The sequence below is a fragment of the Spermophilus citellus genome (genome assembly GCF_964194105.1).
Source record: "Spermophilus citellus genome assembly, chromosome: 13".
In the NCBI taxonomy this organism is placed as follows: Eukaryota; Metazoa; Chordata; class Mammalia; order Rodentia; family Sciuridae; genus Spermophilus; species Spermophilus citellus.
In genome coordinates this window covers 110,108,733-110,243,946 of record NC_138193.1, presented here as the reverse complement: position 1 = coordinate 110,243,946, position 135,214 = coordinate 110,108,733, and the positions used below count along the sequence as shown (strand labels likewise).

Sequence of the window (135,214 nt, the reverse complement as noted above, 5' to 3'; positions counted from 1 at the left end):
GGCTTCCTCGGCTGTTTAATAAGCTGGGTGGGTTTTCTGCTGGGTCAGTAAAATCTAGGTTTTAAGATCTCAGCCCAATACTGATCCATTAAACAAATGAACAAAGCAAGCCCTAGTCAAAAGGCAAAATTCTCTGCATAAATAATATATACAGAAATCAACCAGGACAGTGCAAAAATCCTGTTTTTAGGGCAAATTTGCTTTGGGTTGTAAATACGCAGTCCTTGGTGGGAGGGAGCCAGCCCCCACGCTGGACCTAGGAGGCCTCTGCTGCTTTGCCCTCACACAGCCACCCCTACTTTTGGCAGTGAAGGATGTGATGTGCCTGAGGGAGCAACACTCCTGTTGACAGCTGTTGTCAAGGTAACATCAGGCCGGCTGCAGACAGGTAAAAACAGCTGGCTCTTCTTACTCACCTTGGAAGTCACCAGGAAGCTGATTAAATGTTCTTGGAATACAAGTGGGACCTGAGGAGCCTTAATCTTCTCCTTCCTGACAGCTCAAAGCACTAGGCATAGAAAGCCGGGCTCTCCTGGCTGTACTGCCATTATTTTGCTGTCTTCCTCAGGAGGTCACTTTGTCCCTGTTTCCACAGCCCCAACAGGAGGAGTTAGGCCAGACCCATGGAAAAAACCCCAGGGTTTCCCGCACCCTTCAGGAGTCCTCATGGACTCAGCCAACTTTGATCCATTTTTTTCCCAAGGGAAAGTTTTTATTTTGATTGCCTAAAATTCAGACACATTTAAGCAGCCAAGAATATCCTAGGCAGAATGACGAAGATTAAAAAGAAATTAGAAACAAGAAAAGAATAAGGGTAACACTGAACTCCTCTGAATTAATCTATGAATTTTCTGCTTGGTTTCTAATAGGTTGGGGGTGATAGTTTAGATTTGGGGGGTGGTGTTTCTAGGTGAACATTCGTGTTTTCTGTCATTCTTATAACAGCACGTGGAAGTGACCGCCTCCTTCCTTCACCTCTTCTACAGTTTGGTGGCGTGTCATTTGCTGGGTTCAGAGCTGCGCTGAGGTGTCCCAGCCTCCCTTCAGGCTGTGGCTCCGGACAGGCTGCCCGCTCGGCCCTGAGGCTTTCCTTCTGAACTTGGGCGCCTGGTCCATTTCATTTTCTTTGTCTAACTTTTCTTCTCTTTCTCCTTCAAGGTTCCTAAGAAGCATTAGAGTCAAGAGTATGGAGCAAGCTGGGCACTGGGCCCACGCCTATAACCCCAGCTGCTGGGGAGGCCGGAGCAGGAAGATTGCAAAGTCAAGGCCAGCCTTGGCAATTTTGTGGGACCTTAGAACAATAAGAGGGCTGACGTAGCTCAGTGGCAGAGTAACGTGTACGAGGCCCTGGGTTCGGTCCCCAGGACTGAAAAGAGGAACAAATGAAGGCGTTCTGATGAGCTTCTTCAAGCCAGTGCACTGACGCGTCGTCTTGGCCTCACTTTCTGATCCCCTCTTTTGGTGGATTCTAAGTTGCCGTTGTCCATCTGTGAGGTGTTCTCTCGGGACAGCAAGAAAACTCACCTTCAGTCAGAGGCCTCTGGTGATCTCCCCGACCTGTCACCGACAACCTGTCCCTGGGCGTGTTGGTGCTGCCGGGTGCTCCTCCTGGTTGCTTGGTTCCCGCACTCCCTCCTTCTCTTGGAGGCACAGGGACTCTCCTTGGGGTGACCAGGCTCCTCCACATCTTGAGGACTACTCTGATTGCCTGGGACTTGCCGTCCACAGGGCAGCCTTCGGAAGTGCCTCTGCAGAGGGCTCTCCAGGGCCCTGGCAGCTCAGCCTGTCTCCTCTCGGTTCTTTGAACATCCCTCTCACCAGGTTCCTCTCTGGCAGATGCAGGCACAGGTCAGAGCCCCTTGCCATCACTGGGGACCCACAATGAGTGACTACAGCGCCTCTCCCTGGGGCCTGGGGTTCCCAGTGTGCACTCGGGAGCAGGGCCTTGCGGGAGGGGGAACAGAGGGCAAGACCAGGCCTGGGGGATAGGACAGGGGGCCACATGCCTGATGGGGAGCCCAAGAGGCCACAGAAGCCGGGACCCAGCTGCAGGGAAGACGGGGCCATGCAGCCCCAGCCCTTCTGCCCCAGCACCCGTCTCTACCATGCGGCCTGCGCAGTGGTTTCATTAATGAGGTTCTAGGCATTAAGTTAGTTAGAAGAGATCGAAATAAAACACACAAACCAGTACCTTATTTTACATTGCTAGGTCCGAGACGGCTCGCCTCCCTGGTTCCGGCCTCCAGCCGCCCAGCAGGGCAGCGAGGATTACTCTGGGCTAGCAGGAGAGAGAGAGAGCGAACACGCTGGGGAGTAGCCTTTTATTTGGGGGACAAGAGATTCAGGGGAGAATTCCATCCAATGAAGGTTGAGGGGGGGCTGCACTCCAAGGTCAGGGTCAGTGATTGGGTCTCCAGGGTCAGTGGTCACGCACACCCCCACACGGATGGGCTCTCTCATCAGGAAAGGGTCGGGATAGCTCCGACACAGCCAGAGCGCCTCAGGCCCTTAACGGGAGTCACCCAATCACGTGTCAGAATGGCTCCCCACACCCGTCCTCTGTCCCCGCCTGCCCCAGGGGAGGACCTGGGAGTCCTCACCAGGACACATCCACCCTCCCCAGGCTGACAACATGGTGACCAGTTTTGCATCAGGATTCTGCTTAAGATTTCGTTTGAACCAATATTTCCTCAGCTACCAAAATTAATCACCACTAAATGGTACCCTTTGAAGTGGTTAAAGTGGGTAAAGGGGTAGATCCTCAGTACCAAAAAGGAAGGAAGGAAGGAGGAAAAAAAAGAAAGAAGAACTGGTAAATTCTATCCATACATATTTCACCACAATTAAAAAAAAATCAGTCAGTGGCTGGACCAGATCATCTCTAAGACCCTTTTTGGATTCTACACCCTAAAATCTGAGCTGTTGCCTCTGTCCCAGAGCCCAGGCTGCCACACTGGGCCTTCTCCTGTGTCACTCACTGGCCCCATGAGGCCTCCCTGCCCCTCCAGGTTGAGCATTGACAGAGTTCTCCCTGGAGACTTGGGGACCTTCTAAGGAAGCTGGGACCTCTGCTTTGGGGAAGGAGGACCCTGCAGAAGTCACGAATTCCTGACAGCAGGACCTCCAACCTGCAGGGTAGACGTGTGGGGAAAGAGGGAGAGAGGGACGTTCTTCCAACAGCGGCCAAAACCCAGAGAACAGCCCTGTCCTATTTGTTGTTGTCGTCTCCAAAGAGTCTCCCAAGTAGGACCAGAAGTCAAAAGGATAAATATACAAAGGTTAAACCGAAAACTTATGTAAGGAGGTGAAAAGGATGTTTTAAAACTCAGCTCGTGGTATCAGGATTCCTCAGGGTGAAGGGGGGTGTCTTTGTTCTAGAAAATTCATTAAGCATCCCCTGGCATGGGTGACAGGCTCAGGCTCCAAGGCCTCCAAGAGGTGGGGAGTGCTCTGCAGGTGACACAGGGTCACTCAGGTACTCGTGATCCTGCATGGCAGGAAGAGAGGAGCCCCTGAGATGAGAGAAGGGCCAGGGTGGAAGGAGGGAGAGAAGGAACCTGGGAAACAGGGAAGGCTGGGCGGGGAGGGAGGCAGGCGCCCCGCGGGGAGGAGCGTCTATGCGGCCCAGGGCTGTCTTCTCCCCAGGAGAGAAGCACAGGGTGGGCTGAGTTCCTGTGGGAGCAGGAGCCCAGAGTCTGGGCCTGGACAGGACTTTGAGCCTCCTCAGGCTGCAGAGCCAGGAGGGCTGAGGACACAACCCAGACTTCCAGGCACTGGGCGGCCCGTGTGGTATTTGAGTCACACCTAAAAAAATGGTGGCGGCCCAGCCCTTGGCCTAGGGAGGACAGAACTTCCACAGCCTCACCAGGCCCCAGCTGGACATCTGAACCAGGTTTCCGGACATGCAGGCCCGTGGGAAAAGTGAAGGCTCCCCGCCAGGAGGGGAAGTCCTGTCCCACCTGGGCAACCCCAGGATGGCTTCCGGGTTTCCAGAGCGGAGAAGAGGGGACCAGCTGCTAATAGGGGCTTTCCCAGGCCCTTCCACCCTGGGGAGCTGCTTCTTCCTCAGCAAGAATCCACCCGACCAGCACAGCTGCGCCAGGACCCAAAATAACTCCCAACCAGGGCTGGCAGAGCCACCCAGCTAAAAATAACCTGGGCCAGCTGCACCAGGACAGAGCAGGGAGCCCCAGAGGCCTTGCCTGGCCCATAGGGGGATAATGACGCATAGGGCCTACTAGGTGCCAGGAACTACTCTCAATTTAGCCTGCATCAGCCTTGGAGCTGGTGGCCATTATCATCATTGTACAGAAGAGGGGGCATATGTACAGAGAGGCTAATTAACTGCCTCAAGGCCATACAGCAAGGGGGTGGCACAGCCAGGACTCCACCCAGGCAGTCTGGCCAAGTTTGTTGTCCCAAATGATGCCTATTCCTCCTTCCAAGCCAGAAACACCATGAGAGGCTGAGCCCAGCTCCCTCTTTGGTTCAGGCAAGTCCCTGGCCCTGTTACCTTGCCCTTCTCACTGGAGAGGGGAAGGGCGGCTCCACCTTAGCTGGGCTGTGAGAGTCGGATTGACGGGTGGGGAAACTTGGACCACTGGAGGGGCTTGCTGAGTGGAACGCTCTGCATTTACAGACTAGGCCCAGAGGGGGGAGTGGGCATGTCAGAGCAGAGAAGCTGCTCCTGGGACAGTGGCCTGGGCCCTTCATGGACTCTGTGTCTCATAATACCCCACCTTATATTTGTGTTCTATTTTGTACTTTCCAGAACAACTTCAGATCTGTCTTCTGATTTGACCTTGGCAATCCCAGAGTGATCACAGCACAACCTGATGTGGCCAATGCACCCCTCCCCACCCTCCCCACCTTAAGGCTCCTCAGTGGCTTCCAAGGGTCCTTAAGATCAGTTCCCCCAGCTCCACCCTCTCCCCATCTCTGATCTCTGCCCAGAGCTTGCTGGACTGGTCACGTGTTCCTCTATCCCTGCATCACCTCTGGGCTCCCTGTTCCCTCTGCCTGGAACATACCCTGCCCTCCACCCTGTACCTGCTGTTCCTCCTTCCTAGCTCAGGCCCCAACCCAGGTCCAAGGCAGCTGTCAGGGGCCCCCAATGTTCACAGAACTCCCCCTTTACTGCACTCACCAGAGCTGGCAACTGCATATTTTTGCATTTTATATGATTGGGTTGGTCCCTCTCACAAGGTCTAGAGGGAGTTGCATTTGTTTGCCCTGAAGCTCCCGGCACCCAGGACCAGCACGCCTGCCGTACAGCCAGCTCCGTTCTGCAGGATGAATGAACACCTGCACGAGGTGGACAGGCTTCTCCCCCTGAGCAGCTGGGCCTGAGCCCAGAACAATGTGGAGCAGCCCTCCCCAGGTGGAGCTGGGTCCAGCCGTGGCTGGGGCAGCCAGGATTGGAGCCAAGCAAATGGCCCGGCCTGTCTTCTTAGGCAGGAGGTGGGCTCTAGGCTGGCCATCGAGGGCCAAGGTCACAACCCTTCTCTCCTGCTTCTGATGAACAGAAGCTTCTGTGTGAAATTGACTTGAACTGTCAGAACTGTCACAGTCACACATGGCTGGTAAAAATTGACCCCATCTTATAAAATCTCATGATTTCCTGGGTTAGGAATTCAGGGAGGGCTTGACTGAGCAATTTGCTTTTGTTCCATGTGACATTGACTGGGGTCACTTATTGGCACTCAGCGGCTGAAAGGCCAGTCTGGCGGGTCCGAGACAGCTCCACTCACACTGGACACTTGGCAGAGAGAGGCCATTGCCAGACCCTTCTCCTCTCCATGGACTCTCGGGACCTCTCCACACCTGGTGGTTGAACAGGCTTCGAGACTGAGGTGGAAGCTGCCCGTCCTCACCAAATCTAAGCCCAGGTTGGTGTAGTCACTTCTGCTGTCCCTACTGGTCAGCACAGTCCAGGCTCAATGGGAGAACAACTAGACCCCTCCTCCCAGGGCAGGTGTAATTGTCTCCATTTGACAGGTAAAAAGGCAAAGGCTCAGAGGTGTGAAGCCTTCAGGCCGACAGAGTACAGGAAACAGAACCAAGACTGAGACTGCAGCTGGGAGCCTGAGTCTAAAGTCTGGGCTGTCCCCGGAACCCCTGCAGCCTCGAAGCAGGCTGCAGCATAGTGGACAGGTCCAGCCAAACCAGCAGACATCAATGTCTCACCAGTGGACTGCAGCCTGCCACACACCATCCTGGCAGCTGAAGTCATTGCTGGCTTTGTGACCCTCTTGCAGAGGGTCTGAGGTAGGGGCCTGGATGCTGATACTGCTTTTCACCAGGGCTGGAACCCAGGGGCACTTAGCCACTGAGCCACATCCCCAGGCCTTTTTATATTTCATTTTGAGATGGGGCCTCACTGAGTTGTTGAGGCTGGCTTTGAACATGGGATTGTAGGTGTGTGCCACCATGCCTGGTTGGAAGCTGGTGTTTTCTCAGGAATGCTCAGGTGGTTTTCACTGCAGCCACAGACTGAGGAGGTCTGGATTCAATCAAAGAGGCTTCCATGCCTGCTCCTGCCTGAAGGACCCCCTTCCCTTCCTAGGCCCTGAGTATCTCACTCTGGCCCTGCCCGAATCCCTCTCCCCGTGTCTCTGGGAGAGGGGAGACAACCTGGATAGCTGGTCTACCCTAACGGCAGAGAAACATCCCAGGCTCTGCGCAAGCAAGGGCCAGAACAAGGGCCCTGCCCAGCCCAGCAAGTCCAGGCCCAGTTCTGCTGGGGGCTGGAGTAAGGGTTCAGTTCCCAACTCTGCCACGTGTGAGTTGCGGTTTCTTCACCTCTCTGAACTCAGGTTTTTTGATCTACAAGGTGCAGTTAATAATGACCATCACACCAACTTCACAGGGGCCTTCAAGGCTCAAAAGAGAGAATGAATATAAAAAAAAAAAACCACTCAGTAAAAATGCCCAAGGCTTTTACATGGAAAATTACAGACCATCATTAAAAAAATTTAAAACCCTAAATACATGAAAAGACATTTCTTGTCTGTGAATTAGAAGATTTAATATCATGAAGATTTTTTTTTTGAGATAGAAACTATCATACTTTATTAAGAAAGAACATCTAAGGAGTCACAGTTTTTACTGTGTGCTTCCTCACTTTCCCTTTTCTCCATCTAATATATCTTAGCCTCTAGACCTATATTTTCATTAATAATTACATTCATTTCTTAGCATATGCTGGGAACAACCCAAGACCTTGCAAATACTAAGCACCATACATTCATTTTACTACTCATTAGGCACCCACTATGTGCCAGGCATTATGTCAGGTGTGATGGGTACAAAGATCAATCAAAACTGAATCCCTTTTAGCCTACTGTTGCCTAGCACAATTCGAGGCACATGGTTAATACTCAATAATAAGTTGGCTTCTTTGTGGTAGAGAATTAAAAAAAATGAAAAAATCACAGACTAGTTATCTGTGAAATTCTCAGTAAAGTAAAATGGTTATTATCCAGTGAGAATGGAAAGGGTAAGTAGTGAATTAGATGTGTGACTTGAAGTACCTGCTGAGGGAAGTGTGCTGGGGAATAGATGGGAGATCAATACCAAGACTGTCGAACAGCAATGAGAATGAGTTAGAGTAGGATAGATTGATTTTGTAGTAGGCCAGTGATACACATGTTGGTACGAATTTCTCATGGAATACTATTTTAACAGAATTCACTATAGCACAGAAGAATCAGGGGAAACACACTGGGGCAAGGTGGAGACTGAAGGTGAGAACTGGCTTGGATAAAAGATAGGACTTTAATAAAAGCAAAGTGGAGTTTCACATTTTGCTAAGGGCAAGTCATTTCTCCTCCAGATAACTTGGTGTTACATGATATTTACTTCATATTCTTTTTTTTTCTTTTTTTTTTATTGGTTGTTCACAACATTACAAAGCTCTTGACATATCATACTTCATACATTAGATTGAAGTGGGTTATGAACTCCCAATTTTACCCCAAATGCAGATTGCAGAATCACGTCAGTTACACATCCACAATTTTACATAATGCCCTATTAGTAATTGTTGTATTCTGCTACCTTTCCTATCCCCTACTATCCCCCCTCCCCTCCCCTCCCTTCTTCTCTCCCTACCCCATCTACTGTAATTCATTTCTCTCCTTGTTTATTTTCCCATTCCCCTCACAACCTCTTATATGTAATTTTGTATAGCAATGAGGGTCTCCCTTCATTTCCATGCAATTTTCATCATGAAGATTTTAAATTGTTAATGTTATTAATACCATCCAAACTGATGTAGGAATTCCATGCAATATGAGGTTTAAACAAATCCTCATGGTCAAAGAATCAGAGGTCTCTGGGCACTGAACACGGACGCACTCTCTTCAGTGTCACTGAAGTCAGAATGGGTCTTGTAATGAGAGTGTGTCATACTTAATTGTTATAAAGCCTCTCCAGCTGGGGCCCTCCCCTGGGGTCAGGGGATGCACCCTCCGGGAGCTGTGATCCCCTCCATTTCCAGGTGCTCTGCAGGCTCCTTGCCAGGGTCTGTCTTGCAGAGCCAGACTCAGTTTGCTTGTTCCAAGGGGCAGCGTGCGTGGGGCAGGCTGTGTGGGTGAGGGGCCGGCTAAGACATGGCTTATCTGTATCCAGGCATGTGAGTAGGGTAGTATCTGAATGCGTGTGTGTACTCTGTATATGCACACATGTCAGAGTCCTGGTGGTGTGTCACAGTGTGGGGGCAGAAGCAGTGGGATCTGGCAGGACTGGCTCCCCCTACTCTGTTGCATTACAACACAGAACTCCCTGGAGTCCAAATTCTAAATTTGAACCTGGCCTTTCAAGTCCAGGTGGAGGTATATTTATCAAGGAAAGAAGCTGGAATATATTTTATTTAATAGCTTGTGAACTTGATGTAGGACTTTCAAATATTTAGACATGAAGTTTGTGGGTCTTCAATCGTGCTTTTGCCCTGGCCCTCAAAGTGTTTCGGGAAGGTTGGCCAAGTTCCAGCAGGCTGTCTCCTTCCCAGAACACCCTCCTCGGGTCTGCCTGGCGCATCCAGCGACCCCTCAGTCCCAGTGCAGCTCCCGACTCCCCTGGGCAGACTTGGGCTCCGATGCGCCTCTGTCCTTCATCTCTTGGCACTCTCGGCCTGCTCCTCTGTGGCCACAGGAGGCCTGCAGATGGCCTGCTGATGGCAGGGGCAGGGTCTCCTTGAGGCCTGAGCTTGCCCCACTCCCCCCAGCAATCCCAAAGTTCATGCTGCCCAGGGCAGCCTCAGTGGACACAGGCACCTCCTGTGTCTTGTTCGCCCACTTCCGTGCAGTGGTTGAAAACCTGCTGGCTCCCTGACTGGGATGGGCCCCAGGGCTCACCGGGGGCTTCTGCTGAACTGCAGCTTCGGTTCTGTAGGTCGGGGGCCTGAGAGGCTGAATTCCTGACCAGCTCCCAGGAGGGCCAATACTTCTGTCTTGAGGAGGGAGGCTTTAGAGCTCATTTTCTTCCAGAAAGACGAGTTCAGTTGCAGTGCTGCCTACAGCTAACTCTATAGCAGACCTGGATGCTGCAAGTAGCAAGCCATCTCCTCACCCAGGAGGGCTACCCAGGGACTCCGGAATCAGTTTTTTCAAGAAGGTAACAAGGGTCCTGGAAACCCAGGCCACAGTTGCTCTTTCTGATCACAGGCCCAGGCTCCAGGCTTGGCGTAGCCACCACTGGTCCACTGTCCTTGAGTGAGACACCTTCTCTTTGGGGCCTCTGTATAACATGGGTGCTATCTGCCATGAGAGGGAGATAGGAAACACTTTCAAACAAAGAAGCAAAGAAGGGCCAGAAGAGGTGGCCCAGAGACAAGAGGAGCCTAATCAGCACTCAGTGCATGCCCAACACCCCCCTGTCTGAACTCCCTGCGTCAGTCCTCCACCCTCCTGGTGACCCTCGGAGGCGGGCACAGTTCTGTAATTACTGTTTGACAGCTGGGAACACTGCAGCCTGGAGAGAGTCATTGCCCGGGCCTGCGGGCTCTCACACAGCGCCATTAAGACCCTAGCAGTCTGGCTCCAAAGCCCACAGACTTGGGCAATTTGTCATCTCCCTGTCCAGGGCACAGCTGGGGCCATGCTGGGTTAAGAAAGTAAAAAGGACAGGATGCTCGCCCACCCCCGAGCCCCCAGAAGCAGCCCCCAGACCCCACTACAGACCACACCCTTCAGACCTTCTCTGAGGTCTCTTCTGGTTCTGGAGCCCTAGCTACAGACAGGCCAGGGTTAGGACACCCCTGAGTCTGTTACGCCCCCACTGGGTAGCCCGGGGCCTCCAGAGCAGGTGCTGGTCACCTCTCCTGAGCCTGGTGAGGCCTTCTGTTGGGCCTTACAGATTTGGGGCTGCCTGTTCCTTTTCCCTAGGTCTCCAGGCCAGTGCCTGGTGCACAGCCTGAGCTGGACTGACAGCTAACTTGCACCCACGTGCACCCATCAGAAGTGCTGGGGAGGGCACTGCGCTTCCAGATCCTGCCACCAGAGGGCAGGCGCACACAGCTGCCAGAGTGCACGCCCTGAGGCAGAAGATGAGGCTGGGTGGGTCCCTAAGCAGGAGTCCAAGGGCAGGGAAGGATCAGGCAAAGGGCAGGGAAAGGTCAGGCAAAGGGCAGGAAGGTCAGGCAAAGGGCAGGCAGAGAGGATAAACCGGCAGGAACATGGGCTTGGGGCAATCTCTGCTGTTCCAGCCTGACCTCCAGAGCCCTCCTTTTGTCTTCCTTCCCCTCCATCTCTCTTCCCTTCCTCTGTCCCCTTCCAGGTTGGGACTGGGTTCAATCTTGACTTTGTGTGACTTTGGGCCAGATATCTCTTTTCTCTAGGCTTTGTTTCCTCGTCTCTAAAATGGGAAGGTAATAATAAAACCCAACTTGAGGCACTTCCCCAAGCTCTTTCCTCCTCGTAGGGCTATAGTTTCCTGCTCTCAAGGAGGAGCCCTGGGCTGTGGCCTAGGAAAAGTCCTCATCAGGCTTCTTGATCCATCCCTGGTCAAGGAGGACCAAGGCCCATCTCAGTGGTGCTTTGCGGGCCTGAGTGGTGCTGGACAGAGTGGCTAGACACAGATGACAGCTCCTCCTCCAGCCTGGGAGCAGCAGCCACTGCCCAGTTCCCTGCAGGACATCCCCTGCATCTGTTCCATCCCACAGGAGGTGAGAAGCAGGAGTGAGTGGACAAGCAGGATTCAAGCTTCGCAGCAGGGTTTCCATGCCCACCTCCAGCAGAACCTTCTTAGCCCTTAGAACCTGGGGCCAAGTAGAGTCAACTGAAGGCTTGTCCCCCTTTCAAATCTCCTTGTCCCTTTCAAACTCAGCACTGGCAGTGGCCCTAGAGACTCTCCATCTAAACTTTCTGAGGGTGAGGGGTAAGGATTCTGCCAACTCCAGGATGTGCTCTTCCTTTATTCATTTGATCCTCATCCAGCACACGACCCAGCCCTGCCCTCTGCCTGACCTGTGCAAACATCCACACCCTGGGCACCATGTGGGGCTCCTACTGCACAGGGGATCCCCAGGCGCTCTGCGGAAATCAGGGACGGTCTCTCCGAGTGGGTATCTTTGAACAAGAAGCAGGCACTTGGGTTCTCCCAGGGCCCCAAGTCAGTTGCAGCACTCGCCAGAGAAGTCACTGCTAGAATCAGAGCCAGAGAACCCAGGGGGCTACGACCCACAGTAGGACAGAGAAGATGGGTCCAGACCCAGGGGACTCCTAAGCGCCTGCCCTTCCCCATCGCACGCCCTCAGGGAGAGGGTTTCTGGGCGGGCCCAGGAAATGGGGATGCGTCATCAGACTGGGTTCTCCTTCCCCAGCTGAGCTTGCCATCTCTCCTGGCACCGGATCCCACCTGCAGGGCCTCGCCCACTGCTGACCTAGATTTCCTGGCCACTCTGTCATCACCTCCAGGGTGGAGCAAAGCATGGCTTCTCAGCACCCAAACAGAATCTGTGACCAGCATCACAGAGACACAGCTTCCACCTGGAGGTGTGGGATGGAGCCCAGGGCCAGGCTCAAAGGCCAAGGGGGCTTCCCAGCAGCTGCCTGTCCCTGACCATGGCCTTGGCCCCTCCCTACAAGGCTGACCTCATGGCAGTGAACGGGGAGCCTGTGTTATGAGCCTCTTAGTGGGTGGGGGTGGGCCACACTCAGCAGAGGCATTTAGAGGCACAGAGGGACAATTGAGCACCTGGACAAGGGTGCTGTGTGTGTTTGAGGCCAGCTGCTTCTGTGACCCTTGCATTTTGCTGCCCAGGGACGGAGAGTCAGCTCAGGCCTAGAGAAATGGCCAGCTTCTGTAGAGGGCAGCCCGGGACCTATACCCGCTAGGGCCTCAGTCCCTTCTCCGTCCTGGGGCCCTGGCTGCCCTGCTGCTATAAGGGTGACCCAACCTCCCCATCTCAGCTACACTCACTGTCCCCAACTCCAGCCCTCAGTGGCTCTCAGGGTGGCTGATCTTGTTGCCTCACAGCCTAGAAGACGCTACACCCACTTTGGGGCTCCATTGCTGAGCCAAAAGGAGGCCTGAATCACAAGTGTGTCAACGAAGCTGGAGGCTTGCGAGCTGCCCAAGGCTGCCGGGAGCCTCAGACCTCGGAGCCTCCGCGGGGCAGTACCTCACCCAGCCCCTCCCAAGGCCTGCGTTGTCATCTGGCTCTTCTCAGCCTCTCTGTCATTAGCCTGCAAGAGCTAACCCCCCACACCCACACACACACACACACACACACACACAACAGAGCTCCTCAGAGCAGGTGGGGCTCTCACAGCCCCCAGCAGTTCTCAGTCTTGGGGGTCAGGATGATCAGCATGATGGGACTGTTTTCAGACATTTCTTGAATTACAAACTCCCAATTAAAAGTCTTTCTTAAGATTCCAGGACTTGGGGGCTGGGGATATAGTCAGTTGGTAGAGGGCTTCCTCACATACACAAGGCCCTGGGTTTAATCCCCAGCAACACACACACACACACACACACACACACACACACACACACACAGATTCCAGGACTGGGCTGGGGCTACAGCTCCGTGGCAGAGCACTTGCCTAGCACATGTGAGGCCCTGGGTTCCATCTTCAGCATCACATAAAATGAAGGTATTGTGTCCATCTACAACTAAAATAATATTTAAAAAAAAACAAAAAAGATTCCCGGACTCCCAGACACACCGTTCGTGATCAGGGAGCCCAGTTTTCATGAGCTGAGAGCGGGAGTGAGTTGGGCCCCACCGGCCCTTGGCGTGAGGCCCTGAGCAAGTGCCCGCTTTCTCTAGGCCTCATTTCCTAATCTGAGGCTCCTTACAGCTCCGACATCTTCACCTCTGATTCCCCAAAGATGAGCCAGGCCTGTGGCTAGGCAGACACCATGCTTCAGGCAAGGCTTGTGGCTTATCCCAGGGGGGGCTAGTGGAAGGCCAGCCGTTCAGAACAGTTTGGCATTTCCCCTCTAAAGGACAGGGGTCTGGGCTATGCAGTGAGCTGGCCTCACAGGCAGGCCTGACCCCGACCAGCAGGTGGAGGACCTGCTGTCCCCACAAGGACGCCTGCTGGGTCCCCTGGCCCTAGTGGAAAAACCCTGAAGTCTGGCACAGTCCTCTCCTAGGCTCACCTGAAACCTGGCCTCAGTTCTCTCCCTGAAGCAGGAAAGGTATGGCATTGGCATCTCATGGTGGGGGCGGGGGTGAAGAGGCAAGAGGAACTTGTTATTATTATTATTATTTACAGTTTGGAAAGGGAACTTATGACCTGAAAATTAACTCTTTAAGCCCAGCCCGGAACTCTCTGCACACTGCCAGTGTAGACACCTGGACTGGAAGATCTGAGAATACACCTGGTCTAAATGCTCCAGGTGAAACAGGGCTGGCACAGGCCCAGAACTTGACTGGCATACATGTCAGGGACACCTGGGCTCCCTGGCTTCCCGCCAGACCTAAGGCAGCAGATCCAATACCTGTGCACCTCCGTGTCCCCACAGCTGTGAAAACTCTCTTAGAATTAGGGCACAAAACCAATACCTCAGCATCCAGCAGAGGTATGACGTCTACTTGAGAGGCAGTACATTTCCTCCCGGCCTCCACTTCCTCCTGCTTCCCGCTCCCCAGTGTACAGTACTGGAGTGACCTTGTCCACACAGGACATGGACTGAGTGGATTATAATTAAGCTCCGCCCCACACCTCCCTGCACTATTCTCTTCTAGGCTAAAGGATAGGTTCATGGTCCAACCAGGCCAGACGACTGCTCCCTCCAGAGTTTGGATAATGAAGAGAAGGCCAAGAAACTGGCCGTGGAGCTCCTGTCCTCTCAAAAGATGAAGAGGCAGCTTCTATGGCAATTGCTGGGGCCCCGGGTACATAACCCTCTAGAACTGCCTGGCTTGCTGGCCCTGCCCAAGTCTGTTCCCACCCTCGGAGTCCAGCCTCTGTTCCGGTTTCATTGTGGATCTTGTGTCCTCCCAAAGCTCCTATGTTGAAACCCTAATCCTCAATCTGATGGAGTGAGGAATGGGCCCTTGGGGGCTGATAAGCTCATGAGGACTGAGCCCTAGTGAATGGGATTAGTGCTCTGATAAAAGAGCCTCAGAGAAGCTGGACCACCCACCTCAACCACGGCACAGCAGGAAGGCACCATTCCTGGGTCCGAAAGTGGGCCTCCCCGGACACCACCTCTTCTGGCGCCTTGACCTTGGGCTATCTTGGTAAGGACGTGGTATCTGGGTAAAGCAGCCTAACCAGGCGAGATAGCGGCCCAGGGGCAGATCAGCCTGATGTGGAAAGGGGGTCCATGGTTACTCAGGGCAGAGTGGGCTTCTGGTCCAGCAAGTCTGTTCTTACAGCGGGGAGCTCGGGCAGGCACCCCCCAGGTGAACCCACAAGGTGAGCATGCCACACGAGCAGCACGTGCCACCAGCCAAGGAGACGCCTGGACAGATCCTTCCCTCACAGCCCTCAGGAGCCACCCTGCCATACCTCCATCCCAGACTCTAGACTCCTGAGCTTAAAATTGCAGAGGACAGAGAGCAATCAAAGAAGGAATTCTCCTCGAGACCGCCACACAGGAATCCTGCCTGAGCTCCCAGCCTGCCCTCCTGCAGAATCCAGTCTCCAGCTGAAAGTCCACCCGTGCCTGGACTTCCAGGCTGCCTTGCAGGTTACAGACTTGCCAACTCCACGGTCACAGGAAAACCAGCCCCCTTGCCTCAGATTCCGTTCTCCTGAGAACCTTCATATAGTATCCGCATATCCTTCTAATGAATTAACTTTTGCTTACATTAACCTAAATTTCATTTGCTTGAAATGAAAACATTTTTTAAAGCCCTGATGTGACAGAATCAAGGCTTTTTTCTACTTGACTGAACTTATTAACACAGCTTCTAGAAGTACTAATTCAGAAGAGCTGAGTGCTTGTTTAAGCATGGAAGTGGGAGAACCTCAGAGGCCAGAGCTGGCAAGACTCCCCCGACACAGTCCAAGGGAACAGGTCAGTGACACTTGGGGACATCTGTCTGGTTGGCAAAGCTGCCTCCGTCCAGATGAATACATCAGCTGGAACTGTCTAGTCGATAAATATCTGAGTGGCCTAGTTCCCAGGGGTTGTAGTTACCAAGCAAATGTCTCCTTCTCAGAGAGGGTACTGAGCTAGTCACCTGCCCAGAGGGGTCCATACAGCATCCCTTTTTCATTAGAGTTGATATGTTGACATTTTATACATCAGTCACACAAGCCTGGTCAGTGGAGGTTCTCTTCTGAGAGATGGCTCCATCCTGTCAAGTTGGCCACTCTGGTTCTAAGCCTACAAGATGACCATCCAGAGGCTCTGTTGAATAAATCCTGTAGGGTTTGGATTGCTGGGCCCTGCAGCAACCTTTCTGGAAGGAGTGTCCATTCCTTGCTGGGCATTGTCTCTCCCTGATCTGCTCGTGGTGGCCATTAGCTGGGAGATCCTTCCCACCATAGGATACATTGAAGAACGGGCTGCTGTCTTAGTCTGCTTGCTATAACAGTCCCCTGCTGTAACAGTATACCTGAGACTGGGTAATGTATAATGAACAGAAGTTTATTTGGCTCACAATTCTGGAGCCTGGAAAGGCCAAGGTCAAGGGACCGCAGCTGGAGAGGGCCTTCTTGCTGTGCCATCCCATGGCGGAAGGCAGAAGGACAAGAGAGCACACACGTGCACATTCTAGAGGAAGAGAAGGGAAAGCAGCTGAATTCACTCTTTTCTCAGGAACTTTCCTGACAATTACCCGGCTCCCCAGATAACCCCACATAAGGGGAGAGTCCTCATGATCTCATCTCTTCTTACAGTTCCCGCTCCTCAATACTGTTGCACTAGGGATCAAGTTTCTAGTGCAAAAGTTTTAAGAACTTTGGGGCACACACTCTGTGATGTGGATGTGCCCCCTCCAAAGTTCAGGTGTTACCAGTGTGATGGTATAAGAGGCTCTCCCTTGGTGATGAAATTCAGGCCTGCATAGAAAAGGCATCATGAGGCGTTCGGCTAGCCTGCCCTTTCACCTTCTGCCCATTGAGCACACAGCTTTCCTCTTTGGAGGATGCAGCCCTTATCATCAGACAATCAAAATTGCTAGTGTCTTTATCTAGGACTTTCCAACCTTCACTGTAAGGAATGCATTGCTGTTCACTGTAAGTTACCTGGTCTCAGGTATTCTGTTAGAGCAACACAAAACAGACCAAGACAGGCTAAGACATCGCCCTTGAGTTCTTTGCAAAGAGTAAAGCATCCTCCAGGAATGAGCTGTGCCTCTCATCCCTGTGAGGCAGCCGGATTATTCTGAATAAATTCATTCTCCTCCAGGAGCCTCCCCCAGCTTGCAGCAACTCCCTTGTCCCTACGCTCCCCCAGAGGCAAGTCCCCAGTTGCTGGTCCACTTGCTGTCAGACCACGTCCTCCAGAGTGACACTCTCCCAAGTCTGTGCTTGCTTTCTTCTCATTATCGGATCCTGGGTCAGACCTCAGTGATGCTGACACACCTTGACCAGGCACATCCCGAAGGCCAAGGACAGAAGAGCTTGTGTTCCGAAGCAGAGTTCACCCTCATCCGCGCACAGAAGGTGCTGCTTCCACAGCCTCTGGGCACGTGGACACTGGTCCTCCACCCGCACCCTGCCTGTCTCCTCCAACTCCCTGCCAGGCTCCTGAGCTGCCGGACCCTTGCTCTCCGGTTGCCCTCCCTCCTTCTCCGGCCCACTTGTAACAGTGGCCACTTTAGAATTTGAGTACAGCCCTTGCTGCTCTGCCCCTGCAACTTGTTTTTAAAATGGACGTGTTTCCTGCTGGGGATGTGGCTCAAGCGGTAGCGCGCTCGCCCGGCATGCACGGGGCGCTGGGTTTGATCCTCAGCACCACATAAAATAAAAATGTTGTGTCCACTGAAAAAATAAATATTAAAAAATTCTGTCTCTCTCTCTTTAAAAAAAAATGGACGAGTTTCTTTCTCTCTCCCTGCTCCTCCCTAATCTCTCCGCTCCCTAATCTCAGGGGCAACAGGATCACCTTTCTTCCCCACCCTAGGCAGTTCCCTGAGCACACACCCACCATAGGAACGAAGTAATCCAGACTTTGGGGATGGCCCCAGAAGATTGCAGAAATGATTCTCTCTCAAATTAACAAGTGAATGTCAACTCCAGACAGAGAACACACGGAATGTAGCCTTGGAGTCACCTCTTTAAAAGCCCCCTGTTCCTGTTGATGAGCAGAGTCACAGCTTTGGGACAGGTGTCCCCTGTGTTCTCCTTTGCTAGCAAATTAATAAACCTTCTTTTTCCTTTTTCTCAAAACCATGTCCTCATTATTTGATTGGCATCGGGGACAAGGACTGAGCTTTCTGCAATACATTTTCCCGGCATCCTCCTGCCACCGAGTCCCCCCCTCTGAGGCTGACCCCGACTGGTCAGCCCACCTTTGTCAGAGCCCTGGTGTGCGCTCGGGCCAGCCTGAGACACCTACTTCCCCAGCAGCCCTGCAGTCACCTGGGGCCTCTGCCCTGCACTTAGACCTCTTCTCACACAAGCCCTGTCTCTGCCTGAGTCAAAACCCTGGCTTCAAACCCCACCAGTCCTGCGGCTGGCCCTGGCCTGGCCCCAGCTGTAGGCAGAGGGGAGAGAGGACAGAAAGCGTGCTGGCTCCTGTGGAGATGGCAGCTCAGCCATGTAGATCCCTGAGCCCCCGTAGGATGGCAGGGACACAGAGACCAGGGACAGTGGCAGGGGAGAGAGCCCTCCCACCACGGGGAAGGTGGGGAGCAGGGAGAGGCAAGAGGACCCCTTGCAGGCCCTGCAGTCACCCAGGGTCAACCTTCCCTGACCTTGAAGACTCCTGAAGCACCCTCAGGAGCCTGGGCTGAAAAGAGGGGAGCCGCCTCCGTTCAGGACATACAGGAGACCCTGGTTCAACCCCCAGAACTATGGAGGGGAAAGAAAACAACAGCAGTGGTTGTTGGTGTCCCTCGCCCTGAGAGAGCACAACGAGGAGCCAAAGCCTCCCAGACATGCCTGGGACTTGCCCGATCCACCCAGCATGGGTGTGCTTGGACTTCCTCCTTCCTCCAGTAAGTCCTCCCTCTGGGACCTGGGGACCTGGGGTGACGCAGGGCTGCTCACAGAGCCCACACTCAGTGCCCAGCCTCTAGGAGCACCTGAGAGAAGGTGCACCTGGCACAGCCCAGCAATGCTGGGGGAGCCGAGGACTCGCCCTGACCCCAGGGACCGGGAGGGGCCTTGCATGTCTCCGCACCACATTTTGGGCTGTGGCCTGGGTTTCCCTCTGAGCTGGCTGGGGACAGGCGCAGGATGCCTGGCAGCCACCCGGCAGGTGCACACAGTCCACAACAGGTGTCATGGATTCTCCCACCCCAGGAGGCAGACTCCAGGGAGTGACCAGGAAGGCGGAGGAAACCGAGCAGGGGCAAAGGGGCATGCTCACGCCCACTCCACTCTACGACACTCTGCTCACCAACTCACACGCACACACACCCCCAGCCTCGCAGCCTCAGCTCCCTGGTCTCCATTTGCCCTTCAGGGCTCTGGGATGCCCCATGTTCTGGCCACTTGCTCTTCTGTGTGTGAGCTTCTTGGCAACCAAGGTGGTACCACTCAGTGACAAACGTCCTGGCATTTTAGGGGCCAGTGAGTGTTTGCTGCACGTATGGTGGGTGAAGCACCACCAGCAGTTTCCCTTAGAGATGCTCCTGGCAGTGGCTGGGAATCCCTCCCACTGTCAAAAAGCTCATTTAAATGACATATAAAGTAACCTTCAAAGAAGACTCAGAGCTAACCGCTGCAGGCACCCCACAAGGACTCGGTGGTCAGCAGCAGACTGCACATGCAGTGGTGGTCCTCTAGAAGGGCATGGCCTGGTGGCAGCACAGCTTTGGTGTGTGTAGGTGGCTCTGCGATGTCTGCACAACAGATGAAGTCACCTAGCCAGGCAGGTCTCTGTGTTGTCCTGTCACTAAGGGATGCATGACTGTGACAGCCCTTCCCTTCCTTTCACAAGGAAACACTAAGCGGGTTGTTTCCAGTGTGGGGATTTGGAACGTGGCCTGCGAATGTGGCCTGAGAGGGCTTTCTTCTCTATCTGATCCTCTGTGTTTATGTTTCTGAATTCATGGATTTTCACAACAGAGACGAAAATCCTTCCCCCACCACTGCGGGGTAGGGGGCTGATGCCCTTCCCCTCTCCCCTCTCCTCACCTCCCCTAGTCACGGGCTGTGGCTGTAAAGCCTGCCTGACAAGCTAGAAGCACCACCCGACAGGTGTGGCTTCAGCAGACCGTGAGCCTCTTGAAACCTCAGTTTCCTCTTCTGTTAAATATTCCTACCTCACTGGGTTTTTAAGGGAACTGAACAAATTGGCTTTATACTCTCCAAATATAAATTTATTTGATAAAATTCAAGAGTTTTTGGTGGTGGTGTTTTCGGCCCTAGGGATTGAAGTGGGGGTAGGGGTACCCCACCACTGAGCTTTATACCCCCAGGCTTTAAAATATGTTTTTGTTTTGTTTTGTTTAATTTTGAGACAGGATCTCACTAAGCTGCTGAGGTTGGCCTCAAATGTGTGATCCTCCTACTACAGCCTCCAGAGTAGCTGGGATTCCAAGCATGCGCCAGCCATCACGCCTGGCTGAAATTAAAGAGTTTTTAAGATAAAACTTAAGAATTCAAAGAAAGTTCAAACCTAGAGCTCATAGCTTCAGGCTCTGCTCCTAACCTCACCAAAGCTCAGCCTCTCCCCCTGCTATGGGTTGAGTTGTGTCCCCTAAAAGAGATGTTCTTAGCCCCAGTTCTATGAATATGAGTTTATTTGGAAATAGGTATTTGCAGATATAGTCAAGTTAAGATGAGGCCCTTGGGGTGAGCCCCAACCCCACGTAACTGTGTCCTCAGAGGGAGAAGGAAATGTCATGTGGACCGAGCCCCACAGAAAGAGCACCCTGTGAGGACAGGCAGAGACCGAGGCTGGAGCCACAGCCAGGGAGCACCAGGGCTGCTGGCTGCACCACGGGAGACTCTATTCAGTCTCAGAGGGACATGGCCCTGACCACACCTTGACTTTGAACTTCCAGATCCTGTTTTCACACAGTTTGTCTGGCTTATTTCAGCAGCTCTGGGAGGCCAACACATTCCCTGCCCTCAGAAAGCCCTCTGGACTTGGCCTGTGTCAGACCTATGATCAGAGCCCAGACCTCACTTGAGTCTGGCCCCTATTAGATGCTCAAGCCACTGTTTATGTTTGCTACTGTCCTCCTGCTGCTAGGTATCCGTCCCAAGTCCTGGCCATCAGCTTAGGGGGCCTGGCCTCAGGTTGAAGCTTGCAGATCCTCCCCCTCTGAGCTCTGGAGAAGCGGTGCAGCTCTGGTGCTCACCCTCAAGTGCCTAGCAGGGAGGTCACAGGGATCGGTTAGCCCAAGACCTCAGGGAAGGGGCTACCAGAGCTTCTGCTGGCCTCGGCCACCTTGGCCTGAAGCTAGTGGCAGAGGCTGCACCTAGGGTCCCAGGCCAGACCCCAGAATTTCCTGTGCTCCTGGCTAGGGCCAGCCCCTCTTAGCAGGGCTGTGGAGCACTGCTGGGGGTGAAGACCTCCCTGCTTATAAACAAATCCGGTGATGGGGGTTGGGGTGTTGGTGGAGGAAGTGGGGTTTAGGCCATGCAGGGAGAGGCAGTTTTGCTGATAGGATCTGTTTACCTGTGTTCTCTGCATCACCATAAACTCCAGGGCTGGCACCCAGCAACAGGGCCTAGTGCAGAAAAGGGGATGGGGAGTGCGAGTCACAGCTAGGGGGAGGGGAAGGGGGAGGGGATTCCAGGAGGCTGGAGCCAGGAGGAACTGTCTGAGAATGGGCATGCTCTAGGTGGCAGAGCCCAGGTAAAGGGCCATCCTGATAAAGTGGGAAGGGGGGACTGTCAAGGACTCTCCCGCCCCATCCTGAAGGAGGCGACCCCAGGATGCTTTGAGACAAACAGCTGGCTGGATGAAAGTTCCTGGAACGATCCGGCCCAGCTGCCCACAGGAAAGGACCACTGGGCAGTCTGTGCAGCTGTGTCTGCATCTTCTCCCTGGACCAGCCAGCAAGCCAGAGGGGCACCCACAGCAGGTGACTGAGGCCCACTAGGGCAGCCCTCGTCCTGGCCACCAACCTAGCCAGGGCAGCACATGAGGCTTCAAACTGTTCTCCTGGTAGTAAAGACTGCAACCCTCAGGACTGGCTCTGCCCTCCCAAGATGAGGATGGGCCGCCTGCTCCCGGAGCCCGCCCAGCAGGGAGGGTGGGGTGTGGCCTCGCTCCCCGGGGTGCACCCTTCCTCCAGGGGCCTGGAGAGGCCAGGCCAGACCAGCGTGCCCCTGTGAAACTGCTTGGGGGACTGGGGGCAGCCAGCGGGTTCCCCATCCCTGCCTGTGCCTCCCCTCTCTCCTCCCAGTTAGAAGTCCAAGTGGGGGGCGGGAGGGAAGGGGCTGAGGGGGAGCACTTCCCAGCAGTTCTGGAAATGGACGCAGTGTGGGGAGCCATTCTGACACGTGATTGGGTGACTCCCGTTAAGGGCCTGAGGCACTCTGGCTGTGTCGGAGTTATCCCGACCCTTTCCTGATGAGAGAGCCCATCCGTGTGGGGGTGTGCGTGACCACTGACCCTGGAGACCCAATCACTGACCCTGACCTTGGAGTACAGCCCCCCTCAACCTTCATTGGATGGAATTCTCCCCTGAATCTCTTGTCCCCCCAAATAAAAGGCTACTCCCCGGCGTGTTCGCTCTCTCTCTCTCCTGCTAGCCCAGAGTAATCCTCGCTGCCCTGCTGGGCGGCTGGAGGCGGGGAAACAGGGAGGCGAGCCGTCTCGGACCTAGCAATGTAAAATAAGGTACTGTCTGTGTGTTTTATTTCGATCTCTTCTAACTAACTTAATGCCAGAACCTCATTAATGAAACCACTGCGCAGGCCGCGTGGTAGAACGCAGCTCACTGGTCTCTTCCCTTCCCACCCCCAGCGGCTGATGGCAGGGGGCCACAGTGCCTCTGGAGGATGGGGCAACCCTTGGACTCTTGGCATTCAACACTTCGGTCCTTCTGAGAGAAAATGGGGAGGCTTCCCCTCTCCTGCTTTGCTGACCTAGAGGTGACTTCTCACCCATCTTGTGCTGGGCCAGGATCAGGAGTTCTCATCTGACATACTCCCCCGTCCACCCACAGACCCAGCATCTACAAAGTCCTTTCAAAGGGTGAAAAACTTCCCCTGGCAGGATGCCCTGATGCCCCGGTGGCTTCTCCTGGTGGGCTCAGGCGTGAAGGCGGAAGGTTAGGCAATCCCGATCTTCCCACTGGAGATCTTGGACCCGGGAACTTTCCGATGGGCTGTGATGGGCGCAATGAAGGCACAGTGCCACTAGGTGGCGCCCTCACCCCTCACAAGGGCGAAGCACTCTGGGACCACTGGATCAATTCAGCAGCGACAGTGGAGACCAGAGAAGGCTTTGACATAGGAACATCTACCTGGACCTGAGGATGAGGGGGCCTAAGTGGACGGTGATGAGGAAAGGTCCACAAAACCAAGGGAGCCCCATGTTTGAGAGTCTTGGTACCTGGCTCTGCTAGGCCTGAACCTAGATCAGCCAGAAGGTCCTGGTTTTAAATCACTGTCCCCCAGTCATCAGGGACACCTTTTTTTTTTTTTCCACATCCCAATATTTTTGCTCAACAGATATAGTCACAGGGTCTGTGGGCAAATCTGGAGACAGGGCCTTGAACACCGGGGTAAGGAGTTTGCCTGGGACTCCTCTAAAACGCAGTGGATCACTCTGCACATGGTCAGGGAGGACCTGAGCACAAGGGCAGAGGCAGGGACACCAGCAAAGAGCTCCTGCAAGTCTCCAGGTGAGAGCGTGTCCTGCCCTGGGGCTGTGGGCAAGGAAGTGGGCAGACAGGATGTGCCCGTCGCCCATCCCCTGAAAGTGTGTTCACCCACTGCCTGACGCTTCTGCCAGTGTCTTCGCTGTTTGCCCCATGTCCTCTAGATAGCCACACAAAGATGTGTCCTCCCTGATCAACAGCCTACACTCCCCACTAGCCCCGTTCTCCTGTCAAAATTCAGCCTTCCTACATCTCATTCTCTCGAAGCTCCGAGAGACCTCAGGAGGCTTGTGGGGCCGCTGTACACAAAGGTATACACATGTGCACCCCACATGCACAGTGACATCAAGCCTGCAATGTCAGTCCACAGGAGTGACCTACCATGAAATTGCGGACACCTGACAGGCCTGTATTTTGGGACAGCTGAATGTGGATAGTAGAAGTCTTCTGAAGTTCCTCAAGTCAGAGAAATGGGCCCACTGTCACAACCAGCTTCCTCTGACACTAAGCTCTTTTCAGGTCCCAGCTGGCCCAGTGTTGGCATTCAGCCCTGCCCTGCCCCAGATCCCTTACTGCAGCTAGAAGGTGGTGCTAGTTTGATTCTAAAGCCAGGGACCATTTCGTGGCTCAGGAAGATGACGTACTTACCCGAAGGCCTGTGGCAAATCTACACCTGAGTCATCCCAGAATTGTGTAAGAGCCCCAAGACTGAGGAGGTATATGTGTTTGTTTGGCTTCATGAGAGGAAGTCTCATAGTTGATATCTCCATCATGGTTTCGGGAAGAGGAGCAGCCAGGTGTGTTGGCCCTGGCAAAAGGCAGAGAGGTCAGGGTTCTGCTCGGGCCGCTGTGGACACTCAGTCATTTAACACTTCAAACAAAGCAGAATGATGCACCATGTCCCTCCCTTCCACTTGACACGCCACCTGTCTCAATATGGAAGCTGATTCCCAGAGGGACAAATCCCTGGAGAGTAGAAGCAGAGGACAAAGTGAAAATGATTGAAAACCCTGGGTGAACGTTTACTAATCCCAGGAAACAGCCCAATCTACTAAAAAACGAGTTCAGCTGAAAGGCACGGACGGGTTTCTGTGAGAAGGGTCTGATGATAACTGACAGTGACAGCCACTAAGGACAAGTAAGCCGGAGGTCAGCGAGCCCGGCTTGAGTTGGTCTCCAAACCGAAGGTGCTCCCTCCACTGTAGGCCATACCCCAGGACCCACGGCCCTCCTTCCGTCCCAGGGAGCCGTCCCTTTGCCAGGCTGGGCTGCGGGGCTGCTCCCATCAACAGGAAGATCACCTCTGGGAAGTCCGAGGGGCCTGATAACTGGGCCACGTAAGGTCGGATGGACCGGGACCTCCGTTTCTCAGTGCTAAACACCTGGGAGTCTCTTCTATCACCACAACTGTTTGGAAGGTTTTGTTTGGATATCCAGGAGTTACGCACATCTATGTGCCAGTAAGTGGTCCTCCTGGACCCCTGCTTACAGAGAGGGACCAAGCTGGCCTAGGAGCTGTGAAGCTCAGAGCACACCCCTACATCCAGGACTAGAGACTCTACTACCTACAGAGGAAGCTCAATGGGAAAAGACCATGGTTTCTACCTCTCTGTGTCCCCCACAGGGAGTAAGTGTGATCAGGGGTCAACAAAACAAAGGAAACCCAGCAACGCTCTGCTGAGTTAAGACTCTCTTTGCCCTGAGGGAGTGGTGTATTCTCCCATTCTCATTGATGAAAATCAGCAGCAGGAAAAGGCTACGGGTTTCTTTAATCGCCTCTGGCTGTTTCTTAAGGACTGTCCAGCCCCCCAGGGCCCATACTCCCTCTGCACTAGTCTGGACTAATCCTGATATCCGCCAGTCACTTTCTGGCCTCCAGGTCTGGCCTGGACTCCCTCTCCCTGGCTTCTCTTTTCCTTTTGCAGATCATGACTTATTTTCCTTTCAAAGTCCTCTTCTCAAAAGACTTCAATCTAATGTATGAAATATGATATGTCAAGAGCTTTTTAATGTTGTGAACAACCAATAAAAAAATAAAAAAAGAAAAAAAAGAAAAAAAAAAGAAAATGTACAATATAACTGGAAGTTAATATTAGCCATTATTATAGAGTTAAATAAACAAGAGATCATTTATGGAAAAACAAAAAAAACAAAAACAAAAACAAAAACAAAAACAAAAAAAGCCTTCTATAATTCCTCTGGCCAAACTTAAAAAAAAAAAAAAAAACCATAATCTTAGCGATATCTACTGAACTGAGCATACGCATACCCTATGACCTAGTGATTTGACTCCTAGGTTTATACCCAATTTCCAAGAGCAAGACCAATGTTCAAGGTAGCCGTTGCTTTCCAGATGTCCATCAACTACAGAAAGGATAAATATTTATAAAATGGAGTGCTGTATGACAATGAGAGTAAGTGTGATATTTCTACACCCCATGATGTGACTTTCCCCAAAAAACTGGACACAAATGTATACTGAATTTATAAAAGGTTCAAAACCAAACAGAACTAGTCCATGGTGATAGAAGTCAGGAGAGGGTCCACTTTGGAGGGTAACGACTGGAAGGGAACCCAAGGAGGCTCTAGTGGTGATAATCTTATAATCATCTATTTCTTAACGTGAGTCATGATTTTCATGAATATGTCCACTTTGGAAAAATTTAACAGGTTATATGTTTATGATTTGTGAGTAGGGAAGAATTCAAGGATACGGAAATTAACAGAATATCAGAAAAGGCTTCCTGGCTGCTGGGAGTGAAGATGTTATGCCAGAGCCCAGGGACCCCTTTGGTTCCTGCCTTCAAAGTGTCTTCCACTCAGTCTGCTTCATGTGAACCATTGCACATGACGACGTGCCATTTTCCTGAAACACCATGGCGGCTGAAACTCAGACCCCAGGACTTGAGGGGCATAACTACCTCTCAGTGTGGCAGTGGGGTCCCCCCTGGCTCCTCTTTAGCAACGTTTGTCCACTAAACTTCCAAGGGAGTCCCTTAAATGTTTTCTGTTGCGGTGTTTGGCATTTGTTGTTAGTAACATTTATATATTCTGCTGGTATTTGTGAATTGAGGCTTTTAGAAGTTTCTGGAACATAGGCCTGTTACTTCTCAAGGGCCTACTTGACATAGGGTCCATCTGGATCCTGCTCTTCACAGAGTTGGGGCTCAGGGTACCCACCAGCACACATGAGCACAGAACTCCTGCCTGTGGGCCATCCGTGGTCATTCTGTGCATCTTCCCCCTCTTCCTTCACAGACCAGGAAGCCAAGTGCAGAGAGGTTAAAGGATTTTCCCAAGGTCACACAGAGGGGAATCAGTTCATACCTCATGGTCAGAAAGAAACAAAGGTGAGATCATGAGACCAGATCTAAGAGAGCCTCCAATGAAGTCGCAGAATCAGATGCTGGCTCCTCAGGAGAAGGAGCTGCTCCTTCCTGCAACCTAGGGCACAAAGTGAGGGGTTCAGAACTCAGACTCCAGACTTAGGCGGATTCCAAACCCTAGTGTCTGCGGGATCTTGGGTAAGTTACTCAACTTCTGTCTCTTGGCTTTCTCCTTAGTAAAACCACCTAAACCCCCACAGGGCACTGCAATGAGACAAGCAGACAGAGGTCAGCATGATGCCAGGCACAGTGTAGGTGTAGTAAACCTGGTTCATAATATTGTGGGGAGAGGAGGGTGCAGGCCCCTACGTGCACTGCTGCTCCACTGGATGACTGAGGGCGGGGAGGGGGGTCTGAAAGCTTCTCTGAACCTCTGCCTCCTCCACCATTGCCCCTTCCCTTACCAGATGATGTGAGAGCAAGCCCTTTGGGAAGTGCCAGGCCCAGTGGGATCTGGTCCAGCCCCTCACTGCACAGGGGAGGTGGGCAAAGCCTCAGGAGACCTGTAGCTGCAGCTCTGCTTCCATGGCGCTTCCATTGCTGTGAGATGTTAGGACAGTTACAAAGAACGGCTCCTCCCTCGCCCTGGGTCACTGCCCTGGGCAGACCTGTGACTTCATCTCGCAGAGGAGGAAGCTGAGCGTGCACAGATGAAATGGGAGCTCAGCTGGTTGTGGTCATTTCTGAAGCTCTTTCCCTCACACCATAGAGGACTCGTCCTTGAGAACCTCCTGGCACACACGGGGTCTAGGAGAGTCTCTTGTGGGGGCGGTGGTTGGGACCCCAGGAAAGCGACGTGCTGATGTGTCTTCATGCACAGTTGTACTGGGAAAACATGTAGGGAACAGCTGTGGCGGGGTGGGCTGGGTGCCACTCGGCCTGGAGCAGGGTGGGGGCTCCTGCTTCCGGGAAGCAACCTCGGCTGGCTGGAACCACAACTGGGTGAGCTTGGTTCCGGTGCTAACCGGCACATGCCTTTGACAAGTTGCTGCCCTTCCTGGGGCCTCAGGGTGGCCTCCGAGAAACAAGTGAAGGTGACTGGCTGCTGCCTGTGTCTCCTGGAGTCCACTTAGTTGATGAAATCTGTGGCCAGGCAGACTCGCTGGCTGGCTCTGTTCAGGTCATCATGTTGTTTCAAGGGGAGGGGAGTGAAGGCACTGCCCAGGGCTCCCCAGTCATCTCCAGTGTAAGTGTTTCTCTGGCCTGTAATTTTCCATTTTTAATAAGACTGCAGAGCACCCCTGGGCTGTGATGGGCCCCATTGATTACTGACCTGGTGACTGGACGGCTTCTTAAGGAAGGACTGGAAGTCCTAGGAACAGCAGAGAGGAATCAGATCTAGAGCACCGGTCTCTGTTAAACCCCAGGTCTGTGGGTCATGTTTCAGGACACAGAGACATTTTTGCTCTGTTTTCAGAACTGCTCTAAGATTTGAATCAGCAGCCATGTGGTAGGTAGTGTGGGGTGACTGGGCCTCGTCCTCAAAGGGAATCAGATACAGCGTACATTTGGACAGCCCTGTGCAGTGCACAGAACATATGCACCTTATCTCAGTCCATTCTTACTACAGCCCCAGGGGAGTCAGAAAGTCAGACACAATGTGACTTGCCAAGCCACAGGCCAACTAGAGGAGGTCCAGGATTGACCTCTAGTCTTCTGACTTCGACTCAGGGCTCTTCGTACTGTGTGATGAGGTACATTTCATTATGTGTCATGAAATTATTATGAAGCAGGCTAGAAAGTTTTTAAAAAACTATGAATTTTTAAAAATGCAATCCTCTATAGGAGGTGGGATCATTGGACATAGGTCTTAAAAATGGATATGATTCTTTTCATTTTTTACTATTTTAACAGATCATTACAGAAAATTTGAAAATTATATAAGAAAATGCAAACAAACAAATAAATCAAACCATTTTGTCCCAGAGTATGGGTGCCTCTATAAATTCTTTACATTGTTTTACATTGTTCCTTCCATTTTTTTCTTTGCTTCCCCCCCCCCCCTCGCTGTACTGGGGATTGAACCCAGAGGTGCTTTACCCCTGAGCCACATCCCAGCCCATTTTATTTTTTATTTTGAGACAGGGTCTCACTAAGTTGCTTAGGGCCTTGCTAAGTTGCTGAGGCTGGCTTTGGACTTGCAATCCTCCTGCCTCAGTCTCCTGAGCTGCTGTGATCATAAGCATGTGTCACCATGCCTGGTTGCATTTTTTTTTTAATTAGTTGAACTCCAATCTACATATAGTTTGGAATCCGTTTTGTTTTTAACTTGCATTTTATCATATATATTTTGAATGATTGAATTGGGGCTGTAGCTCAGTGGTTTGAATGGTGACTTCCAATAGGAAGTAGTGGCACATGATTCAGGAATTCTGGGCTTGGAACCTGTGAAGGCAAGAAAATGGAGGGTGCATTCAGGAAGCAGTGAACAGCTCTTTGAGGCTAGAACGACCCTTTGACAAACTGAGGGTTACTGAGCAGTCTAGAAAGACGTTTTATGTCAGATGGTGGAGAACTTTGAACAATAAACAAGGAATTTTAATTTATTCTACTCTCATTAGAGAATAATACATGTCACATTGTACATATTTAGAAAAGTACAAATGGTAAAAAACATTTAAAAATAATTCATAACCCAACTGCCCAGGAAAATTGCTATTAATGTTCTAATAAATGCATATAGCCTTCCAGTTTATACGCATATTTCTTTTTTTTTTTCTTTTCCCAAACAGAGACACAAAAACACACATTCTTTTCTAATTTGCTCATAAATTCATTGACTTCTTTCTTGGTCATTAAAAATTCTATTGCAATAAAGGTTTTAAACATTTTCTGCCCTGGAACTCGATTTTCAACAAAATCCCACTGGGAATTTCAATGTTCAAAAGGGATAAAAATAGAGCAGCTGCCATGAGAACATGCGTGGGGGCTGTGACTCCTCCTGACCCTGTAGGACTCCCTGGCCCCATTCTGGAGACCACTGTTGCATAACGTCGTTTTTATAGCTGCACTGTAAGAAAATGGCACCATTTACTTAATCAGCCTGCTCAGTTGTTCCCAGTTTTTCCCTTAGTAAATGGATGCTCCATTCTTTGACCACATCCCATAATTATTTCCCAATGAAGGTTTTTGAACATGGGGTGTGACATAATCAGAGCTATTAGTGTGAGTATCAAATACAGTAAAATCCTACTTAACTGGAATTCAGCTAACCACAATCCCTAATTAACCAATTTTCTTTTGCTCAACTTTGGGAACATAAAGGAGTCTCTCTCTCTCTCTCTCTCTCTCTCTCTCTCTCTCTCTCTCTCCTCTCTCTCTCTCTCTCTCTCTCTCTTACACACACACACACACACACACACACAGTTATGAAATAGGGACAAATTTAACAAATACTTGAAATAACTGCTTTCTAAAAACTACAACATATTAATGAGAGAAATTTTAAAAGATGAGTATGGGTGACAAGATATACTACACTCATGAATTGAAAGACTCAATTTTGTTAAAATGCCAATTATCTCCCCAAGTTGATCTCTTGATTTAACACAGAGATATTCAAAATCAGAGCTTTAAAAAAATGAGTAAGCAAATTTAAAAAATTTATTAGAATAGCCAAAATAATTTTGAAAAGAAACAAAGCTGGAAAGCTTACTTTGCCTGGTTTCAAGGCCTAGAATGAAACTAACTATAATCAATATAGTTGGTGTTAAAGGTTGACATATAGATCAATGAGACAGAATAGTAAGTTCAGAAATAGACCACACATCGACAGGGTCAATTGATTTTCAGCAAGGGTGCCAACACAATTAAATGTGGGAAAGGGTAACCTTGACAATAAAAGACGATGGAATAATTGATTGACCATATCGACAAAAATAAACCTTAACCCTTATCTCACAATATACTTGGAAATTACCTTGAAGTGGTTCATAGGCCAAAATGTAACAGCTAAAATTGTAGACCTTGTAAAAAAACAATCAGAAGGGTTAGACAAAGATTTTAAAAGCAGGATGTGAAAGGCAAGAACTGTAAAGGAAAATAATATTTGGACTTCTTCAAAATTAAAAATGTCTTCTCTTTTAAAGAACCATTACAAAAATGAAAAGACAAGCCTCAGCCTGGGAGACTACGTTTGCAAAACACATATCCAAAAATACATCTACAAAATACAAAGAATTTTCACAACTAAGTATTAATAAAAGACAATTAAAATTAGGCAGAAATTTTGAGTGGACATGTTATCAAAGAATGTCTACAAATGCCAAATAATCACGTGAAAACATCATTAGTCATGAGGCAAAAGAAAATTTACACAAAAGGAGACACCACTATGTGCCACTGAAGTGCATAAAATAGAAAACATCGACAATGCCAACTGCTGGTGAGACTGTGGGACAATAGGACCTCTCCTACATGTTGATGCAATCACTTTGGAAGACAGTTCAGCATTTACTTACAAAGTTAACCATGAACTTTCCATATGACTGAAAAATCTCACTCTTGGACATTTTCTCAACTATAGTGAAAACATATTATACAAAGTTGGTATATGAACATTCAAAGTAGTTTTGCTCAGAGTGAAATGGATTTTTAAAAAATCACATTTAAATGGAATATTACTTAGCAACTGACAGTATGAACTACTGTGGATGAATCACAAAAGCATTACTGGGTAAAAAAGTAGACATACAGGGCTGGGGATGTGGTTCAAGTGGTAGCACACTCGCCTGGCATGCGTGCAGCCTGGGTTCGATCCTCAGCACCACATACAAACAAAGATGTTGTGTCCGCCGAAAACTAAAAAATAAATATTAAAATTCTCTCTCTCTCTCTCTCTCTCTCTCTCTCTCAAAAAAGTCAGATATAAAAAAAACAAGTTATGCATCCATTTACATAAGGTTATAGAAAAGGAAAGCCTGTAGTGACAGCAGACAGCAGGTGTCATTGACTATAATGTTCTAAGTCACATTTTGGTAGTGGTTGCACTACTACACACACATGTCAAAACACATCACTGTACATTTAAAATTAGTTTTGCCCAGCGATGCATGTGTCTATAATCCCAGTGGTTTAGGAGGCAGAGGCAAGAGGATTGCAAGTTTGGGGTCAGCCTCAGCAATTTAGGGAGGACCTAAGCAATTTGACGCAGTCTCAAAATAAAAAAAGAAAAAGGGCTGGGATATAACTCAGTGTTCCTGGGTTCAATCCCCAGCACCCAAACAAAACAAAACAAAACCAAATTGACGAGTTTTATCATAAATGAATGATATTTCTGGTGGCATTTGGATTCATCTTCTGCTTTTTAAAAGTCATTCTTCTAGCCACATGGTAGCTTCACGTTTAGTGTTTCAGAGCTGTAGTGCCTGCTAGTTACAAGTATAAAGTTTGTCTTTCTGTTTCTTTCTTGAGACACTGCTCCTGAGTTCCCACAATGATAAGTACTGGCTCAGACCTCCCATAACCTCCTACTTCCTCTCCCCTATTCTTGTCAACACAAGTATAAAACAGTTTCATTCAATCAACAGTCAGGTCATCTTTATTATGATCAGGCAAATGTGTTCCTTAGGGAGCCATTACCACTCTGCCTAGAACACCTTTCTTATTCAGGGCTTCACTTTTACTGGAGTTATTCATTTCCCCTTCCCCCCATTTATCTGATTTCCAACATACTTACCATTGTTTTGTCCTGATAGTGTAGTAAGTCTGCCTCGATTCTGCCAATAACGTTTTCCACAACCTCGAATACCACATTCCCTTTATTCCCGGAGGTCTTCTTCTCCAAGCCATCCTTCCTTCATGTGTTCCCATTTACACATCAAGATGGCAAGATCCACTGTGCTCATGGAGTGAAAGATTTTGGACAAAGTAGAGACAACTTCAATCTAATACTTTCCCCCCAGAAGGGCAAAGATGATCTTTCATCTACAATACAAGAACCAGAAAGCTTTAAAATGCCCAGAAAATGGGTTGGGGTTGTGGCTCAGCAGTAGAGCGCTCCTCTAGCACATCAAGATGGCAAGATACACTAGATTGAAAGACTCAATTTTGTTAAAATGCCAATTATCCCCCAAATTGATCTATAGATCTAACACAAAGATATTCAGAATCTTGGCAGAACTTTAAGATAAAATTGGTAAGCAAATTTAAAAATTGTATCAGAAGAGCCAAAATAATTTTGAACAGAAACCAAGGACTCACCCTGTCTCTTACATTTTAGATAACTGGTTTTCTGGTTCCATGTGTTCTGTTCTTGATTACTTCCTGGGTTTGTTGGATGACTACCTTCCTCACTAGCTCACTAAGTTAGAGTACAAGAGGATGGGGATGTAACTCACAGGTAGAGCACTTGCCTAGCACAGTGCAAGGTCCTGGGTTCAATCCCCAGTTTTAAAAAAAAAGATACAAGAGAAGTAAATTATTTTAGTTATTAAATATCTGCAAATGCCCTACTCTACTCTCATTTGACAGATGATTTGGCTGAATATAGAAGTGTCTGATATAAATTAAAATATTGAAGGCACTGGTTCCTTGTTCACAAGGTTCCAGTGTTATTGAGAGTCTGTTGACTCCTGATTCTCTTTTTTTCTCTGTAAGTTTATAACTCTTGTCTGAATCTGGGGTACTGTAAAATTTCACAATGGTACACCTGACCCTGGGTCTTTTTCATTTCTTGAGCTAGGCCTTTTGACTTGAAAGCCCGTGTTTGAGTTTTGAGAAATTTTCTTCTACTGACTCTTTGGCAAATTTATCTCCTTTTCTCTCTTTCTGGCATTTTTGGTGGTTGACTTTCACCTTCATAGGCTTAGCCTCTTACTCTATATTATCTATTTTCTACTATTTTCCATCTTTGGGTCTTTTCTATTTTCTGGAAATTTCTCTAAGGTTTTCTTTTCATATTAAATTTTTATTTGTATCTCATGTCTTTAACTTTAAAGAGATTTTTCTTCAATAGCTTTATTTTATCTGTTTATTTTTATGTGGTGCTGAGGATGGAACCCAGGGCCCAGCCCGTGCTAGGTGAGCGCTCTACTGTGAGCCACAACCCCAACCCATTTTTCAGGCATTTTTAAAGCTTTCTGGTTCTTGTTTTGTAGATACAAGATCATCTCTGCCCTTCTGGGGGAAAGTGTTAGTTTGAAGTTGTCTCTACTTTGTCTAAATTCTTTTTCCCCATTTATTTGTCTGTTTTGTTTTCTTTTATGTTAGAAGCTTTCCCCTATTGTCTTGAGGTTCTTGGCTATCAGCTCTTGGATTTCTAGAACCTAGAAAGCTCTTTGCCTGTAGCCAGACTTGGGTCCTAGCATGATGGAGTTTCAAACTGGTCGTGAAGAATCGCACAGGTCAGTCTCCCAGATCTATTGCACGGAAGACCAGCTTCCTGCTGGGGTGGGGGATAAACCTGGCCCTGGTGTTCTAGAAAGGCAATACTTGGGTTTCTATTCTGCTTTCAGCTGAGCTTGCCCCTGTCCCACCCATCCACTTTCACATTCTTCTTCAACAACCACTGACCACCACCTTTTCTCCCACATCTTTGGTCCTTGTCACTCTTTCTTATTCTACTGTTATTTTAGTATGGGTTAGGGAGGGGAAAAAAGAAATAATGCATTTATTCAATCTGGCTGCCCTTTCTCAGTGCTAAGGAGCCCAAATGAGGCTAAGAGGGAGCTTCCCTACCCCTCAGTCCCCGCCTCCCACCCCACATTCCCAAGTCTCTGCTTCAGTCTGCATCTCAATCTCTGCATCTAGAAAACGAAAGAACAGGACTAGATGAATGTTGTAAACTCTTTCTATTTGGAAATTTTATGTTTCAAAAAAGCAGAACCTGGTTTCCATGACTATTTTATTTATTTATCATTTATTTATTTATGCCCTACCAATCCTTTTGGTCATTGTTTTGAATGTCTCCACCCTTCTCCATAACCAAAGGCTCTGGGCAAGGCTGGCCCCACAGTGTATGCCTGGCAAAGCCCCAGGATTCTGCTCCCAGAAGAACCCTGCTTGGTTTAACCCTCTTGTTAGGATCTTGAAATTCCTACCGATATCTGAACAGTGGTTCCAGAATCTTCATTTTGTGCAAGGTCTCCCAAGTTATGTCACCAAGCCTCACCACTGGATGGTCTGAAGCCAAAGTCCTCTTTCAAAGACCATGGCCAGAGTCACAGTGTCTGTGAACTCTCCTTCCTAGGAGGGAGGGAGGAGAAAGACCTCAAGACTATAAATGAATAAACCAGCCCCCCCGGACCCCCGCACCCCGCTTAGGTTCTGCAATTTGCCGAGATCCCATCATTCAAGACTTGGGGAGACTCCTGATTTATTTAAGCCACACTCTGAGTATCTCTCTCTCATTTCAGGCTGTTTTGCCCTATTTCATTGGGACTGTGCCTTCACTCCCAGTCAATGTCCTTTGACAAAGCCATGTCGCAATCAGAGTACTTTATTCATTCATCCATTCCCTAACTAAGGAAAATTTTATAAAGCAGCTACTCCGTTAGCAGAAAGAGTAAGCTCTTTGGAACAGGCAGAACTGATCCAGATTCCCTCTTAGCTTGCTGTGTGACCTGATTTGACCTCTTGAGCCCCAGTTTCCTTTACTGTTTAATGACCAGATAATGATTACTTCCCAACTTAGTTATGAGATAACTTGGATCATGGGCCTGGGACAGGGCTGGGTACATAGTAGAGACCTAGCAAGTGTTTATTCTTTTACCTTATTCTGTAACACCATGCAAATCACAGAGGGGTTCTGCTTTAGCTATGGCCAGGCCAGGCCACAAGCAGGTCTTGGAGCACTCAGAGGATCCCTTTGGGGTTGGGGTGGGAGACACTCAGTACTCTCTTCTCTCCAGCAGGGAGCAAGAGGTTCATATGAATGAGGAGTGTCAAGGATGGTGTTTGTTTCTGGAATATCCCTGTGCTTTGTGATTAGCATTTAATAGGTTCCCAGAAAGCTTTGAAGATAATAATATGTCTACACCTCCCTTTCAACAGATGATCTTGAAGTGATATATTTATGTCAGTAATGAAATTGGGAGGTTCTTATAAGGAGTCAAGACCTGTTTCTTATCTTTAGAAAACTTAAGGTCTAGTTATGAAAATTAAGCCCACAGAGAGGAGTGGCACAGGAATTTGTCCTTAGAAATGCCTCCTTGACAAAGTTGTTTTGTGGGATGATGGAGTAAATTAAACCTAATGACACATTATGGAATTTGTACCCCATTTTTCAGTTTACAAAGTTTTGAAGAAGCCCTTGCATATCTATTATCACATTTGTACCTTCCCACCTCATAAGTGGTTTAATAAAGCTACCATCCCTATAGTACAGCAGAGAAACTGAGACTCAGAGATGTCCGGGTCATATAGCCAGTGGGTAGTTGTCAGGGCCAGTATTTAAATCTACTCTCTTAATTACCGGGGCTCTGTTCTGTGGCCTCTTTCAGATAGTACCTAGCAATTCCGCACTCCACAGAACCCTTTAAACTTTTAGCTGAGTTGTCCTGGGTTCCAAGGATGGATGTTGGTAGGGCCGGGACATAAAGAGAGGGAGGTAGAACCAGCTCTAACGTGGCCACACCAGCAGATCAGGGTCCCAGCCTGGCTACAAGGTGGCCACATTCCTTGAATTCCCATGACCTGGTCACAGAAGATAATGCAGCCCCTGGGGTGGCCTCGTCTGGGGCCAAATCTGTTCCTCTCACCCACTCCAGGCTATCCTGTCATCCTCCCCTTCCTTTCCTGCATAACCAACATTTCATTTGCCTTAGCACACAAGATACTGCCCTAGTTGGCCTTTTAACCCCCTCCATTCATCCACGGCTCCCTTCAGCTATTGCCTAGCTATCGGCTCCTCCTGTAGGGAATTGTGGTCCCTTGCTCTCCACTTTCTTCCTCCTCTCACCTTGCCTTGAGCCCCTCCTGTCAAACTCCTCCTTCCGGCTTGACTGAAATCACTCTGGTCAAGGCCTTGCATTTGCTGAGTCCCATGCTGAGCTCCCAAGACCCTTAGGCATTGGACAGTTCTTTCTTGGCACTTTCCTCACTTGGCTTCTGGTCACCACAATCCTCTGTTCTCCTCCTTCTCCAACATCTTTCTTTGATTGTTCTGCCCTGCTTGACTTCTAAGGCTACAGTCTTGTGTCCCAGACTTGGGCTCCCTTTTCTCATCTGCCATCAGCTCTCGGTCCCTAGGAGTCTTCTTTCATCCCATGGCTTTAAATCCTCCTTAGACCCTGGTGACTGCTGACTTCGCACCACCAGGTAGAACCTCTCTTCACAATTCCAGTCTCGAGTGTCCGGCTTCCTGTTCAGTAGCTCCCCTAGTATTTCTAATAAACATGTCTTCCTAATAACACATCCCAAATCTTGATATACCTCCAGGCCTGCTCACAGTCCTCTCATAGATGGGCTCCAACCCACACCAGTACGTCATCCTTCATTCTCTTTTTCTCACAGCTACATCCAGTCCATCATTGGCTCTACTTTCAAAATAGATCTGTTCCTCTCACCCCATATGGTGCCTAGTCCAAGCACCAAGTGCCACCAACTCAAAGCCATGGCAGCCCATTCCCATTCTACCCAGGTCCTCACTGGTCTAGCCTTTACACTGTAGCCTGCATGTGACGCTGGAGCATAGACTAGACTATGTCACTCCTCCATTTAAGATCCTTTGATGGGTCTTGCATGGTGGTACATACCTATAATCCCCTGACTGGGGATGCTGAGACAGGGGTATTTCAAGTACAAGGCCAACCTCATCAACTGAGCAAGCGCCTTATGGCTAAGGGCTGGGAATGTAGCTCAGTGTTTAAGCACCCTGAGTTCAATCTCCAGTATATATAAAAAAAAAAAATCCTTCAATGACTTCTTTTTTGTAATAATATCTTTATTTTGTTTTTATGTGTTGCTGAGAATTGAACCCAGTGCCTCACTCATGCCAGGCAAGCACGCTACCACTTGAGCCACATCCCCAGGCCCAACTTCTTAACACATCATAATTAAATCAAAAGCCTAACTGTGGCCTCAGAGGTAATATTCAAAATACCCATATTCAACAAGTGGAGGAATATATATTCATATGTACATTTCTATGTAAGTTAAAATTTACAAATATATTCCTGAGGCTAAGGATATAGCTCAGAGGTAGATGTTTGTGTAACATATGCAAGAGGGCCATGGGTTCCTTCTCTAGCACTAAATATATATATTCTTTATTACACACACACACACACACACACACACACACTCATATTCCTTTGTATTTTCTAAGTAAACCAAACTATATCTATTTATATAATAAAACTTCTTACAAAATTATGTAACAGCATTTATCAAATCTATATAATTCCTAAGTTATTTATTAGTTTTCATAAATTATTGGCATGATCTTTTAGCTTCACAGGTTCTCCCTAATGAAATGACAATGCCACCAGAGCTATGATTTGACGGAGGAAAGCACATTAAACTCCTCCAATAACATCCCTGTTCAGTCAGTAGCCACTTGGTAACTTCTAGTCTAAGAACAGAGAATTTCTATTAATAACAACAATATTGTTTATGATAATGAATCAAACTTCAGCCCCCAGCAATAGAGAACAATTACATTAATTTTTTTCTGATCCCTATGATATCATCTGAGATTGTTACATATTCAACATCTCATTACCGGCTACACGCAGAAGCCTTTTATGGAATGCCGTGTTTAGTTAGGTGGTCTCCAGTCCTTCCTGACAGAATCTAAACACTGTGGCTAACACTGTGCTTCTACCAGGCTACTTGGTTTTGACTACTATCTCAGCTACTGCCATAAATTTTAAAAGGCCTCTTAGAGTTTTTTTTATCTATAAAGTGGACTGATGATGATGATGATGATATTCAAATAAGTTAATCACCTGGCTCAAAAAAAAAAAATGCTAGCTAGGCATCAACTCTCACTTCATTAATGTTGCTAATGCCCTTGACTCCAAGGTGTGTAGTGGGTTTTAACAAACGTGTCCCCTCAAGTGGAGGCAGATTGCAGTGAGCCACAGTGAGAAGGCTGCGTGTATCCTGAGTCCCTTCCTCCCTCCGTGGCCTCCCCATCTCAGGCTGCTCATTATTCCAACCCCAACGACAGGGCTGACCTGGGTGGAGCCCCCACGGGAAAGGTCTGCTTCCCCAGTCTCCCCCCATTCTCTCAAGGCCAAATTCATGAGTTGTAATCCCCACATGCGGGCACAGGGTTGGTGGCCAGGGCAAGGCTTGCTGGCTGGCTGGCTGGCATAAGTGGACCCACCAGGAGACCCTCCTCTCTTCCCTGCCAGGGGCCCATGGTGGTGGCTAAAAGGCAGGACTTGGGGGGATGCCTGGTGTTTGTATTTTAGCAAACAGATCCAGGCTGTCTGGACGTCCTAACTGGACAGGAGCCCTTTAGGCCTGAAGACCACTGGCCACTAGACCAGGGTCCAGAGGCCCCCATCGATGCCTCTCACCCTTTACCCTCTGGCTACACTGGCCTCCTTTTGTTACTCAGCTCCCCCTGGTTCTTGCCTCAGGGCCTTTTCATCTCCCCAGGATCTATTCCCCATGTTCTTGCTCTGCTCCCCCTCCCTTCCCATCTCTGCTCTAATGGCCCTTCTTCGGGAGGGTCTCATTGGTGACCCTATAAAAATTCTCTTCATTTTCCCCACCCCAGCCACCCTGTATTCATCTCTTGATTTATTTTATAGCATTTATCATTCCATAAAGTAATATTTTATATTGATGCCTTCTACCATCCTGCCATGGTAAATATGGCTACATGCAGATAACAAATACCATAGCAAATATTTTTTGAAGACATAGAAAACATTGCTGAAGATTTCAAAGAAACAAGTCTTAGAACAAATGACACAGGTCTGCCATTGGAAGTTGTGCCATGCAGGTGGATAAAAAAAGAAATGCTCCCAACACATCAGTGCTCCTGCAAACTGCTCGATTCCATTTCAATAACTGAATGCAGACAGGACTTCTTGTGAGGAGCCACCAGGGAGCACATAAGCTAGGCAGTAAGTAATTTCTCTGATAAAAACAGTATTTTGTGTTAAATTGTGTCTGAGTAACCACTGAAGAAATGTGTGCTTTGACTAGAATAATTAAAGGACTCTGCGGTAAGATGCCAGGAGGGCCCTCCACTGCCTCGTTCTCCAGCAGGAAGTAGCAGCAAAGTTGAAGGCAGAAGGGCACATCCTGCTGCAGAGTGACATGGAGTCATTAATTCCATAAACACAAGGCCATGCAGACATGGTGGGATCATTGCCATCATCTGGAATGAGCTGGTGAATGTCCATGAAAGTCCTCTGCTCCCCACAGAAGGCTGGTGGATATCTCATGGCAAAGTGCTTCCAGGACATGTTAGACCCACGGATGAGTTAAGTTACCCACCTTCTTTCTTTTTAAACAGGAAGGGAAGCAGCCCTGGGATGAAGAGAGATGTCAGTATGGCAGACCTTTCTGGAATTTTGAATGCACTTAATTTGTCCCTTTGGGGTAAAGGAGAAGTTTTACCAAAGTGAGCAGAAGGCCAGGAGTGCCAACTGGCTTTATCTTTCTATCTGTGGCTATGAAGACCAACGGGCCCCTGACGCTGCCAGCAGTTTCCTAGATTTCTGATTCACCTCTCTTGTTTCCAAGAGATTTTATACCTCTGATGCCTCTTCAGGCTCACAGAATCCCGCCGATCCCCACCCTCAGCTAGGACTTGCTTCACTGGCAGCAATCAGAAGAGACCTTCCACCCGTCCTCCGGGCGGCCTCTGCCTCGCTCTCCCCTTTCCTGGCCCTGCTGCAGATGAACAGCTGTGCCGGAATCCCCATCCTCTGCCAGCTCAATGACAGCCCTGAAACCCTTGCCTCTCTCTCCTGCATCTTCCCTTTCTCCCTCCAAAGGCTTGTTTCTATCAGCTGACAAACATCTTGAACAAGCAAGCCTAGAAAATAATGAGAGTCTCTTCTCACTTTACATCATCTATAGGCAACGGCTTCTCTGTTTGCAACCAAGCCCTTCGTAGAGTGGCCCACACTCTCCTCCCCTCTGTCTTTTTGATCACATTCTCTTCAGCTTTCATTCACAACACTCCACTGAAGCTGCTCTTATCTGGGTCACTAGTGACACTCATGTCCGGGTCTGGTGACTGGTGCCTATCTTCCTCTTACTGCGTCCTCAGGATTGTGGGAAGGGTGATGGCTTCCTGCTTTTGTGCATGGTTTCTTCGCTTGGCTTCCAGGACACCTTGTGCTACTGGTTTCACTTCTACCTCTTGGGCTCCTTTACTGGTCTCAGTCCCCTGACCTTTTTCTTTATGGACACCCACAGCCTCAGTAATCTTGTCCAGGTTCTTGACTCTCAAGTTTATAGCTCCAGTTGTGCCATTTTCCCTGAACATCAAACCATCTATTACCACGGTATTCAACACCTCCACCTGGGCCTGGGATAGGCGTCACTTACTTCAGCATATCTCAGACTGGGATCTTGTGTCTCTTTCTAAACTCTTGCATACCCACACATGGTCTTCCTGTCCAGTAGAGGCCAGCTGCCTTTTTATAGTGGGTCAAACCCAGATTTTGTACTCATCCTCAACTCGTCTCTTTCACAGCCCACATCCAAACCACCAGGAAAGACTTTTTTGCTTATACTTTTTCTTTTGCGGTTCTGGGGATCAAACCCAGGGCCTTGTGCATGCTGGGAAAGCTTTCTGACACTGAGCTACAGAGCTACACCACCAGCCCCTGCCTATGCCTTTGAAATATACCCAGAAGTTGTCCCCTTCTCATCAGCGTCACCACCACAGTCACCTGCCAGCATCCACATCTGGACTGTTTTAGGACCCTCCTAAGGGATCTCCTGTTCCCCTGCTTCCTTACAACCTCTTCTCCAGCCACCCAGAGGCAGACTTCTGAAATGTAAGCCAGGTCCTGTCAGTCCCCTGCTTTCTGACTCACTGAGAATAAAACCTGGAGGCCTTATTATAGGCTACCAGGCCTCTTCCAGCTCAGGGCCCAGCACCTATCACCTTTGCCTCTCCAAAACCTCTCTCTTATTAAAGGCCACCTTCCCATCTCAAGGTCTTTGTACTATGGCTGGATCCCCCACTGCTTAAGTTCCTCTCAAATGTCACCTCTAATCAGAGGAGTGTCCCCAGGCGGCTTGTCTACCGTAGCAGCCTTCACCCCCTGCCTCCCACGTCTATTCTCCACTTTGTATCCTGCTTAATTTTTCTTCACAACAGTTTTTTCTCCAAAGTATTTTGTAAATATGTACTTATGTATTTATTGTGTCTTCCCAGCTGGAGCATCAGCTTCACAAGGTGGGCATTTTTGTTGTTGTTTTATTCTCTGTGTGTCAGGCACACATTAGCATTTATTTTAAGAATAAGTGCTTGCCCTAATTAAAAATATAATAATAAGTAAATAGCAGAAAGACCAGTAGAATAGAGGAAAAGGAATAGGGAGAGGGAGGGAAAGGGGAAGAGAAGTAGTAGGGACTAAATTAGAACAAATTATATATAACTAAAAAGAACCAATAAAAAAGACAATGAGTGTTTGCAAACATCTCAATTATCATGAAACATTTGGCTCTATGTGCCTTTGCAAAGCATCTTTTACTGTTGCAACTTTCAGTAAAAGTTATTAAAATGAATTGAACATAAGACCAGAACAACAAACCTCTATATGAGTCTGTGGTAAATTTAAAATAATTTTTAAAAACAGTAAACTGTTTCATTATATAACTATTACTAATATTTTCATTGAAAGTCATTATGCTGACAAATTATTTAAATATTTATGTCATCATTCTAGTATTTCTAGTATGTATATTCTAGAATATATATCACTACAACCGACCTGCACGTGTACACAAAAACACATACACATATAATAGGAATGCATGCTCAAAAAATTTTTTGAATACATTGTATGGAGAGGAGGAGATGTGAGGATAGGAATAGACTTGGACACATGTTTTTGGTTTTGTTAAATCACCCTTGACTCTAAGAACCAAATTTTACAGTTTAGCTATTACTGTGTAACAAATTATCTCAAAATTTAGTGACTTAAATTAATAGTCAAGCTGAGCTTGTTGGTGCTTGCCTGTAATCCCAGCAACTCTGGAGGCTGAGGCAGGAGGACTGCAAATTCCAGGCCAGTCTGGACAATTTAGTGAGACCCTGTCTCAAATAAATAAATAAATAAATAAATAAATAAATAAATAAATAAAATGCCTGGGGATGTAGCCCAGTAATAAAGCACCCCTGGCTTTAATCCCTGTACTGGCAGCAAGGGGACAATAGCCAAACCCCCAGCTACTAGGGAAACTGAGACAGGGGGCTCTCAGGCTCAAGACCATCATGGGCAACTTAGCCTGGGGATATAGCCTAGTGGAGAGCATCCCTGGGTTCAATCCCCAGTACTACAAACAAACAAAAAACAATAGCCATTTTGTTCACTCCCAATTCTTCTGTTCCACTTAGCAACATGTGGGGTCATTCACTTGACTTCATACTGGGTTGGTCGCTCACTTGTGTGATACCTCAGTTCTCTAGTGGCCTCTCCATCCCACATGGTAGGCTTGGGCTTCCTCATAGCACCGCTGTCTCAGGAGCTGGACTTCTTGCCATGGCTGCTGACTTTCAGGAATGAGTATTCCAAGAGCAAAACCAAAAGCTGCAAAGACATTGCTTTGAAAATCGAGCAAAATCATTGAAATAGCTCTCTACTGGCCAAATCTGGGGGGACAATGGAGGTCATCTTTCAATGGGAAGAGTAGAAAAGAATTCAAGGCCACTTTTAATCTGTTACAGGCTTCTTTTGCACATTGTTATATTCATGAACTCATTTATGTTGTTGTATATAGCAGTTTTTTGTTTTTGTTTTTTCTTTGGTAAAGAATTTAACTCAGGGGCACTCTACCACTGAGTTACACCCCCAGCCCTTTATCTATTTATTTATTTAATATTTATTTTTTAGTTGTAGTTGGACACAATATCTTTACCATATTTATTTTTATGTGGTGCTGAGGATAGAACCCAGGGCCTTGCACATGCTAGGCGAGCACTGTACCACTGAGCCACGACTCCAGCCCTCATGTCTCTTTTACATGTTTAGGAGTGGAGTTGCTGGGTCATAAAGAACATGTATTCAGCTTTACTTCCCCAATATTTCTACCAATTTATGCTTCATCATGTAGTAGAAGAGAGTCAATTTATCTATATTCTTGCCAAATCTTGATATTGCCAGTCTTTTTACTTTTAGTCACTCAGCTGTGTGTGCAGTGATTTCTCAGTGTGGTTTTAATTTGCATTTTTATGATGAGTAATGGGTGTTGAGCACTTTTTCATTTATTTATTTATTGACCATTGTTGAGCAGGCAAAAGGTGCAACATATGCAGTCAGCAGAGAGATAAAGAATGTCCACGTGCTTCTGCCCTTTTCAATGTTTTATTCACTTAAATAACTTAATATGATTTCACTCTATAGGTTCTTTTTTCTTAATTTTTTTTTAGTTGTAGTTGGACACAATATCTTTATTTTACTTATTTAGTCTCGCACGTGCTAGGCGTGCTAGGCGGGCGCTCTAACCGCTGAGCCACAACCCCAGCTCCATATAGGTTCTGAATCAAGGAAATGATAATCCTTAATGCTAGGCACTGCAGTAGACATAATCAATTCACAGCAAACAATTCTAGATTAAGTCTAAGCACTGCAAACACACACAATCATGACAGGCTCATGACAGACTTTCCCTCTGCGTGCTAAGCTCAAGTGTCAGATCAAAAGTCTCAAGCCTTAGGCTTTAAGTCCAGCAGATGCACACTCACTCAGACCATGATGATCAGATCAGAAACCAAGGCAGGCTTCTCCTTGGGTGGAGCTGACGGCTGGCTGAGGGAGATGTCCTTTTCTCACCAATGTCAAGAGGCTGCTGTAGATTTTGAGAGTGGTAAGAACAATGCAGAGGATCAGGCAGATGAGAAGAGTTGGGATGTCAGTCCAGGTCCTCATCAGACTCTCAGACTTGTGTGCATCAGTGTTGTCTGGCTAAATGTCTGTTCATTTGCTCCATTATTTATACCAAATTTTGGGGCTTTTGACCTCCTTTTTAATCCCTATCAGCTGCCACTGAGTCTCTCAGTTATGTCATTTACCCTGGGGTTAAAGCATTTGGTCTGGTGGTCCCACCTTGATCTTTTTGCCTTTCCCGGTTATGGGGTAAGACTAGCATGCCAGAGGCTTCACTCTGAGTTTGTCAGGGTGGGGAGAAGTGACTTGTTTGTACCTGAGGGTCACACTGGAGGGCTCTGTAGGTGTGCCTGGTGAGACTGCAGGTTTCAAACTGGAGTTTAAAATGGAGTTGCTTAGATTCAGGCCTCAGGCCATCCTTGCAACTGTTTAGCTTTCCTCTTTTGTGAAATACCTGTTCTTTTTTCTACTTTTAATGGAAATATTATTTTTATTGATTTTTAGGAAATCTTCATCTGTTATGTGTTTTGTTGAATTTATACATTATGAATATCTCCTCAGTCTTTAATTTGCCTTGTTGATGTCTTTCGATGAACTGAAGTTCTTAATCTAATTAAATCTGATTTCATGATCTTTTCTTTCATGGGCAATTCTTCTCGTGCCCTGTTTACAAAATCTACTCCACCACAGTCATAAAGATATTTGCCTGTAGTTTTTTTCTTTTTCTAGAAGCTGTATGGTTTTACTTGCCTTATGTAGGTCTATGATCCTTTCAAACTAATTTGTGTGAGAAAGGGGTCAATAATGTTTTGTTATGGACATTCAAATGATCCAGAACCATTTTTATTTGATTTGATTTTTTTGGGTACCAGGGATTTACCTCAGGGGTACCCGAGGTACTGCATCACATCCCCAGCCCTATTTTGTATTTCGTTTAGAGACAGGGCCTCACTGAGTTGCTTAGCACCTCCCTAAGTTGCTGAGGCTGCCTTTGAACTCAAGATCCTCCTGCCTTAGCCTCTGGGTTGCTGGGACTACAGGCATGCGTTACCACACCCAGCCCCAGAATAATTTATTAAAAAATTATTCCTTTTTTTTTAACTTTTTGTTCAGATGTAAATGGACACAATACCTTTATTTTGTCTATTTATTTTTATGTGGTGCTGAGGATCAAACCCAGAGCCTCAGCACATGTGAGGCAAGGGCTCTACCGCATAGCCACAACCCTAGCCCCTAAAAAACTATTCTTTCCTCACTGAATTTTAGTAGCACTTTTGTTGTAAATCAGGTTTTATATGTACTTTTGGGTCCTTTTCCAGACTTTCTATTCAATTCTGTTGATCTTTTGTTCTATCCTTCTATCTAGATTACTCTTTATCTAGATCACACTTTCATTTACCTATGTATGTATGTATGTATTTAGTGGTGCTGGGGATTGAACCTAGAGCTTACACATGCTAAGTGTTTCAGGTTTTTGTTTTTGTTTTTTTTTTTTTTTTTTTTTTTGCTGCTGTGACCAAAAGACCTGTCAAGAACAGTTTTAGATGAGGAAAAGTTTATTTGGGGGCTCAGGTTTCAGAGATCTCCTTTTTTTTTGAGAGAGAGAGAGAGAGAATTTTTTAATATTTATTTTTCAGTTTTTGGCGGACACAACATCTTTGTTTGTATGTGGTGCTGAGGATGGACCCAGGCCGCAGGCATGCCAGGCTAGCGTGCTAGCGCTTGAGCCACATCCCCAGCCCCAGAGATCTCATTCTATAAATAGCAGGCTCCATTTCCTGGAGCTCAAGGTGATGCTGAACATCATGGCAGAAGAGGAAAGTGAGGGGAAGCAGCTCAGGCTCAGGCTCAGGCTCAGGCCATGATCAGAAAGCAGAGACTCCACTGGCCAAATACAAAATATATACCCCAAAGGCATGCCCCCGCAAAGCCTACCTCTTCCAGCCACATCCTATCAGGCTTCAGTAACCACTCAATTAATCCCTGCCAGGGGATTAATGCGCTGATTGTGTTAAAGGTCTCATAACCCAAACATTTCATCTCTGCATGTTCTTATATTATCTAACACATGAGTTTTGGGTGGACACCTCACATCTATATCATGATACTAGGCAATTACTCTGTCATATTTATAGTTTTTTAAAAATTTTAAGCAACCTTGCATTCCTAGGAAAAAACACAACTTGGTTGTATTGTCTTCTTTACGTATTGATGAATACAACAAAGAACAGACGTTCAATTTGCTGTTTATTTGGAACTTTTGTGGCCAAGTTTCTGAGGTAGTTCTTAATTTTGACTTATCTTGAAACATCCTTGAAGAGGTTTTGGTGTCAAGGTTATGCTTGCTTCATAACATGTGCTGATAAGTTCTCTTTCCATTGCTTTGAAGAGAGTGTAAGATGTATGTTATTTCTCTATTAAAATTTGATTGAACTTACCAGCTAACCATGCCATTGGAGACTGGCATTTTCTTTGTGACAGTATTCTTTAATTTTTGGAGTTGAAATCCTAAATAGCTGTGATTATTTAGATTTTCTATTTCTTTTTTTTTTTTTATTATCAGTGATTGAAACTAGAGGTGCTTAGCCACCATATTCAGGTTTTATTTTTTCTTGTATACATCTTGATAACTTGTGTTTTTCCAGGATCACTCATGTTTTCTTCTAAATTGTCTAGTTTCTTGGTTGTTCACAATATCGTCTTATTTGTTTATGGTATTTGTAGTGATGCCACTTTTATTGTCTCAGTGTTAGTTAATTTTGCTTTCTTCTTGTTCAATGTTTTCAGGTTTATTGAAATTTATCAGTCTTTTCAGAGTTAACATTAGTTTGTGAATGCTCCTTTCCATTGAATGCTTGCTTTCTCTACTAATTGCTTTTTAAATTTTTCCTTTCCATTACTTTTCAATTTAACCTTCTTTTTCGAACTTTTTTTTAGATGATGATGAACCTCAATTTATGCAGTGCTGAGCATCAAACCCAGTGCCTCACACATGCTAGGCCACCGCTCTGCCACTGAGACCCAGCTCCAGCCCCAAACTTCCTGGAATGTGTGCCTAGGTCGAAGCCCTCTTCCCTTCTCGTCGAGACCTTCCTGGATGGCCCATTTCGAGTGGGACCCGCTCCTGAGAGCCCCTTCCTTGGCGCCCACCACCACTCAACGTCATCGTGTCTCCTTTTTTCTCTTCCCACCAGAACAGCATCCCCGGGAGGGCGGCCTTTTGCTCGGTCTGAGTGCCCAGGCCCTGCACCCGTTCTGTGGACGGGCCGGACCGGGACCGGGTTCAGCGGGCCCACGAGGATGGCCGCGCGCGCCCGCGCTCGGTGAGGCCCAACTACGAGGGCCCGCGGTCGTGCCTGATTCCTACAGAGGAGGAAACGGAGGCACAGTAGGCGGGAGGGTCGCGATCAGACCTCTAACTCAACAGCCGCGCTCCTCCCTCCGCCTCGAGTCCTCTCCCAGAAAAGTGCCGCCAGGGCGGGAACCCGGCCTGGCGTCGCATCGCCGGCGGCCTGAGGAACGCGTGGCCTGGGGCCAGCAGCCGTCAGCGGGGTGCGCGTCCGAACCGCCCGCTGGTTCGCTGCAGGGTTTTGTTCACCGCGACCCAGGAAGGAACGTGGTCCCGGACGCGGAGGCGGACGCGCGCTTCACGGAGCTTCGCCCGGGAGCGCCAAAGCGTCCCACCGCGTGGACGCGGGCTCCCGGAATTCAGAGTCCGGGGTTTGCGTTTCCGGCCGGAGGGCTCCTCCGGCGACTCCCGGAAGCGGCGCTCGCTGCCCTGGTAACGGACTCGGCGCCGAGGCGGCGCGATGGAGCTGGAGGAGGCGGTAAGGAGGTGGCTCCTGGCGGGCCAGGACCGCGGGCCCCCAGGGCAGTGAGGCTGAGGAGCGGCGGTCGCGCGAAGCCGTCCGGCCCAGGGCGGCCGCCTGCAGGCGCAGGGCGGGGCGAGGGATGGGGAGGGCGGGCCGCGTGCGCTGCGTTCCAGTCCCGGCGCGCCCGGAGCGGGGGTGGAGGGCGGTCGGCCGGGCGCGTCTGGGAGGAGGCCGCCACGCGCTCGCCGGGCCACCCGCCCGGCTGCCCTCTCCCCGGGACCACCCGTGCGTTCCCCGGCGCTGGCGTGGGTGCGGCCGAGGATCCTCGAGGCCTTGTCAGTGCGGGGTCATTGACAGCTTTACCAAGCTGCCCAAATAAATCTGGCATTCATTTTTTGCATACCACCTAAAATGCTGTATCCATTGACGTTATTAAATGAGTTTTTGGTAATTAGATCAGTGATGATAATAAGTCCAACACGGAAGAGTTGAGAGTCGGAAAGTTAGGTCCTGGACGTACAGAGGCAGTGCTGTGCTAGAAGGTCCCCCACAACAGGCTCGCGGAATTTGGTCGGGTGCGTATGGGGGATTGAACCCGGGCGCTGTGCCACAGAACAACGTTCCAGACCTATGTATGTATCTACTGTATGAGACAGGGTCTCGCTAAATTGCTTAAGGCCTCAAGAAGTTGCTGAGACAGTCCTCGAACTTGGGAACCTCCTTTTGAGTCTCTGGGATTATTGGCCTGCGCCACCATACCCCGCTCAATCAATGTTAACTGAATGGTTAATGTCTAAATGCTAAATTGATGAACTTAATCGTTACTCACCATAAGATATACATATTTGCTACCAGTAGGTTCCAAGTCTCTTTTGCTCACCATTGACTCCCAGAACCTAGTAAAATGCCCAGTACTCATGTAGTTGATACTTTTTATACTGTTGAATGAATAAATCAAAACTAGAAACAACAAGTATGTGTTTTTAATGCCCTAGAGGAATTTCTAAATGGTACATGTAATTTTAAAGTCTTATTTATACTTTTATTTCATCATTTTTTTCTTAGCACTTTCAAGGAGTTTTATTTATTTGTCTTTATTTCAGTTTATCCCTATCATGTTTTTTTTTCTCCCCTCACAGACTGCATATTTTAGCACGTTGTCTGCAGTTGAGTTTCATACTGCTTAAGAAATTGAGCTCTTCTCCTTGTTTACAGATATCTCTGATATATTTTCTGTGATTTTTTTTTAAGTTATAGAGTAAAATTGACAGGAACCCTCCAAGTAGAACTAATAACTGCAGGGTTTAAACTGAATGTGGTTTTATATTAACACCTTTTCCCTCTTCTATAGGAAGAGTTTAAAGAACGCTGTTCTCAATGTGCTGCTGTCTCTTGGGGTCTTACTGATGAAGGCAAATATTATTGCACTTCTTGTCACAATGTTACAGAAGTAAGTAACATGTTTTTTATGAATTTTCTTAAGTTTTAAAAATTGCAGTTTCAGCCTAGTGGTTCTCAAAAAAACTGATAAACTTTATCACTCATACAGTACCCAAATTCTAAGAATTTAAGTAGTCTTTAAATTCTCACTCTTGAATGAAGGAATTTGTAAATTAGATTGAGGATGAGCTTTTGAAGTTATGTTGAGCCATTTTCATTTTATCTTTCTATTGTGCCATACAAATTACAAAGTATTTCCTTATCTATTATCTCATTTCCTTCTCGTAACAACCTGTTGTGCCTATTTTTGATGGAGCAAGTGGGGCTCAAGAGTTGAATGAGTTTTCCAAATTCTCGAACCTGAGTCTTCTAACTCCATGGTTCCTTTTACCACATCACACCTGCTTCTAAGATAGAAATTGTTATACTGTCCTTTGTAACTTTGGTAAATGAGATGTCACACTAGAAGCTCTAGGTCCTGTGACCACATCTTCAGACCAGTATAACCAAAATAATCAAAATGGACAGTCTATTGCTGGATAGGCTAATAGGACTCTGCTCTGTGGAAAGGAATTTGCTCAAAGCACACAGGGTCAGCAAATCTTCATTACGTCGGATTAAGACCTGACTTCCTTAACAAGACTCCCAAAGCACAAGAAATAAAATCAAGAATCAATAAATGGGAAGGATTCAAACTAAAAAGCTTCTTCTCAGCAACGGAAACTATTAATAATGTGAAGAAAGAGCCTACAGAATGGGAGAAAATCTTTACCATATGCACATCAGATAGAGCACTAATCTCCAGGATATACATAGAACTCAAAAAACTTAAGCCAAAAAACCAGATAACCCAGTCAATAAATGGACTAAGGAACTGGACACTTCTCAGAAGAGGATATATAATAGATCAACAAATATATGAGAAAATGTTCAACATCTCTAGTGATTAGAGAAATGTAAATTAAAAGTACTCTAAGATTTCATTCTGACTCACTCCAGTCAGAATGGCAATCATTAAGAATACAAGCAACAATTTGGGGCTGGGGATGTGGCTCAAGCGGTAGCGCGCTCGCCTGGCATGTGTGCGGCCTGGGTTCGATCCTCAGCACCACATACAAACAAAGATGTTGTGTCCGCCGAAAACTAAAAAATAAAATATTAAAAAAATTCTCTCTCTCTCTCTCTCTCTCTCTCTCTCTCTCTCTCACTCTCTCTTAAGAAAAAAAGAATACAAGCAACAATAAGTGTTAGTGAGGATGTGGGGGAAAAGGCACACTCACACAGTGCTGTTGGGACTGCACATTGGTACAGCCAATATGGAAAGCAATATGGAGATTCCTTAGAGATCTTGGAATGGAGCCACCATTTGATCCAGCTATCCCACTCTTTGGTTTATACCCTAAAGACTTAAAATAGCATACTTCTGTAACATAGCCACTTCAATGTGTATAGCAACACAATTCACAATTGCTAAACTATGGAAGCAAACTAAGTGCCCTTCAACAGATGAATGTAAAAAGAAACTGGTACGTATTCACAATGTACTTATTACTCAGCATTAAAAGAGAATAAAATTATGGCATTTGAGGTAAATGGATGGAGTTGCGAATATCATACTAAGTGAAATAAGCCAATCTCAAAAAAAACAGGTGCCAAATGTTTTCTCTGATAAGTGAATGCTAATACATATTGGGGTGGCCCATGGGATAAGTGGAGGAACTTTGGATGGGACAAAGGGGAAGAAGGGAAGGGGCAAAGGGGTAGGAAAGATGATGGAATAAGACCAATATCATTACTCTAGCTACATGATGATTACACAAATGTGTGACTCTACTTCACGTACAACCAGAGAAGTGAAAAATTCTGCTCCATTTAAGTACAGTGAATCGAAGAGCTTTCTATGTCATGCATAACTGATTAGAACTAATACATTTAAAAAACAAAACAAAACAAAAAAACAAGTTCTATAGCTTCTCGAAGAATCTAAAGATCAAACGGAGCAGCTCCTGGCATTTGACCTTGTCTGATTCTAAAAATGAAATGTCTAACTTTTATTAAATGTTTGGATGGAAAATTCACCAATAATTAAACTATGGAACCAACCTCGATCAATGCCCTTCAATAGATGAATGGATAAAGAAACTGTGGTATATATACATAATGACTATTACTCAGCTTTAAGACAAAATAAAATTACGGCATTTGCAGGTAAATGGATGGAGTTGGAGAATATCATGCTAAGCGAAATAAGCCAATCCCAAAAAACCAAAGGCCAGATGTTTTCTCTGATGAAATTGTTGGTGTAAAAAAGGTGTTCATTTATCTTGATTATGATGATGGTTTTATGGAGATATTATGTATCTTGAGTTATATATAAATATATGTACATACACAAGCACATCAGATTGTTCACTTGAAATATAAGCAGTTTGATCCTCTGCTTTGGTGCATATTAAGGCAGTAGTGTTTAGTTACACTAAACTCACTGTTAGACCACAGTGTAAACGTAAATGTGCTGAAGGAAGCCTGTGGCCTAATAGATTTGCCATTAACAGATGAAGTCAGCATACTATTTTTAATAGAAATTTAACTACCATAACTCATTGTCTCTTTTATTTCTGTCTTTGATAATTCCTTTTATTTGTTCTGGCTGATTAAATTCACTGTGATTATTTTTTTTATCTTAAAAAGTCCTGATGCCACTGAATAGCTCCACATTTAAATGACTGTCAATTCACATGGAATAAGTTTGTCAAGAATGTAGAGTTCTTGAAAGTGGGCAGCATATTTTTTATAAAGGCCAAGAACCTAGCTCAGAGCTTCCTTTCATAAAATAGACAAAGCTCTGTTGCAGGGCTTTGGTCTTTAATCTTGGCTTTATGGCAGTGCAGATGTGTTCATTACATAGAATGTGATGTAGTTAGTGCTCCCTGGCATTGTGTAGTATGGTGTTGAAACCCAGTGGGAGGGGAATGAGCAGTGAGATAGTGGTTATACCTTTGAAAAATGGAAATCATGATACAAATTACCCAATTTTTCTATCCCTTTCATTGTCTTCCAGCTTATTCTGTGGATGAGTCTTCTAGCTCTATGCACTCTGTGGAGTCTGAGAAAAAGATTTCCAAATTGCTAAGGAACAGGAGACTTATTGATATGTTTTATCCAAGAAAAAAAATTTAAGGTCTTAAATTTGGCCAACTTAAATAATAGATATTTTAATGATATTCATGGATATTTGATAAAAGTGTATAGGCTGAAATTATATAAGTTTAATAGGTTTTTAAGATTATAAGAGCAATACATGTTTATTGTAGGAAATTTTGAAATTGTGAAGATGAAAGCTTAAATTAATGATCTCAACACATTTCAGAAATTTCCTTTTTTTATTTTTTAATATATTTTTTTGGGTTATCAGTGGACCTTTATTTGATTATGTGGTGCTGAGAATGAATCCCACTGCCACACATGCTAGGCAAGTGCTCTACCACTGAGCTACAACCCCAGCCCAAGAATTTCCTTTTTGTCTTTTTTTCCTATGTATGAGAGAGGAAAGGGGATCTGAGATCTTTTTCTTTGTGATATTCTAAACATTTGCAGATATTTTTGCTGACTCTAAGTAATTCCTTAATATAACCATTCAGTAATTTACTTATAGCTCTAATTTTAGATATTTAGCTTTTTCTAGTTTTTTTGTTGTTTCACATTTTGTATAATCTGTATTTTGAGCCTTTTTTTCCTGACTATCCTTTATAAGTTTTACTTGTTATTGCTAGATAACTGCTTTTGTATTTACTTTGACATGTCTTATGTTCTCAGTGTGACCAACCTAGTACACTAAAATTGCTTTGAAAATATTTTCTGTGACTAGATAGACTACATCCCAAAAATCCTGTCATCTTTTATTTCTAATGAGAGTTAAAGATAAATTTCATTCATTTTTGGTTGTGAGAAAGCCAGAATCTTAGACACTTGATCTTGAGAGCAGTTGGAAGAAAAAGACTTTGGTATGGGGCTAGGGTTGTAGCTCAGAGCTAGACTGCTCACCTAGCATGTGTGAGGTACTGGATTTGATCCTCAGCACCACATAAAAATAAAATAAAGATATTGTGTCCAATTTCTCTGATTTTTCAAATGTTATATTAGACAAAATATTGGCTCAAATTTAGGGAATCTGATATAGCAATATTATGAAGGTAGGGTAAGGAGGTTGATCTAAATTACTTAAAAAATTGTAATTAATGTTACACATCATTGTTTATGTGCAAACTAAAAACTCATGCAGATAAAAATTGTTAGAAATAATTTAAGAGATTAAATTCATATTTGAAGTGTTTCTGTAATACTGATATAAATGGACTACCATATAAACAACTACTTCCCATGTTTTCAAATATATAAAAAAAAGATATTGTGTCCATCTATAATAAAAACTAAATATTAAAAAAAGGCTGGTATGAATTATATTAATCAGTTAATCATTCTAAAATTCTGTAAGTTTCACTAAAAACAAAGAATAGTACTTTTATAATTTTAGACATGAAAGCAGTTATAGAGTAATATTAAAACACATGGAAAAAGAGGCATCAATAGTATGGCAAATACAGAAATTGTTTTAATGCCCAAATGTGTCTTGCATGGAGGAAAGAAAAAAGTAAATTTGACTTTTGATTTTGTTTAATAGAGTTAATCAGTGATTTAAAATAAAGTTTATTCATTTAACAGACACCTCGTGGTTACTATGTTTAGGCACTGTTTTAAGAATCAAGAAATTGTTGGGGTTGGTGATTTGGCTCAGTGGCAGAGCGCTTGCCTAATAAACACCCAACGCCCTGAGTTCCTCTGTGTTCCATCCTCAGCCCTGGGGGAAAAAGAAAGAAAGAAATTGTTAATGAAAAAGCAACATAAAGTTTAGCCAATATGTTACAACTTATATGATTTTCCCAAGACCACGATTGGTCTTGGCATTTGCAATTTGGTTTATTATACTTTGCAGAGCATACTTGATGCTATGGGCGATGTAAAACCTTCATAAGGTCTGTGTTTGTTTCCTGTAGAGATCTAAGGAAGTCATAAACACTGATGCTATTCCTAATGCCAAGATAAAAACCATAAACAGGGGGCTTAAAAGAAAAAGAAAGCATGGTAAGCTCGTTCTTCATTTGTGCTTAACTTTTTTTTTCCTTTTAATTTTTTTAGTTATTAATGGACCTTTAATTAATTAATTAATTAATTGTTTGTATGTGGTGCTGAAAATTGAACCCAGTGCCTCACACATGCAAGCAGCACTCTGCCACTGAGCCCCAGCCTCAGCCCCACACTTAACATTCTTCATTCACATCTTTCACTGTCATGATTTGGAGGCATGGAATGGAAGTTTAAATTTAGATTCTAGAGAAAATGCTAGCTTTACAGCAGATATTCCAAAATTGAATTAAAATTGGTAACTATTGATGGTAAAATTGAAAGCAGATGTATTAAAGCATATCTTTTATTAAGTCCTTATTACTGTCATTGAGTTGCTTTTCCAGTGGAGCAACTATTATGCAAAAGATAATAATAGCAAAAGGAACATTTATTTTTATCTACTGGCATATGTTCTTCTGTTGCATGTCTACTATTGATTAGAAATATGATTTTCTATGCTTTTCAAGGAAAATGCTTATTGTCCACAGTCATTCAACTGTAGTTAGGTGAGTTAAACACAATAAACTTTCAGAAGCCCATTTCTCATGTTGATTTTTGAGCACACCCTTTTAAAATAGGAAGATTATTTTCCCTTAAAATAGCCTCAGCATGGGTGTGCTTGGAAAGATAATCTACTTTATTAATCTAATGAGTACATATAATTAACCATTAGTGAGAAGGATTGGAGGTAAAGTCCACTGAAGCGTTTTATTTTTGTGACTAATGACCTAGGACCAGATTCTCAAATTTGAAACCAGGGTAATGATAATAGTAGACTTTTCTACATGAGGTAGCTGTGAAGATAACACATACATAAAATATTGTGTATATATACATATATATATATATATATATATATATATATAAATTAAATATTTACATGGAATACATTGACATTCTTAGATGAATAACAGAGAATGCCTAAATATTAACTCATGTTCCCTGCTTTTAATGATGACTTTAGTATGCTAACTATTTATTTTTATCCCTTTTAGGATATTTCAGAAAAATCACAGTTAATGAAAAACATTTAAAATCTGAAATTATACAAAATTCTTAATTTTAGCACTTGTATTTTAATTGGACTAAAACCTGATTAATTTTTCTTAAATTTTATCAGAGTAAATCCTGATTAATTCAGACTTGATGTGTTTAAATAGTTACAATGTGAAGTTTAATCGTAAATTCCTCAAGGAACTCTAGGTGCTTAATAAGGGGTTAAGTGTCTATAGTCAACCTTATCTTCTTAGTCTCTTCATCTCTGAAGTGAAAAGAGTGATATCATTTATTTTGTAAAATAGGAATAGACTCAGAATTTAAAATGCCATTTTATCAGTTTCTAAGTTTCCGAAACAGCATGCTGGGACAGTGTATGGATGCATCAGAAATACAAGCTTTCTGTTACACCCTGAGATCCCTTCCAGGATGGGATTGAGTTATTCCGGGGGGTGTTGGGAGACACTGAGACATTCAAGTAGGGGAGACGGGTTGAGTCCTCTGCCACGTGTATGGGAGAAGGATTCTGGAAGACAGTAACAGACTTCAGAAGCTATTTTTAAAGAATTGATAACATACTTATATTTATCCTGTAATGAGGAGTAAAACACATCGTGGCGTTACAATTTTAATGTTTTCTTTAACTGGTTGCTATAGTCATTTAACATTTGCTCTGTCTGTTGCCATCTATTGTGGCGGCATATTTCTTAATAATGTCTTAGGATGGTTTTGAGGATTCAAGAAAATAATTTACTTAAAATACTTTAGTACGCACTTGGTATGTAAGCAGAGATCAGGAAGAATTAGATTTCTTGCTTTCAGTTTCTCCCTATAATGTAAAATTATATCTGGAAAAGTAGAATGCTATTGAACAGCTTATTTTCTTTGAATGTTCTTTTTGCCTTTTTCACACTCTTGGACTATCAGATCCTGACATTTGTCATCTTTTGCCAAGTAATTTGCTGGGCTATTGTGAGTGATGGAAGCAATGACTGAGTGCTTTCATTTAGGGTTCTGTTTGACAATGTCTGGTAAAATATCATTTCAAAAACTTTTTTCACTTTTTTAGTGTGGTAACTACTTATTTTTCTCCCTTATAGGTTAATATTTCAGAAAAATCACAGTTGATGGAAAACATTTAAATATGAAATTATACAAAATGCTTAATTTTAGCATTTGTGTACAAATTTTCCAGACTAGAAACAAGAGAATGTAAGAATTGAAACTATTCAGGAGCACAGAAAAATTCAAGTTACAGTGTATAAACACAAATTGTAATTATGTAGTAGCATCGAGTTAGTAAATTAGGAGTGCAAATGTCTAACATGTGGTTATTTGTCATTTAGAAAAAGGCTGGGATTGGTATGTGTGTGAAGGTTTTCAGTACATACTTTACCAACAAGCAGAAGCCCTAAAGGCCCTTGGAGTGGGCCCTGAGTTAAAGGTAAGTCTTCCAGTGTCTAGATGTTACCTTTACATTTCATTGCTGGAAGAGTAAGATTCAGAGTAGAATTAAAAAGAAATCATTATTAGTGCTAGGGTTTAGGGGCTTTGACCCTGACTAGAAACATAGTCGTGTATAAGTTGTTTTCTTTCTCTGATCCTTAATTAAAATGTACGAGAAAGGGTTTAACGAAGTGATCTATAATGTCCTTTTCTTTTCTGAAATGTAAGATTAAGAAGAGCTATTCCATTTTCCCTACATACCTGCTATTATGCTATCTTTCTACTTGAGGAAAAGCAGGCATTTAGGTGAAAGCAGTATATAAAATACAAGAGGTTCTGTGGTACCTATGCACCTGAACATTTGTTGTCATAACCTGAATCACCACTCATTTCCCTTCCACCTTAGAATGAAGTTTTACATAATTTTTGGAAGCGCTACCTTCAGAAGAGCAAGCAGGCATATTGTAAAAACCCAATATATACCAGTGGAAGGAAAGCTAAGGTAAGTCACAAGTCTGAGAAGTGGGATAAAAGATGTGTAGTGAGTCAGAGCTGGAAATATGGGGTTTGTGAGTAGTTTGAGTATGGGATTGTGATGTTTTAAGAGGATTTTGGTGAAGAAGCTTTCAGTTTAGTCCAGGACAGGGTCTCTGATTTAGACATCAAAATGAATTTTGACTTCTTATTAGACTAATTAATTTTTTAGATAGAAGCTTTTTAAAAAATATTTTTGTTGTAGATGGACATAATAACTTTATTTATTTATTTAATGTGGGGCTGAGGATCGAGCCCAGTGCTTCACAAGTGCTAGGCAGGCAGGCACTCTACCACTGAACTGCAACCCCAGCCCTAGGTAGAAATTTTAAGGAATTTCTAAATGTGCTATTATTAAAAGTTTGTTTTCTTTTTTGTATGTTACTCTTTTTGCTTGGATTACTTATTTACTTTACCTGGCATTTCAAGATTCAGCTTAGTTATCTCTTCTCAGAAGCCTTTTTTGTTTTAATATTTATTTTAGTTGTAGTTGGACACAATACCTTTATTTATTTTATTTTTATGTGGTGATGAGGATCGAACCCAGGTCCTCATGTGTGCTAGTGAGTGCTCCCGCTGAGCCATAATCCCAGCCCTCAGAAGCCTTGATGTGAGGAAAAATAAACCCATGTACCCCGTTCCCTACATCTACTAGAGCCACTGTATTTTTGGCAGCTTGTTTTTGACTGCTTTGCCGATGTGTCATGAAACGTTTGTTTGGTTTAAAGACAGTTCCACTGCTAAGAAAGGCCAGTTTGCTGTGTTTGATATGCAGTACTTGCCCTCCAGGACTGAGAAGAAGAGATTCTTAATCTGTTTGATTCCCATTTGCTAAGAGCTTGGGAATTTGTTCCTGTGTTTCCTTGTTTGTTCTGGTCCTCAGGCTCAACATGCAGAGTTCAGTGACCTGGCACCGAGAAGCCCAGGTCTGTGTGAAAGGAAGAGGTTACAGAGGTGAGACGAGGAGGCATCTCTGAGCTGCTAGTATCTGCAGTGCTGCTGGTCCTAAGAGTGAGAAGTTTAGAGTAAGCAAGTCATTCAGGAGACGATTATAGGGGGAAGAAAAATTAAGGAATTAGTTTGAGAAACTTCTTAAAAATGTGACACCATGAATTTAAACTCAAGAAAAATAACTTGAATGTACCAGGAAAATAATATTTTATGGTTAGAGTTATGATACATTATCCTATCTTGATATAGAAGACAGGTACTTCTCAAGAAAAGCAAAAGATACTGTATGGTTCTAAGATGACAATTTAGAAGAGAAAATAGCAGCCAAACTAGTAACAACTTGATCTTAAGATTTCATAGCTGAGATTTTTTATATTATGTTGTTTTTTTGTTTTGTTTTGTTTTGTTTTGATACTGGGGATTGAACAGGGGCTTTTGACCACTGTGCTACATCACCAACCCACCCCACTTTTTAAAATTTTTATTTTGAGACAGGGTTTCACTAAGTTGCTGAGGCTGGCCTCCCATCTTGAGATACTCCAGCTCAGCCTCCTGAGCTTAGCTGAGGTATTCGTTGATTGTATTTGGGACTTGTCTAACACATAGAAAATATAAAATAGAAACCTAGGGTTCTCTGTGGCATTTAAATATTTTCAAGTTAGCGTAAGATTTAAAACCAAAAAGTTTTGTTGGTTTAAGTAAAGATCTGGATAAAGCAGTATTAGTGTCACACTCAAATCTTGGTAAATAAATAAGCACAAAGAAAAATTTTAAGCTAATATATAAATTGGTAGTATAATTTCAGTTGCTAAAGTACAGCTATATTGTTGTGTGTTTACGTGTGTGCTTGTATGTGTGTGTTTGGGAGTAGGTGTTGAGGATTGAACTCAAGGCCTCATACATGCTAGGCAAGTACTTTATGGCTGAGCTATATCCCTCGCTCCTATACTGTCTTTTGAAAGGAAGGGGAACCCTGACTTTTGAATTAGAAGCTTGGAGGCTGGTCTGTGACTCCGTGGTAGACCTCTTACATAGCTTGTTCAGGGCTCTGGATTCTATCCCTAGCATTGCAAAAGAAAGAAAGGACTTAGAAGCTTAACCTTCTCAAACACCCAATAAATATTTTTTTGTAGTGCTTTGGGTGTGACTATTTTAGAAGCAGTAGGAGGCCTGTATTTGAATCCTGGCCCTACTACCTTGAGCGGTGGAATCTACTGGAAACTTGCAAAAGAAAACCAGTAAACAAGCAAATATATATAAATCAGGGTAAGGGGAATAAGAGTGGGACTGCAGGGAAGGATGCTGTGTTATCAGGTGGTCAGGAAGGCCTTCCTGAGGATGGAGCTTAAGGAAGTGAGAGAGAAGATACAGGGATATGGGTAAGAAATGCAGAATTTCAGGCCTCACCCAGACCAAACCTAAATCTGAATTTTAACAGACCCCTAGATGCTTCCTTTATCTACTAAAGTTTGAGAAGCACTGCCCTAGGTAAGCCCTGGTGGGGGCTGGGAACAAATGGTATCCTTGGAGATAAGTGGTTGAATCCTAGATAAACTTTGAAGATAGAGCCAACAGGATTTCCTGATGGACTGGATGTGGGGTGTGGGAGAGAAAAGGGTGACTATTATAAAGTTTTTGGCCTGAGCAGCTGAAGCAAGGAGTTACCATCAACTGAAATGGCAGGTGGAACAAGAACATCAGGAGTTTAGTTTGGGGCATGTTAAAAGTTTGAGACAGGTGTGAGATATCCAAGAGGAAATGTCAAGTGCAGTTAGACATTTAAGTCTGTAGTTCAGGAGAAAAGTCTAGGCTAGAGATAGAAATTGAAAGCTGTCAGTTTGCACTACCATCATTAAATCTAGAAGGCTATTGTTTATAAGATACACCATTATTGGAAGTACTCAGAAAAAAAAAATGCTGCAGATTAAATCATGATGTTCCACCAATTATAATCTACATCGTGATTTCAAGGATGTTAAAATAAGGGGATAAAATATATTTCATAATTAAAGTATAGTAGCTAATATTTAAAACCATAAGGCGGGCTGGGGATGTGGCTCAATCGGTAGCGTGCTCGCCTGGCATGCGTGCGGCCCGGGTTCGATCCGATCCTCAGCACCACATACAAACAAAGATGTTGTGTCCGCCAATAACTAAAAAATAAATATTAAAAAAATTCTCTCTCTCTCTCTCTCTCTCTCTCTCTCTCTCTCTCTCTCCTCTCTCTTTAAAAAATAAATAAATAAATAAATAAATAAATAAATAAATAAAACCATAAGGCTGGTGGAATTCACCAGGGAGTTAATTGATTGCAGTTGGGGCATAGATAGATTGAGAGAAGAGAAATTTGAGATAGCACTTCAGAACTTTATTGAAGAATTTTGCTGCAAAGAAGTACAGAGAAATTGTGTGGGAGCTGAGGTCAAGAGGAAGTTTTTAAAAAAGTAGTATAAATGAGGGCATATTTGTGTACTGATGGAATGATACAGGAGAGAAGAAGTATTCACAATGGAGAGAAAAAAATGGAAATGTTATCTTTGAATAGGTAAGAGAAGTAGAATCGATTGCACAAATGGAGAACTTGGCTATAGGTGGGAGTTTGGATGATCCAGAAGAATTTTGAAGAGGGCAAAGGATAATGTGAGCTGCTCATAGGTGCTTGCTGCAGGAGCCTAAGGCAGTTTGTTTGTTTGTTTTTCTTATTTGTAGTTGGACACAATACTTTTGTTTTATTTACTTGTTTTATAGTGGTGCTGAGGATTGAACCCAGTGCCTTGCAGGTGCTAGGTGAGTGCTCTACCGCTGAGCCACCAGCCCATTCCCAGGAGTTTTCTTCTGATTGCTTCAGTTTTCTTAGAGTCCATGCCTTACCTTTTGTGGCTTCCCCACAGGGAGGGAGGAGTTATGCTTGACAGAAAATGCCAGTATTTTATCCCATTCCCTGTTTTTTTTTTTGTTTTTTTTTTTAAGTTTCATTCTCTAGTGAGCTTCTTAAATATGTCTTATCAACTTGTAATAGGATCAAGTTTCTTGACCTGAAGGGCTAATATTGATGCTTTTTGCTTGCAACCAGTTCCTCAAGGTAAGGTCAGCTAATGAGGTTGTTAGCCAGCCAGCTGACCTTCTTAGTGACACTCTGATCACTTCATTCACACTGCGTGTGTGACCTATCAACCAATGGGATGAGATGGTACATCCTTGTCGATTATACGTTATAAACAGTAAGTGCTATAGGAATTCAAAGAAATGAGAAATCATAGAAGAAGAATGGGTTGGAAAGAGCATAATAGATGAAGTAATGAATTGGAGAGAGGGAGAAGAAAAGAAAGACAGTTCAAGCAGGAGAAACAGAATGAACAAGATTAGGAAGCAAAAATTCCCCAGGTAGGTTTTGTAGAAGGAAGCCAGACAGTGTGCATGAAGCCATTATTTGCTGATGTTTTCATTATGAGGATATTAGTGCTATAAGAGAAGTGTTGGGGGGCGGGGGGAGGAGACCCTTCTGCTCTGCTGGCCGCATTTCTTCACTCATCCTTGTCTGTAGCCCTTCTTCTTCTTCTTCTTTTTTTTTTTTAATATCTTTATTTTTATTTGTTCATTTTTATGTAGTGCTGGGGATCGTACCCAGGACCTCATGTGTGCGAGGCAAGCACTCTACCACTGAGCTACAACTCCAGCCCCTGTAGCCCTTCTTTAAGAAGCATTGCTAGGAGCTATCCGGGATTGTGTTTCAGAAGTAAATACTTTTCAGAGTTAGGGACTTGGCAGCTCTCTGTAATACTTCTCTTATGGTATTTATGATGGTAAAGAAGTTCACAGAAATCAGCTGTTTTAAACTCCTGTGCAATATTTTTATTTAAATTATTTTGTGAACAGATTTTGGAAGATGACCTAAGTCAGTCAGACTGGGCTAGTGAGCCTGAGCTGCTGAGTAATGTTAGCCATCTGTCTTTTGTTGAAAGTGGAGCAGAGTCTCAGCCTGATGCCCAAACTCAAAAGCCTTTCCCCATCACCAAAGCATCACAACCAGGTAAAAATCAGAACTTAAACTGTTCAAAAATTTAAAGCTAGTACTGCGTCTTAAAAATAGCTTAATCCTATCTTGTGATATTCTCAGAAAGGGAATTTGATCTAATGAAGAATGACTTGCTGAATCTCATGCCTGAGAAAAAGGCAAATTAAATAAAATTTTGGTGCAGTTTTTAAAAAGGTACATTATCTCCAGGTGAGTAAATTTGTATGATTTTTGAAGGGAGATAAAGAGAAAGTAGATCCAGAAAGAAGGAAGCTACATCAAAAAAGAATGTGTGTGTGTGTGTGTAATGTGGGCTTAGAATTTTCAAAGAAGTTTGTAGCAGAAAAAATGTAACTTTGCACGATAATATACAGTTTCTAAGTATAGCTTAAAGCAAGCTGAATAAAATTTACTGTTATGTGTATGTCTTACTTTTTAATTTTATTCTATAACTTTAAATATTTAAGAATATACTTAAGATTATGGATATAGACCTTCTCCATAAAATATTTATTTGTTTTAGTTGTTCCTTCAGTACATTTTTTTCTTTATAAAATCATGGTGGAAAACAGACCACAGAGAACTTAACCAGGCTTTTGTTACAGGTTATAACAATCTTGATATGTGCTGATAAGATGTCTTTGGGAAATAGGCTCCAACTTCTCTGGTATTAGGGGTTGTTTATTGAAATCTTGAGTTTACAGTGGTAATATAAAATTTGAAACAAAATATTTCTTTCTTTCTTTCTTTTTATGTGGTGCTGAGGATCGAACCCAGTGCCTCACCCATGCTAGGCAAGTACTTTACCACTGAGCCATAGCCCCAGCTTGAAACAAAATATTTCTTGTATGGACTGTTTCTTTGCAAACCTTTACTTGCCAAAGGTTAAAAATTGTTATCACAGCATATCTCCATGTCTTGCTGGACTGCACAGTGACACAGATGTCAGATAAGTTAGTTTTTGTGTCCAAATAAGTCAAGTGTTAGAATCAGAGGATGATTGGACAGCAATGACTCTTTGGAATTTTCTTCTTCATGTTTTCAGGCAACCTTAAACTCAGACAGTCTCATACATACTGTGACTCTAAAACCATGCAAGCCTTTTAAAAGAAGGTGTTGATTACTTTTAAAGCATCATGATTGTTTTGTTTACCTTTGTTAAGGATTTTTTTGTTTGTTTTTTTTAGTAGATGATGATTTTTAGACCTGTTAGGTTTTATGCTAAATTCATGAATGCACCTCATTACAGAACTATTAGATGAAGATACTCACAAAGAAAATAAAATGTAGCGCGCTCGCCTGGCATTCATGCAGCCCGGGTTCGATCCTCAACAGCACATACAAACAAAGATGTTGTGTCTGCCGAAAACTAAAAAAAAATATTTAAAAAATTCTCTCTGTCTCTCTCTCTCTCTCTCTCTCTTAAATAAATAAATAAATAAATAAATAAATAAATAAATAAAATCACTGGTTTTTGAACCACCCAGAAATAACCACTACTGCTGTAGTTGATCATCTAGAAGTTCTTTCTTCATGTATATATAGGGAAAGGGAAAGATTTTTGTTTTGTTTTTGCAAAAATGTAAACTGTTTCTGCTTTCTTTAAATTCTTTTTTTAAAGTATTTATTTTTTAGTTGTAGTTGAACACAATACCTTTATTTTATTTATTTACTTTTATGTGGTGCTGAGGATCGAACCCAGGGCCTCCCACATGCTAGGCAAGTGCTCTATAGCTGAGCCACAATCCCAGCCCCTTTTTTAAAATTCTTTTTTTTTTTTTTTTTTAGAAATTTTTTTTTTCCAAGAGAGAGTGAGAGACAGAGAGAGAGAGACAGAGAGAGAGAGAGAGAGAATTTTTTAATCTTTATTTTTTGGCGGGCACAACATCTTTGTTTGTATGTGGTGCTGAGAATCGAACCCGGGCCACACGCATGCCAGGCGAGCGCGCTACCACTTGAGCCACATCCCCAGCCCCATAAAATTCTTAATTAAAATTCTACATGTGTGTAATTCAGATCATTTCCAAATCTTGTTATGAAAAATTGCAAAAACAGCAACAACAAAAAAGTGTATAGTTCACCATCTGCCTGAATGTTCTTTTCCCAAGAGACACTGTTTTCAATTTTTTGTAACGTCTATATCTCCGAATCACATGCCTCAAGTGTTATCTTAATTTCTGGTTGGGACGTTAGCTATTGAATTCCCAATTGTGGAAGATGGAGTCTTAGCTCTTTCATACATCCCTGCTGCCTCTCTTCCCCAGATCATCCCCAGAACATGATTCTGTATTTCTCATTCTCCATCTTGCCAATCCAATTATACGTGTTTTTTTTTAACTAGATCAGTATTTAGTGCCTAAATGATTATAAATATAAAAATGCTATTCAGAACTGAAACATATAGCTTATATGATTTTTCTGTGTATCCTTTAATATTCCTTGAGTTAATTATTGTTATTTGATTACTTTTCTATTTATTACTAATTTATAATTTTTTCTTTTTGTACTAATCTATAATTTATTACTAATATGTCTTTATACCTTCTCCCAGTTCTTAAAAATCTCCTCTTTACCTTAAATGTTGTATTAATTTTATCTTCTGAAAAAATTCTCTCCAGCATTGTCCCAAGAATATGGCCTGGCCGACTTTGGAATCTCTTTTACTACCATCCTGCGATTCTGTCACTTCTCTTTTGTTGATTTTCTTATTTTCTGGATTTCACTTAATCTTTTTTCCTGGTTTATTTCCTCATTTTTTTGTGGAGCACCTTTTCTTATTTCACAGAGGATATTAATGATTTTCTTTCTGATTTGATTATTTTCACTCCTGTTTTTTATGATAGACATTCTTCAGATTTTTAGTGAATCTATGGTGGTGAAGTGGTAGAGCGCTTGCCTAGCATGAGCTAGGTACTAGGTTCAATCCCCAGCATCACAGAAAAATAAAGAATAAAGGATTTGTGTCAAACTACAAATAAAAAAAAATAGAAATAAAAAAGAATGGAGGAAACAAAAGAGCTGGGGAGATTTTGATCAGTAGAGGCCCTGATTTTGATGCCCAGCACCAATACAAATAAAAACAGTCCAGAAAGAGAGATACACACGAAAGTTTTGTGCATGTGGTGAGTCTTGTCAGCTCTGTTCTGTACACAGGGGTGATTTAGATGGGTTATTTTCTTAGTGAACCTCCATTGTTATCTTTAAATCTCCACCCACTTACCCCACCCCCAACAAGTTGATCAGATTCCCCAGAGAAATCTCTTTGAGTCTTCTCTTTAGCAAGTGTATGATCCTGGCAATCAGTGTTCTGGGAACTGGGCAAGAAGCAGCCTGGAGGGGGTTGGGAGTTTGTTACAGTACTCAGCACATGGACTTTCACTTAATTCTCCTGTTTTCATTTTCCACCATGCAATGTTAGTGACTTACCTTATTCTAGAGACCCTTTGTTTTACTCTGTAGAGGAGAGACTTCCAATTTTATGCCAAGATTGGGGAGGGGCAGTCACATGGCTGTATAGAGTTGGGGTAAGAATCTGGGTGTGTGGGCATCTTCCTCCTTCCCTTCTTTGCATTTATTGTTAAATGCGGCTGAAGCCAGGGCCTCTTGCATGCTGGACAAGTGCTGTACCACTGTAACCATGAGCTACATCCCCGAGCCTTAACTGTTTTTAAATCAAGACTTTCAAGCAGTCCTCCTGGTGTTATTCCTGCCCTCATCCAGTTTCTAGGGGTATCTAATTTAATCAATTCCTGAGCCGCCTTTAGGGATCTCTAGTGAAAAATTAGATTGCTTTTTGGCCTTTCTGCTGCTCACTTTGGATCTAGTTTTCACTAACTGCCAAGGCAGTCCTTACCTAGCCATATGCTTTCCAGCCTCTAAAATTTTATTGCTGTTATCTCCTTTTCCATGTTATTTGTTCTTGGATTTTTATAGTTTTAACAATTACTAATTGTTGTAGTGGGAGAGAGCAGAAGCTAAAGTATTTTTAATCTGCCATCTTAACTGGAGGTCCTTACATGATGAGAGGACTATATGAAAAGTGTGTGTGTGTGTGTGTGTGTGTGTGTGTGTAACAGTATTTTGAGGAAATCTGCATTCTACTTCTTTTAAAGCAGTGGTCCTCAAATGTTGGCATTTGGCAGAATCTTCTGGAGAGCTTTTTAAAATACAGTAATTTAAGTTTCTGTTAAGTTCTCAGATGACACTGATGCTCCTATTTCAGGGACTATACTTTGAGAACTGCTGAGCTAAAGCATTATGGAAATTATTATGGAGTATACAGTTGTGTGGAATTAATTAAGTTTCTATTCTTGGTGCTTAGGTTGTTCTAAATTTTTTTCATATTATTAGTAGTGCTGCACAATATTCCTTCACTTTAAATCTGTGTGTGTTTGTTTTTTTTGGTACTGGGGATTGAATCCAGGGGCACTTTACCATTAAGTTATATCCCCAAACCTTTTTATTTCTTATTTTGAGACAGGGTCTTGCTGAGTTGCTTATAGCCTCACTAAGTTGCTAAGGCTGTTCTCTGTCTTGTGATGCTCCTGCCTCAGCCTCCTGAGTCCCTGGGATTACAGGTGCTTGGCAAACATTTGCATGTTTCTGAGACCATTTCTTTAGGACAGAATCTTAGAAGTGTTGAACAGTTTGTTGCTGAATTTTTTTTTGGTTCCTACTCTGTTCTGGGAATTGTTCTGGGCTCTGGGGACAGAATGGTCAGCAAAACTATCTGCCTTTGACCCAGCCCCTCCCTCCTTTTTTGTTTTCTTTTTTGAGACAGGGTTTTACTAAGTTGCCCTGGTTGGTCTTGGACTTGTGATCTTCTTGCCTCAGCTTCCCAAGTAGCTGGGATTATAGGCGCACACCATTGCGCCTGACCTCAGTTACATTTTTGGCTGATTTTCTTCTAAACTTTGATTGCTTTTTATTGTCAAATTGATCTTTGTAAAGATTATCAATTGTAACTTCATTTTAGGATATTTAAAATGCCTTTTTGATTTTTTACTCCAAAATAGTTAACTTACATTTTAAAAACTCTTGCTTAATCTCCTAAGAATCAGCATCTATCTGTTCTGGATCTCTTGACGGAGTTGAATATTCAGAACGAAAGGAAAAAGGAGTTGTGAAGATGACTGTGCCGAGGACACTTGCTTTCTGCTATCTGTCCTTACTTTGGCAGAGAGAAACAATTACTCTTTCTGATCTTTTGAGGTAAGCTGAATTTATCATGTAATAATATCAATGTCAATTATTCATGCATTTGAATATTTGAAATTTTTTGAGGAGGGACTAGATTTGGGGTTTTGATTCTGAAGTTTACTCTCCCCTAGACTAGTAATTCATCTTTTGATTCTTTTTCTTTTTTCTTCGCAGTACTAGGGATTGAGCCCAGGGTGCTTTGCCACTAAGCTATACCTCTGGCCCTTTTTATTTTTTATTTGGAGATAGGGACTTGGTAAATTGCCCAAGCTGGCTTCTTGACTTGCAATCCCTTGCCTCAGCCTCTTGAGTCGCTGGGATTACAGGCATGCGTCACCATGCCTGGAAGGTTTTCTTATTTATAAGGGGAAATGATAGATTTTTCCTCATATGAGATACTGGAAAATTAATTATCTAAAATAAAATACTTTGAAGAGAAAAAAATGACATTAAAATACCTGAATGATAGTATTAAGTATTTTCTAAGAAAAGATGAACAGATGATCTTTACATTAACAAACTAGTTATTAGTAGTTACACAAAAATGTGTGTTGTTGTTGTGAGAGCTAAAATAGAGGTTATCTGTTTGTTTATTAAGAAAAGTTGAAAACAAAGCTATGGGAAGAACCTGTTAATACAGAGGGTAGGCATTTACATTTTCCAATGGCCTATGGATTTTATGTTAATGAATTGAGTAAATTAGTGTAAGAATTTCTCAATAGGTATGTCAAAATCATTAATATGTTAATTTTTTTCTTTTTTATGTGTTCTGAATAATAATATTTGGGTTTAGTCAGTGTGTAAGGTGTTTATAACAGCACAGACTTGGAACCAGACTCCTGACACTGCCACTTATTATGTGACCTTATGTAAGTGACTTAACTTCTCTCTGCTTCAGTTTCCTCACTGGTAAAGTGAGGCTAATAATAATAACTACCTCATCGGGTTGTAACTACTTTCAGTAATTAGTCTACATGAGAAGGACTTAGAACAGTGTCTGGCACGCAGTGAGAACCCAGTGCTGTCATGTTGTTCTTGTTTTCATCATCACCATCATTGTTGTCATCACCATCATCATTGGCACTAGTCCCTTTTATTAAGTAGAATGTTTCCAGTAAATAATGGTAGTGCCTTTGAATTTGGCCACATCAACCAAATAACAAGGCTTTTCCCAGGTGTGATTAACTCAGCATACAGATAGTCCATGAATCAGTGAATTTTACTCTTAAGTTGAAAACCTCATCGTGCTTTGTATGCCCTCGTTGGGTGATGTCATCTTCTCCCAAGGCTTTAATTACCATCTATATGCTGATGACTCCCAAATTTATATCTCCAGCCCAGACTTGTCTACTGAGGGCCAGACCCATATATTCATCTATACAGCTGCCTCCTGGACACACTACCTGGATGTGTCTATGGTATCTCAAAATCAGCAGGACTAAAAAAGAGGCTTATCTTCTATCTCCTTAATGCAAATCCTTCTCCAATGTTTCCTATGTTAGTAAATGCCATGCACCCTGTTCTGTAGAGACCAAGGAATCATCCTTGGTTCTTTCCTCTCTCTACATATAGTTAGTTACTATGTCCTATCAACTATATTTCCAAAATAACTCTCAAAACCATTCTTTTTTCTATTCTCTGTGTGTCTATTGTCTCTCTCCTCACCTAGATTACTTAATAGTTTCACAACTTTTTGTCTTCGATCTTGTATCATTCCTATTCATTTTTATCCTTATAACCAGAAGCACCTTTCAAATCCACAAATATAACCATGTTTTTCAAGCTGGACAAAGGCACTAGGCATCCCACCCAAGACACTTTATCATGGGGTAACAGAACTCTCCTAAAAATCTTAGAGGTTGAAGAAAATATTTATGTGAAATTCTGCTCAGGAAGAATCTAATGAGGGTGGAAGAATGGGAGTGAGATCCTCTTCCCCTTCATTCCCTCATTTCCCTTCCCTTCTCCTTCCTAACCAACAGGAATTCTAAAATGCCATCAAGGAGATTTGATCTAGTTGGCTAGAGGCTTTTATTTTGCTGTGAGGGGTTTACAAGTTTGGAAACAGAGCTTGGAGCAATAGGAGAAGGGGCCGTCACCATTTGATCCTAGTTCTCTTTTCTCCTAGAAAGAGCTCTGTCCAGGGTTCTCCAAGTATAGCTTCCTGAACAACAGATTCACCATCACCTGGGAATTTACAGAAATGCAAATTCTTAGACCCATTCTAGATCTTCTGAATTTGAAACTCTGGGGGTAGGGGTGGGTAGGGCATGATAACCTCTTTTCATAAGCCCTCCAGGAGGAGGAGATTATATGTGTGTGTGTGTATGTATGCATATTTGTACATGCATAAATTATAATAATATAATTTGGTTAATTTTGTTCCTAGTAGGGATTCTTATGAATGCTGGGTGTGAGAACTATGGCCAAACTTAAAAAATATTTTAGTACTGTGATTTGAAGGGAGCTGTTATTACCCTGGCCAGAACACCCATACATTGTACACTGATTGTGCATGCCACTCCCTATTTAAATCTCTTCTAGCATCATTGCATAGTCTTTAGGTTAAATTCATAACTCTTCAGATAATTTACAAGGGACCCTGCTTACCTAGCAATAATGACAACAATAATAAAAAATAGCCAACATGTATTTTTCCCACAAATGCTTATTGAATATCTACTATGTTCATGTATTGTTCTAGAGTTAGACCCCTGAGATGCAATTGTTAATCATATATGTAGGGCAAATCCATGCTCTTATGAAGTCTCATACTAGTGGAGAAAACAGATGAGCAAGTACATAAATAAACTAGAAAATGATTGGACAGATTCAGAGGATTGAAATGAGATGATGTGATGGAGAATGACTACTTGGCTACCTTAGATTGGTTATTAGGGAAGGTATAATTTGAGCTGCACTTTGAATGAAAGTGGATCCGACTGGTGAGGATGGGAAGTACTAGCATTCCAATTAGAGGGAGGTTGTTAGTGCCAAGTCCTAAAACAAGATCAGTGATTAAGGAACAGAAGGAGGATCTTGTAAGTGAAGGAAGTGAATTTGAAGGAGGAATGGGAGGCTTGAAGGCCAAGAGACTTGATAAGCAGGTATAGGCATGCCTTTATAAGTCAAATCAGAAATAGGATTTTTGAAAATTGAGGTATAGTTTATAAATTATAAGGTTCAACCTTTAAAAATATGTAATTCAGTGGTTTCCACTATATTCACAAAGATGTGGAGCTATCACTTCTCTATCAACTCCCCATACATACTCATCACTCCAAAGGAGACCCCATACCGATTAGGACTTTGGTCCTAATTTTTTTAAAAAAAATTTTATTTTTATTATTAGTTGTTCAAAACATTACATAGCTCTTGACATATCATTTCATACATTTGATTCAAGTGGATTATGAACTCCCATTTTTACCCCATATACAGATTGCAGAATCACATCGGTTACACATCCACGTTTTTACATACAGCCATACTAGTGTCTGTTGTATTTTGTTGCCTTTCCTATCTTCTACTATACCCCCTCCCCTCTCCTCCCCTCCCATCTTCTCTCTCTACCCCATCTGCTGTAATTCATTTCTCTCCCTTGTTTTTTTTTTTTTTTTCCCTCAAGATTAACATTAAATAGGGATGAGAGGTGGGAGGGAAAGGGAGAGAGAAGGGAAATTGCATGGAAATGGAAGGAGACCTTCATTGTTATACAAAATTACGTATAAGAGGAAGTGGACCTAATTTTTAAGTGTGATAGTAAGCCACTGAAAGATTGCAGCAGGAGAGACTGGTCTGATTTATATTCTTAAAAAGATTATTTAGGCAGCTATGTAGAAAATGGATTCTATAAAAGTAAGGGTGAAAACAGGGAGACCACATGGTCTTTTGCTATACTTAAGACAGGAGATGGTAATTGGGTTAGGGTGGTGGTAAGGGAATAGAAAGAGGGAATAAGTTCAGGACCCGGCTCTAATGTGTTTCTCACATGATCTGCAACCAAGAACCAGTTTATTAAATTTCCAGTCCTTCAGTTTGAAACTTCAAACAATGCAGTAAAACTATAAATAGAAACAGTGTCCAGGGGATGTGGCTAACATAGTACTATTGGTCAGGAGAGTCATACAGGAAGATTTTAGTCTGTTCGAATTCCTCTTCAACTTCGTAGGTTGATCCAGAGAAACAGCTGAGGAAAATAGATTGTTCAGAATTTTGATTCAGTAGCTATCCTTAGTTTTTTCTGCATCTGTAATTTCAGCAACTTGGGAGGCTAAGGCAGAAGGATTGCAAGTTCAAGGCTAGCTTCAGTAACTTAGCAAGGCCCTAAGCAACTTAGTAAGACCCTGTCTCAAAACTTAAAAAAAAGGACTGGGGATGGGGCTCAGTGGTAAAAATGCCTCTGGGTTCAGTCCCCAGTACCAAAAGTATGTATGTATGTATGAATGAATGAATGAATGAATGAATGAATGAATAAAAATTCAAAATTGAAAAGAAAAACAAACTTTTGAAAGAGGCTAAGAGCAGCCCTGTTTACAAATGGTGACAAACTGTTAAAACTCCAGACACTCAAGATCTGCTTGGGGAGTGCATGTCTGCTTCTCCTGGGCAGGTTTCTCTTTCCTCTGCTCCTAAGAGGCTGAGTGTTCCCCTCTGGTGGCACTTATGGTAGCATGCTTCCTGGCTTGTCTGCAGGCTGTCTGACATTTGGGGGTAGGCAGACCATCTCCTCCTATTCATCTCTCAGCTCCTAACCGTCCACAGAGTACTAGCATGTATTATCCCATGAGGTGAAAACTAAATAAATTATCACTGTATTACCATGATGAAATTCTAGGTAGTTTTAAAAGTGGTAGGCATACATTACACTTTGAATATAAAATAATTTCAAATCAAAAATATAGATCCAGATTAATATGAATACAGATTATTATGCACAAATATTTTTATGTAAACTAAAGAAACTAATGAAAACCTAATTGGGGGAGCTTTAACACCATTTTTACATAAAATATTTAATTCTCAATTTTCAGTAAACTAAAAAGTTAAATCACATTTTTAATTTGAAACTAAACTTGGACCAGTCTTTCTTCAGCTGCTGGAAGGTGACAGATGCCAGCTCTGCTCCAGCAGCAGCACTGAGGCCGTGGATTTTGTGTGCTCATTCCTCACCTGGCCTTACTTCCCTAACAGTTTCCTTGTTTAGGAACCTGACATCTAAGACCCCCATTCCCACTCCCTGTGCTCCTGCCAGGCTTTATTTTTCCCCTTAATACTTTCTCCTACCTAACATACTGTAGATTTTATTGATTTTTATGCTTGTCATCCTTTACTAGAGTGTAAAAGAATTGGAAAAGAATTTTTGCCTGTTTTGTTCACTGCTGACTTTCCATAGTCAAGGGTGGTGTTGGATATACAGTACCCAATACATTTCTGTTGAATGAATGAAAGACTATAAATAAAAATACATATAAATAACAAATATATATATGTGTGTATATATGTATATATATGTGTGTGTGTGTGTGTGTGTATGTTTATATATATATGTACGTATGTATGTTTATATATGTGTGTGCTTTTTTCGTCCAGTTCCGTCTTCCTGCTATTTACCAGACAGTGGGATGCAGTGGTGAGCAAACTGACAAGGTTCCTTCCTTAATGGTCTCCTTCAGTGACTAGCATCTGCCATGCACTGGGATAGGTGTTAGGGACAGAAGGTCGGATAAGGAAAACAGGGGGCAAGGAAGGTCTCCCTAAAGAAGTGATTGACAAGATGAGCAGGAACTAGGGATTAAGGAATGCTAGGCTGGGGAGGCTGGTGGTAAGCTGACAGAGAAGACCCATATTTCCTAGATGTATTAAATCTATTTCATAAGTTTTAAGAGACTCAGATAATTGGCTAAATAGTCTCACACATGGATACAAAGAATAATAGATATCATTGGATTTATCCTTAACAAATATGTGGGAGACAGTATATGCTTAGCTAATTCTTTCCCTTTGAAATAAGAGACTTTCAGAAAGAGTTCAAGTCAATACCGAGTTCTAACTGAAATGTTTTCTTTTAAAAAAATATAGATTTGTTGAAGAGGGCCATATTCCCTACATAAATGCATTCCAGCATTTTCCAGAAGAGATGAAATTATATGGGCGTGACAAAGGAATTTTTGCTATAGAGGTAAGTTATTTTACTTTTAGTTAGTAATAAGACACAGTAATTTCTCTCTTAGTATTTGGTGTTGGAGTTTTTTAAATTTCTACAATCTTGTTTTGTCCAAACATGTAATATTAACTTTAATTTAATGAAGAGTAGGATTATTATTTATTTTTCTTATGTAGCTTGTTTGAAAAAGATGTTTTTTGCTGTTATTTGTACATTATGTTGCTTTGAGGAAAGAAAAGAAAGTTAAACCTTATTTCAAGAGGCATTATGTTAATTCTAATAATTTCTAGGCCAACCTGAATAACTTAGTGAGATCCTATCTCAAAACAAAATTTAAAAATGGATGGAAATTTAGCTCAGAGGTAGAATGCTCCTGGTTTTGATCCCTAGTAGCTCAAATAACACCGAAAACAACCAACAAAATCATTATTATTATTTTTCTGTGTCACAGTGGATTCTCATTCTCTTGTAAATACTATAGTCAGGAAGAGGTCCAGCTTCTAGAGATGGTGGAGTAAAGAAGCTGCAAATCTTCTTCCTCAAAAACAACTCAGGTCTTGGGAAATTGACCAGAGGCAAATAATAAATTGAGAAGTATTCATTAAAAACTCTTGAACTTTGGGTAAGAACTGTGAGTCTGGTATTATTACTTAAATTTGCTCTCATCTGTCACCCCAACCTTACTCCCAACTGGTGCTTCCAGGAAAGGGTGGCTGTTACTGTAGTACATTAGAAATGAGTATCTGACAGAATTAGAGTAGGCACTCTGTCTGTGGTTGCTGTTACCCATAGTTAACTATAGTCCAATATTAAATGAAAAAAAAAGAAAGAAAACCTCATACATTTTAAATAGCATACCACTTTGAATAATGTGATAAAATCTCAAGCCATCCTGCTTATACCCCCAACCCCCTGCATAGGATGTGAATCCTTTGTACAGTGTACCCATAGTCTTTATGGCCTACCCACAGGATAGTCACTTAGTAGCCATCTTGATTATCAAATCAACTATTGGAGTATCAGTATGCCAATGCTTGTGTATCAATATCAGTATGCCTTAATTTAAATGGCCCCAAGTCACGAGTTCAAAGCCAGCCTCAGCAAAAGTGACGAGTTCAAAGCCAGCCTCAGCAAAAGTGAGGCACTAAGCAACTCTGACACTGTCTTGAAATAAAATACAATAGAGCTGGAGATGTGGTTCAGAGGTCAAGTCCCCCACAAAAAAGACCTCAAAACACAAGAGTCAGGTTGCTGGCAATTCAGTTACACCAAAGAGAAATGCTTCCTTTCATTGAAAAGGTGAAAGTACAATAAGATATTTTGAGCAAGACTGCATTTACATTACTTTCATTACAGTATATCATTCTATTTTATTATTAGTTATTATTAACTTTACTCTGCCTAATTTATAAACTAAACTTAATGACAGGCATGATGTATAGGAAAAACACAATATATATTGAGTTTGGTTCTGTCAGGGGTTTCAAGGCATCTACTGAGGGTCTTGGAACATGACCTGTGTGGTAAGAGGGACTGTTGTAGTTTATGTTGGAAGAAAAGCAAGTTAATAAGAGGGACGCTATCAGTGATTAAAAAGAGGAAATTTGAATGCCAAAGAATTAAGAGAGTTCCTGGCAAATCGGATGTAGCTCTTCAATAGTTTTGTTAAGCGATTGATTCTCTTTCTAATTGTGTTGTAAAATCAGAGGCAATGGGAAGGATGCCTGTTTGTTTTTATATGATTTTTGTGAGAATTATGCTGAAGAGAAAATGTTTCATTTATTTTTTGTTATGAGGACTTAGTAGATAATTATAACCTGAATTTTGTTTACTATAAGATGAAATAAACTTGTTTGCTTTTTAATTTTCTCAAAGTCCTTACCAACCCCTTCACTATTTATGAATAAAATTTGACCTGTTTTTCAAGTGGATTCACTTTGAGTGACTTTTATTGGTATAAGTTACATCCACACCAGTGGATACACTGGACAAAAGGATGATGAGAATAGAGAAGTAGGAAAAGAATGCATGTTGTTATAACAGTCGCATTGTGCTTGGCGCAGTGGCGTGCACCCCTGTAATCCTAGCAGCTCAGAAGGCTGAGGCAGGATTTTTAAGCCAGAAGTGGCTCTACCATAAAATCCTAGCCAAATGTGGGAGCAGTTTCAGTAGATTTGGTAAGCAGGAAGTAAGCTTGGAAGTGGGTTCCCAGGGCTGCTGTCTTTAGTTACATTGTACTTTATACCCAGGAGAGACTGGATGTGCTCTCTACCACTTGACCTGGAGAAAAGAAAAAAGAAATAATAATAATGCTTCCTATGTTCCAGATTGGCCTGGTTTTACATACTTTATAACTCATTTATTACTCATGCCATTCCCATGAAATCTGTTGTGTGCATTATTATCATTATTATACCTGATTTACAGATGAGGAATCTAAGACATAGTGAACTTAGGCGGTTTGCCTAGTACTCTTACTCTAAATGTAGTCCACAATGGCTAAGTCAGGCCTTAGTTTGGAGGGAGACAGAATAGAGGGACCATACAAACCGTGAAGATTGAATGAGGGGCAGAGCAGGGAGGGAAAAGGAGGGGTAGGACATTAAGCCAAACCAGGGGCTTCAGACTAGTTAGTAAAACCAACAGGTGGCCCTCAGGCAGAATGGCACCCTGAACCAAGAGGCAGGGGATAGAGGATAAATCTGGAGGGTGGTCCAGGCTGGTAGTGAAGATGGGGAGCTGTCCTGTTTGTGGCATGAGGCCATGCTGGCTAGTTGGAGGGGCCTCCTGAGGTGTGGTTCTTTCTGAAAAGGCAGGTTAGTGTTTCTCAGCTCGGGCAGGGTTGAGATCACTGATTTAAATGACCGAGGACACCGAAGACATCTCTTGTTTTTTTTCAGCCATGACTCCAGACCCAACTGACTGTCAGAGGTGTGGTTAAATAACTGGACTTGGATGAAATCAGGGAGAAAAATAATGAAGTATCAAGTGCTCCTTCCATCTCTGGAGTCCTGCTTGAATCTGAGGGAATAATACAAGTTCTTAGCCTTAGAATGAGCCTTGACTTAAAGCTAATGGTTTGTCATCTTTTTAATGGCATGCCACACCTACTGAACTTCCTGGGCATGCCTTGGACAATACTAAGGGTATCCTATTATAAAGTAGGAGGATTTTTATTTCACAACTGAAAATTTTTTTGTGACTTGTGATCTGAACCTCGTTTAAATATTCTACTAAAAGGGAAGAACATTTGATTCCCTAAATTCTAGATGTGTGCCTTATGTCTTTGTATTTGTTCAGTTTTCCTAGAGTGACCAGTGAAACTGAGTTATGTTTGCGTTGGATACCAGTTTTGTCTTGGTTAATAAAAAAAAATTATTCTCAGGGCCTGGCAAAGTGGTGTACACCGGTAATCCTGGCTACTTGGGAGACTGAGGTAGGACAATCACAAGTTCAAGGCTAGCCTGAGTGACTTGATGAGATCCTGTCTCAAAATAAAATGTTTTAAAAAAGGGCTAGGGGGTGTAGCTTAGTGGTTGAATGCTTATGCAGGAGTCAATGAGTTCAATCCCAAGTACTGAAAAATGAAAAAATAAAAATCTCCCTCTCTTATGTGTCTATCCCTGCTTTCTTCCCCTACTTTCTTCCTCCCTCCTCTCCTGTAATTGCCAGCATGTTCTGTATCTCACATCCTGACGGACTGGGGTTTAATGTGATTTTTCACAGCAATTTACTACTCAAGTTATATGGATAATTTTTGCTTTATTAAGGTTATTTGTATGTTTTGCTGCTACCTGACAGTATTTTGTTGTCTTTAATTCCCTAACCAAATTGTATGCTTCTCAGGAATAGATACCCAAATCTTTAATGTAGAATCATGCACTATTAAACATGGAAGGAGCCAGGAGCAGTGATTCACACCTGTAATTCCAGCTACTGGGGAGGCTGAGGCAGGAGGGTCTCAAGTTCAAGGCCAGCTTGGGCAACTTAGCAAGACCCTATCTCAAAATAAAAAATAAGAAAGAGCTAGGGATATAGCTCAGTGGTAGAGCAGCCTTGGATTCAGTCACCAGGTGGGTCCCCAACTCTCCCTTACCACACACACACACACACAATAAAAGACAACTGGAGGGAAATTTGGATTTGGAGATCAGTTAGTCTGCTTTTTTAATTTTTCCAATAAGGAAACAGACCTAAGAAGAACTATGATTTGAGAATGAATAAATCTGTCCTTCATTAGAAATGTCCTTCATTTTCAGGAGGATTATGTGAGGTAATATATGCAAAATGCAGGTGCATCATGGATATTCAAATGATAGCATCTCCCTTCTAGGCCCTAGGATGGAGGAACTTTTCCCCTGAGGTGGGGATTAAGTTGCTTGTAAAAAAAAAAAAAAAAAAAAAATCTATGATTTTTGAAAAGTAAAGGTTTCATTTTAAAATTCTGTTAACTTTTTAATGTGTCCATTTCTAACTTTTCTCAAAGAAAATTCCAGGAAATCCATGGATATACAAAGGGATGGTATATCTTGCTTCTTATTATGGTATTTTATACTTTGACTTATAAAGGATATTGCTTCCTAAGCTGAATTTATATACTTGGGATTGGCATCTAACTGGCAGTTTCCTTTGTAATTAGGAAATTTAGTTTTACTTTCTGTATACTCACCTAGAAGCTCAAATTTTACTCTGCAAACATAATTATTTTCAAAAATTATTTTCCTTGTCCTTTCAAATACTTATAAATCCATTGTTGCTAAATATTTAAATAATTGCAAGAGTGACTTACAATACACAGAATAAAGAGATTGTTTCTGTAACAGCCATTGTGGCTCACATTTCTCAGTAGCCTTAATCCTTTAGTAAGATTTATACTTTTCTCTAGTATGGTAAGCAGTACCTGTGGGTATTTTAGTCACATTTATTTTTGGTGATGATTCAGGATTTCAGACTGAAATATTATGTTCTCAGTACTCCATTACATCTAAGCTATTCTCTCCCCTTCCTTTAACAATTTGAGACTTAATTTTATAAATTAAGAGGTGAAATGAGTTATGTTTACTTGCTCTCGTTTATTTTCTTTTAATATTTATTTTTTAATTGTAGTTGGACACAATACCTCTATTTCGTTTATTTATTTTTATGTGGTGCTGAGGATGGAACCAAGGGCCCTGCACGTGCGAGGCAAGCACTCTACCGCTGAGCCACAACCCCAGCCCCCTCTTGTTTATTTTTGTTCTGAACAAATATTCATTTTACTTATCATATTAATTATAGTTGGTTCTCCTTGTCCTCAGTTCTCACATCGTAGATCAAAACTATTCTAAAAAGAATTGAGTCATTCCCTATGCAATATAGTATACTAACTATTTACAAAGCATTTATATTCTGTTAGGTATTATAAGCAATCTAAGGATGATTTAAAGTGATATAGAAGGTGTGCATATATTATGCAAATCACTGCACCATTTTATACAAGGGATTTAAGCTCCACAGATTTGGAATCCACAGGGGTTCCTAGAACCAACCCCTCTACCTTAAAGAGATGACTGTACTGAGAGAGGAATGTTGAATTCTCCACATATGATGGCAACTTTTTCTTCACATTCTCTCAGTTTTTACTTCAAAAATTGGACCTTTTGTTACATGTATAATACTTAGGATAATTTGTCTTCTTAATGAATTGACTCTTATCATAATGTAATGTCACTTCCCCCCCCCAGTTATATTTCTTTTTTAGATATCTACATTGTCTAATATTAACATCTCCTCCTCCTCCTCCTCCTCCTCCTCCTTCTTCTTCTATGTTTCTACTCTGTATTTTTTTGAATCTTTTATTTTCAACCTCTGTGTCCCTATATTTAAAGTCGATTTCTGGGAGAATTTATATTTCTTTAGTCATAGATGGACACAATACCTTTATTTTATTCGTTTATTTTTATGTGGTGCTGAGGATTGAACCCAGTACCTCACACATGCTAGTTAACTGCTCTACCACTGAGCTACAACTGCAGCCCCAAGGCTTGACCTTTTATCCACTCAGATAACTTCTGCCTTTTAATTAGAAAATACAAGCTTTTTACATTTGATGTAATTACTAATATATATGGTCATGTTTGAATCTACCACATATTATTTATTCTTTCTGTTCCTATTCCTTTTTTTCTGTTTTTTTGCTTTCCTTTGAATTAACTAAGAATGTTTTATAATTCTGTTTTATCTTTACTGTTGATTTATTGACTGAATCTCCTTATTTTCTTTCTTCGTAGTTGCTCTAGAGTTTACAGTGTCGTCATTAACTTATTACCGTCTACTTCAACTAATGGTAAACACTTATGGGTATAACCTAAGACCCTTACAACAGGATCATTCCACTATTCGCCTTCATCTTTTAGCAGCAAACATTTCACTTTTGTTATAAATCCTATAGTGCTTTGGGATTATTTTTCCTTTAAACAATTATTTGTCTCTTGAAGAAATTAAAAATGAAAAAGCATTTTATATTTACATACATATTTGCTATTTCTGGCATTCTTTTTGTTTAAACCCATATTTCTGTGTAAAAAATGACCTTTACATTTTTTATAGTAGAAATTTGACAATTCTTCTGTTTTTTCTTGGTCTAAAAAGTCTTGCCCTGGGGCTGGGGTTGTGGCTCAGGAGTAGAGCGTTGGCCTGGAGGAGCTGGGTTCATCCTCAGCACCACATAAAAATAAAGAAAGAAAGATAGATATTGTGTTCAACTACAACTAAACAAACAAACAAACAAAAAAACAACTCTTGCCTTACTTTTGGAAAGACATTTTCACTAAGTGAATTCTGGACTTAGGTTTTTCTTTCAGTTTATTTGATAGATAAATATGTCATTCCATTGTTTTCAGGCCTGATTTCTTTCTTTTTAGTTAACTCATAAAGGGTACCTGGCCAGCTCAGTCAGTAGAGTATAAGCCTCTTAATTGACAGGATATTTGTAAATTTTTATAGGTTACAGTGTGATATTCCTACACATGTATCCAGTGCATATGGTAAGTTCAGGTGGTTGGCATACCTGTCACCTCAAACATTTACCTTCTCTTCAGTGGAGAACATTCAAGTATACATCTTTACTAACTATTTTAAAATATTTGATCATTTTTCATCAGCCATAATTACTCTACTGTGGCACAGAACATTAGAAATTATTCGTCCTTCCCAGCTGCACCCCCGAACCTGTTAATCATCCTCTTTCCATCTTCCTTTCCCCAGTACCCTTCCCAGCCTCTGTTAACCACTCTTCTACTCTACTCCTGTGAGTTTATCTTTTTAGCTTCCACAAATAAATGAGAACATGTGGAATTTAACTTTGTGTGTTTAACTTAATCTAGTGCCTTCTCAGCTTATCTCTGTGTCATGCACTATAGGATTCCATTCTTTTTTCACAGGTGAATAATATTCTTTTGTGTACTTGTACACATTTTCTTTATCAATTTATCTGACAATGGACATCTTGGTTGATTTCATATCATTCTAACTGAGGGTAGATGCTATTTTTGGGGGGTTTTGATTTGCATTTCTTTGATGATTAGTGATGTTGAGCATTTTTTAATATACTTGTTGGCCATTTGTATATCTTCTTTTGAGAAATGTCTGTTTAGATCACTTTCTCACTTTTAAATTGGTTATTTGGAGGTTTTTTGTTGTTGTTGTTGTTGTTGTTAAGTTCCTCGTACTATCTGTGATATCGTCATTTGTCAGTTGAGTAGCTTGCACACATTTCATCCCATCCTGTAGTTTGTTTGTTAGCTCTGTTGATTATTTCCTCTGCTGTGTGGAGGCTTTTCAGTTTGATGTAATCCCATTTGTCAACTTTTGGCTTTGTTGCCTGAGTCTTTGGGATCATATATATTAAAAAAAAAAAATCATTGTTCAAACCATTGTCCTAGAGCATTTTTCTTATTTTCTTCTAATAGTTTCATAATTTCACATTTTATAGTTAAGTCTTTGCTTTTTGTTAATGATGAGAGATAAAAATCTAGTTTTTTCCTTTGTATATAGATCTCCATTTTTCCCAGCATCTGTCATTTCTCCAGAGTTTGTTCTTTGTGCCTTTGTCAAAAATATGTTTGCTATAAATTTCTGGACTTACTTCTGGCTTCTGTATTCTGTTCCATTGATCTTTGTGTCTGTTTTTTAGGCCATTATCACACTTTGGGCTACTGTAACTTTGTGTAGTATGTTTTGAAGTCAGGTATTGTGATGCCACCAATTTTGTTCTTTTTTCTCAGGATTACTTTGGTTATTTGGAGGTTCAGTGGTTCCATATGAGTTTTAGTAGTGATTTTTTCTGTTTCTGTGGAAACTCATGTGTGTCTGTGTGTGTATGCGCGCGAGCTAGAGATTTAATCCAGGGATGCTTTACCACTGAGCCACATCCCCAGCCCTTTTCATTTTTTATTTTGAGACAAGGTCTCACTAAGTTGCTTTGGTCTCACTAAGTTGCTGAGGCTGGCCTTGAACTTGGGATCTTTCTGTCTCAGCTTCCTGGGTTGCTGAGATTATAGACATGCACTATCAAACCTGGCTATAATTGGTATTGTGCTAGAGATTACATTGAATATAGATGACTTTGGGCAGAATCTGTAGATCACAAATGGACATTTTAACAAATTTAATTCTTTCAGTACATAGATATGGGATGTCTTTCTTTTTTTTTTTTTTTTTTCTTTCAGTGTTGGGGATTAAACCTAGAGTCTCCTGCATGTTAGGCCAAGTGTTCTACCAGTGAGCTACCACCCTAGCCCATGTCTTTATTTAGTTTTTAAAATGTATTCAGCTAGTCTATATTTTAATTCATTTATATTCAGGTGTTTTTGTTTTTGTTGGTACTAGAGATTGAGCTCTGGGCACTCAACCACTGAGCCACATCCCCAGCCCCAGACTTATTACTGATAGGTAATAATCTACACTTGTCATTTTAATAAGTGTTTTCTGGTTGTATATTGTTTATACAGTAGTTTGTATATTTTTTATTCCTTTCTTCTCTTCTTATTGTTAATCTTTGTGGTTTGGTGGTTTTCTGGAATGATATGGTTTGGTTCCTTTTCCCTTTCTTGTTTGTGTGTCCACTCTACCAGTGAGTTCTATACTCATGTGTTTTTCGTGATGGCAGTTATATCCTTTCACTTCTTGATCCTGGACTCAATCCTAAGTCCTTCTTAAACAAGGGATGTAGTGGTGATGAATTCCTTCAGCTTTTGCTTGTCTGATTATGATGTAAGTGCCTTGGAGAGCACCACCTTGGGGTTGAGTTCTTTGGGGTTTTCTTTGAACTCCATGGATTTGGATATCCATATCTCTACCCAGATGTGGGAAATTTCTAGCTCTTATTCTTTAATATGCTCTCTGTGCCTTTTTTGGTCTCCTCTCCCTATGAGACTCCCATGAGGAGGACATTTGGTTGCTTAGCGGTGTCATAGGAGGCTTTCTTCACTCACCTTCATTCTCCCTGCCCGCTCCTCTGATGAGTTTCCCCTCCAACTTTTGAGTTAACTCAAAAGACCTGTCTTCAAATTTAGGAATTCTTTCTCCTGCTTGATCTAGCTTATTGTGGCTCTTACATTTTTATTTCATTCATTGAATTCTTCAGTGGTAAGATTTTTCTTTGGTTCTTTTTTATAATATCTCTCTCAGTGTTGTATTTCTCCTTCAGATCATGAATTGGTTTCCTTCATTGAATTGTTTGTATTCTCTTTATCTCACTGAACTTCCTTAAGATCATCATTTTAGATTTTTTTTCTTTTTTTAACATTTTATAAATTTCTTTCTTTCTTTTCTTTTCTTTTCTTTCTTTTCTTTCTTTCCTGGAGTACTATTTCTGGGGAGTTATTTTGTTCCCTTGCAAGTGTCATGCTCATTTGCTCTCTCTTGTTTCTTGTGCAGTAGTCACCTTGTCCAATTTTATAGTGGCACCTCCCCCAACTTCCCCCAACCTCACCAGGAGAGATTTATTCCTAAGAATGCTCGCTAGGGTACTGTTTGGTAGGTATGTTAGTTTTTTTTTTTTTTTTGCATATTTTTTTATTGATTTTTTAAAGCATTACATAGCTCATGATATATCATCTTTCATACATTTGACTCAAATTGTGTTTTGAACTCCCATTTTCACCCCAAATACAGATTGCAGAATCACATCTGTTACATATTCACATTTTTACATAATGCCATATTAGTGACTGTTGTATTCTGCTACCTTTCCTATCCCCTACTATCCCCCCTCCCCTCCCCTCCCCTCCCATCTTCCCTCTCTACCTCCCCTGCTGTTGTTCAATTCTCTCCCTTTTTTTTCCCTGGTATGTTAGTTTTGATTGTGGATGAACTCAGTCGTGTGGTCTCTGTGCAGGAGTCCTTGTCAGTGGTCTCTGGTTTTATTCGTGGTGTGCAGCTTTGGGAGTTTGTGAGAGCGGTGGTGTAGCAGTTTTGCTGGGGCAGGGAAGCTGCTTAATCACTGTCAGGCTGAGGGTGGGTACCTGCAGCTGCTGCTGACTGACTGTGCAGCAGACCCTCTGGTGGGGAGGACCACTGTCCAGCTGGCTTTTGAGCTGGACTCCACCTTATGGGGGCACTGAGGGCTGACCAGCTGTGTGCTCCTAACCAAAGGGCAGGGACCACCATCTAGATAACTGTCAGGTAAAGCTAGTGTGTGCAGGTGCTGTAGTCCAATTGACTTCTAGTGAGTTCTTGGGAGAAGAGCAGGGATGCCACTTGATTGGCTGTGGGTACATGGGGGCCTGTCAGGCCAACCAGCTGTGTAGTGGGCTTGCTGGGGTGTGGTAGGTCCACCACTGAGATGGCTTTCAGGTCCACCACTGAGATGGGCTTGGATGCTTATGGGTGCTATGAGCTGTTAGCCAGGCTCACCTGCTGGCCTTCTGATGGGAAGTCATTCTGCTGTCATTCCTGTTTTTGCTTTTCTCGATGTAATATGCCTTTATTTCTTCTAACTACTTTTAAGATTGGATTGTCCTGTGCCTTGTCGTGGTTTTCTTTGTTTCTTCTGATTGGGGTTCATTTGCCTTAGGGGGTTTTGTTGTTGTTGTGGTGTTAGTACTGGGAATTGAAACCAGGACTTTGCACATGCTCGGCAAGCACTGTACCTCAGAGCTACATCCCCAGCCCTCATTTTTTAGATTGATGGGTGTATAATTCATCAAATTTGGAAATTTTTTATCCATTATTTTTTGAAAGATTCTGTCCTCCTCTTGCTTTTTTCTGGAATACCAGTTAAATGTTAGACCGTTTGACATTGTCCCACATGCATTAAGGCTTCTTTCTTTTCTTTTCTCACTTCCTTTTCTTTCTTTCACTTGTTTTGTTTTTGTTTTAGTTTTCTTGTTTAGTGTGTTTCATTTTGATTATTTCTATTAACGGTCTTCAGATTCACCTATCTCTACCTCTTGAATGAGTATCTAATCCATTGTTAAATGGATCCAATGTATTTTTTAATTTAAATACAGTAGTTTTCATTTCTAAAACTTTTAATATTGTTTTTTTCTATTTCTCATTATTTCGTGTTTTCTTTTATATCCTTGAGTGTATTGATAGTATGATAGATGTTTTAAGGATTTTGTCTACTATTTTCATTGTCTGTATTATTTCTAGGTCTGTTTCTATGGATTGGTTTTTCTAAAGAGCTTGTCTAATGCCTTCAGTATTAGGACGTTCCTGTAGTCTGGCTGTTGGCTTTTGTGAGCTCTCGACTTTTGAACTATTGCTTTCCCCCATCTTGCCTTAGTTTTTTTCTCATTTGCATAAATCAGTACTCACCTGAAGACTTGAGAGGACCCTTTTGCAGATCTCTGGAGCTCTTTCTACATCCAGCTTTATCCTCTCAGGTACTCTGCCTGCACATCTTAGCCATCTCAATTTCCAGGAATCCAGGCTCTGAATCTCCACTGTACCACTGAGCTGTTTCACTCCTGCTGCCTTCAGGCAGCAAGATGGGGTTGTTTGTTTCTCTTCTATGAAGATTTTAGTCCTGTGCTGCCTATGTCATGCCTGAAACCTTTTAGACACGTTCTATACAGTGTGTTAGTCGGCTTTCCATCACTGTGACAGAATACCTGAAACAATTTAAAGGAGGAAAGATTTATTTGGACTTAGGGTTTTGGCCTCACTACTGTGGGCGTGGAGTGAGGTGGAAAATCATGGTGGGAACGCGAGGCAGAACAGAGCTGCTCATTTCATGCAGCAGGGAAGCACAGAGATAAGTGGAAGCGTCCAGGGATAGAACGTGTCTTTCAAAGGCATGCCCGGAGTGACCTACCTCCCCAGGTCTCCACCACCTCCCAACAGCTGGAGGGCAAGCCTCAGCCCATGAGCCTTTGGGAATATTCCACTTCCCCACTTATGATACCAGTTCTCTATTGTTTATGGTGGAATGGTGATTTCCATTGTAATTAATCTTTGGTGGGCAGAAACAGAAGAATTTAAATACTAATTTTTAGGCACTTGTAAATAGGTTAGCATTCAAACGCTTTTTAAATGTTACCTAAACAATTCTTTCTCAATTGCCTGAAAGTATCTCATTACTCATTCATTCACAGATTTTTTTAAATTGTAGTCTATTTATTAATATTATCACTAGTCTGATCTTTGCTGAAATTTTTGCCCCCAGATAGAACATGTTATTGGAGGGTCCTGGTTTTGTTTATACAAAATACTTGCCCTAGTAGTAATCCCTTTTGTTGACTATTTTTTCTTTTGTTGTTAGTAGATTTTAATTGATAATTCATAGTTGTATACACTTACGGGATACATTATGGTGCCTTTATATATATGTAGCATATAGAATGATTAATCAAGCTAACTAACATACATATTGCATTGCTTTACCTGTCATTTTTATGGTAAGCCATCTGAAATTTGCTCTTAATTATTTTGAAATAACAGTATATTATTATTGACTACTCCCATTGCTGCACATAGATCTCAAAACTTACTTCTCCTGTGGGTCTGAAACTTTGTACCCTTTCACCAACAATGCTGCATTTCCTCCCACCCTGCCTACATCCACCAAACTCGGTAACCATTGTTTTACTATACTTCTGTAAGTTCATCTTTTTATAAGTGAGATCATTTAGTATTTGTCTTTCTCTGCCTGACTTATTTCACTTAGCATAATGTCCTCTAGGTTCATCCACATTGTCACAAATGACAACATTTTCTTCTTTTTAAAGGCTGAGTAGTATTCCATTTTAAATGTGTATCACATATTCTTTATTTATTCATAATTAATGGATTCTTGACTCTGTATCTTAGCTATTGCACACAGTGCTTCAGTGAATATGGAAGTCCACCTTTCCTTCAGCATATTGATTTCAGTTCTTTTGGATATATATACCCCATAAGAGAATTGCTGTTTTTTTGAGGAACACCCACACCATTTATCATGATGGGTCTACTGATTTATATTTCCTCCCACAACTCTTTGAATACTTGTTATCTTCCATCTTTTTAAAATTAATCTTGAATGAAGGCAGAGATAAAATAAGATTTCTTATAGAAATTTTGATGGAAAGTACAAATACGAGAGTACGTCTTGAAGCAACCATTGCTGTTTGCTTTTTTCATTTATTTTTTGAGGTTTTTTAAAATAAACTTTATTTTGGAATAATTTAAAATTCACAGAAAAGTTGCAGTAATCAAAACAGTTATGTAGCCTTCTCCCAGATTTAGTTATTGTTAGCATTTTTTTCTCTTTTGTTTTAGTATTTGTGCCGTTCTTCCCGTCTACTTATATATCTACATAATTGTATTTCTAAGTCACTGAGGTTTAGCCTTTTTACACAGAATACTTCAGCAGATGTTTCCTAAGAATAGAAATATTCTCTTACATAACTGCAATTTAGTTGTCAATTTTTTATTCTCTTTAGAGCTGTATAGTATCCATATATCACAATTGACTTAACTAGTTCTTTACTGATAGTGGTTTTGTGATTAAGGAGAAAAGGCTAAAATAAGGTACCTAGGTAATCAAACATACAAAAGTAGAAAGAATTCAAATGTCTATAACAGAAAAATGAATGTGTTATATTCATACAGTGCTACATTAAACGACTACAAAAATGAACTGCTGCAAGCACTGTGAATGACATCATGTTGAATGTGAAAAAGAATGCTCTGAAAACTATGCAGTGGGGTGCCATTTTGACAAACAAGCAAGTTAATGATGGTGGAAATCCAGGATACTCTGGAGGGGGCGGATGAGTAGGAAAGGAGTACATTAGGTAGGTACATTTCCTCAGTCAGGTTGTTCCTCAGATTTAGGGTTGTTATTGAATATCATATTTTAGAACTTACAAATATGTTAAATATATTCTGTATTTTTCAAAATTTTTAGGGTAGCTAGAGGATATCGTTTAAGTAGAATTTCTAAACAAGAATAGTAAAAGGCAGTATGTGATGGGAGAGTTTTTGCATGAGTATTGTACCCCCAAACAAAAGGTTTTTTTGTTTTTGTTTTTAAAGAGATAGAGAGAGAGAGAGAGAGAGAGAGAGAATTTTTTAATATTTATTTTTTAGTTTTCGGTGGACACAGCATCTTTGTTTGTATGTGGTGCTGAGGATCGAATCTAGGCCGCACTCATGCCAGGTGAGCATGCTACCGCTTGAGCCACATCCCCAGCCCCAAAGTTTTAAACTCTCTCAGAGTGGGGACTATATTTAATGATTCTGTTTTATGATCTGTATTCCCTAATGTACTTACATATGCATGTTAAGGATTCAGTTTGTGTGTATTGATTAAAAGATTTAAAATAGTTATCAAACAATAAATATATTTTTATACTCGTGGGATTTTTCAAATTGATTTCCTGGAGTTCTTTCCACCTAAGTAGGAAGTATCCAGACCTGCCTCTGAAGTAGTCATGTAATAGACTGAGGGCCATGAAATAATGGTATTTGACTAAAAATGAAAAGCATTTTGTCAAATTTTAATGGTAGATGTATAAGGGATATTAATTCTGTTTATAAGCAAGGACTTTAATAATAAGAATTATGGGTGTGCCAGTATCACTCATATGAAAATCAGTGTATGAGATAAATAATCTTATCAGTTAATTTGTATTCTCCACCAGTATACTGAAACCAATAGTCAATTACTCAGGTTAGAAAGTGTATCTGTGAGGCTACATTTACGTAGGAGAACCATACTTCATATTCTCACGTGGATTTGGTATCTGTAATTTAGTTTGATCCTGGGCTAGTACCCTGTACCCAACCCAGCATTCTCAGCCTACAGTTTCCCTCCCCAACTTCCTAGGAGAAGAGAATGGAAACTTGGTTTTACAGTAATCTAAGCACAACCAAATATTGACAGTGGTAAATCTGCTGCTAAAATAATTGGATAACCCTTCCAAAATTAAATACAAATTGGTTGGAGATTATCTACTCTTCTGGACAGCATCTTTTAATCTCCTGTAGTATTAATCTGTAAAATTGAAACATAGTTATAGATCAATCAGCAGAATCTTTGGAGAATAGACAAATATTAAGGAGGTCTTCAAAAGGTTTTTCCCAACTCTGATCCTGGGGCCAAAAGAGATTACCGTCTTCTATTCAGTTGGCAAGTCCTTAATGGTCTTTATTTCATAATTCTGCATTTGTTCATAAGGATTTTATTTGTCTGTATAAATTAACAATATGCTTGTAAATATTTCTTACCCTCAAGACCAAGACTGTGTTTCACATAAAATAATGTGTTTAACACAAACTGAAACCAGACTTCAGAAGTAAAAAAGTATTTTTTGTTACTACATGGCAGATTTACAATCATTAAGATAATTCTTTTTAAACAATATTTTTAGTTGTAAGTGGACACAATATCTTTCTTTTTCTTTCCCTCTCTCTCCTTCTCTCTCCCTCTCTCTCCCTCTCCCTCCCTTTCTCTCTCCCCCACTCTCTCTCTCTCTCTCCTCTGCCTCATACATGCTAGGCAAGTGCTCTACCACTGAGCTACAACTCCATTCCTCATTGAGATTATTCTAACAGAACAGGTATTCAAGATAAATCATAATATAAATGGAATTTATCCTTCCATAAATAATATATTACAGTGCTTTGTTATCATTATTATAGTTTTATTCATTTTCAGTTTTCCTTTTAATAAAGAAGTTGTGATGGTTTGGATTAACAGGTGCATAATGCCTTAGCTTTTCAGCTGAATTGCTTCAAAACAAAAATAAGAAGAAGGGTGCGGCATGCACTTTTTTTTTTTTTAATAGCTCAGCAGGAAGTTTGCCTCTGACAGGGTATTGTAATCTGCTTTATCACAGGAGCCTGCTGTTGTGTAACAGAAACTCTAGCTTGTCCTTGCCTGTCTTAAAGCATTGCTTCATGAAGGAAAATAAACTCCCTGGAATATTTGTGATATTCAATTAAAATGCTTTCCCAAGCACTCCATTTTAAATGCATGCTGGAACAATTTATTATAGCTTTGTGGTCTTTTACATAACATATTACACTTGTGATTTCTTACTGTTGTGTAATTAAATGGATCTGTATCACTCTAGGAACCCTATGTATCATATTCATTGTATCTTTTAGATACATCTGTAGCCAAGTGGAGTAATAGTCCCTCCTTCCCCGCCCCACTTTTTTATAGAAAAAGGGGAAGGTTTGAGATGCCTTCAGTCAACTATTGATTTTATTAACAGGCAGCCTTTCTTCATTGTGTGCCTTGCATTTGCTCACAAAAGTGCATTCACTGTTCTATAGTATGTTGAAACTTTTAAATGGAAATGGCTTTTCATTAACAAAGAAAGCATTTTCTTACCCCCTTCCATGTCTTTACTTTCTCCACTAAGTCTTGGCTTCTTGGGCAGCTGTACCTCCACCAGAAATGACAAAAGGTGCAATTGTGCTCAGAGATGGCCATGAAGATAATGCCAGGGGAGGGGGGGCTGTTCTTCTATCTCTGTTTATTTTTGTTATTCCATAAAGCTGAGCACACCTTGAAAACAACCCCCTCCTCCAAGAAAGCTTTAAAACCCCTCTCAAACCTTATCCTGGGTAAGCCATCTCTTTCCCTTAAGTTGTTCTGTAGTATTTAAGAGGGCACCTATGTCTCAGTAACCACAAAGCTATCAAAATTCACCTAAAACGGGACGGAGAACAAAGTACAGAAGATGTTAGTTGTCCTCCTTTCCACACAGGCCAGGAGGTTTTTCAGTCGGTCCGCGTTTCCCTGGCTGCCCAGCAGTCAGGAGAGGAGGTGGGTGGTGCGCACGCACGAAGCTTCAGTTCTCCCAGGCGTGTCCTCTTCTGTGCTGTGACTTCCAGCCCAGTGACAGCCTTTGCATTTTGTTTATTTGTTCATTTAATTTGAAGGTGATCTTCTGCTCCTTTTTCTGCCTCTTATGCTTCTCTCTCTCTCTCTCTCTCTCTCTCTCTCTCTCTCTCTCTCTCAACAGTGCCCAGGATCAAATCCAGAGCATTATATATTTGCTGCTTCACTTTTTGCTTCTAGTAAAAATCTTTTGGTCCATGTGGTAGACCAAGCTGAAAATCTAGTCTCTTTCATAGTCTCTTTCAGGGGTACCATTTCTATCAAAGGGTTAAATCACTGGTAGAACCAAAGTATTGGGCTTAGATACACTTGTCTCTATTAAATACAATTTATTCTGTCAATGATAGGCAGGAGGGTTACTTTGGAGTTCAGTCATGATTTTTCTTTATTTTTGTAGATTTTAAACAGTCAGACCAATTTCTAAACGAATAATATGTAGCGTATTATTCTACAACAGTCCTTGGCAGTGTTTCCAAATTCTCTCAGAAATTAGTTATTTCATCATCTCTCTCCAGATTTGTCAAGAAGGGATAAAGAGGAAACTGGAAGTTCATTCTGAAGCACATCTCCAGTATTTCAAATGTTGATAAACAACATTCTGATCTTCTCTCTGAATGAGTAAAATGTAAAGACACGGACGGAGCTGGCTCAGCCAGATCCACTGAGCGGACACTTTGCCATGATGATTCATTTTGCTTCAAAGCAGTCTTACAGCCTTTGTGAAACTGGGTCCCTTTTGGCTGAAGGAAGAAAAAGACTCTTCCAGAGCTGTCAGTCATATCTTAAGCACCTCCAAATGAAGGTCTTATTGGATCAAGTTTTCAAACACTCTTAGACTTCAAACTTTACTCTAGATTTGTCTGTCATCTTAACTCTGTGGGCCACTGGAAATCCTTGGGATTGTTTGTGCAATCTTAGAATAATAATCTGACAGTTTAAAATCTACCCGAGGGAAATTAAGGTGAGTATAATGATAACAGGTGTTCTCAGTTCCTCTGGTTCCCACTCCTCCCTTCCAGAATTGCTACTGCCAGATGGCACTAGTAGAAACCAGTTGATGTTGTCTTGTTCGTGGCCTTTCTTGACATCTTAACCATCACTGCAATGCATGTGTGTGTTTCTCTTTTCAAGCTCACAACATAAAACCATCTGAGGGTTTCTGCTAATCTGTAAGAAAAATAAAGATGGAAGGCCCCTATATTTTCACTTACTTTTTGCTTCCCTCAACTGATACATTCTGTTCCCTGGGATTCACAGCAATATCATTAACCCTACAGGTTCTCAAGCTTTAGTATACCTAAAAATATGCTGAAGACTCATTTAACTTGCAGCTTTTTGGACCCAGGGTCAAAGACAGATTTAGGAAGTCTGGTATAGTGTAGGATCTAAGAAGAGGTATTCTTAATAAGTGTCTTGCACATGATTCTGAGGGGGATGTTGTGTTGCTTCTGTCTTTCCTTTGTTATTCCACCTTGTTTCTTGAAAGATTTGAGGTAGTAGTAGACTCATTAGCCCAAGGGTCAATAGAAAGCAAAATGCTGTTGTACTTTACTAAACATGCAAAGTTTTAAACAGGACTCTGTGAGCCTCTTATTTTACCAACTACATCAGATTCCACTTACCTAGTGAAAATATACTGCAAATCCACACAGCTTCTAAAATCCTTCCCTTGAGTGTGTTTTTATAAGACAAATGCATTTTCTACAAGTCAGTCTAAAATAGTCATTGAAAATAGTTATCTTATGTGATAGTTATCCATGTTTTAGAATCTTGTAATTTTTTAGTTGTCAATGGCCTTTATTTTTATTTATTTATATGTGGTGCTGAGAATCGAACCCAGTGCCTCACACATGCTAGGCAAACGCTCTACCACTGAGCCACAACCCTAGAATCTTAATCTTTGTGAGATAGTTATCTAAGTTTTAGAATCTTATCAATATTAGAAACTGACTCTCCACTCTAGACTAAGAACAGTTTGACAGAGACAAAAATGTTTCACAGTCCTCTTATTCTCTAAAACCATGCTAAGCAGCCTGCCCCAGGCCTTGTGCCAAAGGTCAGATATTTTGATGAGCAGGCAATGCAGGCCCCCTAACTGGCCTGGCTCAGTTATACTGGGTGCACAAGTGGCATGGGGGATTTCCATAGCCAGGCCCTATAGGTATAATCGAGATATGTGCTGTTGGTGGCAGGAGGTAGCATTCTGATGCTTTTGATGACATCTCCTGGGACAGAAATAATGTGCAGTGGTGATATCCAATCATAAATATCTAACTTTATTTGAGGCATTAAAAACCAAAGCCCTTTGGTCTTATATTAGAATCACTAAGTGGTAGGTATAATTTCTGGGCAAGAGATTCTACACATACTATATTATCTTTCTGCTCAGTAAGTTTTGTCTTCTGGGAAAGGCAGACCCATATCTTGGTGATATATACTTAATAGTTTAATAACTCCATCTCCCATTTCCTGTTACTAAGAGATTTTATATGAAATAAAGGTAGATGTGAGCAAGTAATATAGATTTTAAATGTATATAGATTTTATGTATGTTGAATTTTTTAAAAATCTTCAGCTTTACTTAACTTTTTTTTTTTTCTTGGTACTGAGGATTGAACTCAGGGGCACTTTGCCACTGAGGTACATTCCAGCCCTTTTTTGTGTTTTATTTAGAGACAGGGTCTCCCTGAGTTTCTTAGAGCCTTGCTAGGTTGCTGAGGCTGACTTTGAACTCTCCCGAGCTGCTGGAATAACATGCATGACCTACCACATCCAGCTTTATTTACTTTTAATTGTGACTGTTCAAATATATTGTGAGTTTTTTCCCCTTTAGGCAAATATTACTTAGGTTCATTTTTTATACTTTTTTATTATGCAAAAATATGCATAACATGGAATTTAACATTTTCATCATTTTTCAGAGTGCAGTCCAGTAGCATTGAGTATATCACATTGTCGTGCAACCATCACCACCATCCATCACCCAGGCTTTTCCATCTTCCTAAACTGAAACTCCACACCCATTTCATAGCACTGATTTCCTATTCCTCATATGCTCCAGCTCCTGGTAAATAGTCTACTTCCTGTCTCTGAATTTGACTACTCCAAGTAGCCCATATAAAGGGAATCATATAATATTTTTCTTTTCATGTTTGATTTATTTTACTTAACATAATGTTTTTAAGGAATATCCATGTTGTAGTTCTGTCAGAATTTCATTCTTTTTTAAGAGTGAATAATCCTGTTGTAGGGATATGCCACATCTTGTTTATCCATTTGTCCATAGACATTTAGGTTGTTTCCACTTTTTAGCTATTATGAATAATGGTCCTGAAAATGTCAGTATACAGATATCTGTTCGAGTTATCTGCTTTCAATTCTGTTGGGTAAATATCCAAAGAAATGCAATTGCTGGATGATATGGTGGGTCTATTTTCAATTTTTTTGAAACACAACAATATACTTTGTTTTTGTGGTGTTAGGAATTAAAGTCAGGGCCTTGCACACACTAGGCCAGCTCTCTACCACCAAGCTGTGTAATGTTTTTGAATATTATTTGTTCTTATTGTAAAAAGTAATATGTTCAGAATGATTAAGAAGAATGTTGAATATAATGAGAAGTGTGATAAGATAAAAATCATCCCCAATCCAATTTCTTATGGTTACCATTAACATTGGGTATTTTAAAAAATATTTTTTAATTATAGGAAGACATAATACTTTTATTTATTTTATTTTTATGTGGTGCGGAGGATCGAACCCAATGCCTCACACATGGGAGGCAAGCACTCTACCATGAGCTACAACCCCAGCCCAACATTTGGTATTTTTTTATTGTCTTATTTAATGTTTATAACATATTTGCAAAATTAGGATTGAAGACTATACACAAATTTGTCTACCCTTATTTAAACTCAGTATTTGATATAAAATATGTATTTTCCTAAGTCACAGAGCAGCCTAGCAGCCTAGCTATTTAGTATGATATGTATAACATCTAGTGTAGAAGTTCAGTAGTGAAGAATTCATAGAGGGAAATATTTTCCAGTTACTGAAAACTATATATTCACAAATTATCTAATAAAATTAGAAAATTTTCACAAAATGTGTCATGTAAAAATGCAGAAGATGAAACTACCTAATTTACCTTGTACAAAAGCCATGAACCAGGGCTGGGGTTGTGGCTCAGTCATAGAGCACTTGCCTTGCATGTGTGAGGCACTGGGTTCAATTCTCAGCACCGAATATAAATAAATGAATAAAATAAAGGTCCATCAACAACTGAAAAAAAAAAAAGCCCTCAGCTAGAGGGGAGTGGTCTAAGAATAATGTAAACTATTAGAGGGATTTTTTTTTTTTGGAGAGAGAGAGAATTTTTTAGTATTTTTCAGTTTTTGGCGGACACAACATCTTTATTTTATTTATTTTTTTTACGTGGTGCTGAGGATTGAACCCAGCACCCCACGCATGCCAGGCGAGTGCGTTACCGCTTGAGCCACATCCCCAGCCCAATTAGAGGGATTTTAATCCGGTACTGACATACCAGATTTACATTTAAAATCTCACTCTGGGTTGAAAAGAAGCAAAAGTGCATCTGGCGCTATCCATTAGGAGCTTGGTTGTCCATGTTGGGGAGGAGGTTTGGAGGCTTAAAGTAGTAGTGGAAGTAGGGAGAAATAGTAGCATTTAAGACCAAGCCTTGACCATTGTGGAAAACACTGTGTGGAGGTTCCTAAAGAAATTAAAAGTAGAACAGCCATATGACTCAACAGTCCCTCTGAGGGTCTATACCCACTACCTCATAAAGATGTCCCTACTCCCATGGTCACAGCAGCCAATGTACAGAAACACAATCAGACAAATGAATAAAGAAAATGTGGTTTACAGTATTGTTCAGACTTAATAAGGAGACCTTGCTATTTGGCACAACATAAATAAACCTATAGGATATTTTGCTAAGTGAAATAAGCCAGTCACAAAAAGGAGAAATTATATGAAGATACTTATGTGTGGAATAGTTTTTAAGAGAGCCTACAGAATGGGAGCAAACTTATACCACATGCACATCAGATAGGCACTAATCTCTCGGATATATAAGAACATAATAAAATTTATTTTAAGAAGTCCAAAAAACTTAACACCAAAAAACAAATAACCCAATCAATAAATGGGCCAAGGAACTGAACAGGTATTTCTCAGAAGATGATATACAATCAGTCAACAAATATATGAAAAAGTACAACATCTCTAGCAATTAGAGAAATGCAAATCAAAACTACTCTAAGATTTCATCTCAATCCAATCAGAATGGCAGCTATTAAGAATACAAACAACAATCGGTGTTGGAGAGGATGTGGGGGGAAAGGCAGTGGGACTGCAAATTGGTGCAGCTCAAGTAGAAAGCAGTATGGAAATTCCTTGGAAAACTGAGAATGGAACCACATTTGACCAAGCTATCCCACTTCTCAGTCTATACCCAAAGGATTTAAAAACAGCATACTACAGGGACACAGCCACATCAATGTTTATAGCAGCACAATTCACAATAGCTAAACTGGAAGCAACCTAGATGCCCTTCAGTAGACAATGGATAGAGAAACTGGTATATATACACAATGGAATATTTCTCAACAATAAAGGAGAATACAATCATGGCATTTGCAGGTAAATGGATGGAGTTGGAGAATATAATGTTGAGTGAAGTTAGCCAATCCCCAAAATCAAATGCTGAATGTTTTCTGTGATATAAGGATGCTGATTCATGGGCTGGGGATGTGGCTCAAGCGGTAGTACGCTTGCCTGGCATGCGTGCGGCCTGGGTTCGATCCTCAGCACCACATACAAAGATGTTGTGTCTGCCGAAAACTAAACAATAAATATTAAAATTCTCTCTCTCTCTCTCTCTCTCTCTCTCTCTCTAAAAAAATATTCATTAAAAAAAAGGATGCTGATTCATAATGGGGATGGGTGGGGAGCATGGGAGGAATGAAGGAACTTTAGATAGGACAAAGGGGAGGGAGGGGGAGGGAGAGGGCATGGGGGTAGGAAAGGCAGTGGAATGAGGTGGACATCATTATTCTAAGTACATGTATATGTATAAAGACACAAATGGTGTAACTACATTGTCTACAACCAGAGATATGAAAAATTGTGCAATATATGTGTATTATGAATTGTAATGCATTCTGCTGTCATATATAACAAATTAGAATAAATTTTTTAAAAAACCATAGACAATAAAACAGTGATTATTATGGGGGTGGTGGTAAAATGTAGGTCAAAGGATACAAAATAACAGGTATGTAGAATGAACCAGTGTAGAGATCTACTTACAACAGGAAGACTAGAGTTAATAAAACTATTATATTTGGGATTTTTGTTAATTAAGTAGATTTTAGCTGCCATTGTCACACATATTTTAAAAAATGATGTGAAGTGATAGATATGTTACTGTGCTACACCATGGGAACCATTTCACTGCCTACCTATATCCTGTAACATAATGTTGTAGTCTTCAAATATATATAATAAATTTTATTTTAAGAAGACCAAGCTTTGTTGGGTGTGATGGTGTGTGCCTGTAATTCTAGCTATTTTGGAGGCTGAGGGAGACGGATCACAAGTTAGTGAGACTCTGTCTCAAAATAAAATAAGAAGGGCTGGGGATGTAACTTAGTGTTAGAGCATTTGCCCAGCATCAGTGAGGCCCTGGATTCAATGCCCAGTGCCACAAAAACAAAACAAGTTTTGAGGTAGAATATGCAGTCTATATAATGGAATATGTGAAAAATTCGTGATATGTGAAAAAGAAGATGTGTCAAAGATGTTCCTAAATGTTTGGGTTTTGGCTGGGTAAGGAACGTCGTTGGTAGGGTAAAAATAAAATAAAGATATTGTGTCCACCTACAACTAAAAATATATATATTAAAAATTAATTAAAAAAGAGGTCTTCTCTAAGTTGTGGTCTATTTTTATTAAATTCTGTATAATTTATATTTCATACATTTTAATATGTACTACTAAATATAATCAAACATATATTGCTAAAATACATTCACAACTTAATATATAATACTGATAGAAGACTGGTTAAAAAAATAAATGGAATGATATTGAAAACCCTTTGGCTACTTTTTTTTAATTTTTTTTTTTTTTAGTCATTGATAGACCTTTATTTATTTATACGCGGTGCTGAGACCCGAACCCAGTGCCTCACACATGCCAGCCAAGTGCGCTACCACTGAGCCACAGCCACAGCCCACCTTTGGCTACTTTTAAAACAATATTTTTAGTTATTCACTAAGGGAAAGTTAACTCTTTTTAAAAATAAATGAAAATTTAAAAAGCAAAGTCTATAATACTGCATTGAGAGGAGGATAATCTAGAATCTAAGCCTTGGGATAAATGTGTTGATTTGTTATTAATAACTATTTTCCCCTCAACATTTGAAAGAATGGTGTCCTACTTGTCACCAGAAGTCTAGTTTGATACACCAGCTTTTAGTGTGGCAGTTTTGAAAACATACTGAATCTTATTAAACTACCAGATTGCTATTTATTAATGATTCACTTTTCATGAATTTATCATCCATTAAATCATTTTTTGAGATAATTATTCTTCTAAAGGAATATTAAATGCTCTCGTGTTTTATTTATTTGCACATAGAAATATGTAATTTTATCTCTCATTTGCACTATTTTAAGGGATTAGGGCTGCCGTAAATCTCATTAGTAATATTAAAATTGTCTTCCCTTGACGGATGCTTCATGTTCTATCTAAATGAACAAAGTTTATAAAGAAAAAGGAAAGCTGGGTTCTGTATTTCTCAGCTACTCAGGATTTTGAGGCAGGAGGATAACAAGTTTGAGACTAGCTTCCACAATTCAATGAGACCCTGTCTCAAAAATTTTTAAAGGACTAGAGGTGTAGCTCAATGGTAGAGTGCCTCCTGGGTTCAATCCCCCATATGAAAAAAAAAAAAAAGGAAGACCTTCCAAAATTGCTGAGAATTTGTTTTCCTTTTTTCCCTTTTAAGTTCACAGATTAGAATGTAAGTAATAATATTTAGTGTACAAGTAGAATTTATGTCAGTATTAAAACAAACTTTTAATTTTGTATTGACACAGATTTCCTTTGTATTCTACAGGTATAAATTAATCATGTTAACATAGCATAGATTAGAATGCCTTTTTTACTAATAAAAACTCCATGGGGCTGGGATTGTGGCTCAGTGGTAGAGCACTCACCTAGCATGTGCAAGGCCCTGAGTTCGATCCTCAGAACCACATAAATAAATAAATAAATAAATAAATAAATAAATAAATAAATATATTTTTTAAAAAAGCCCTCCAGAGTCTAGATTTGAAATAACTATATCAAAATATAGTTATATATCTATAAGACAGAGAGCTGGTAGCTTCATGCAAAGCAGAATTCTAGATTAAAAAATTCTGGAAAATAGTAGTATGATTGTTTCCTGTAAACATATATATCCCTGTAACATTATAAAGCATCTCCCTGTGCTTTATTTTTGCCTATTAGCTAAATTTAGGAAAATGAAATTTTACAGAGAAATAATAATTTCCTTCTTTTGGCTCCCAAACATAGTCACACATTTAGCAGATGGTGAGACATGACTTAACAGCAGTATTTTCTAAAACAACTTTGGAGTTTCATTGACTGTGAGCTCAAACTGGGAAGCAACTTTTCTTTAGACTAAGGAAGAACTTTTTAATGATTAGAACTATTAAAAATGGAATGACTAAGGTGGAGGTATAGCTTAATGATTGAACTTGAATGTAGGGTGTGCATCATGCTGGGTTCAGTCCTGCATATACACAAGAATGACTGGCTTTTGGGGGGATTGTCACTAGAGATTTACAAGAAGGACCAGACATGTTCCTGCCAGGGACTTTGTATAGGGTGTAGACCACATCAAGATCTACCCAATTCTGTTAACAGGTTAGATTATTTCTCTCATAAAAGTGATACACAAATAGTTACTTAACCTGTGATGCCCTTCCTTTCTCGCATTCCCTCTTTTTTATTGGTTATTGAAATAAAGTGGACATCTGGAAACATGCACATATCATAACTGTCAGCAGCATGGTGAGTGTCACAGCCTGAAGAGTCATGCATCCAGTCCCTCACTGCAGGAGCATCCAGCGGTTCCACTGAGTGCTCCTTCCATTCACAAGCCACCCCACCCTGGAGCCATGGCTGTCCTGACTTCTAACAGTACTCAGGCTTGAGACTGAGCTGCTTTATAAATGGAATCATTCTTTTTTTTTTTTTTTTTTTTTTTTTGGTATCGGTGATTGAATCGAGGGCACTCTACCACTGAGCCACATCCCCAGCCCAATTTTATATTTTATTAGAGACAGGATCTCACTGAGTTGCTTAGCACTTCCCCTTTGCTGAGGCTGGCTTAGAACTCACGATCCTCCCACCTCAGCCTCCTGAGCAGCAGGGAGTACAGGCGTGTGCCACCGCTTCCAGCTGGAATCATTCTCTTTTGTGTTTGGCTTTGTATGTTGTATCTTGAAGATTCATACCATCACATGTAGAGCATTTATTTCATTGCTGATGTGAGACTATCAGAATTGATTTAATGGGCATTTGAATAGTTTCCTGCTTGGGGATTTTTTTTTTTTTTAACAAATAGTATGTTGTTATAGACAGTGACACACCTCACCATATGCACCATGTATGCATGCTTCTTTTGGGCTCAAACAGCTAAGAGTAGAATTGCTTTGTTATTGAATGTGCACATACTCAACTTGCAGTTACTACCAACTGATTTAAAAGCATTTGTATTCAGGACCAATTCTTGTGTGTGTGCGTTGTACTGAGGATTGCCCAAGGATGCTCTACCTCTGAGCTACATCCTCAGCCATTTTTATTGTATTTTGAGACAGAGTCTCACCATGTTGCCCAAGACAGCCTTGAACTTGTGGTCAGTTGACTCAGGACCAATTTTAACAGGGTCCTACCATATCAGAAATGTTAATTTTCCTGAAATCTCATGAGCATTTTTTATACCTTACAATATTTTGATAACTTTGTATTTTGAACTATGGTTGTTTTATACATACACCTTATCTCCCTTTCTACATTGTAAGCTTCTTGAGAGATCTATCTCATTTATCTTTGTATTTTCCAAAGTATCTTGCACAGTACCTTGCCTAAACTAGGCTCCAAACCTGATATTTTTATGCAGGTGGATGAATAAATTAGGAAAAGTATATGTAGTATTAATTTTAGGAATGTTCATACATTGAAAAAAAAACAGAAGATGCAAAAACAACAAGGGCAATTTTCAAGGAATGAACAGAGTTAATTTATTGATATTTATTCAGATTTTTCTGAATTTTATAAGCTTTTATATATGAGAAATTACTATGAAGTTAAGTTGTGGATATCAACTAGTAGAATTAAAGCCTGGTGTTATCTTCCACATAGGCTGCATTTGTGGAAATGGATTTGAAGATTAATGAGAGGATGCAGAAGAGATGAGAGTTGTGTGTTAGAGTAGTACTGACAACACCATAACCCTGGTTGAGTCTCAACTTTATCCTTCCTCTAGATCCTTCTGAGGCAAGAAGTAATGATTTCATTAGATATGGTAGGAAGGCCAAATTTTATGAGCCAAATAGAATTTTAGTAGCTTTTTAATGAAATATGTTAATGTTAAAAATTGTTAAGTTAGAATAGTAAAGATTTGCAGGTGCTTTCCCTTTTCATATTTTTCTCCATATTCTAGATTCTATTCAATGAATACATATTACTTTTAATTCAGAAAACTTTAAAAATAATTTTTGTTACAAGAATTGCTTTTCTAACTGCCTTTCATTTATTTCAGTCTTGGCCTGACTATGAGGATATCTATAAAAACATGATTGAAGTTGCCACATTTTTAGATTTGCCTCGTTTTCCAGACATAACTGAAGCCTGCTACCTTCATCCCAATGTCCTGAGTATGAAATACCTAATGGAAGTGAATCTCCCTGGTAAGGTGTGGTGTCTATGGTGAGGTGTGTCACTGCTAAGATTGTGAGAAGTAGAATGTAGAATCCCTTTGCAGTCATAGACTACTTAGAGCCACCTGAAAGGGTCCATAGTACCATGAGGCTTCATTACAAAATCCTTTCTTAAAAGAATTCAGAAATTTAAAATGGTTAAAGGACAACTCTTAAGAAACAAAGGTCTATCTTAGTGTGAGAGATTTATGCTTGAGAGAATATATGTGGTATTTATAACAAGTTTGCTGAGTGCAAGCAAAGTAGCAAATATTTTAGTATGTGTCATTAATGACCTGCTTTTAAAAAATGGATCACTTCTTTATTTGCACGAAGCATTATTACTACGTAATGAGCTCTAACTTTTAAAAAATCCCAGAAGTTAATCTGTGGTAACGTTTTTGTTGTTTGATAGCATTTGCTATTTCCAGTCTCTAAAGTAAACAAAGATGGGAGTCTGGTCAGATCACAATGAACTCTCTGAGGCACTGACAGCCTTTAAAGAGAGCCTAACTGTGCCTTGCTCACAGTACACCAAGACACAGGTAACCCTGATGGAATCTGCTGATGGAAGCCAGCCCTGAATTTCTTGCTAGACTAGAAATGTGAGAAATTCAGGACTTTTATTAAGAGAAAATGCAAACATGGTATGATTACATCATTGTTTAAGCAATATCAGAAATGTGATTGAATGTATTTTTGTTTTAAAATTGGGTCTTATGGGTTGCCCAGAGTGGTCTTGCATTTGTGGGTTCAAGAAATCCTCCCACTTCAGCCTCCTAAATAGCTAGGAAGATAGATGTGTGCTACATTCGCAGTTGGAATGCATTTTAGAGGAAGGAAAATGCATATGTGAAAAAAATGCCTATAATCAACAATCTATATACATTAGCTAACTATGAAAGTAGAAATGTTAGTAACAAATATCAATGTCTATAATTTTAAAATATTTTTTAAAACAGGAACAAAAATAATTTAAGCTTTCCAAATGTATCATTTATAAAGCTAAGAAGTGTGATTTAAATGAGATTTGAAAAGACACTATTTGATCAGAACTCCAGAATTTGGAAGATCTTATTTCTGTATTTTGATGTGTAACACAGATCAAATTACTCTTTGGCACTGTTTTGTAAATATTTCTTCAATGGTTCTCACAGGGATGGAAAGTTTTTGTGTTTTATCACATATTCTAAAAAACTTGAACTTATAAAAATAGGTTATGGAAGGGACACATGGATTACCAAAATATGATAGTCTGGTTAATAGCTAGTGTAGTTCTCATGTTTGTTGTGCAGAAAGAGGGTAACAGTGTTTTCTGGATGCTATTGTATAAAAGTATTTCTTACCTGATTCTTCCTGAGAAGAATGAGTAAAATTAAATATACTTTAGAATATGCAGAGAGACATTATTGTCATTTGGTATTTATTAATTGATTTTGGAGGCAGTATTTTAAAGAACCAGGGAAGAGAAATTTCACTTCTTGAAATCTGTTCAACAGAAATAATTTGAAATATGGGAAAAAATTATATATAAATGTTACTGGTCTCCTTATTTATAATACTGAAAAATCAGAAACAACTTAAAAATCCAACAAAAAGGTAATATTTACTTAAATGATATGTATATATAATTATTGCAACATTATCTAGCTTTTAAAACAATGTTTATGAAGAGTTCATAAAAGATGTTTGTTATTATAAAAAACAAAACAAGCCAAATTATAAAATAACATGACCACAGCTACATGAAATGAAAATATTCATAAAAATATTAAAAGTAAAACACCAAAATGTTAAAGGAGATATTTCTAAGTTATATTTCATGATTTTGTTCCCTTTCTTCTACCTTTATTATCCTATAAATGTCCTATATTGAGTTTGTTTTATTACTTAGCAGGGGAAAGTAGTTAGCAATTTTTTTAAACAATATAGGTCTACAAAATAAGATGTGATAATCCTTGAACTTTAGGATTGAGATTTAAAAATGTCTGAAATTGGTCGCAAACCACCCATACTTAAGATTGTAAGAGGACCTCTGCAGTGTGTTCAGAATTCATAAATACTCCTCTCAATAGTGCATTCGGTTGTATGATGCCATTGACCAAAAACCAGAGAGCTATGAATTTGGTGCTGTTACATAGACACACTCTTGGGCCCCTGGAGGTGACTTAAGTATGCTGAGGCAACTAACACCCTTCATTTGTTTCAATATTGATTGACTGATTATCTCAAGTAATGGTTGCTTATATGGATACACATGTTAACTACAATCTAGTTAGCCAAAGAATTTAATTCACATCTTATTGTTTTGTTCTTCAACAGATGAAATGCATGGATTAACCTGCCAAGTGGTAAAAATGACTGGAATAGGAGAAGTAGATTTCCTAACATTTGATCCCATAGCTAAAATGGCAAAAGCTGTTAAATACGACATAGAAGCTGTAGCTGTCATTGTGGTTGTATTGAAACTGCTCTTTTTATTGGATGACAATTTAGAATGGTAAGACTGTGTCAGTCATACAGCAAGTAATGCTTTCTTGTGCTAATCTTAGCTTTTCTTAAGTGGTAGGGTAAACATTGCTTTTACCTAATAATTCAAAGTAGAGGATTCCATGTGTTATCTCAGTGAGAAACTGTAGATACTGGCTAGTACCATGTAGTGACACATTCTCAGGTAGTGCTTTGGCTTCGTTGATGTCAGTCATTTGACCATATTTCATTCATTTTCTTTAGGTAGCAGCGTTTCTCATTATCCATACTTCTGAGTTTTAAAATATTATCATAAATCCTAAAGAATCATTTCAGCACTTCATCTAGATACCTTTAGGCTTCTGGCATTGTCTCTTAAAGATTGTTTTAGAACATAGAGGAATTTTACAGTGTTACTCCTTCCAAATATCAACAGAGAGTAATAGTGTTCATAGGGTCTTCTTCCCTGCTGCAGTGACTGCTTCTCCACGAAGATTTGACATCAGTTTCAAATTACTGTTTTGTACTTTTCTTTAAGAAGAATTCAAAATTTAACTGTCTAAATACATGATTTCTAAGTAAATTGATTTATTATTATCTCCAGGTCTTTGTCTGATCTTGCTGAAATACATAATGAAGAGAACAAGCAAGGTACTTAATTTATCAGTCAAATGCAAAGTGAATGTAGATGATGGATTAAAAGATGAAAGAAATGTAGGCAGAAACTTGAATAATACACATGTGCACATATTCGTCTATACAAATGCACCTTGTTTACCAGGGTTATTTTTTCATAATTATCTAATTATATCTGTGGACTACTAAGAAATTTCAGTGATTCTTTACTTTCAACTTCCCCTCTTTAGCCCGGCTAGACAATGAACTTACCATCAACTTTCTGACAGACCACCCTGTCTGTTCTGAGGCCTCAGCCTTTGCTCCTGCTTCTCCTTCTGCCTGAGTGCTCTTCCTTCTTATGACTCCGTGGTAGTACTCACTGTATATTCTTCCTAGAATGTGTGCAAAATAAAACACTTCTTTGTGTACAGTGCTCATGTTGGCATCTATATAAATTGAAAGATGGAACTAGATGTTTTCTAATGTCCTTTGTAATGCTACAGGTGATCCACCGACTGTGTAATGTGGGGGTAAAGAAAGCACTCAAACCTGTCTTCCTTAGAAGCCTCAGAATCATTACTGTCAGCAGGGCAAGGATCATTGTTCCCATGTCTCTGTTCCCCTGTTGTCCTCCATTTCCTTCCTCCCCTCATTGAGGAGGAGACTGAGAGTCAGAAAAATTGTGATTTACTAAGGTCAAAGAACCTTGAGTTGTATTAATTATTACAGTTGTCCTCTATGCTTACAGTTCTTTTGGTAATTTGCTTTCCCCTCTGGCTGTATACCTACAAGGCCATATTATTTTAGGTCAAAAATGTTTTTAGACATTAAAGACACTGTCTTTGTTGGAGAATAGTGGAGAATAATCCCCCTTTATCCTTGACTGTGCTTAATGCTGTTGTACTTAATGTTTCTGCATTTTGAGCACATACCAGATGTCCAGTACAGTCCATTTTCTTCCTTTTCTCTAGAATCTGAATTAGGATTAGAAAGAACAGAAATAGTTGCTGATGAAACTAGAAGTCTGTATTCAGCTGTTATAGCACATTTCACGCATTTATCATTTGCTTTTCAATTCATGTGTTTGCTGAACATGTTGGAGCAGCGTGAGACTGTGTGTGCTGACTATTGGAATTGGGGTGGGGAGGAGACCTGATTGGGTAGTGACAAACAAAATGTTCCATTCTCAAGGAGGTAACAGTCAAGTGTAGGAGAAACTGACACTTCAGAAGATGGTTACAGTGTAATATTGGGGTGGGGGGCACAGTACAGGTAGGAACTTAGAGGAGGAGTGACAAACTACTCAGGAAAGTCACATTAGAGTATGGCAACAGTGACTCCATTCATCATTTCCAAGTGCTATTATGTAAATCTTTTGTTAAACATCAATGAATAAAGACCCAAGTGAACAGTATATGTTGTTATTATGTGATTTATTTTGCTAATAATCATGGATTTCATTTATTTCAGATAAGCCATGGTTTGAGTTCAGAAAGTGGTATCAAGTCATGAAGAAAGCCATTGATGAGAAAAGACAAAAATGGGAGGAAACAAGAGCAAAGTATGTTTTCTTCTCACTTTAGATTCACCTACTTTATTTCTGTGTCAGTTACTTTACATTTGAAAGCTGAAATTTCTATACTTCTCAGTACTGTGACTTTTTTCCTAGAAATATCATTGTAGCCCTATACATTCTAGTTAACTTTTTTTTTTTTTGGCAGTCCAAGGAACCAATCCAAGGGCCTTGGGCATGCTGCTCATGTCCTACCACTGAACTATACCCCAGGCCCTATTTTCTCCATTTTTCCATTACTAATAACTATTAACCAACATACACTCCCCTTTTATTTTTTATATTTCGCCAGTTTTTCATTGAAATCCACAGGGTACCACATTGTCCTTAGTACTTTGCTTTATACAGTTTGCATGAGTCTTGCTTGTGTTTCTAATACTCCTCCCTCTTCCCCTTCATCAAAATTAGTGATTTCCCATCTATGCCTCCCATTATTACAAAGGTTACAAATGAAATGAAACCCTGTGATATATTTACTTGGAATGTTTCCCCAAAATAATGATCTCAGTGAAAATCAAAAACAAAGGGAAGAAGACAGCAAGTATATTTAATTCAGTTAACCTTGTTGCTTGATTTCTCTTTGATCTGTCATTCAGAGGTAGGTCCATTGTGATAGAAAGGAAAAAGCAACCCTTTAGGGATAGATAGTGCTGGGTTTGAGTGTGACTACATTATAGACTAGTGTGACTTCACTTTCTAGCCTCAGTGCACTGAAATTCTAAACACTATCATATAAAGTACATTTCCGTTTATCTCTCACATGGTTTCATATATATTCCTAGAACTTTAAATCTTTATGAGATGTTGAAGAAAATGTCAACATCTCTGTTGTTTATGTAAATGTATAATAGTACTAATTCCATCAAGTAATTATGTCCTTTGGGAAATATTTAAATTCCTCAAATTATTTAAAAGAATAATTTACTCAGCTTCAGTTTCCTTATCAGTAAAATAGGGCTCTTCAGCTTTCATAGCAGGTATGCTTCAGAAGACCACTGGTCTTGTGGGACTAGCTGAATGTGAGAGTCCTTGCAAGAGGCAAAGAATATTGTACACAAAGATTCTTGATGTTCTTGATCAAATTTCTAAAAATGCAGCCATGTAGAAAATATACAGAACAGGTTACAAATGAGAAGCTGGGTTTGATTAAAGCAGAACCAAATGTTAAAAAATTAGAAAGCCAATTTCGGTTTACCTGCTTTAAGCTGGAAATGAATTAAGTCTGGCAAGAAAAACAGTACAGTCACAGTTATTAGTGGAAGTGCCTCCCCACAACTAGTGGGCATAACTACTGTAATCCTCATTACATGTCTTTGATTGCTTGATGGGAAACTAATATAATTAAATGTATTATATTAAAAATATTTCCATATTATTGACATCTTACAATCAAGAAGACTGATATAGGACATGTTTAGGAAACTTGTTAAAATTAGTGGTTATGGTAATGGGGTCTTTGGAATCAGTTTTTTTTTTACTTGATCATATTCACTCAGATTATTTCAAAGATGGTGGTTCTCTGAATAGAAAGGTTATAGGAAGTTTTGAAAGTTAAGTAAAATTTTTCTACATATTTTCATAAAGAGGACATAATTGAAAGATGAAGTTTCTTTAGTACTATCTTTAGCATGTTACTTTTTTAAAAAAAATTTTATTATCTTGAGAAAAAAAGAAAAGGTACTTTAATGTAGTTATTATCTAAACAAATTTGTTGGTCTCTGTTTGAAGATACTCAGTTATGAGAAAAATGGTAAAAATAGTTTGTGATTAAAATTTTAAAATATGGTTAATCTCCTTGGCTATAATCCTGTGTGTAAAATAAAATGGGTCTTAGTAGTTACGAGAGCAGCAGCAAGAGCAAGAGACCATCTTGGAGAGTCTGTGTTCCTTCTGTGGTGTGTATTGGGCCCAGTCCTGATGATTCTGAGGGCCCGGAGCTCGAAGGCCATGCTGCCCAGTGTCTTGGTGGTACTGAGGTATTACTTATCCCAACCCACTTCACACTTCAAACATGGCCCTGTTCCTATTGTACTGTTACAGTCAGTGTAGACTTACAACATTTTGCTACTTCAGGGGAGAATTTAATAACTAAAAAAAGTAAATCTGTGTATAAAATGCCCTTTTCCATGGGGACTCCAAGCCCCAGGGAGGTTGTCCAGGGGCTGTCTTTCCACAGTCCTGCTTCATAGTGTGTGCTGCCGACTAACCCACACGTGTGATGTGAACACCACTGACTGCCTTAATCACCACCACCTAATGCTGGCACAGGGCGCTGTGCAGTCACCACCTGTACCTGTCTCTTCTTCCCTATCTCTCTCCATTTTAAAATATCAGTTTCTTTTTTCCTTTCCTTTTGTAGTTTGTTTGTTTTCAGTGCTGACAACTCTAAATTTCTAATTTTTCTTTCTGTTCCTCTGGATATCATCTTCCATGTTGTCAGATGAAAATGATTAAAACACTTTCTACAGCTAATCATGGGTCCCTATGCATGAGATGATAAAAAACACTAGTAAACAATAGTTGGAAACCCCAAAAAGATTACTAAGCTGCTTTAGTGACTTATTTGTCATAGGATGTATTGAGAAGAACATGGAGGAACATTTTAAAGCATGTAGAAGAGCCCTGTGGCCTTTTGGGTTAGGCAGAAATTTCTTATATGATATCAGAATCATAATTTATGAGTGAAAAATATTGATGAATTGGACTTTATCTGAAGAAATTTTCCTCAAAAGACACTTAAGAGAATAAGAAGCCAGATATTGAAAGAAATTATGTACAAATCACCTATCTGATAAAAGATTTTTATCTATAATATAATAAGAAAACAGCTCAGTTTTTAAATAAACAAACCAAAGATGATGTATTGATGGCACATGAAAAGATACTCAGTATTATCAGTTAGTAGGAAAGTACAAATTAAAACCACATACAATATCCATTACAACAGATTAGAATGACTCAAGACAAAACAAAAACAAAAACTAATCATACCAAGTGTGGGATTGCAAAATGGTACAACCATTTTGGAACATTTGGCATTTTCCCATAAAGTTAAGCATATATTTAATTACAATATCAAACACTTTCCACTCCTAGATGTCTACCCAAGTGAAATGAAAACTTATGTTCATACAAAAAACTGTACAGAAACGTTTATAGTGGATTCATTCATATTCATCCAAAACTGGCAGCAGTCCAGATGTCCTTCAGCTGGTGACTGGATGAACAAACTGGTATTTCCATACAATGCAGCACCATTGAGCAATGCAAAGGAACAAATCTACATCCAACAGTGTGAAAGAATCTTAAATGCATTACACTAAATGAAAGACTCAAAAAGTTACCCTAGCATGATTCCATTTATATTATATTCTGAGCAAGGCTGAACTTATAGGAACCAAAAAAGCAGACTGATCATTGCTCAAGGTCAAGGTATAGGAAAGGACCTGGAAGATTTTTGGAGTGATGGAATGTTCTGTATGTTAATTGTAGTGGTGATTATATAACTATATGTGTGTGTGTGTTTTATTTTGATACAGGATCTCACTAAGTTGAATTAGGGCCTTGCTAAATTGCTGAGGCTAGCTTTGAACTTGCAATCTTCCTGCCTCAGCCTCTCCAGCCACTGGGATTACAGGCACTCAGTAATGTGTGTGTTAATGCTAATCATAAGTACACTGAAAAGGATGAGTTTACTACATGTGAATTATATTTAATTTTTTATAGTTATAGATGGATAGAATGCCTTTATTTTATTTGTTTATTTTTATGTGGTGCTGAGGATTGAACCAGTGTCTCATGCATGCTTGACAAGCGCTCTGCCACTGAGCTACAGCCCCAGCCCTAATTTTTTTTTTTTTTAAATTGGGAAACAAATCACATAGAGATGAAAAAAAATATGCAAGTGTCTTCCAGCTAGAAAATCCTAAGGCCTTTGTGGCATTTTTTTTTTTTTTTTTTTTTTTGGTAGCTTTATGTAATGGGAAGAGGTAGGTACAGTATAGCAAAGTTTTGAAGAAGCTGTAGTTTCAGAGGGGTTGTCCAGACAGTTGAGCATTGTTATCTTAAGTCTCCTTTCCTATCCTCTGGGCATGTGACTCTAAGGAAGTAATAATGCCTCCTTGATTCTACTTGTGGAGGTGTTTATTATAAATGAATAAGAAGCACCTATCTGGGCTAGGCATTCTTAAGAAATGTTTACAGTAAGTACACCCATGGACTGCGATTAGACTATTGAGTTTGGGGAACTTCTTTATTACTTTAAGTTTTGTTACTTTTATCATTTAAGAAAATAAAATTTAAAAAGTGAAGACAGACTCAGCTACAATAGGGTTAAATGACAAGCTCTCAGATTTATTTTATTTTTTTAATAATTATTTTTTAGTTATAGGTGGGCACAATATCTTTATTTTATATTTATGTGGTGCTGAGGATCGAACTCAGTGCTCCACGCATGCTAGGCAAGTGCTCTACCTCTGAGCCACAACCCTAGCCCTCTCTGATTTATTTTAAATGTGGTATGCTTCACCAAATTTTAGGAAGATTATCTCCTATGTTATATTGATTACAAATCTCTACTGCTTCCTGATATTTAGAGAAATTCATTTCTTTTCTTCTTTCTCTCTTGTTTTTTTTTTTTGTTGTTGTTGTTGGTTTTTTTTTTTTTTTTTTTGTACTGGGAATTAAACCCAGGGACACTTTACCATTGAGTTACATTCTAGTTTTTACTTTGAGATCGAGTCTTGCTAAGTTGCTGAAGCCATCCTTAAACTTTCACTCCTCCTGCCTCATCCTCCTAAGTTGCTGGGGTTATAGGCATGTGCCACTGCATCTGGCCTAGAGAAATTTTATTTCTGTTCTTAACATTTTAAATCACTGTGGAAATTTAAAGTAAAAAGTTAACCTCTCTCTTTTATGTATAGTCATGATTATACTGATTTGATTAAGTATTTCTTAAATCCTTGAAAATTTTCAATTTTTCAATTCATTAAAGCAATCATTTGCTATCATCGTATTGTTAAAACCCCTACTTTTATGAATATTTTCTTTCCCTTGTTAAAAAGAATGGTAAAGGGACTGGGGTTGTGGCTCAGTGGTATAGTACTTGCTTGGCATGTGCAAGGCACTGAGTTCAATCCTCAGCACCACATAAAAATAAATAAATAAAATAAAGATATTGAAACCATCTACAGCTTAAAAAAATATTTTTTAAAAAAAAGAATGGTAAAAAATTACCAATTGTAAGATACCACAGGTAGATAAATACAAATCCTTATATTTCTGACTTCTTATTTCTTATCATCTTTTCCAGAAAGTCCACAGATAAGAAAGTGCCTACTAGTCAGGCAGTTAAGAAATATCTAGCTGCATGTAGTGGCACACACCTGTAATCCCAGCAGCTTGGGAGGCTGAGGCAGAAGGATCACAAATTCAAGGCTATCCTCAGCAACAGCAAAACCATATCTCAAAAAAAAAAAAAGGGTTGGAATGTAGTTCAGTGGTAGAACACCACTGGGTTCAAGCCTAGTACCACAATGAAAGGAAAGAGGGAAGATCTAGATAATAAAAGGATTTAAAGAACCTGTACGTGTATTGTCTAAATTATTCCTCACAACAGTTCTGTAGTAAACTAATTAGAGATGTTAAATTAATTTGTTTATTCATTTATTCAATAACAGATATTTAAATGAGTTCCTATTGTATGCTATTCCTTCTCAACATTAGAGACACAGACTGAGGTAGTCTGTGCCTTTGAGAATCTCCATCATTTGTCACTTAAGGTCCCTAGACGTTTCACTAGAAAGTGGCAGAGCCAGGTCCTCTGATTCAATGTTCTTTTCATTGCCACAGGTTATGAAAGTCCTTCACTTCAGGGAACTCAGAGTGAAAATGAGATTTTTAAATGAACATTGTTATCTTTGTTCCAGAGCTGCAGCATCTGCTTGGCAAAGTTTAGCAGTGGTCACTATAACCAGAATCAAACATATCACTTCCCTTTGGCCTGAGTTTAGGCCTGGTCACTGATAATCTATAGGAATTCGAGATGACTCTTAGTCTTGCCCCTGAGGGGATGCTGCAGGGCCGGCTCAATCCCACATCCCTGTTTTACAATGAACCTCCCTGACTGGCTTTCTCTGGCAAGAATAGGTTGAGTCAGTGCAGGGAACACTAGTAGGGCTTTACCATCCTTGTTTTCACCAGGAATAGGATAGATTTCCAAAAAAGACTGGCATTTATTGTCTACTTTATGAGTTTCAGAATCAGAAGTACCACTAACTTAGGCAAAGGGTAGTCAAGGCAAAAGCGATAGGAACAATCATTTATTAGATGGCTTCACTTTATCAGAATATAGATAAAGACAGAATATAGACAATATAGATTGTCTTGTATATCTCTTTTACAAATTGTGATAAAAAGCAAGGGAATTTTATAGTGAGAGAAACCTGTTTTGTTTTGTGTAATTAATAGCTTCTTCAGGATGCGGCAGCATGGTAGGGGGAGCACCCCATTCTGTTGGCCTGCTCTTACTTAGTTCTTCTTCTGGGGTGTGAGCTCTATAGACAGTGTAGACATGTGCCAATAGGCCATTCCAAGCCAGAGCTGTTAAACTGAATATCAGAAATTCCAGATACTGCTTGGAGAAACTGTCCTGAATTGTGCTGAGGTGCATTTTTTTTCTACCTTGCACAGGTACATGTGGAAAAGTGAAAAACCACTCTACTACTCACACATCGACAGACCAGTAGTATATAAAAGAAGAGGTGAGTTGAATTGTTTCTCACTCGTGCAGGGTAGCTAACAACACAGTCGTAGAATAGCTAGATATCTTGACTTGAAAAGTGAATGCATAAATAAATTTCCTACTTCTTTGAAATGTTCTAATGCACATATGCAGAGGAGCATCCCCCTCTGCAAGGAGTATCCATAGGAATCTCTTTATTTGAGGAATGTGTCGTTATTCAAAACAGAGCTTAAGTTCTAAAATCAGAATCTAAAATCCTGTATTTTTATGACTTCTAGAGAATTGCCCTTAGATTGTCTTGTGTGTTCTCTTTTACAAATTGTGATAAAATATATACATATATAATTCACCATTTTAATCATTTTTAAGTAGATCCCTTATGCCCCCATCTAGTTTCAGTTTTGCTTAAGTTACCATCATACGTTAGCATCGCATGTTTGTCAAAACTGAGAACCCAACATTGCTATCAAGGGAACTCCAGGCTTTGTGATTTAATGTTAGTTTTTGTTTTATTCCTTTGTTCTTTTTCCTTCATTTCCAGAAATGGTGGTAAATCTACAAAAGCAATTTAGTGCACTGGTTGATTCAACACCAACTATTGAAAGAAAAAGCCCTTCAAGTTTTCAGTTCAACTGGGCTAAAGAAGATGCTGATAGAACTTGTTTCCATGGACATAGCCTCCAGGGAATCCTGATAAAGAAAGGCCAGTCGCTGATGACCAAGAATTCATTATACTGGCTTAGTACCCAGAAATTCTGTAGAAGGTACGTGATGCTTTTAGAACACCAAAAAACAGGCATGATGAAATCTTCAGTTTGGCCTGGAGGTATAGTCTTTCTGATTTAAAAAAAAAAAAAAATCACATATGTAAAAGAGCCAGAAGATGCTGGTAATTAAACCCAGGCCCTTGAACATACTAAGTAACCACATATTCTACCACTGAGCTACACCCCCAACCCACCAGAAGATGGTAAGCTTATAGTCAAGAAAATCAGAATTATGGACTGGGGCTGGGGCTCAGCCATAGAGCACTTGCCTAGCACGTGTGAGGCCCAGGGTTCAATCCTCAGCACCACATAATAATAAATAAATAAAATAAAGGTATTGTCTCCAACTACAACTAAAAAATATCTTTAAAAAAATCAGAATTATACGTTGAGTCTTATGTAAGAATTTAGGAAAGCTGGTAAAATCAAGAAATGTGATGTCTCACAATTAACACAAGCTATTCCCACTAGCTAAATTAACCTGCAATGAAGCTGCCAAGCAGTAGAAGTGTCAGTGCTAATTCAGAGAACCCACTGTATTTTTAAATACATATTTTTTCTGAATGACATATATCATTCCCCTTTACGTCTTGGTGTTTCCTTAAGTATGTCCTGAGAATAAAGATATTCTGCTAGACTGATCTGATAGGTCTGTGCTTTTCAAAGGGTGCATGGGCAGATGTGTGGATATTCTTAGAGTTCATGCCATGTAGAACATAGTGAGCTATAAGAAGACCTTGACATAATTAAGATTAAATAGTCGAGGTTTTCTTCTCTGATTCTCTTCCTCAATGGTAACTTCTGTAACTTAGACAGTTTCAGTAATACCATGATTTTATGTTCCACAACTACTGCCCACTTCGCCTAGTTGAGACCACAGTCTAGAAGCACAGGGTGAACAAAAAAGCATTCATCCAAGCAATCAAAATGTCACAAAAACCATAAAAAAATTATTTATTTCTCAGAGAGCTTGTATACTGCCTCCAAGTGTGTTTCTGTCCAGCTGAGCTGTCTGATTTCCAGAAGCCTAATAATTGGAAAAAAAAACTTAGAGGGATCTAATGGGTACTCTGCTTATAAATCACAACAAACATAAATGACAAAACAATAGAGGAGCCAGCATCAAATCCAAAGCTGACAAAGGCACTCAAATTACAGTGTTTTGAAGTCCCTTCACGACATATAACTCATACCTCCATGTCACTGAGAAGGTCTGATGGTGTCTACTTTAACACAGAACTTGTCCCACAATGCTGTGTGCTTGCTTTGGATTTGTTTTTTGTAGCCATATTTGCCATATTTTCTAACTTTTACAATAAAGCAGACAGCTTGTAATAATATAAGGCTTTAAAAAAATAATAATAATAATATAAAGGCTTTTAAAAAACTACAATATGCTAATATGCTTAGTTCAAGATAGTCAAGAAAGCTGGGTGTAGTGGCACATGCCTATAATCCCAATGACTTGAGAGGCTGAGGCAGGAAGAGCACAAATTCTAGGCTAGCCTCAGCAATTTAGTGAAGCCCTAAGCAACTTAGTGATATCCTGTCTCAAAATTTTTTTTTTAATTTAAAAAGGGCTGGGGATGTAGCTCAGTGATTAAGCATCCCCTGGGTTCAATCCCCAGTATCAATAATAATAAGTAATACATAATTCATTTTTTTTAAAGATTTCCTTCCAGGTGGTTAAAATGAAGTCTTTGATGCTAAAGAAAGCAGACCTTCAGCTATATAGATAATTTTTTAGACAGGACTCACTTCTGAGGGTTTGGAAGAGACGTACTTTTATTGTAAAATGATGGTAAGAGCACTGGTGCTTGGAGAGCTAGGCAGAGCAGGGCCCCAGCAGCACTCCAGGGGGGAGAGTGGTTTGTCCCTCCCAGGGCAGAGCTAATGTTCTGTGAATCTACACCCTCACTGTTGTTCACTTGATAGTAGCCCCCATGTTCAGGTAGGCCAGTTATGACAACTGGGAGGTCAGAAGAGCAATCTTGACCTGCCTGTAAAGGGCAGATGGTTCACCTCTCTCCATAGGAGGGAGTGGAGCTGTGGTTTTCTAGTTCTGTTCCACAGGAAATGGAGGTGCTTTGTGGGTACCACAAAAATTTGATTTGAATATTTAATTGTTCTTTTAAAGCTATAGTAAAAAGCAGTACTCATATATGAACATGTTGGACACCACCAAAACATTAATTTGTGCTACCCAGTTTGCTTTTTGTGTACATTCAGAGACTATTCCTTATTTCTTTCCCATACATTTGAACTTACCCTCTCTCTCTGATACTGGGGATTGAGCCCAGGCATGCTCTACCACTGAGCTACATGCCCAGCTCTTTTTATTTTTATTTTTATTTATTTAATATTTTTAGTTGTTGATGAACTTTTATTTTATTCATTTATTTACATGCAGTGCTGAGACGCAAACCCAGTGCCTCACACGTGAGGCAAGCACTCTACCACTGAGCCATAACCCTAGCTGTTTATTTTTATTTTGATACAGGGTCTTGCTAAGTTGCCCAAGCTGACCTCGAACTTGTGATCCTCCTGTCTCCTGAGTAGCTGATTATAGACATGTACTACCAACCTGCATGCACATTTGAACCTCTAAGAAAGGTTATGCCTTTAAAGCACTATTGTCTTATAAATTTAGACCTGTTTTATTGGGCATAAAATTGTTTATATAAACATTTTGGGTTGGGCACAGTGGTGCATGCCTGTAATCCCAGAAATGCAGGAGGTTGAGGCAGGAAGATCCCAAGTTCAAGGCCTGCCTGGGCAATATAGCAAGACCCTTTCTCAAAATAAAATAAAAATGGCTGGGATATAGCTCAATGGTAGAGCACCCCTGGGTCCAATCTACAATACCACACACACGCACACACACATAAACAAAACAAAACTTGAAGCATCCATTTACCATACTCATTTATGTTACATGTCAAGCAGAGCTCAAGAGACGTCACTTGTTCTATTCACTGCAGAATGAATGGCAATGAGAAGTTAATAATATGCTGCATTTTGTTTTATAGCTTATAACTTTAGGGAAGATTTCTGAGTTTATGATAAAGCAGGTATCCATTTTAAGTTGTTAGTGGTTTAACTTGGAAATAACAAGTTCTTAGTGTATCAGGGATATCTGATTCCTTTTCTTGTCTTTCTGGGGTAGAAATAGAGCTTTCCTTATGGTCTGTAAGTTCACTTTTTGTGTGTGTGTGTATGATAACATTTTGTCTGAAAAAATCTCAATATAACTGAAATTAAAAGGGAAGCAAAACAGGGCTTGGGATGCATCTCAGTGGTGGAGTGCTGGCCTAGGGTGTGCATGGCCCTGGGTTCAGTCTCCAGTACCCTCCCCGCAAAAAGGAGGAAAGCAAGAAATCACTGCATTTGGAGGAATTACTATACATGGCTTATGTTTGATCTTTATTAAACCAAGCAGTGAACAGATGATACAACTTTTAAATTCCCTACTAGTTGACTTTATTCTGTATTATTAAAGTTACCTTAAGATTTTAAGTGGAAATGAAAAATGTTTAAAGTGAACATTTTTGAGCCCTTAGTATGTGCCAGGCACTAGGTTAAGTGCTAATACGTATTCTTACTTAATCTTTTTATCAACCTTGAGAGGTGCAAATGCTGTTGTGTTTTTTTGTTTTGTTTTAGGTTTTTTTCCTAATTTACAAATGAGAGAACTAAGAGCAGCTATCTAGAGCCACAGATGATGGTGGCATAGCTTTATGATGCATATGTGATTCAGCAACATAGGCCCCATACATTATGTAAATCATAATATCTCAAATATTATTTGTTCACTTGCTTTTTAAACTGTATTAGGGCCGGTTCAAGCATATTCAAAAGTAGAGAGACAAGTATAATGAACCCCCTATGCCCAGCTCAGCACTTTTGGGCATGGCTAGTCTGCTTCACCCAAACACAACTCACTCCTTCATCCTTCTACCCCCATGGTATTTGGAAGCAGATCATAAACATTATAACAGTTGTAAAAATAAAACCCTGATACTATTAATCAGACATTAAAATTAGTAGTAATTTTTAATATATTATCAAACATGCAGTCAGTGTTTAGATTTTTAGTTATCAGTTTTGTAATGAGTTTCACTCAGAATCTAAGTAAGGCCCATCTATTGCAAGTGGTTAACATATCCCTTCAGTGTTTTAGTTCCTATAGTTCCTCTCTTATCGCACTCCCCATCCCAACCCCTTACAATTTACTTATTGAGTAATGCAGGTCATGTGTCCTGTACAACTTGCCATAATCTGGACTTTGCTGATTATAGGTCGTAGGATACCATTTAACATGTTCTTCTGTGCCCTGAATTGCTAATACTTTGGTGAATTGGAGATTGGTAGCATTAATTAGAGATTTGGTGATAGTAAGGGATTTGATCAGATTTATTTCTACTGTTTTAAAGTATATGAAAGTATATGGTAAATTCTTCTGTCAACACTCCATACAGTATGGCACTCAACATTATAGGTCTGGGATCTTATTTTGGATGGAAGTTAGGAATTATTTGTTTTCTTTTGTTAGCTTTTAAAAAATGTGCAATCCTAGCTACTTAGGAGGCTGAAGTAGAAGGATCACTAGTTTGAGACCAGCTTGGGTAACTTAGCAAGAACCTGTCTCAAAATTTAAAAAAAAAAAAAAAAAAAAAAAGTGGGGATTGTTGCTGAGGATGTAGCTCATTAGTAAAGCACTTGCCTAGCTTGAGTGAGGCTCTGGATTCTCTCCCTGACTGTTTTTGCTTTCTTTGACCATGTTAAGAAGAGGGACAGGGGCCAATGTGGAGTGGAAATAACTTACACACTCATGGTGGGGACTTACAAGGCCTGGTTCTTCATACACTTGTATCCCTTGCATAGTGATTGCAGACAATGTGAAAGTGCTTTTTTTATATAATTAAAAAGTTTTACCAGATTGATCTAAGTTTTCTTCTAAACCATAGTACTATTTTAAGGATAACTATATATATTTGCTAAGTTATTTGGGGGATGTGCAAAGGATAGGTGCATACATTTATGAATTACCATTTAAAGACAATTTAATCCTTTTTCTTCCCCTTCTAGCTACTGTAAACATGTGACAACCTATGAAGAATCAAATTTTTCTCTGAGTTATCAGTTTATACTCAATCTCTTCTCCTTCTTGCTGAGAGTAAAGACATCTCTTCTCCATGAAGAAGTGAGCTTAATTGAAAAGAAACTTTTTAAAAAAAAATATAGTGAAACAAAACAGAAATTTTCAAGATCCAGGAAAGTAAGAAGACATTGAAAAAATGAAATAGAAACTTTTTGGAAAAATACTTCTAAAGTGAAGTAATGTCAAATTGTAACATAATATATAACATTCTAGGGTATTATGAAAAATATTACTGAGCATGGGTGTATGCACACATACACACATCAATTGTGTTTAAAAATATGTATGGTAAAACAGGCGAAGGGCTGGGGAGAGCACTTGCCCAACATGCACAAGACCCTGGTTCTTTGAGAAATTTAAAACAATAAATTATATAAATGGTATCTAGAAATTGTATTCATTATTCTTTAAAACTAAATGTACTTTTAAAACTAGATTACTTCCTTACCCTTTATTACCACAACATAAATCCCAGATGGATCAGAGATATAAACATTACAATCTTTCACATATACATATGTAAAAGTTTTATAAGGAAACGAGTATGAATACTTCAGTGATCTTGGAATTGTGAAAGACGTCATAAGCATGCCACAGACCCAGAATCAAATGAAAGGAAAAGACTGATAACATGACTACACAGAAGATGACAAACTGGGAAAATATATTTGCAGCATATGATGAACAAAGAAATAATTTCTTTAATATATCAAAAGTTCTCACAAAGAAATAGGAAAAAGACAAACACTGAGAGATATGTATGAAAAGATAGTTTTCTGAAAAAAAGAAATAGAAAGGCATATCCAAAAATCAGGGAGTCAGTCTCACTCAAATTCAAAGAAATACAAACCAAAATAAAGGATAGGACCCACATATTAGATTGGTTAAAATTGTTAAAGGCTTATATCTGATAAGGACTTTGGAAAATCAATCATTCTTGCTCAAAGAATGCACAAATCTTACCTACCAATTTCTGTATTCCAGTGACTAATTCTAGACACTGGGGATACAGCACTGAACAAAATCACTGCCTTGAGGATCATATGTTCTAATTAGGAGGGAGCAGATAGGAAACAACTACATATGAATGAAATACAAGGGAAAAAAAGCAAGGGATAAGTGATAAGGTGGGCCATTTTATAAAGGGTCATTGAGGGGGGATTTTCTGGGGAGGTGACATTTGAGCAAAGGCCAACTTTTAAGAAGTACAGTAGAGAGAGCAAGCCATGTAGCTATTCAGGGGAAATCATTCCAGGCAGAGGGGAAAAGGGAGAGGCTCTGAGGTCAGTGCAAACATGATGGATTCACCTACTTGTTCAGAGTGGCACAAGTATGACAGCTGAAGGAGAGAGAGAGGTGGCAGAAGGGATGGAAGAGGTTGCCATGTGATTTCAAGGTGATGGTAAGGATTTTGGCTTTTATGCCAGGTGGCATCATGGGATGCCATTTTATAAGCAAAAGGTTGAAAAAGCACATGCCTGTAAATTCCAGTAATTTGGGAGACTGAGGCAGGAGTGAGTTCAAGGCCAGCCTGGGCTACTTAGCAAGACCCTGTGACCCTGTCTCAAAAACTAAAAGGACTGGGGATATGGCTCAGTGGTAAAACACCAAGTTTAATCCCCAGTACAAAGGGGAGAAAAATGTTGAGAAGTTCCCCATCTGATCAGGAGTTGATGTCCTTTATTTTCAAACACTTTTTCTGCTTGAGTCAGTTAATACGATAAATTACATTGATTGAGTTTCAAATGTTAAACCAACCTTGCATTCCCAGGATAAACCTCACTTGGTCTTGGGCTGGGGATGTGGCTCAAGCGGTAGCGCGCTCGCCTGGTGTGCGTGCGGCCCGGGTTCGATCCTCAGCACCACATACAAACAAAGATGTTGTGTCCGCCGATAACTGAAAAATAAATATTGAAATTCTCTCTCTCTTCTCTCTCTCTCACTCTCTCTTTAAAAAAAAAAAAAAAACCTCACTTGATCCTCCTCCATTTTGTACATTGTTAAATTTTATTTTCTAACATTTTGTTACATATTTTTGCATCTGTGTTCATAAGTCATATTCTGTAGCTTTATTTTCTTGTGATTATCTATTTTTTGTATAAAGACAATGCTGGGGCTGGGGATGTGGCTCAACTGGTAGCGCACTCGCCTGGAGTGCATGCAGCCCAGGTTCGATCCTCAGCACCACATACCAACAAAGATGTTGTGTCCCCCGAGAACTAAAAAATAAATATTAAAAATAAAATTCTCTTCAAAAAAAAAAAAAAGACAATGCTGGAATCCCAGAATGTGTAGTCAACACTTCCTTCTGTTTTTATTTTTTAAGAAGCACTTTTGTGGGTTTCTTTTTATTTATTCCTCAGCTGTTTAGTAGTAAAGTCCATCTGGAGGTGAATTGGGAAGGCTTTGTTTTGGGGAAAGTTTTTAACTGTAAATCCACTTTCTTTAATAGAGAGCTATTTGGGTTATTTCTTCTTGAGAAAGTTTCTCTCTTCTAAGACTTATGAAAACGAAGTCAGACCACAGGCTGGGGGAAAATATATGCAAAACATATCAAACAAAGGACATATTTATATAAAGAAATATCACAACTCAGTAAGAAAGCAAACAACCCAATTAAAAATGGACAAAAGGCTGGATGTAGTGGCACACAACTGTAATCCCAGGGGCTTGGAAGGCTGAGGCAGGAGGATTGTGAGTTCAAAGCTAGCCTTAGGAACTTAGCAAGACCCTAAGCAAATTAACAATATTCTTTCTCAAAATAAAAAATCAAAAGGGCTGGGGGTGCTGCTCAGTAGTTGACCATCCCTGGCTTCAATCCCCAGTACCCCCCCCCAAAAAAAATAGGCAAAAGATTTAAACAAAGAAAATACACAAATAAGCCCATGAAAGGTGCTAAGTTTTACTCATTATTGGGAAAATGCTAATGAAAACCAGAATGAGTTACCACTGCACACTGACTAAATGAATTTTTCTTTTTTTTTTTTTTTAAAGAGAGAGTGAGAGAGGAGAGAGAGAGAGAGAATTTTTAATATTTATTTTTTAGTTCTCGGCGGACACAACAGCTTTGTTGGTATGTGATGCTGAGGATCAAACCAGGGCCGCACGCATGCCAGGCGAGCGCGCTACCACTTGAGCCACATCCCCAGCCCCTAAATGAATTTTTCTAAGACTGAATAGAGTTAAGTTGGCAAGAACTTGGAGCAACTTATGCTCCCACAGGCTGGTAGCCATGTAAAGTAGTACAACCACTTTAGAAGCAGTTTGGTAGGCTGGGGAAATGGCTCAGTGGTAAGCACTTGCCTAGCATGTACAAGGCCCTGAGTTTGATCCCCAGCACCACCAAAAAAAAGAGAACAAGCTTGGTGGTTTCTTTTTTTTTTTTTTTTTAAGAGAGAGAGAATTTATATATATATTTAGTTAGTTAGTTTTTCGGCGGACACAACATCTTTGTTTGTATGTGGTGCTGAGGATTGAACCCTGGCCGCACGCATGCCAGACGAGCTCGCTACCGCTTGAGCCACATCCCCAGCCCCAAAAGAAAGGAATCTTTTTTTTTTTTTTTTTTTTTTTTTTTTTTTTTTTGTGGTGCTGGGGGTTAGAACCTAGGGCCTTGTGCATGTGAAGCAAGGACTCTACCAACTGAGCTATATCCCCAGCCCTTGGTGGTTTCTTAAAAGTGAAAATTATACCTGCCATATGATGCAGCATTCTATGACTAAATATCTATTCAAATAGAAAAAACATGCTCCCACATAGACTTGTACACAGATATTCATAGCTTTATTTGTAATAATCAAAAAAATACATAATTAAGTGAAATGATCATCAGTAAAATACTACTTAGCTATAAAAAGAAACTGTTGATATGTGGCAATATTCATGCTTAGGAGTAGGATTTGGGGGAGAATCAAGGAAATATATCTCTTATAGCTGAAAACGTTCTTTTCTAAAGATGTGAACTGAAAAATCTTTTTTTAATATGATGAATGTTATGGAATCAATATCATTACTTGAGGTGCTATGGCTCCTTTAAGTTTAAAAACAAATTGAAGGGGCTGGGGATGTGGCTCAAGCGGTAGCGCTCTCCAGGCATGCATGCGGCCCCGGTTCATCCTCAGCACCACATACCAACAAAGATGTTGTGTCCGCCGAAAACTAAAAAATAATAAATATTAAAATTCTCTCTCTCTCTCTCTCTCTCTCTCTCTCTCTCTCTCTCTCTCTCCCCCTGTTTAAAAAAATAAAAATAAAAACAAATTGAAGTTGCAAACAAGGTCTGTATGCTTAAAAATATCAAAACGGTGAAGCTCTGAAAAGTTTTGGGCCGCCCATAAATATGAAATAAGATGAACAAGGGCAGAGAGGGAAGTGAAAAATAAGGCTCTGCGGGGATTTCAAGTCTTACAAATTAACATTTGAGCCTTAATTTGCTCTAAGGGGGTCAGTGTTTTCACATTTAAAAACCTATTCAACCATAGGAAAAGTGTCTTTGTCTACTACAGAAAAGGGAAGAGGGAATTATGACAGTGCCAGCACATGTAGGTGATATTAGGCAAAAGGCAGCCTGCTCTGCAGCTCTGTGGCCGTGCTGCCATCCTTGTGTAACAGAGGAGGAACTAAGGGTTAGTGATAGTTCATAGCCTGTCCAAGAGCTAATGCAAGGCTGAGCTCAGATTTGGGCCCAGGTCTGAGACTCCAGATTCCTGATTACATGTTTGAAAAGTCATCAACGGTGGACTTCCTATTGCTTTAGCAGTTTGCCTGACCCCCTTTCCTTTGCATCCTTGGGATAGTGGAAGGTTTTTGGATATTGTAAATTTGTTTCAATAAAAAGTTTGTAACTGTTTATGACAGAAATGCTGTCTCTGGACCAGGAACATCAACATTGCCTTGCCTGGGAACTTATTAGAAATACAGAATTCTCAGGCATTACTCCTGACCTCCCGTGCAGAAACTCAAGACATACTACTTGCAAAGAGAGGAGGAACATATTCTCAAACCATCAGGAAGACCTTTTGGAGAATTTCCTACTGTGGCTGCTGTAAAAATTCTGTGCATTATTTTATAACTGCAAATAGTAAAGTATTTTTATCTTGAGTGTGTTGCTGGTAACCTTTTTAAAAAAAAAAACTTAAAATACCTCTGTGTTCTTGAAAGCTGAATAAATTCACACAGTATTTGGTCTCTCACAAAGTACCTTCGAGAAGCTCTTATTGTATGTTCCCTTGTTTTGTGCCCTTGTGAAGTATTTAAGCATAGAGTGATTTTAGTGCCAGACTTACCTGATAATATGCTATGACCTGAGAAGAGCTTACAAAAGAGTGCTTTTATTGACTTTATAAATTAAGCACCTGGTATTTCAGCTCACTTGGCCTTTTGCCCTTCTGGAACAATAATTTCCTTCTGGAACAATTAATGCATGTTTAATGGATATTTGTGTTGAACTGGGTAACTCACAGATTCTCCCATAGGAATTTTTAAGTCAGATTGCCACTTAAATTTTGTCACCATTGACCACGTTAATTGCATTAAGTGATCAAATTAAACATTACCTAAAATGAAAAAATGTGATTTTTTAATTTAAAAACTCCCAGAAACTCTATACATTTCAGTGTTTTTAATATTTTTTTAATTTTTATTTCAAATGCAGTATTATGAACATTAAGAAACTAGAAAATGCAGATAAGCCAAAAATAAATAATAAAAAGATCCCCATTCCATCACCCACTGATTATCACTATTAAATTCCTTTTTAAAAATATTTTATTCGTGCATTATAATTATACATAATAGTGACATTCATTCATATATATTTGTATCTGCACATAGCATAATTTTGTCGCTTTCATCCCCCCTTAACTTCCTTTTCCCTTCCCCCATTCTCATCCTCAATGCCACTGGCTTCCCTTCTATAAGAATATATTTCTGAAGTGCTAAACCTTTGCAGGGGAATGAGTAGCATGACTAACTTACCTATTGCTGTCAATCTTAGATAAGAATGAACAGTTTCATGATAAATTTTGTATTTTTATGCATTGCTTGATGTTTTTGTATATTTTAAACTTTGAAAGAAAAATACCCTGAGGTTAAAAGTAGGAAGATATTTTTTTCTTATCTGTTTTTAGGAGTTCACACCACAAGAAAAATCAATCGTCCTGTTTCAGGTCCCAGGCAGTTACCCTGCTGCGGTTCTGGGACTTACAGAGGGGATCCAAGCCGCCTCTCCCTCCCAGCTCAACCAAGCCAACTCCTCTCTACTCCAAAGTGGGTTTGTTTTGTTGTGGGTTTTGATTTGTTCTAATTGCTTCATACTCTATCCAGTGTCTCTTCACAGTGCAGTCCAGGGACCTGCATAAGTCACAAATAGTGCTGGTCAGGAATGTCCCTGGGGTCCCTCCTCTGCCACTCGCCCCAGCCTGAGGGGCAGTGCGGGTGGGGTGGCTCCAGCACCTGCTCCTTATCACCACGCCCTCCCACTAGCCACAGGCTGCCTCCGGGCATAGGCTGCTGCTTGGCTGCTTCCTCCCCTGCGGCTCACTGGAACCTCGGACCTCAACGCTCCCACCCCCTTCCTTCAGTGTTCCATTCTTTCAATCCCACGGCACCCCGCAGCACATCCTTTTTTGACATTTAGTAAGGCCTTCTTTTTGCCTAACTTGGCACCCTTTCAGGGGCTATTTCTCAGTGTTCCTTAGAGAATCTGGTACCAAATAGATATTTAGTGTGTTTTTTAATAATAATAAAAAGGGGAAATTTGCAAAGCGCATCCTACTTTCATTATCAGTTACTGCAACGCAGTTTTCACTATTTAACGAACAGACTTAATTGCCTTCCAAATGTTAGTTTTGAATCAAGGTGAAATACTTTTAGTTCAGAAGAGGGAAATTGCATAACTTTTGCCCAAACTATTCCTGTGGCCCATCAAATAGCTGTCTCTACTTAGAGTGCCGGATACTCTCCTAACACATCATATGCAGACTCTTTGTTCTCTTAGCACTCCTAAGATGTGGTCATTGTATTATTTTCCAAGTGAGGATACTGGGACACAAGAAGTTAAATGACTTGACCAGGGTCACACAGGAAGCTACCAAAGAAGGACAAATCCCAGGTAACTTGGCTGTAGAGTCTTTGATTCCCAGTGCTGCCTCTCAGAGACTTCAGTCTTCCGTGATGTCTGTTTGGAATCTTGGGATCCCCAGGGCTGGTCTGGGAAAACACTGGCGTTTATGACTGGTGTACCTCCTCGTCAACCCCCAACGTGCCTCCACCCTAAACCTGTTCTTCCTCTGCGTTCCCTGCCTCTCCATTACAGCACCACTCTCCTAATGGCTCCAGCTGTAAATCTCTAGCCCCTCCCTACCTGTCACCCCAACTTCTCATAAGTCTCAGATCTGACACTTGGGCCCAGCGCCTCCCATCAACACAGTCACTGCTGGCTCAGACCCTCTCACCTCTCTGGGGGATTGCAAAACCTCTTTCCTCTCCAGGCATTTGTCATTCCTCAGCCAGTTATTTTCCAAAAATAGATTTAATAACACTGGGTTCAAAATCCTCTGGTGGCTCCTCGTTGTCTACAGGCCCGATGGCTTGGCCTGAGAGGTCATCGGATTGTGGCTCCTACACCATTGTTCCTGTCTCCTTCCCCACATGCTTCCTCCATCTCAGGCAAGCCATGGCATCTCACACCCTGGGGCCCTTGCCGGGGCCAGATTCGTTATCAGGAAGGGCCTTCTCAGAGCAAGATCGCTTATTCTCCCTTAGGACCCTGCAAGGATGCCATCTCCTCCATTTCTACCCTCCATCTCGGCTCCTGCAGGCAGCGTTCCTGATGTCCAGAGCAGCCTGAGAGCCGTGCTGGCGTCCGCTGTGTGCACACAGATGGGGGCCACAGAGTGGCAGTGCAGCTTGACACCCTCCATGACTCCAAGGGCCCTGAAGACTGAGATTTAAGAAACTTGAGAAAAAGGAAAAACAGTTCCCATAGATAATATAAAGCAACATACCAAAGAAGCCTATCTAGGACATTTTCCACATAGAATTTATAAAAATGGGTTTTATATGGTTAATTTCCATGCACTCCCACGGCTCCTCAGAAACTGCAGGATTGCTCGAGCCTTAAGCAGAATATATGCACTCTGCCTGGCCCTCCGCGGACTTCCTGAGTTGGTACCTCCCTTCTGCTGACCCCAAGAGCCTTAGAGCAGAGTGAGCTGGAGTTTCATGAGGCTTTGAGAAGTTTTTGCTAAAGAATTAAAGGATATCTCATCCACAAGCCCGCAGCCCACAGCAGTGCGGCCGAGCTGCAGCCGGCTCACTAGCACCAGGCGCCCCTGCTCCCAAGGGCATCCTCGGGCTCTGCCACCTGCTCCCGCTTTTTCCCGGCTTGATACTTATCACAGAATTCTCTGGATTTTTCCCATCTCTTTTTTCAACCACTAGTTATTTTTCCTAAGTGTCACCAACAAGAATAACATAAAATTCAATAACATAAAAATAACAATAAAATTCCAGATATTAGAATTGTTAGCCTCATGGTTGAGAAAAGACAGATCAAAAATGAGCACAAAAATACGGAAATTTTTAAAAAGGACATTGTCAGCTGGGGACATCAACTGTAAACGCCAGGTTAGAGAAATGTCAATTTCAGGCGAGTGACTTAATCCCTCTTTGCTTGTTTCCTACCTTTAAATTGAGATAATCTCTCGTTTTAAAACATGGAGATACTCCAACAATTTTAAATGGATGTTATTTTATAGCAAAAGTCTCTGACCCATTCTTCTAAGAGTAAAACCCACAAATGTGAGCCAGCAAGCCTCCCATGGCCTCTTGACTCTTGTCTGGTGTTTTCTTAAAGTGGCAGTGAGCCTAATGGCTACGCCCAATTCGTTGTTAATCACCGGTAAGGGAGGTTTACTGGAGGTTAAGACAGTGCTGCTAAGCCTAGGGCTTTATGTAGCTGTGTTGCAACTGCTGGTCCTTTGCTGGAATGATCGATCTACAGTGAAGCCATAGGAAAAGAATGTGAGGTATCTAGGCTCTGGTTGCTAGCAGGTGGGTGACGCCCAGTTCTACGCAGCTTCTGCCTCCATTCACAAACAGGGAGAGCTGCTGGCTTCTTGGTGACCCAGTCTGGATCAAGGCCCAGGTCCTTGACAAGACTCAGCTGAGACCACAATCACCCTGGCAGTGGTAGACAGGCATTGTGGTAAGGGACACAGCCTTCATATGCATACTCATGACTGTCACCAAAGACATTTGAAAACAGCATGTATGGTTAGCAAAAAGTGGAGAGATGATCCTGAGAGTCAATGTGCTCTCTAAGCTTGAGCATCTACTTAGAGAACACCTCAATGCCATCTCCCAAGCCAGACATTATCACAGGAAGCACTGGTCACAGCCCTCCCATGTTTAATGGGTCCAGGTGTGTTACAACGAGGCCACAGTCTGAACCCAGGATTTCAAGCAGGAATACTCTCTTGTCTGCAGTCCTGCCAACTAGAGAGAAAAAAAAAATTGGGATTTAGAAAAAAGATGAAGAGGTTCAAGTCCCAACCTTACTTGTGAAGAGACTTTGAATACATCTTGTGGTCTCTCTGTACCTAGTTTCCCCCGATATAAGAGGAGCATAATCCTGTCTGCTTTTTTAAAATTTATTTATTTATTTATTTATTTTTTTTAGTTCTCGGCGGACACAACATCTTTGTTGGTATGTGGTGCTGAGGATCGAACCCGGGCCGCACGCATGCCAGGCGAGCGCACTACAGCTTGAGCCACATCCCCAGCCCATCCCGTCTGCTTTGAAGTGTTGTTTTCAGACTCATGAGCTGGGGTATGTGATCCTGTCAAGACTGAATACTACCGGAAGGTTAATGTCACTAACCATCCTGAGAAACCATGTTCGTAGGTCCTTTACAATATATGCTCTGTGTTAGATGATGAGGATTTTTTAAAAATGTGAGATAACATTCTTGTCCTTATACTAGAATGAGGAAAATGGGGGAGGTGGGAAAGTTTAGTATTTACTGAGTCCCTGTTACGTGCCTGGCATTGTTTGGGACACTTTTCAACAAAAATTAAGAAAACCCTTAATAATAGGAATTCTTATCCCATCGACCACAGTTGAGGAAATTGAGGCTAGAGGTTAAGTAACTTTCTGAAGTCACAAGGCTGCAGGTTAGGGTGGAGATCCTGCTCTCCTTTCCTCCAACACCCTTTCTCCACAGTGGAAAAACTTTCATCTCACACCGACCAAAGCATGAGACACAATGGCTCTGGGGAACTGGGTGGGACGGAACATTGGCTATCAGGGCACGGAGGCTCTGCCATTATCTTTTAACCACTTGGGATGTCCCATCCATCAAGCTGAAGTCCTGAGTGTGATGAGCCCTGCAAATGGCTGTCAAGTGGCAATGAGGTGGCATCTAACCTGGAAGACTGGACAGGTTCCTGCCCTGCTAACCTTTAGAGAAGATGGGAGCCATCTGTCAAACATGCACCTGCCCAGAATTGTGTGAGGTCCTTTAAGTACATAATCTTAATTAACTTCACAACACTCGATGCTATTTTCCTCATTTTCCAGATGGGAAGACTGAGAACTGGCAGGGGTATAGGTGGCTCAGGATAAAAACAAGAAGCCAATCTCAAAGTTGAATCTAGATCTGCTCGACTCAAAGTACTTTTCTCGAACTCGAGCAAAACTGAATCAACTAAAAAGCGACATGTGGTAAGCAGTTTAGTAAAGGGAGGTCCAGGTACTTGGAGAGTAAATCTAATGGTTTTAGAGTTTGGCTTTTAAAGAAGTCCAGTGGAGAGGGGCCTGAATCCAGGACATGGGGTGCAGGGCCTTGGGGACACAGGGGCCAGATGGAGAAGGAACTGGAATGCCCTTAAGGAGGTTGGACTTCAGCATGTGGATTGTGACGGTTCTGACCACAACAACCAATCTTAGAGCCATGGGGCAAGCTTGCTGGAGGGACCGATGACCTGTCCAACCATTTCCTTTTACAGAGGCACAGAGAAAAGCAGCTCTACTGAGGTCACCTTGCTGGTCAGTAGAACTGGGCTACAACCTGGGTCTGTCACTCAATCTGCAAACCATACTGCCCCATTTTCTATGTCTATTGTCTACCATGGGGTCTCCAGGAAAAGGCGGGTTCAAAATTAGTTCCTTACTCTAAAGCCCATAACTTGGGAAACTACTGTCAAAGATCCTGCCTCTTTAAAAAAAAAAATACTATCCCAAGCCTGATTCAGTGGCACATACCTGTAAGCTGGGGGTATAGCTCGGTGGTAGAGCGTTCCTGTGTTCAATCCACAGTATTACAAACGAGAAAAACACGGCCCTAGCTGGGTGTGGTGTTTTGTGCCTTTAGTCCCAGGTCCTGGCAGATGCTGAGGCAGCACGAATGCTTGATCCTATGAGTTTGGGGCCAGCCTGGGCAACATAGCAAGACCCTGTCTCAAAATGTTAAAATAAAAACCAAAAAGCGCGCGCGTGCGCGCGCGCGCGCGCGCACACACACACACACACACACACACACACACAGTAACTCTTCCCCATCCTTGAGCTTAAAAAGTTTTGCCAACCAAATCAAAAGATGCTAAATCTCACTGGTAACTTTTAAAAATGCAAATCAAAACAATGAGGTACTATTTATCACCTAGTAGACTAGCAAACCAAACATTGGTAATGCCCATGGTGGGTGAGGGTGGGCACAGCAGGGGGTCTGACCTTCCCCTGGTAGGAGTCTAAGTAGGCAGATTGTTGGAAAACAGTCTGGAGGGATCTGTATAAGTTGCAATTGTGCATACCTCCCCACCCCCCAACAATTCCAACTCTAGAAACATCCTATGGCTTCACTTAGAAAGTGTACAGAAATGCACTTAATGGAATGTTCACGGTGACTGTTGGTAACTGCTCACTAATATAGCCTAATCTCACACATCCGTACAAAGAAATACTATGCAGCCTTTTCTAAAGTACATATTTCTATGTGTCGATGTGGAAACTGTTTAAAATATAAAAAGTGAAAACAAGCTATGGAGAATTTGCAGTGTGAGTCCCATTTGTGTAAGAAAGGAAATTATATGTGTGCTTCTACATATTTAGAAAATATCTATAAACACACAAAAACTGTTAATAGTGGTTATCTGGGGAAGAGGGACTAGAGATGGTGAATGGAGGAAACCGTATTCTACTCCTCTATATCACTTACATGTCTCTTTTTATCTTTCCTTATATATTTCCTTTGTTTTTTGCTTCTTTTAAACAATGAGCATTCATTTTTTATGATTAAATAATCATTTATAATTCTTTTTATAATTGAAAATATTAAAAATGGAGGTATCATCAATAGCTTACAGATTTTAACTTAAGAACCATTAGAAATAAACCAAACAATCCTATATTGAAATTTACACATAAGACCCTTCCTGTTCTTGTTTTTATGGGCTGATATTCCTTCATTCCCCCCCTACTTAGTTGGTGCCTACCATGTACCAATTACTGAGTCTGAGGCACCAGGGTTCTCATCTTCTGAAACAGGGGAGTTATTTAAGTCTACCCAGATGTGGTCCTGAAGGAACCAGATTGAACCCATTCAATAGATGCCTCCTGGATATTTTCTAGGCCCTGGGGACCGAACAACAAATGTGGTACAACCCCTGTCCTCTTCAGAAAAGCTCACATTGCAGTGGAGACAGACACAAAGAGAAACTCACACAGGATAGAGCTGAGACCATGCAGAGCCACTGTGGGCCACGTGGGGTGCCTCACAGGACCTAGGTGTTCAGGAAGGCCACCTGGAGGAATGGGGAGTGCTCCTGGGTATGGGAGTGGAGCGGAGTTCACCAGGCAGGGAAAGCGGTGCCAGGGAAGTCGGGGGGGGGGGGGGGGCTGTGTGGACCAGCAGCAGGGGAGCAGCTGGGTTGAGGGCAGCTAGCTGTTCAGAGACATCTCACTAAGACACTTGGACTTTACCACGCGTGTGCTAGAATGACATGGAATTTGTGTTTTACAAAGGCCACTTTGGCTACAGTGTGAGGACAGGGGAGGGAGAAGAAAGGCCAGGTAGAGGGACTTTGTTTTCCTTGTCCATCACGTCCACACTACTCTGATGATCTGAACCATGTCTACAGAGCACCTGTCCTACTCTTAATATTTTTCTTAAATTAGCTCATATTAAAATTTTTGTTTAAGAAACTATATATAAGAAAGAAGTGGCTACATGGGTCCAGTGTCGTATCCGGGGCTGCAGGACAGACAGGATGGCCAAGAGAAGTGGGTCTGCGGTTGCTGACCTGGTCCCAGGGGTCTGAAGACCTGGCAACAGACAGTGATATGAGCAGATGAGGCCCAACTGGTATTGGACAAAAACATGTGCTTATGTGCTTGATCCTTGGCAAGTGATCAGCTGACCTCTCCTTCCTCCTTGTTGCGGCTTCTTCCCCAGGTTTCCATATTTCCATTTCCCTCCTCTCTCCGAATCTGCCTTCCTGTTAAAATCAGCTCTTCTCCTTTCTCCAGTGTTGGAGGCTCTGGGATCCAGGCAGGTCCCATCTTCTTTCCTTCCTTATTGCAATTCAGCTCATCGTAAAGGACTTACGTTCCAACTTTACCCTGTCGACATCCAGAATTTGAGCTTCAGCTCAAACTTCTCCAATGGATTCCAGTCTCATATCCAAGCATCTACCTGACACATCTATTTCAATTGTTAATAAATCCTGTCCTTAGCACATCCCAAACAGGACTCTTTTCCTCTCTCAAACTGTCTATGCCTGCTGCCCTCACATCTCAGCAGAGGCGAATCACTCCTTCCAGTTGCTCAACTGGAAATCCTGCAATCATCTTTGACTCTTTTAAAAGCACATTCTGTAACCAGTTTTGAGTAGGAAATCATGTTTGAATTCAGAATAGAGCTAGAATTCAAAACTCACCATTTCACTCTACCACCCTAGGCCTCTCCACTGTTAGCTTTTGCTTTTACTATTGCAATTGCCTCCTAACACTGGGCAGCCAGATGATTTTAAAACATAGGTGAGATCTGCCTACTCCAACTCTCCAGAGTAAAGCCTAGAGTCTGTACAGAAGGCTATACAGTTTGCTCCCCTCCCCTCTTGTTATTGTCTGACCTCATGTCTCGACTTTCCTCCTCTGCCCGCTTCAGCCACACTCTTGTTCGGCTGTCCACTGAATACACGGAGAGTCCCCACTCCCACGCATGGCTGAGTCTCTGCCTGCACCCATCTTCCCCCAAATACCTTCCTGACTCACAACCTCACCTCCTTCAAGTCTTTGAAACCCCAACTACCTCTACCTGCAGAACTTGCCACTTCTTAACATAGGATATTATTTACCGTGATCCTACCTAGAATGTTCTAGGAAGAGAGGATTTTGTTCTGTTCCTTGTCCCATCCTAGTATCTACGACAGTGCCTGGCATATAGTAGGCCTCTCCTTGAATGTTTGTTGAGGAAGAGCACACCTCTGAAAAACAGGGAATTTCGGCTGGGCAAGGGCAATCTGTGTGTAGTGATGGAAGCGGGAAGGTGCAGGAGTGCATGTACTGAGCCCGAGGAAGGAGCGCTGAGGAGGGAGCACTGGGGGAGGTTGAAGCCCAGATGTGTATCTGAGAGGGCCAAGCGAAGTAGAGATGAGAAACTGGAGGCTGGTGGGAACGAGGAGGGGGAGGCTGGGCGCTTGGGAAGGAGGCTCAAGTAAGGCTCCCATGTCCACTCCACAGGGACCCACGTTGCCACTCACTGGCTGACAATGTGAAACAATGGTTAGGTTAGCTGATTTCCAATGACTGTCACAGAATGGTCAATCTGAGACGGATGAGTCGGGCACTCTAAAACCGGACCCCTGCGGTGGGCAAAGAGAGGAAGAGAAATTTCGAAGATATTTCTTAAGAAATTCAGGAAGGGCCCGGATGCGAGAACTGGGAGATAAAAAGGGCCCGAGGAAGGCGGCGATGCCCTTGCCAGGCAAGTGCAGTGGCACCGCGGGGCACCGCAGACGGGAAGAGCGGAGTGCGTGGGCGAGTGGGCGAGCAAGGGGGCGGCTCCGGCCGCCAGGCC

At 41.5% G+C, this 135,214-nt stretch overlaps 1 protein-coding gene across 1 annotated transcript; it reads left to right on the top strand.

Moving 5' to 3' along the window:
• The first annotated feature begins 46,949 nt into the window (after positions 1–46,949).
• Positions 46,950–120,753, top strand: TAF1B (TATA-box binding protein associated factor, RNA polymerase I subunit B). Its single transcript, XM_081264129.1, has 15 exons — positions 46,950–48,547; positions 49,884–49,982; positions 55,027–55,114; positions 57,499–57,596; positions 58,005–58,100; positions 62,960–63,113; positions 68,153–68,309; positions 74,379–74,478; positions 102,648–102,795; positions 105,127–105,304; positions 105,878–105,924; positions 107,362–107,452; positions 114,155–114,225; positions 114,748–114,970; positions 120,062–120,753. Exons 1-15 carry the CDS (start codon positions 48,530–48,532, stop codon positions 120,264–120,266), a joined length of 1,773 nt encoding a protein of 590 aa, XP_081120255.1. The 5' UTR covers positions 46,950–48,529; the 3' UTR covers positions 120,267–120,753.
• Positions 120,754–135,214: the final 14,461 nt, after the last annotated feature.

What these genes read in the sequence shown, in the direction of transcription:
- TAF1B (XM_081264129.1), top strand. An exon ending in AAGGAATTTTTGCTATAGAG is followed by an intron (nt 74,479 to 102,647) that starts GTAAGTTATTTT and finishes CATTTATTTCAG; the next exon opens with TCTTGGCCTGACTATGAGGA. An exon ending in ACCCAGAAATTCTGTAGAAG is followed by an intron (nt 114,971 to 120,061) that starts GTACGTGATGCT and finishes TTCCCCTTCTAG; the next exon opens with CTACTGTAAACATGTGACAA.